This window comes from Gavia stellata, chromosome 4 (genome assembly GCF_030936135.1).
Source record: "Gavia stellata isolate bGavSte3 chromosome 4, bGavSte3.hap2, whole genome shotgun sequence".
In the NCBI taxonomy this organism is placed as follows: Eukaryota; Metazoa; Chordata; class Aves; order Gaviiformes; family Gaviidae; genus Gavia; species Gavia stellata.
The window spans coordinates 54,587,995-54,691,485 of NC_082597.1; the positions used below are offsets into that span (position 1 = coordinate 54,587,995).

The window sequence follows — 103,491 nt, forward strand, 5'->3', positions numbered from 1 at the left end:
TGCAAGGTAAGTGGCTGGAAGAAATGTATAGTACTGTGCAAATATTATGGAAAAAACTCTCTTCAGACTGGCTTGTATTTCAACACTGAAACTAAAAGTTGGCTAGGGGACTGTTGAAATCATTCTGTTTTTCTACAGAGAACTTGTGGGGGAGGGTGTGTTTAGTAAAATACAGCTGAGTCAGTGTCAGATGATTTGCGGTTAGCAGATAATGCAAGAACTACATAGGACCAAAATGACACAAGGTATCATTTAAGAAGAAAAATCTAGCTAGTCTCCTACACATACCTATTTGTAGCTATAACTGTCATGTAAGCACTAACAGCAAGAAGAGATTTATCTTGGAAAAATGTGAAGCACTGCGTAAAAGTGGCCCAGATTTACAATAAGAGGCCTGAGAATGCAAAAGTACCAACAAAGAAATGAGTCATCTTAACTCATTCATAGTTTGCCCCTGTTGCAAAGTAAGACACATGCATTTAAGTCAAAATGAAAAGTAAAAAACATTTTTACTTTGCAGCTGGTGATGGGTTAAAAGGAAGCGGCACAGAGTTGATTACATAAGTTTAGTGATGAGGAGTAACTCCATGATCACTGGTAACTCAGTCACTTTGCACTCTTCCTATTGACATGCAGGTGATGAAGAAAAATGTATTAAATATGCCCTTTTGCTGGCAAACCAGTGACGGCTCAGAAAAGAATAGTGACCATAAGGATTAAACACAAGTGTTTAGGGGGAGTAAAAAAACTGAAGAAGTTGAATTTTGTGCTCTAGTCTGTACAGCAATAAGGGAGGACCAGATTCTGCTCATCCATGTCCGAGGAGCTTGGTGAGCACCTGCTGATACTAACTCCACATGGGACACCTTGGGTATGGAGTCCTTGTGGCTGTGCAAGCAGGGCTCTCCCTCCAAGCTTGTGCATGCTGCTCCAAGGCAGTCTGCCATCACAGACATCCAGCTGGAGCAGGTGCACGGCATGCTGAACATCATGGGGCTGTCTGCAGCTGTTTGATGTTCACAAGGGAAAAAACAATGGGGAGTCGATTACAGCATTAGAGAGGTGAATAAACAATGAGGGAGCAGGGGCTAAATACTAGGGAAGAAAACACAGTGGGAGATTTGTGTAAGGTGATAGAGGTTAGGATGGGTTTATTATAGATGATTTTACTATTCTCTATGAATTCCCAAGTGTTAGTTTATTAGTATAAGCACAGAGTGCGTATATAGTAAAATTTTCTCTTGAATGTGAGGCAAAATAAGTTACACTGGCATAAACACTCTTATGGTGATACAGACTGTGCCCACTCCACCAGTCATCATAGTTGTTTAAAAATCAGATGCCACTAACTGAAAAAAATAGGCTGATAGAAAAGTGTGTAAAACAGGCTTGTCATTTCCACAGCTTATTTTAGATTTTGCTGGTTAGACGATATTGTTCCATTTTTTAGTGAACTAGTTCAACTTCTACCGTCTTCAGTTCCCAAGGTGAAGAATGACCCATGTTCACTTTACCAATCTTCTAATTACATATTTGTTAGCTGGTTTTGTTGCTCTGAGTATGTCCAATGTCTCATAAGGTCCTTTTCCAATCATTTGGCTAAAGATCCCAAACAAGAATTAAGTTTTCTACATTTACGAGCTATGCCTTGGGATTTGACTTGCTGACTATAAAAAGAACCAGTGAGGCAGAGACGAAGTCTGTATTTCACTGCTCTTTAAGGGCTAGGGTTATGGGTGTTGGACAGTGTAAGAGATTTCTTTTCTCTCTTGAAGTAGCCTGTTTGTGAAGAATGGCGCTGAGTGACCTCCTTTACCCAGATAATCCCAAGAGAAGGCAAGAATTGATCCATCTGCACCAGGAATTGCTCAACTGTATGTCCATAACTTTCCGTGCAACAAATGAGCTGGCTGGAGTGCTGAATGCACACCTGGGCTGTACCATTACGCATATCCAGATGAGAGAGAGCAGCACTGTCAAGGAAAACTGTGACATTATCATTCAAGCGATGAGTGAGATTCAGCATCAGGTACAGAAGATTGATAGTGACATGAAGGAAAAGCTAGAGCCTGTGCTGTACCAGAAGCTGTATGATATCAAAGAGCCCGAGTTGGAGAAAATCGCAATAGCTCATAAAGTTTTTTCCATTGTTCTTGGAGAAGCGACTTCAACAGCTGGGATGGTGGCTATCAAACTTCTTGGCTCCAATCTTATAACTCTCACTGTGAGCAAGCTCATCAGTCTCCTTGCACAGATTGGGGTATCTGTTCTTGGGGGAATAAGCATCACCATTCTCGGGCTCGGCATTGAAATGATCCTCCACGCCATCCTGGGAGCTGTGGAGAGGAATCAGCTTCTGGCAGCTGTGAGAAGCTACGAGAAGCACCTGGCTGAGTTTAAAGCAGCCTCAGAAAAGTACCAGCATGCCATACATGAAGTGACTTCTTTAGTGAGACAGCAGGTTCAGTAAATGAAGTCGGAGTTCTCTCGCCTGCTGTGACAGCGACTGCAGCACATACACCTGCAGAAACCTTTTTGATTCATTATGGTAAACAAACTACCAATGGCTTTTTTTCTTACTAGTGGCAGCAGAGCAAGAGATGTGACAGATGAGGGAATTGGCACTGAAGTATATTAATAGGGAACTGGCTTATAGGTGCTTCTGGGAGGCAATGCTTCAAATACTTCGTACCTTTCCTTTAGCTGTTTTCTGGAATATGTTATAGATAACCTTCAACTGTAATTTTTACTAGTGACAATAATATTCACTGCTGGAGCGGTAGTGGTGAGAAAGTGTGATTTTTCTATTACTGTGTTCCTATATCAAAGATGACAATATGATGGGCGAAAACAATTTCAACAAGCCAGTCCATGTTATCATCTGGAGGGCTCATCAGGTCATCTGTGGTTGCTAAACTCTTAGTGTGGATTGGTGCTAAATCTAATAGGCTGAATTCCCTGTTCATAGAAGTGCTTACAAGGTCTAGCTGAAGCATGCTTAACTATTTCCTGTTGCATCCCTGCCTAAGGAGCCAGCCAGAGATCTTCTTTAAATAAACTCTAATCCCAGTAGATTAGCAGGTAAGAGAAGTATGGGCCTATAGGCAGACACACACAACCTTGCCCCACAACTGAGAGAAACCAGCTGTAGTGTTCCAGGCATGCCTGGCTGTTAACAACCTCTTATGCTCAGTAATGCACTGCTCCTGCCAACCCACAGGTAAATATTTCTGTGCACAGTTGCTGCTCTGTAGATTGAAATGGGATTTTACACATACACAAGTGTCTTTAGGATTACAGCCCTATTAATGCACTAAATTTATTTTCAGGTGCTTTACCCAGTCCCACCAATGTTGAACTGCCAAGAGTGTGCTCAGATTCTGCATTTCACAATATGCTACCAAATGTCTTTATTTTTCAGATTTTAAAAACAAAGCTGGAAGCAAGAACATGATTTGCAGTCTCTTGCTCTGATTTGCTGTGGTTTGCTTTTTTTGCTTTGATCTTTGGAAAAAAAGAAAAAGTAATTTAAAAATTAATAAAAATGTACCTGAATATTGTAAGACCTCTCTTTGTTTTACTTAATTTGGGTTTTTTTTGTTCTGTTTGAAAAACCAGTCTTAAACCAAATAATGAAAAAAGTTTAAAATCTTCATTATAGATGCAATTTATGAATTCTTTATTATATCCATGATACACTAATCTAGTAGGATTGTGTATAGGTTCTTTTTTTAGTACCAGCTTGCCCCCTACTAAAAGCATACTTTAATTCATAATTGTTTATTAATATTCAATATTAGCAATATTAGATGATTATATTAATAACTAGATCGTGCCTGTGAAAGTAAAGAGATGGGTGAGATTACAACAGGGAATCTCCCCACTGGCCTCATAACCCTTTCATTCTGGGTTTTGTTTTTGTGTGTCCCCCCCCCGCCCCGTTCCCCCTTTAATCATCTTTTCTGACTCCTTTTTGCTTTTGTGTTCAAAAGTCACTAGATGACAATGCAGCTGCTGGCTCTCAAGCACCTCTGCTAGCCATCAGGGAGAAAGCCCAGGGTTCAGGAGCATGGATAGGTGCCAGGGACTGACAAACTGGGACCAGCACAAGCCACAAGACTGGGCGATGTGGGTCAGGAGAGTCAATTCAGAGGAGGCAAAAAGCACTGCCTTGCCTCACACGAGGTATTGTGGTGGGTGACATAGTGACATGAAGCATCATTTCTCCAAGATGTGACATTCTCCTGTCTCCTGACACAAGTGGCATGCAGTTTAGAGGTACTTGTTTAGAGGCAAGAGACTGTCAATCAGCAGAACAGCAATATTTGAGTATTGGAGAGGCAAGAGTTCCTGGCTCCTGATGACCTTCTATGTGCAAATGTACATTTGAATTTAAGAAGAAAAACCACCAGCTTGATATTTATCTTTGCAAGATTGCCAATCGCTGCTGTACAAGAATAGCAGAGTCAAATAAAAACAAATCTGTTGTACTTTTCAAGCAGTTTGTCCACATTTTCTTGAAAGCAAATTCTAAGTAGCGTCAGGGGAAGTGGATACACAATGAGGAACATAAAGATACACAATTTCTATTCACCTCTTGATAGATCTTTGTTCCTGGTGGGCTTAAAGGAGAGCTGGCTTGCCCACAACAGCAGGTGTGGCTGGTGTCCTCATGCCCATGAGATGTTGGAAGATGTTGAAGATGTTGGAGGCTGGCGGGTGGCAGCCTGTCCCTCTGCTTATGAGGTAGGAGGCTGTGAGCTCACAGAGGCTGGGCCAGCATCCCCAGCCAGCTAGGAGGGCCACCCCTGACCTCATAGGGGGTATGGCAACATCCAGCCATAACAAGGTGGTTTTGAGGCAAAAAAACCTGCTGATAAGCTTGGGACCTTCCCAAACTCTTTTCCCCAACTCTAGCAATAACAAAAACAATGGGGTTTGCTTGCATTACTGACAGTTGTGTATTTATTAGTTGTTTGTTCTTGAACTGAGTGCAGCATGCATTTAACCGGCTAGATGCAAGGGAGAACACCCAGAGGAGTAGAAACAGCTTAGCTCTGTTTCTGCTTGGTAACTAAAACTCTGTCCCACAAAATAAGAAATAATTCCTGCTCTCTCTAGCCCTCTGACCAGTCTGACACTTGGTCCTCCAAAGATGTCATAACCAGTCTAGGGTTAACCAGTTTGCTGACGCTTCTCCTCTAGACTCCCTGGAGCTGCCTCTCGGCATGGCAAAAGTACCACGTGAAAAATGTGAGGACTGTTGTCCTCCAAGTAAGCAGACACTTCTGGGAGAAAGCAGTTAGGGCTGTGGCAGTACCACTAAGCCCAGTATTGTCACGACAGAAGACCCCAAGCCCTGTGAGGAGCGGCCAATCTTCAAGGCCTCAGCTGTCCCCCTCTCGAGTGACATGGTACATGACAGCGATGTGTGCGGCCATAGCATTCCCATCACATCCCCCTCACGCATTCTCTCCCTGCTCAGCCTGTTGCTGTGGACAAAGGATTAAGAATTACATTGTATAATATGAGTGTTCCAAATAAGAACAGCCCCAAAGAAGAAAAATCCTGTAAACCAGCCCAAACCAGTCTAAGCTGCTTTCAAACTTGTGTAGAAACACTGGATGGTTGCAACCAAAGTTTGCCCTGCGGCAAATTCTTTCTGATGACAAGAACAATAAAGAACAGGTCAAAGAGGCACAAGGTGGGGATGACTCTGCTGTGTACATGCTGAGAGCTCCTGAAGCCCTGGCTCTACGGATACTCCTGGGCTGACCATCTGCTACTTGGATTTTGTGCAGTTTGTGACTAATGTTAGTGTTAATGCAACGCACAGCTTATAGTCTTGCTTTTACCCACCCTGCAATGATCCTTCATAAAGTTCCAAGTTTGCCAACTAAATCTCCATTATTCGAAAAACGGTAACAACAGTGTGTTGCATGGCATGTCCACCCAGAGCAGGGGGTCTACAAATCCTGCTCAGAGACCAGACCATCTCTGCTCCCAGGTGCATCTGTGTATAGAAAAAATGTCTTCCTACACCTCCCTCCAGTATGTTAATTCTTTGAGCCTGCACCCGCACTTTATTGCTTGCCCCCTCCTTCTTTGTAGTGATGCAACTGGTATACAAGGAGATGTTCCATGTATCTTTATCCTGGTTCTTCACGTGTCTGGGGACTTTTGCTGGGAGAGATACTTTGGGCGAGGCCAAACAGTTCCCACCAAGCGTTCACCAGCCTCTGCAAAGCTGGTCACCAGTTTGCCGCAGGGGCTTCCATGGCCAGGGGTCTGTAGGGAAAGGCAAGTGGCAGAGTAGCTCCTGTGGTCCCTGCTGGGACAAAACTAGCTCTCCTGTTCTCTTTGTATGGCCCGAGTTGCCTGATTAATGTCATCCAGTCCCTTTTCCCCAGCAGTCCCCTGAAACAGCAGCTGGCACATGAGCCTAAGAGAGGACTGCCAACCCCGCTCAACAAGAAACACATGTAACATCTTAGACTATGAGGAACTCCTGCTCCCTCAGCACTATTCCCCATGTACAGAGGCTTCTCACAGGTCCCTCAGCTCTACCTTGTTTCAGGACAGGGGGGCATTTTGTAGGATCTTCCCAGGAGAGCGTGGGAGAAGAGTGGACACAGCGACCACGTTCACAGGGCTTCTCTTCTGTCCCACCATATTTCCAGCACTGGCTATAGCGGCATAGCGCTCCCTCACCCCAAGGCACCTTCTCCTCATACCCCTCCCTAACTGTGTCTTCCCCCGCCCCACGGGCCAGCGGGGCCGCCCCTCGCTCCCGCTCGGCCGCCTGAGGGGCCGACCGCAACGGCCACGCCCAACGGCCCACGCCGCTCACGTGATCCCCGAACGGACGCGCGGCGCCTCGAGCCACCCCTCTCCGCCTCCGGGCCCCACCCCCGGCTCATCCGCCGGCCCAACCATAGAGGAACCTCCGCGCGGGGGAGAAAAGAGAAGCGGAATCATAGAGTTGGCGTTGGCGCGCTAAAGTCCTGACTTCCGGAAAGGTGTTCCGTGCGGCGCGGCAGTCGCGCTTTACGGTGGCGCGCCACTCGGTCCCGGTTCAAGATGGCGGTGGGGCTGCGGCGGCAAGAAGCGTGGGGGTTATAGAGGCCGCTGCAGCGGGAGGGAGCCGGGCCGCTCCGGCCGGGCGGAGGGGTGAGAGGAGCGGGACGGGGCTGGGCTGGGCTGGGCTGGGAGGAGGAGAAGGAGAAGGAGAAGGGAAGCGAGGAGAAGAAGAAGGCGGTTTGCGCTACCGCCTTCTTTTCCTCCCTCTGTCGGGGGAGGAGGGGGGGCTTTCGTGTGCCTCATGGGAGACTTTCTGCCTCGTTCCCCAGTGGCCAAAAAAATCACGAATTCAGTGCTTTTTTTTCCCTGTCGGCTGTTAAATTGTTGCGTTGAAGTTCTTTGCTTTGTGTCCTAAGAGGATTTGGGATCGAGGTTTGAGAAGTTTATTCTCTTTCCCTTTACCCTTATAATTGTTAGAAATCTGGGAAATGCAGGGTGCAAATGTAACTCCTACTTCTGTTCAGTGAGTTTCCCACCGAAAGAAATGATAGTGTCTTGCAAAAAAAATCAGTGTAATCTTATAAGTAGGAGGTATGTTATCGGTGATTGGAAGTCATGGGGTGCTCTTGCAAACAGCAGGCTAATTGTGAGCATAACCTTGTAGTGTGAGCCATGAGCAGAGCTCTGTAGATTTTTACCAGTCAGTGCACTGAATATGGTCAGTTCTTGGCGCTTGCTAGGAACCCCTTCTATGAGGCCTTGAAGCACTAAATGAGTCACTGTGCTTAAATTTCTCTTTAGGGAGCAAGGGGAGGCACATCATTTAGTGGTTTGACAGCGGCATCTTCTGTAATTAGGGAAAAAGGATGGACATGGTGACTGCAGTGACGCTGCAGAGAACTTCGGACTGAACTTGTGAATACTTTCACTTTGGTCGCGATATATTTGGGTGCAGTATGGTGACTAGAAAGCTGCATCCCATCAACTCCCAAATTTCAGAGAGTGTTTTAGATTTTTGGGGTGGAATCTGTTGTGTGTTTTGGGTGGGTTGTGGTTTTCTTTTTTCTGGTGGTGTTCTGGCAGGAGTTGGGGTGGAGGTGAGGGGAGATTAGAGCTATGAGAGAGGCAACATCCCTGGCTGTAGCTTGGACACTTATGTACTCATCTGTAATTTTGACACGAAATAATTCTTTCCAGAATAACCTTTTCTTCTCTGGTTATCATAACACAGCTTGAAATAATACTGACGGAGGTAGAGAGCATAGGGGCAGTGGTATAGCAGTGGTCTATGGAGAGAACAATAAGACACGGATGTGTGTGCAGAACACTTGCTGGTGGATAAAGTGAGTGCTGGAAGAGAAATCAAGGATAGCTTAGAAGTCTGAGGAAAGGAGGAAGTTTGTGGGAAACATTTGAAATAGAGAGGAATGGAAAGGTAAAAATTGAAGAGCTTTTATGAGAGTAAATGAAAAGCTAGAAGGACTCTGTTATGCTTTTAGAAAAACAGAATGTGTGTTTATCCCTCCCCTGTGCACTCTGTAGTGTAAGCAAGAAGCTTCTCGGTTTGAGTCTTGGAGCGAATAATAATTTGGTTGATTAGTTTAAAGTAGGTACTTAGTAAAGTAGTAGTAAGTAGGTACTTAATTAAATAGTAGTACTTAGTTAAAGTAGGGTGATTTTGATGTGGATGTCTGAGCTTCTAGTAGTGTTTGAGGGCCTCACAAGTATTTGAGGTTTTTGAGGGAGCAACCTGCTGATGCAGTGAAGATAAATAAGCATACTCAAGCTACTGGTGCATAGGACCTGAAACCGTGTCATCTTTTCCAGGTCTCTCCCTCTTTTTTAAAGGGTTTTTTTTTTGAGGCAGAAGGAAAAAGGTCAAAATGGGGCGAAGATCTACATCATCCACCAAGAGTGGGAAGTTTATGAATCCCACGGATCAGGCCCGTAAGTATCCGTAAAAGCTAAGCAGATGGGAATGGGGGGATCCTAGGGAAGCAGATAAAAAGTTTTCTTTGAGGATAAGATCCTCACTTGTGAATCAGAATTGAGTTTTCCTAACCTGAAAAATGTTATCTCAGTTTTGGCTGGTGTAAAAACTTCCTGAGAAGGCTGCTTGCTTTTATGCTGTTGCTTTTCTGAGTATTTACTTATTAGTTTTTACTGTAGTTACAGTGTTCAAAGGTCTTTGTACTTGGCTGTTGGCTAAACTGCAAGCTGCTTCTTGGGACATAGTTAATCTGTCCAAGGTTAGAATTTGAGGAATATGTCAAATTTTGCAGATGCTCTGGTTAGATGAGGGAGTTGTCTAGCTGTTTTTCCCTTACGGTAACATGCCAGATGTTATCAATGCTAAGCAGATAAAGAAAATCCAGACTTCCACGGTGAATATGCTTTATTTCAGATGCATACTCAAAGCCTACATATTTTTAAAGCTTGTTGTCTGTTGTTATCTCTGTTTCAGCTTCTGGGCAGCAATCCTTTCATGACTGCTCATATCACTATGACTTTTGCTGCGTATTGTTCTTTTTTGTATAGAAACACCCCTGCTTCTAGAGACATGAAGACTGCTCTATCTCCTTTTCGTTCTGTGGAACACACATGAAATAGAAATCTATTTCATGCTGTATATCTCCCTCACTGGGAAAACACAGTCTTCGTAAAATGAGTGAACTGTTGAGAAACACCACTAGTCTTGATGAAGGAAAAGTTCTTTGTGGATTTGATTCTCTTTCAAGTTATTTTCTTTCTTTTTCCCCTCCTCTGTAGGGAAGGAAGCTCGGAAAAGGGAACTAAAGAAGGTAAATAAAGAGATCAGGAACATTTACTTGGCATTCCCTGTACTGTGATTCTGTGTTTGTGATTGTAATGGGTGGTGGCCAGTGAATAGACTACAGATGTTTTGGTCGATATCATAAGATTCACTTTTGAGAGTACTATCCAAACAAGTAGTTTAAGAAAACATAGACAGAAATCTTGTTTTGAGTAACCTGTCTCATTATCTACTATTTTTTTAACTTGTGATGATTACAGCTTTTCGAAACATTATTGTAAGTACTTGGGAATTAAAAAACCCAAACAACTAACAAGTAAACCACCTGACTCACATACTTTTTAGCGTGTTTTACTATATAGCTTTTGTCAGTTGGTTATCTTGTTGATTGTATGTGTCTTAATCGGAGTGAGTTAATTAAGAAGCATTTTTAAATAGCAAGATAGTGGAATTAAAATTCCCAGAAGTCTTAATTACCTTTGCTGCTGATTTGTGCCTTGGTTAATATTTGAAGGGCATTTTGAGGTGTGTTTTTTTTCTGCAGACTGGGAATATTGAGAGGGGAGTATTTGATACAAATGTTCTATTTCTTTCTCCTGTGACACTTTTCTGATCTGCTTGATCTCTGATCTTCTTAGAACAAAAAACAACGAATGATGGTACGAGCAGCTGTACTGAAGATGAAAGATCCGAAGCAGATTATCCGGGACATGGAAAAATTGGATGAGATGGGTGAGTGAGAGGTACCAGGTGTTGGACTTAGGCAGTAGTTTATGTAGAGGCGTAGCATAGTTTTAAGGGATGACTAGGACACTTACAATAGAGTAACCTTTTTCCTTTCGTGTTAGAAGGGGAGATTCTAGGAATAATTGGGGATTGATTATGATTTGAGGTGATGTGGTGCCATCAAAAATTACTTTTTTCCAAGAAGATGGCTGATAAAAAGAATGAGTGGTGTGCGTGATAGTAACTTAGAGTTGAAGGAGGGGATGGTCATAAGACTGAAGACTTCCTGAAAATAGGGCTTGGAAGTTGTTTTGAAGTTGTTTCATTCATCACAGTCATGCAGTAGAGTAACTTATGAATTTTGGGGTTGTTTTTTGCTGTCTTGGATTAGAGTTTAACCCAGTACAGCAACCACAACTTAATGAAAAAGTGCTAAAGGACAAACGCAAAAAACTCCGTGAGACTTTTGAGCGTATCTTGCGGCTCTATGAGAAGGAGAATCCTGACATCTATAAAGAACTGCGCAAGTTGGAAGTGGAGTATGAGCAGAAGAGATCACAACTCAGCCAGTATTTTGATGCTGTCAAGGTAATGCTTATTATATTTCAGGCTTGTAACTGTGGTAGTGTGTAGTCATTGTCTGCTCGTTAGGTGTGACAGTTACAGAGGAAGGGAACTTTATAAGAGACCAGTGTATATGTTATGTGGCCCATATTAAGTACTTGTATTAATTTGCATAGTATCTCCAGTTACAGCATTTCGGTGAGGCTGGCATGGGGGTTGTCAAGTCTGTATTTGTCTCTGATAGATTGATTTCACTCAACATGAAATTACAGGGAAAAGGGAAATTTATGTTGCAAATCAACAATATCAAAATTTCTTTTCTGTATTAAAGAGAGAGTGAGCCTGTGAGTGTGCAGTTGATATTTCTGTGAATTTCTGCTAAATCTGTTGCTGGAAATAATGAGAATCCTTTGACATTCCTTTGAAGAGCTTTTTTTGATGCTCTTCCCTACCATTTTGGAGAACATAATGTTGCCCAAGTGCAAGTATCTGTAAGATCTTTTTTTTTTCCTTTGGAATATGCAGCAACCTGTGATTTGTGCCTTCTGGATACTTAAGAAATACAGGCATACTTGTCTGCAGCCTCTTTGCTCTGGGGACTGAAGGTCTAAAGGGAGATGGAAACCTGACTGGGTTTCGACTGAAATACTAAGGCCTTTCATGGGTGCGCTGCATGTGCTTTGTTTTGCATTGAAAGCTTTTACTGTTGACATTTTCCCATATGTCTTTCATGGACTGCTGCAAGATAACATGCCCTAAGAACAGACACTTTTGGCAAGTGATGGCAAGTCCCATGTGTTCTGTACTCTGCAAAGTAGTGATGTTGTGCAGTAGCTTCTGTGGAAATAACCCATTCTTTCCTTTTTCTTTTTTTCCCCCAGAATGCTCAGCATGTTGAAGTGGAAAGTATCCCCTTACCAGATATGCCACATGCTCCCTCCAACATTCTTATACAGGACATTCCCCTTCCAGGGGCCCAGCCACCTTCTATACTCAAGAAGACATCAGCCTATGGGTAAGCAGAAAAAGAAACTTGGAGGGAAGTAAAAAAGGAGCACTCTTATTACTGGGGAGGAGCTAGGGCTAGAAACAGAGGTAATACTGACTAGCAGGAATTCTGTGCAAGTGAATTGTACTTTCTTATAACTGAAGCCCTTTTTAATCCCTAATATTACAGTTTGTTGTTTAAATTGCTTTGAGTAATACATATGTCTTCTAGCACTTACCTTTCTGCATATCAGTAAAACTTAAAGCCCTGCCAGCTTAAACATAAAGGCCCCTTAAATTGCCATATATGTGTTCCTTTGTCTTTCTAGTATATTCAGCTTAAGCTCCTGGTTTACTTGTTTATCAGGTTTCTCATTCTAGTACTGTTTCTTTCTTTCTGAATAGCCTTCTGTTTTCACCAACTTTGCGGTTATTTCATTCTGCTTCTGTGGTGGGATTCAATCCTTGCTTTTTTGGTTTTTTTAGTCTTCAGTTGCCTTCTGAGAAGCTTGCTTTTGTCTGATCTTCAGCAATCATGTCTTTGTGTGAGGTTGTAAAGTCCTTGGGACAAATATAACAAATACATACTTTCTAAAAAGAAACATGAAGGCTGCTGTGTAAGGAATGATGAGAGAAGGCTAAAGAATTCTATTAAGTGCATGTTTGCTTTCATATGTTTGTGTTCCTACATTCCTCATTCCTTATTTTCAGACCACCAGTTCGGTCCATTTCTGTACTTCCTCCTCCTGGGCTTGGTGTTCCACGTTTACCCCCAGGCAGGAAGCCCCCTGGACCTCCTCCAGGGCCACCCCCGCCTCAAGTCCTACAGATGTATGGCCGTAAAGTGGGTTTCACCTTGGAGATGGCTCCTCGAAGGCGAGAAGAGGAGATTTCTTACAGTTCTGAAGCAGGTAAGGACTTTCCCATTTCTGTCTTGGGTTTTCCGTGACCGCTCTATTTTGGTCTCGATAATACTGCCGTGAATGTAGTGTGCCCTAAACAAAGTATTCTCTGGACAATATGGGTGTTAATACTACTTGAAGGACTGTTCTTAAGTGATTGTACCTCTGAGGTGATTCTGGTATATTTCATAATATCTGCAATTTTGTTATCAGCTATATTTTTAAATGTTGAAACTTGTAATTACAACTTTCAGATAACTTTTTTTTGTTAGGTTTCACAGATTGGATGTTTTCCCATGTAGTCTTAGCAGTGCTGAAACATTGTACGTATTATCCCTTGAAAAAACCCAACTATTCTCAGAGAAGTCTTCTTTTAAAAAAAAAAATTAAAAAAAATCCCAAAACCCCAAAAAACCCCCAAACGAAAACAACTACAAAAACCCCAACCAACCCTGGGTATGCATTTTCTAGGAGAATCTAGGTCTTCCTTTTCACACAGTTACTGTATCATCCCTAGAAACTTTCACAAATGGGTAGATCAGCTTTATTTTTTTTACCAGAAAGCATCTAAGTATTTCAATGGTGGGTGATTGCTGAATAGAAATAAACTAATGAGTTGCAGGTAGGAGTTGCCTTCACTTGTTTGCTGTGCAAATTAACCAGCTGGTTAATAGGAAATCTTATAAATAAACTCTCCAAAATATTCTTCAAGAAAATGTGCTAAACAGGAAAGGGTTGACAATACGTCCATGCTGTTGCTAGGGGGATTTTTCTAACTATAGACATACAAAATATTCTGTCTTTCACACCAGTGTATTTGGAGTTTATGCATTTCCTAATACTTTGCTTCCTGCAGGACAGCGAGGGCATGATGACGATATATCCAGTACCAGTGAAGATGAAGGTTATCCTGAGGATATGGATCAAGACAAGCATGATGAGAGTAGTGATGATAGTGACAGCGATAGATCAGATGCAGACAGTGAAGGAGAAGACTTCCTGCATCGTGATAATGACAAGGAGAGGGAAGGTGGCGAAGAAAAGAAATCAGGTATGATGGGAAGTTATATATTGGGGTTTGGTTTGGTGGGTTTTTTTGTGGTTTTTTTTTTTTCCAAAAGATAAACACTGCTCAACAGAGTTTGTGTCTGTTTTCCTGACTGGTTGGGGAAAGTAATCTGTTTAGCCAGCTAACTCTGTTCTAACTCGCCTAAATTCTAGCTGAAGAATTTTTTTTAGTAAATGGATCTAGAAGTGAAGCACCTTTTCAGATGGACCTGTTGTCTTAACAGTTGAGGTAACTTAGTAAGGTTGCAAGCCATTTTTCACCTGAAGCATTGAATTGGCAGGGTGCCCTACAAAAGTTGAGCCTTACTGAAAAGTGAGTGTATTTTACATTGACTTGTACAATACTTCTAAGACAACTAAATTTCATACTGCTAATGCTTTGGGTAGTATTTTTTTCTTGATTGTTTGGGGGAGACCAACTGATAGAAAATACTAGGTTGGCAAAACTTTATATAATCAGTAATACCAATGTTAACTCTTATGTAAGGAGCATTATTATGTTAGAATGATATATTATCCATGCCAGGTAGAAGACTTAAATCTATCTGATTTTTATCACTTTCTTCCCACCTTCTGCCACCCTTGCCCATGCTTTGCTTTCCCCAGGTCATAGCGTACGATTTGCAGACATGCCTGGGAAATCACGAAAAAAGAAAAAGAACATGAAAGAACTGACTCCACTTCAGGCCATGATGCTACGAATGGCAGGTGAGTGAGATGGATATATTAAGTGGAGATACGCCATTAGGCTTCCAGTTAAGGTTTCTCTGGTACGCTTACTTTGTTTGCACATTTTTTATTTTATAGGGTAAATATTTTACTGTCAGCATGTAAGGTCTGCTAAGAGTATAAGCTGTGGTTAGGTGTTTGGTTTTGTTTTAAATTAGTTTTAGTCTAGTAATGTGTGTGTTTTGCGTAGTAGAGTTGAAGTTACAGTAGCAACTTACAGTGGGTTTTTTTGATGTACGGGGATTTTTTTTCTTATAAATTTTGTCTTGCTTAACTCTTAAACAATAGCTCAAACAAAATATGAACCTCTTAGTGAAAAAGAAAAGGTAAGATTGTCTATGGGCTCAGCCTGTAACCTGTAAGGATTAATACTCCCTAAAAATATCCTTTTGTAGAAATAAGTTAACCCATAGAGTGAAGATTTTTTGTTTCTTTGCTTTAGAAAGACACCCTGGTGTGTTTTAGAGGTGCTAGAGTTTCTTGGACATGGGGATTATATTTATTCTGTGGTCTAAATAAAATCTGTTCTATTTTCATTGAAAAAACAAGTTTCTCCCCCAGCTTCTTTTTTGAATTGTTCAAATGATCGTAGGAAGTTATTCCATATTCCTTCTCCGCTCCTTGTGCACACCCCTCCACCCCCCCACAAACCATAGATCAAATAGCTGCAGTTTGGGTTTGGTAGTAGAGATTTCAGCTCCCACAGGAATGCATAGCTCTTGATGGAAGAGCTATCTAGAACTGTGATTTTTCTTTTTTTTTTTTTCATTTTCTGTTCTATAATTAAATGTGGTCAGTTTTCTTTCCTTTGAAGTGAAGTTTCTTTCTTTTTTATTTTATTTCGTGCTTAAGTTTCTCTGTGATGTTCACAAACATATTACCTGTGGACTCTTTTTTTTTATAAGTATGCCTCCATTTCCAGGTCAGGAAATTCCAGAAGAAGGGAGAGAAGTGGAAGAATATTCAGAAGAAGAGGAGGAGGAGGAAGAGGACTCAGAGTCTGAAGAGACATCACAGCAACAACAGCAGCAACAACTCAGTGAGGAAGCCCTTGCAGAGACTGGGTCATCTACTGCAACCTCCCAGACACAACAGCAGCAACCACCTCCACAGCCTGTTCCTCCAGCTCAGATACAGGCACCTCCTATGCCTGGGCCACCTCCGCTAGGACCACCTCCAGCCCCTCCGCTGAGGCCCCCAGGCCCACCCACTGGCCTTCCTCCTGGCCCTCCACCAGGTGACTACTTGATTTGCTAGGATTTGAAGGATACAGTGTATCAGTTTGGGAGTTTTGAAGCTGCAGAATGTGTTGCCGATGAGGTACAGGAGCCCAGTGTGGTAATTGCTGAGACCTGTGTGATGTCTTCTGTGGTCAGTCTATTGTTGCTGTACCGTGCTTTTGAGGCATCAGGCTCCTGTAGCTGTAGTCACCCTGATGGACATTGGCTTATTTGTTAGCACGAACACTGACAGGCAGCAGTGGAGCCAGTGTTGGAGTATGAAGGACAAGGTCTGGTGCTATGTGCTTCTCCAGTGTTGTTTTTTTTTTCTTGTGTTGTTCCCCCCATACCCCACCCTGAGTGAGGCGTGATTAAAGAGGTTTTGGAGCCACTACCTTGTTAGAGGTTTTAATCTTTTTTTTTTTTTTTTATAAAAGCTACAGTGTGAAAGCTTCAGCTGTTCTACCACCTGAATGTATTCCAGTCTTGTTAGGGAAGATAACTGTCCTCAAATGAAATAAGTACTTAAATTTGAATTTGTGTCAATATTGGACTGCCTAGAGACTATAGCAATGAGGCCAATCAGTATCAGTTTTTTGTTGTGTATGGTTTGGTTTTTTTTTTGGAGGGCAAACACTTGAGTTTCTTTGATCTGCAGAAAGACAGTAGTTTATTTTCTGCAAGTTGATGGGGTTGCCATATAGCTGAACTGGATAACAGTAACAGGTTGTTTTGTAATTTAAAAAAGTGTATAGATCTGTTGCTTGTTCTTATACTTAAATTGCAAAGAGCAATAGTTGGACTATAGTGAGGAGCACTATATACTACGATTTTAATGTATTCTATTCTATATGGGAATATTAACAATGTGATTTTCTGGGGGCGGGTGGTCAGGCAGGCAAAGTTCTCTTTCCAATGTCTTCCTCACTGTTCCATTTCTGATACCTCCTAGAGGGGAGAACCTCAAACCTCAATACAGTTTCTTTCAATAGAGGAAAACTAATTCTTTTCAGGTCAGAAAGGCAATCAAATGTCAGAGTGAAAAGTTCTTTCACTTAAATTCAGACAACCTCAGCTCAGTAGCTGTTCTCAGCTATTGCTTCATTACAGGGGGAGGAGCCCTTTTACCAAGTGGGAGAAGATACTTGTAGTTGACTATTACGAAGGAATTTTACTCTAACTCTACAACTGCTGCCTTTGAGATTTTTAGAAGATCTATTGAATATGGCTGCTGGCTTGTGTTAGAATAGCTTTCAAGTTACTGTTGAAGATCTTTACTATTAGCTGATGGGATAGTTGGTTTTTTTGGTGTTTGGTGGGTTTTTTTTAACCATGAACTAAGTTTCTCTTTTGTATGCATGCTTTCAGGAGCTCCTCCATTCCTGAGACCTCCTGGCTTACCAGGATTGCGTGGGCCTTTACCTCGACTTCTACCACCAGGTCCTCCACCTGGGCGACCACCTGGCCCTCCCCCAGGCCCCCCACCAGGTCTGCCCCCAGGTCCTCCTCCACGTGGGCCCCCTCCTCGTCTGCCCCCTCCTGCCCCACCAGGTAAAGTGTTTTGTTTGCTTCAGTGCCAAGTCTCTCCCTGCATTATTTTCCCAGTTTTTGCTGTGGTGACCAAGCCAGGAAGTATAAGCAGTTACCAATTTGCTTTTGTTTGTGTCTGTGTGGCTGTATTGTGCTGTATCTTTTTCTATGTAATAACAAGTAATTCCATACTGCTGTGTGTAGTTTGGTAGCAAGAAATCTGTCCGCAAAAAGGGAATTTCAGAGTTCAAATTTCTGCTGGACTGTTTCTGAATAATGCCCGGATGCTATAATAGTGCTCCACTTAATGAGTTGGAGATAGGATATTTATGTTTTTGCCTGGTTAGACATTGCTGATGACTCTGAAGTTCCAGTGGGATGGATCATCAAGAAACTTTATTTTCAGATTATAACTTTAAAATTTGAAAGGGAGCAATACACAGGATCCTGTAGCTTTCAAAGTTTGAGGATCAGCAGCATTTTCAACCCAGCATTTGGTGTGCAGGGTTGAAAGCATTTTTATTTTTTTAAAAGCCAGTGCTACTGCATCTTGTTGGGTTTTGGTTTGTTTTTCCTTCTTGGCTTTTGGAGCCTGTGCACTTTTTTTGATTGAAGAGTTTAAGACTCCCAGGTGTGGAGTCAGCTCATGCTTTCTTTTCTTCTTACAGGTATCCCTCCTCCTCGCCCAGGCATGTTACGGCCACCTCTGGTGCCTCCATTAGGACCTGCCCCACCTGGGCTCTTCCCACCAGCTCCCATTCCGAATCCCGGGGTACTGAGTGCCCCACCCAGCTTGATTCAGCGCCCCAAGGCGGATGACACCAGTGCGGCCACCATTGAGAAGAAAGCTACGGCCACTATCAGTGCCAAGCCACAGATCACTAACCCCAAGGCAGAGATTACTCGCTTTGTGCCCACTGCCTTGCGAGTGCGCCGGGAGAATAAAGGGGCTTCTGCTGCCTCCCAGAGAAAACAGGATGATGAGCCTGCTCTCCCATTAACCAAAGCTGCCCCTAAGGCTGGATCATCTGCCCCTATCTCTGTACAGACAAAGGATGATGTGTATGAAGCCTTCATGAAAGAAATGGAAGGTCTCCTGTGACTTGTCATAGTCATACTTAGCTTTCCTGTCCCTCAACACAGATCAGACCACTGCAGAGGGAGGAGAAGGAAAGGTCCTCCTGCAAGCAACTAAAGGGCTCGCATGACAGGGATTAGTTCCCTACCCACAAGTTAACTTGCCAGTATGCTCTGAATAGACACAGCTGCAGATGAGGTGTGGCTGGGGACCTCCTTTCAGAGCTAGCATGTCAACTCGGTGGAAGGAGATGACAGTCAAGAAGACGATGCTGCTTTCCTCTAGTCCTTCCCCTTCCTTGGAGGGAGATGATGGTACTTTGGGGAGTAGGGGGGTGACTATGCTCTGCCTGAATCCTTGCACATCCTGAATGCCCTGGTGAGGGTAGTGGAACAGGTTTTTAAGGAGCTAGAAGAGTGTTAGCAGCATTTCATACATGTATCGTTGTCCAGTTTTTATTTTCTTTACTGTTCTTCTCTGTAAATACTTTATAATCCTGGTTTTTTAGTTGCAGTGAGATTGATTGATCATCTTTCTTCCACGGTAGTCAGGGAGAGGTAATTTGTTGCGCATACTGTACACTGGAATTTTGCACCCTGTCCCCTTTACGGTCATCTTGATGGCTTTTTGTGTGCAAGGGAAACTTCATTTTGTCTTGTGAAAGACAATAAATGTTCAGTGTATCAAAATACTGGTTTCCTTGTGATCTGTGTAAAACTAGCATGTAGATGGGAAACAGGGAGGTTCTTCACTGGACTTGGGGGAAGATAGAGGCATTCTGAACCTCAGAAAAGAAAAGCAATAGCTACATTAGTTAAAAAAAAAGGTATATATTATTTAGAAAGTTCTGCTATATTCTTGGTTTTAAGTTCCTAAGCATCCCTTTCAGCCTTTATTGGTAGCTAGTAGAAACTTAAGTCCTGAAGTACTACTAAAAATTACAAAATGCTTTCGTTCATATACTCTTACTGGAAGGTTTATGTCTTATCAAGCCTCAGATACCCACTGGATGCATCTTGGACAGGCTTACGTTAAGTAAAAATTGGTAAACAATTTTAATTCTAAGAGCTTGACAGATAATTTTACTTGTGGAAAATCTCCAATTTCAAATTCTATGAAGTTAGTGATTTTTTAAGGTGTAAAAAAGGACTTTCATGTTTCCAGCTTAAAGCATTCTGTTTCTATTTTGGCAGAAGTGTATATATATGCCATCCAGAGGGACCTTGAGAGGTGGGCTTGTGCAAACCTCATGAAGTTCAGCAAGGCTAAGTGCAAGGTCCTGCACCTGGGTCTGGGCAATCCCAAGCACAAATACAGGCTGGGCGGAGAATGGATTGAGAGCAGCCCTGAGGAGAAGGACTTGGGGGTGTTGGTTGACAAGAGGCTCAACATGAGCTAGAAGTGGGAGCTTGCAGCCCGGAAAGCCACCTGTATCCTGGGCTGCATCAAAAGAAGCATGACCAGCAGGTCAAGGGAGGTGATTCTTCCCCACTACTCTGCTCTTGTGAGACCCCACCTGGAGTACTGCATTCAGCTCTGGGGCTGAATCATGGACCGTGGCAGAAACATCACCTTTGAGGACTGCTGACAACCTTTTCTCCCCCCAGCATCAGAAATTATTGTAAAGCAATTGCCTTGTTAAACTGAAATTGCCTTGTTAAACTGACAATACATCAGCTAGATGAATTTTTCTCTTTGTCTGCGTGTTATATTTGGTCTCTAGTAATGACTGAGTGGAATCCTTAAAAAAAGAAGAGATCAATGAAATTTGCTTTGGCTGAACATCCACTGAATTACATAGGTTTTGTGTTTATAGTTCTATCAAGAGAAAATAGGAAAATCCTCCCCAGTATCTCTACTGTGTCTCAGTACCCAGTCAAAAAGGGATTGAATAAGAAAGTGTGTGAAATAGATATACGTATATATATCACACTGTTTATTGAGGGAGAGTCGAATCAATGTTTACTATTGAAATAGAAATGGTCCTGTTAGAAGGGAGAAAAGAACACAACAGAAAGCTTGTGGCATATTCTAGAACAGTCTGTGTTTCAACACAGCCTGGGGAAACAATTATGTATTTCCCTTATGATGGCACTGGTCATGGACACAATCCTATAATGCTGTCTTCTCCACAACTCTGGAACAGATGTTATCAGCTCTGGACAACTGGTAACATACAACCACGCCCATTTGTTCTCATCATTGTACTGTGGTCATACAGAGCTTTGGGATTCTTCTGTGTAACGCCACCTCCATCTTGTGGTCACATTTTTCAACTGTGGCTCTGAGTAGTGTTCACAGAAGAAGAAATGATTATAGGGAGGAAAGGGGCTGGGAAGGGACTGAGACAGAGAGAAGTGATGTGACTTGCCTAATGGATCAGTGAAGATTAGTGGCGGCATAAAGATAGAAATATAAAAAGATTCCCGAGATTAGTTAATTTGGCATAATCCACTGCATCACACCACTAAAGAAAGGTGCTTTCTAAAGGTTACCAAAACCTTGGTTGCCCAGACATAAACAAGTTGTGACCGTACTTTGTGTGTGCTATGAAGTTCTTTTATTTTGCCTTGTTTGTAATCCTGCCACAACTGGCGTATGCTGAACAGTTTAGATCAGAATTCCTGCTAATGTACCCTTCTGGAAAGAAGGATGCAGTTAGTTCTCTCTTGCTCTCTCACTTGCAGAATTTAGATGGAAAATGTTCTCCTGGGGTTTTTGATTGGTTTGGGGTTTTTATTGTTTTTGTGAGGTTTTTTTAGGGTTTTTAGGTAGGCTATTATGGATGGCCTGGTGCGAGTCATGTCTTTGTCTTTCCCTGAAATATGATAATGCTGGTATCCAGGGTAAGCAACATAGTCTGGCACACATACTACTCACTTCACTGTAATTTTATGATATTCATGTCATAAGATCTGGGTTGCATTAAAAAGAACCACAAGTTAGAGTACAAAAGCGTCAAGGAATGAGGATGTGAACAAAAAACAACACAGAATTGGAATTTATGGAAACAAGAGGGCAGAATACCATGCTGTGGGGAAAATGGAGGAAGAGCTAGCTGTGCAACACTGAGATAGCAGAAAGATGTGGCTAATTCTAGGGTGCAGGCTCCTTCATTGGCTTAGACAAGAACAGTGTCTGCCCTTGCTAGAAGTGCATGGAAGAAAGAGAAAAAGATGTCAAGGAATAAAGAGAAACCACAGGTAATTAGAGCAAAGGAGCAAAAATGAACCTCTTTGCCCATAAGACAGGGCCAGCCTGTACCAGACAGACATTCTGAACCTTGATGAAGTCAATTCAGCTTATTGGTGCAGTGACATATTCTCTCATCTGAATAAAAGCATCACAGGCTGACTTCTAATGTCCTGTAGAATAGCCTTGCAAATAATACGATGTTATTTTGATTGAAGTAATACTTGAGTGGTTTCCAGAACCAGAGAAGTTTCCTCTGTTACATGTTCCTGCCTGGTTTCTACACATATCAGCAGCATGGGGTTGCAAATGTTTCTACTGAAAGGAACGTTTCTATTTTGTAATAATAATAATAAAAAAAGTAATCCTGCAGTAGCATTTCTAAAGTTGAAAATACAGGATAATTTCTAAAACGACAGCGATGACATTAGCAAAGGCTCCCCCTGTTCCTGGCAGGCAGCTGCGCGCCTCTGCTCTCCTCAAGCAGGGGACCCGTTTCCCTATAAGACGGCCTACTGGAGCACGCCGCAGCGGGCAGCGCCGTCCGGCTTGCTCGGCCGCAGCTGGCCACGACCGGAGCCGACGCGGGGCGGTTGGATCCCGCCCCGCGCCACCGCTGCGCCGCCAGCGCCCAGCCCGCCCCCTTCCTCCTCCCCCCCGCCCGCCAGTAGGCGGGGGCAGCTCGGCGGGGAGGGCCAGCTGCCTGCTCCCCCATTGGGTGGATTTGGATCCACAGCGCCATTGGCCGGAGCGAGCGAGAGCTTGGTACAGCCAATCAGAAAGCGGGTCGGGACGCGCGGGGAACCTATAAAAGGGGCCGGGCGCCGGGCGTAGCGACGCGGGTTTTACGTCAGTTGGGGAGGTGGTTGCGGAAGAGCATCGGGAGCAATGTCCGGCCGCGGGAAGCAGGGCGGGAAGGCGCGGGCCAAGGCCAAGTCGCGCTCGTCGCGGGCCGGGCTGCAGTTCCCCGTGGGCCGCGTGCACCGGCTGCTGCGCAAGGGCAACTACGCGGAGCGGGTGGGCGCCGGCGCCCCGGTGTACCTGGCGGCCGTGCTGGAGTACCTGACGGCCGAGATCCTGGAGCTGGCGGGCAACGCGGCCCGCGACAACAAGAAGACGCGCATCATCCCCCGCCACCTGCAGCTGGCCATCCGCAACGACGAGGAGCTCAACAAGCTGCTGGGCAAGGTGACCATCGCGCAGGGCGGGGTGCTGCCCAACATCCAGGCCGTGCTGCTGCCCAAGAAGACCGACAGTCACAAGGCAAAGAGCAAGTAAAACAAATTGGAGGAGCATTTCCAGTTCAAAAGTAACCCAAAGGCTCTTTTTAGAGCCACCCACTTTCTCATAAAAAGAGCTGTAGATCCTAGCAAAAAATGCGTGCAACCAACCAAAACTTGTCTTCAGCTGTTGAAAAAGAGGTGATTAAAGTGTTTTGAAATTGGACTTCACCATTACAAAATAACATGTCAATAATAGTCAACGTTACAAAATAATGTGCTGGTGAACATGTACAAAACCCAAGGTTCTGTGTGAAAGGGGCCATTTTGCTCTGGTTGGAGTGAGAAAAACACAAAGTTGAATATTGCTTCAAGGAGAGCACAGGCCCCTCCTGTACCGGCCCTAGGTGAAACAGGTAACTCATGGATGTCTTTAAAAAAAGACAGCCCTGCCCCCCTGTAAACAACCTTCTGACCTACAGACATCATTTTTTTTATAATAACAGGCATTCAGAATTACTAGTTTTTAATACAGTTTGCTCATGACTTTAAGCTGCCTTGCCCATTTTTCTGCCTGAAAGCTGAATGGGTTTGAGGGTGGTTTCTTACTGCTAGATTAGCAATTTGAGGCAAAAAGGGCTGTTGCCAGTTTTGATTCTACCTTATATACAGTGCTGAACATTACCATAAAGATGCTGAAATAGAAACAAACAAAAAAAGATCAGTGGTAATAGTTCAATAAAGACATTTTAATAATTTTCCATTTGAAAACATAAATTACTTGAATCATAACACTATACAAAATTTTAGTTCCACTGACAGTTAAAATAGCAAGCAGTAACAAACAGTTTACAGACCTTTGGCAAAACAAAGAGTTGTAGACAATAATGAAAATATCAGAGAATACTTGTTTTAATTCTCTAGGTTCTGTGTTTATTTTGTTTAAGCGTGGTCTTGGTAAAGTGCAGATGAGTTCCCCCCCGTCTTGCTAGCAGTCCATCATCTTAGCATAACAGATACATCAGTTGGATATGTTATTTTTAATATTACTTCCAATGCAAGAATCAGTCACTGGACAGTAAAAATTGGAATATTTCTCAATCTGCTGTGAAAGGGGAGCCCTAAGTGATAACTTGAACAAGTTTTATCGTGCAGAAGTACAGCAAAATCAGCTGTAGCAGTGTCTCCTTAGATAATGATTACTCAGATTGTCACCAATCAAACTGTATCAAAATAAAAACACTGCGGAATTATAAAGCGACAGGGCAACAATTATAATTGTTAACAAAAACTGGCTGTGCTAAGTTCTTATGTCACCTAATTTATTAAGAAAATAAATACTTCTGTAGCAGAGCACTAGGGGACCATGTCTGTGTTGTGCACACTGAGCAACGTAGTACAAGCTCATACACTGTAAAAAGTCATCTCCTTCTGGGGCACAAACAGCTCTTCACAGGACTTCAATCTGCTTCTCGCCTTGTTGCATAATGCTCTAATTTAATTGATTTTAATTATTTTGAAAGGGGTAAAGGACTTTGGACAAAGCAGCTAATTTCTAATCCATATTCAGTGCTCAAGATGAGCCTGTGTTACTTCCTCCTCTTTGAAATCAATTTGCAATTAAAATATCGATTCAAATCCCTAATTTTCAGTTCAGATTAAGAGAAGACCCTTTAAAGAACAATAATTAATTACTTTGGAGATTTAGTTGCCCACGTCGCGGATTTTATTTGGAAGGAAAAACAAAAGTTTCTGTCTCCTGAGGTCTGTCCAGGTCCAGGACTCAGGGTTTATTGCCTCTTTTTTAACTCACCCTTTGCCTCTTCGAAGGGAAACTTTGCCGAGGGGAACAACAGTCTTTCTTTTCCACGGCGCTGCGAACTCGGGGGGTGTCGGTGACAGAAATTCTGGTAAAAACAAGCTTTTTTGACTCCTAAGAAACACAAAATGAGCGGGGAGAAGGGACCTTTCTGCCGTGCAGCGGGGCGGGCGCTGCAACGCACCAATCACCGCGCGGCTCCTCTCTATAAATACGAGGCCGCTGACTTGTTCCAGGCCCAGTGGTTTCCCCTGATTCGTGGACGACGGCTGCCACTATGTCGGAGACCGCGCCTGTTGCCGCTCCCGCTGTCTCTGCTCCCGGGGCGAAAGCCGCCGCCAAGAAGCCGAAGAAGGCGGCGGGCGGCTCCAAAGCCCGCAAGCCGGCGGGCCCCAGCGTCACCGAGCTGATCACCAAGGCCGTGTCCGCCTCCAAGGAGCGCAAGGGGCTCTCTCTCGCCGCACTCAAGAAGGCGCTGGCCGCCGGCGGCTACGATGTGGAGAAGAACAACAGCCGCATCAAGCTGGGGCTCAAGAGCCTCGTCAGCAAGGGCACCCTGGTGCAGACCAAGGGCACCGGCGCCTCCGGCTCTTTCAAACTGAACAAGAAGCCGGGTGAGACGAAGGAGAAGGTAACCAAGAAAAAGCCGGCAGCCAAGCCCAAGAAGCCGGCGGCCAAGAAGCCTGCTAGCGCTGCCAAGAAGCCCAAAAAGGCTGCGGCGGTGAAGAAGAGCCCCAAGAAGGCCAAGAAGCCGGCGGCCACCGCGGCCAAGAAAGCTGCCAAAAGCCCCAAGAAGGCGACCAAGGCAGGCCGCCCCAAGAAGGCAGCGAAGAGCCCGGCCAAGGCAAAGGCAGTGAAGCCCAAAGCAGCCAAGCCCAAGGCGGCCAAGCCCAAAGCAGCCAAGGCAAAGAAGGCGGCGCCCAAAAAGAAGTAAAACGACTGAGAAGTATAGAGTCTACTCATTTAAATAAACCCAAAGGCTCTTTTAAGAGCCACCCACTTACTCTGGAAAAGAGCTGGAACACCACAGTAATCGCAGTAGCAAACCCAATTTTTGTAAGGTTATAGTAGGAATTTATAGCGAAATAAGAAAGTTACCATTTCGGAGTCGTGAGGTTTGATACATCCTGCATAGGAGACCCGGGCTTCCTTAAAGTGGAAGGGATTTCCTACGTGCAATTCAGCAGCCCTGCGGTAGCAGCCGCGCTTGCTCCGCCTCCTCTTAAGTGACCGGCGCAGCCGAGAGCGGCAGCAGGCGGCGGTAACGGCGGCGCGGGCCCTGCGGACCAGCGGGCGCCCCTTCGCTGCGGTGCCCAGGGGAGTTTAAAAGTCCCGCGCTGGGCCGGGATTGGTCTCTTCTGCCCACCCAGTCCCACCCCTTCTTCCCGTCAGGCACCGCCCCGTCGGGTGGCGACCCCACGCCGCCTCTGCGGCTGTTCCCTGTGCCGATCCCCGCGGGGCGAGCGAGTGCCGGTCGCTCGGTTACGTACGGCACCGCATCGGCCCTCCTCACGGACCCCAAGGCTGGGTATGGTTGGGGCGCGGAGGGGATGGATCAGGGCTGGGGAAACGTGTGCGCTGTGCCCCGGCTCTGCCTTTGCCCTGCAGAGAAAGGCTCTCCAGCAGCACAGCTTCTGCGGGCGGAACTTCGCTCGCTTTGACACCGCAGCGCCGAGGCAGGAGAACTGTGGCCCCACGCTCCAATACTCCCAGCCCCCAGGTACCTTGCGCATCACCGACCGCCCCCCAGCTTCATAGCCATAGCTTCTTTTTTTTTTTTTTTAACACTAACTCCTGTGCAAGTTGGGGCATTGGTGTTTTAAACCGGAAAACCCTTTCTAAAGAAAAAAATCTTTCCCTACTGCCTAATCGAGTACGGACAGCTACTTCACTGAAGAAAAGCGGTAGTGTTGGGGCGGGGTGGGAGCACACTGGAACGTACGGAAGAAACCCAAGCTACAAACACGCGTGGAAGACTTGCTTCAGAAACTGCTTTCAAAATATTAGTTACTGAAAGAAGCAGAAATGAGATTATTTTTTATTTTACAGGTATAGGGCATAGAAAGCGAGTTCTTAATACCATCTAGGATTTTCTACCGGACCTATCAAGCAAAAGGAATTAAAACCCTTAGAAAATAGAAAGCGGCCTAACTTCCCCCCACGGGACTTCCGAGTTCCAGAAACGGAAAGCTGGCAAAACCTTAGGACCAAGTTGCTGCCGCTTTTTAGCCACGTTCAAGACCAGAACTAATAACGCATTTATTTTTAAGTTTTAAACAACCGAGTATAACTCTGTATGCCAAACAGGCCATTAACTGAGAGCTCTTCACACATCAAAACTAACTACATTTCATCTACCTTAAAAGGCGAGTACTTAACTTACTTTGCAACATGCAAATAAACAAGCTATTTACATACCTCCCAAGAAAAACAGCAATTTAGCTCTTTTACTTGAAAAAAATTGGTGGCTCTTAAAAGAGCCTTTGGGTTAAAACAGACGATGCGAGACACTCTACTTGGAGCTGGTGTACTTGGTGACAGCCTTGGTGCCCTCGGAGACGGCGTGCTTGGCCAGCTCGCCGGGCAGCAGCAGCCGCACGGCCGTCTGGATCTCCCGCGAGGTGATGGTGGAGCGCTTGTTGTAGTGCGCCAGGCGCGAGGCCTCGCCCGCGATGCGCTCGAAGATGTCGTTGACGAAGGAGTTCATGATGCCCATGGCCTTGGACGAGATGCCCGTGTCGGGGTGCACCTGCTTCAGCACCTTGTACACGTAGATCGAGTAGCTCTCCTTGCGGCTCTTCTTACGCTTCTTGTCGCCCTTCTTCTGCGTCTTAGTGACGGCCTTCTTGGAGCCCTTCTTGGGCGCGGGGGCGGACTTGGCCGGCTCAGGCATGGTGAAAACTCCCGGGTTGCTCTAAAGCACTGGAGTGCCTGTTAACGCGATTACTCCCGTATTTATAGGCGCCTTATGCAAATCTCTGACTTCAGCGATCAGCACTTCTATTGGATAATGACCCAGTGACGTCACTATTCTCACGAAGAGCTTTGTAATTGGTCCTTTTTAAATCCCACGCTCGTATTGGTTAATAATTCGAATCCTATCAGCCAATCACAACAAGCTCTTTCAATCCCACATTTCGGTAGCGAAGCTCGTCCTATACTGTCTGGCCTCGCGCCCCCCGCCCCCCGCCCCCGCCCCCCCCCCCCCCCCCTCCCCCGCCCCAGGTCACTCCGGAGCATCCGGGCTCGTGTGTCTTCTGCAGCTGCCTGCTCGGGCGGATTTGTACATACAAAGTGTAGTTATCGGCAATTTCTCCAGGACAAAAAAAATAGAGAAAATTGCAAGGGCTTTTGCTACTCTTTTTTTCCTTCAAAGAGGTATATTTGCAGACTTCATATAATAGCCTGGATTTTTAACAGCCACAAGTTGCATGTAGAAGGTAAAAAAAATACAACCTGAAAAGATATAGAGGCTCTGGAATACTAAGCTTTGTTGATTGTGTTTGAAATTAATTCTTCTGACCCACAGAACATGGCTTGTTTTTCAGGACTTTAAATGAGATGGACATTCTCATTTAAGGTGTAAGTTGAAAGAATGAGGACTTCTTTGGGGATGTAATAAATATTGAATGAATTTGTTTAAGTCAAAACCAAGATATTCCTGGTAATAAAAATAAATCGTGGATTTAAAATTGAATTTTGAATTTATTGTGAATCAGAAATTCTGGCTATTTTCTTGTTAAGTTGACTTAATTGTGCAAGAAGAAAATACAATTGTTTAAACAGACTAAAATGATTTTATCGTATGAGGAATGCTGATGTGTTAATATTTTTTTATATAGTAAAGGAAGTGTTGTTTTATATACTATTAGCCTGTATGTTTAGAAAAAATGTAATCATTTTTTAAATTAAAATGCTGTATGGCAACATTATAAATTACAATTATAAATTCATTCATCAGTAGATTAGAATGCTATAATCCACTTTTAAAAGGATCAAGTTAATTTGTGGTTGAATGAGGCTAGAACTGGATAGCTTGGTATATACCAGTATCTGTATATAGGCAGTGCTACAATGATGCTATTTCCTTTTGGAACCCTAAGGTCCATTCAAAGTCTAGACTTTCTTGGTATCAGAGGAGATGAATGGCATGGGCCTATGCAAGAAAACTATCTGGCAAAAGTAAATGTAATTGAAGGTTGGTGAGACTGCTAAATCACAAGAAACTAATTGTTCAAGGAGATTTGTAAAGGATAGTGAGAGAGATTCTGGATACTGGTGCAAGCAATAAAAAGATCTGTCAACTTACCAGGCTGGTTTTGCTTCTGTTTTTTTTTTTTTTTTTTTCCTTTTACCTTGCTGGGCAGAATTCTGGATGCACAAAGATTTCCAGCCTACATCCAAAATAGTGCTGTCTGAAGAAAGGGAGACAGGTGAGGAAAGGTTGGGACCTTTCTCCTTCCCAGTGAGTAATGCTTGCTTGCAAGTGCTTCTGCTGTGCTTAACTGGGGACACAAAAGCAGCCACCTGTGTGGAGGAGAGCAGCTTCATGCTGCCTCTGTGATGCTGCGGCTCTCTGGTTTCTTGTCCATCCCCCCCAGCCCTGCTTCCTCTCGTCAGGAACAGGGATGGAGTGGGTCCTTATCCATCTCCATTTGCTCTGCCTCTCCCACAGCTGCCTTTAGCAGCTCAATCAGCTTGGAGAATATCTGATAAGGCAGGAGGGAGCTGTATCTGCCTTTTCAAGAGAAAAGTAGTTCTCTCTTTTTCAGCAAAGCAAGAAGAGAAGCCAGAGAGGCCCATCTCTAAGCATTTACCTACTCACATATGCTGTGAACCTGATGACTTACTTTTGGCATAAACATTACCTGGAAAAGCAGTTCGCTGAGAACACCTCTGCCTGGTAACAGGAGTTCTCTTGTGAACATATGTGAAAGTCCATGACTTGACAAGCCACTCTGGGACAATGTGGCATAGGATCTCCAGTTTTGTCTCCACAACAGCAAACCAAGGCTGTTGCTCTTGTTACACTGCTCTGAAAGAGAAAATGTAGAATGTAGGGCAATCTCAGCAATGTAAAGTTCATCGATCCAGAAAGCAGAGGCATTAAAAACAAAACAAAAAACCACAAACACAAAAAACCAGCTTCTGCTGCACCCCCCCCATGTTAATCCTTTAAAGTCGATTGATCAATTCCAACAAAAATGACAGTTGATCCAAGTATCAGAGATTCTCAGTTCTAAAAAGTTTTGTAAAAATCAGCAGTGGAGTAGAAAGACATCCATGTTAGAGCCTTCATTGAGGAAAGGTGGCTACTGTGAACTGAATAGCTACTGCTTGGTTTTAGCATTCCAGCTAAAAAATCTGTTAAACAAAAAACCAAAACCCCCCAAACCCAACAGCTGAATAATAACTGAAGGCCAGTCAGTCCTTGTGTAGTGTGGTTGTGTGTGCTGCCCCTTCACAAAGAGGTACAACTGGAGAGTGCTAAAGGCAAAAGAATTTGGAAGAGGAACAGAGGGAGGGTTAAGAGATTTTTATAAAGGGAACTCAAGTTCTTGGAAAGAACTGATTGTGGAAGCCTTATAATTGATGGTGGAAAAGCTGAGTTAACTACATTGTTTAGGAAACGAGGATATATGGACAGGGAAACCAGACATTGATTTTTCTCTTGACAGTCTAAAAAAACCATGTTGACTAAAGAAAATAGATGGGAACTTGTTAACATCCAGTCACCCATCAACCATCTCACTTCAATAACAATGGAGTTTCCAGTGACTGACCAAGGCTTTGGAACATCCAAAAGAAATAATCCTTCAGAGTCAGGAACCCTAAGTCTGATGGGAGGGAACACAGAAAAGGCTTCAAGAACAGCTCCAGAACAACTTAAGGATGTCAGAGCTTGAAGGAGTCAGCAGCCCATTGCATGTTACTAAACAGTATGAACTGTGGGACTTGTGTTTTTCCCCTGGTTGGTGTATCTCCTCCAGGTGAACACATTGTGCTACAGGCTGTCAACTTTCTTTTGTTCCGGTAACAGCTCCAGCTAAAAGTTTCTAGGAGGCAATGGGAAGACATAAAGGAAAATCTGCTGTTAATGTTTTGCCACCTACAGCTCCTGGGTGAGTTCTGCGTAGATTTTTCTGGAAAATGCTCTTTCTTATTCTGAAATTTCAAGTCGGAAATATAATTCCTTTCTGTCTGTGCTTATTGCCAAAATGGGCTTAAAGAAAAAAAGATTTGATTTTTTTGAGTAGTATATTGGCTCATAATTATCCCACCTTTTCCAGCCTCTTCAGCTAGAAATGCTGGAGGACAGCTTATCTGATGAGGGAAAGTCAGACACCTCTGTATTACTTTGGGCTTATAGAGTACACCTTAGCAATACCAAATGCTCCTGAAAAACAAAGAAAAAACATTAACCAAAGCAAACAAGGAAAGACAAAAAGGTAGACTTTTAGACATAGTACAATAAGCATTGGAGATTTAGATTGGCTTCTGAACATCATTTTCTATTAGTCTGCTGTATTCCTCTGTGTGGAATACAGAGAAAATGATAAGCTAAACCAACAGGCCTATTGTAAAACTAGCTGTTTTATATAAACTTGCATGCTTTGATAATCTTTAAAGCCCTTGAGGAGGAACTGAGAAAGCTGATAAAGAACTTCTTGCTCTAGAAGGTCATGAAGCTGAAAAGTTGCTACACAAGTGTAAAGTCAGAAGAAATCAGCAGTAACTGGGGGAAAGGTAAAGACAATAGGGGGAGATCACAAGCACCAACTGACTCAGTTGAAGACCGAGTTGGCTTAAACCAGCCACAACTTCAAGGGGCATGCGAGCTAATTTAAATGCAACTAGCTAGTAACCAATGTAGTGTTGATCACTAACCAACGAGTGTAAACTTAGGCGGCTTTCTGCTAATCATGTAACGGGATAAATATGCTGTAGTTTTTGTATGGAGCAGAGCTAGCTTTGTGAAATATCACCTAGCTCCTGGCTTTGCGCAAATCTGTAATAAAGAAATACCTCGACCCTGTGTGGATTGGCTTGCACACCGGGTAAAGATCCCTCTTTTTGGGAGAACAAAAAGAAACAAGGAGAAGTCACAGGAAAAGTTATAGAACAACTAGACCATCAACAGAAGACATTTAGCACATAGCATTAGGGATTATTACAAATACATTGATGATGAGGCACAGCTGTCGAGTGGTTGTGATTATTTTGGAAAAATTCTAAAGTGCACCTTAGAATCACATTTGAGAAGTCTGCTTTTAACGTTATGTAAGCTACTGTAGATCATTTAGATGCTGAGATGGAAATATTAAACATAATTGTGTTATGTGCTACACACCTTGCCATCTGTAGCTGCAAGTTTTCTAGCTTTGTAAACTGCTGAGTGTCGCTGTCATCTAAAGAACTTATAGCTGCTTAGAGAAACAGCAAATATACAGGTCATATTTCTACAGCATAAAATAACTGTACTGAAAAAGCCGTATGATGAAAGGAAATGTTAAAGGGGGGAGAGAAAGTTGCCATGTATTTTGCAAAATAAGTAACATTTGGATGATTGAGATGTCGAAAGATAATTAAGATGATGCAACTCATTAAAATGATGTACCCTTCCCTGTGAATACAGCTGTTGAACTACAGTTAATAAAAATACTGTGTTTTGTGTACAAAAAGTAAAACTATGTGAAGTAAAAAAAGCAAAAGGAATACTTCAAGATACTATGAATCAATAAAGAGTAAGACCATGAAAATTACCAAAAATATGCCACATTTTTAAAAACACATGAAGTAATCTAAATTTTTTTTCATGGGTACATTAAAAAGATACACAAATCACTTCCTTCAACAGCACCTCTGTTGGGTTAACACAAAAAATCCACGTGAACATAAGTTAAAGATGTGGGACAAGTGAATGACTTTACCCCCAGCAAAAAATAAACGTGTTGACCCACGGAAAACGTTACTCAGCTCTCTGTATAACAGGGTGGATTTACTCGAGCACCGAGACCACCACGTCCGCCCCCTGCAATCCCCGACCCGGCTCGTTGTTGGAGCGCCGCGAAATGGCGGCGGCGGAGCGCGGGCGGGGCGGGACAGCACCGCGCGAGCGGGAAGCGGCGCTCCCGGGCCCGCCGCCCCCATTGGCTGGATTTTGCTGCAGACCCGCGGACGGCGGGGCCCGGCTCCGCCACTGGCACCGAGTGCCGCAACGACGGCACCGGGAAGCCGGGCCGTGCGCGACGGGAAGAAAGGTGTCCCTCCCGGGGATCTGCTCCCGCGGCGCCCAGGCCGAGCCGGCGGCGGGGTCGGCTGTCTCTCGGGGCCGCGGCCAGCACCGTGCCGCCCGCTGCGGAGGCGATGGCGGGAGCGTCCCTGCCCGCAGGGGGCAGGGCGCGGAGAAGAGCCCGCCCTTGCCCTGCCCCGTCGCAGTCCTCAAACAGGTCGGAGCACTGGCAATATAGAGAACCGCTGGCGCGCATTCCCGCCACACACTGCTTGGGTGGAATAGCGTGAGATCATGTCTGGTAGAGGCAAGGGCGGGAAGGGGCTCGGCAAGGGGGGCGCCAAGCGCCACCGCAAGGTGCTGCGCGACAACATCCAGGGCATCACCAAGCCGGCCATCCGCCGCCTGGCTCGGCGCGGCGGCGTGAAGCGCATCTCGGGCCTCATCTACGAGGAGACGCGCGGCGTGCTGAAGGTCTTCCTGGAGAACGTGATCCGCGACGCCGTCACTTACACGGAGCACGCTAAGAGGAAGACGGTCACGGCCATGGACGTGGTCTACGCCCTCAAGCGCCAGGGACGCACCCTCTACGGCTTCGGTGGCTAAACTCGATTCCTGAAATAGGTTACGCTTTTCAAACACAAAGGCTCTTTTCAGAGCCACCCACGCTGTCAAGAGAAGAGTCTTAGTCACTGTTTATGCGTACATCTTAGTTTTGCTGTCGTGACAAAGTTGAGGGCGGGCAGGGAGGGAGGGAGAGAGGGAGTGATGGGTGGGTTGGGCCTTCACTGTCGCCGCCTACAGCCCCCATTGTCCAGGGTCTTTCTCCCAGCCTGAAGCAACAGGCGAGTTTGACTGACATCGGTGACAGAGTGTGTCTCGATTGCGTTTTCTGGGAAGAAGTCTACTTTCTGGGAAGAATACTAGAGGCACACGAGTGTAGCGCTTGACTCTTGGCGTTCCTTGGGCTCAAGAGAAAAAATAATTCGGCTCCGAAAGATTCGTACGTCCTTCGTCCTCACCCATCCCCCTCCTCCCCCGGTCACTCCCCCTTACTGTCCTCGTTATGGAAGGGACAGGCAGGCGAGAAAATCAGGATGCTAGGGCAAGCGCTATAGAGAGCCGTTCCCCCGTCACCGGCTTCACCGCAGCGCACTGAAATGGGAAGCTCGCGAAATGGCGGCGCCCTCCTCTCTACCATTCAGGGGGCGGGACAAAGCGGGAAAGCGTGGGGGAGAAGAAACAGCTAAGAGCACCCGTAGCACTCCAGGGACTGCAGACGACAGAGACTTCGAACCCTGTACGAAAACGCCCTCCCTTACTCCCCCTCCTCCTGCTGCTGAAAAAGGCTGCCTACTCTCTAGATACTGCTCTCAACCCTCCTCCTCTCACCCTGCGCCGGCAGCTTTAAACGCGGGACCTCGGAACTGCCAACACACAAAGGGGAATGGGATCCCCACACGAACTGCGGCCCGAATCTCCTCCAGACATCCCAGAATCGGCGCTGCCTCGAGCACGGAGAAGAGCGCTCAGCACAGGCTGCCTATGCCTGCTCCAAAAAACAGAGACACAGCTCTCTCCAGTGACCATGTGGTGGCTCTTAAAAGAGCCTTTGGGTTTAGCGGTGGCACGGCAGGAACCTCAGGCACGCTCGCCGCGGATGCGCCGGGCCAGCTGGATATCCTTGGGCATGATGGTGACGCGCTTGGCGTGGATGGCGCAGAGGTTGGTGTCCTCGAAGAGCCCCACCAGGTAGGCCTCGCTCGCCTCCTGCAGCGCCATCACGGCCGAGCTCTGGAAGCGCAGGTCGGTCTTGAAGTCCTGCGCGATCTCGCGCACCAGCCGCTGGAAGGGCAGCTTGCGGATCAGCAGCTCCGTCGACTTCTGGTAGCGCCGGATCTCGCGCAGCGCCACCGTGCCGGGCCGGTAGCGGTGCGGCTTCTTCACGCCGCCCGTGGCCGGCGCGCTCTTGCGGGCCGCCTTGGTGGCCAGCTGCTTGCGGGGCGCCTTCCCGCCCGTCGACTTACGCGCCGTCTGCTTCGTGCGCGCCATTTCAACCTGCTACTGCAATCACTCACGAAACTGCAGTAGTTAGCAGTTACGACTGTTATTTATAGTGTACGGCGGCCCCGCCTTCCCGCCTCTGATTGGTCCAAAAAGAGAAGGATTTAATTGGGTAATTACAAACATCCTGCAAGCCCGGCGGTACCTGAAGGCGCCCCGTGCCCCAGCCCGTTTCCAAGAAAAGTTCTTTTTTTTTTTTTTAACTCAGGGAAGCCTGAAGGGTTTTTAAAGTTTTATTCCTTTAGTATGTACTTCTGTTTTTTTCTTGAGTTGTTTGAGACCCTGAATCGTGCTTATTTCGTCCTTATTTTAAGTACATGATATAATAACGTGTCTGACTTTAGCTGCTAAAAGAAGACGTTGGTCTGGGAGTTTTACTTTTGGATTGCAAATAAAGCATTAGGTTCCTCCAGAATTACTTCCCTAAATAATTTAGAACTGGCAAATATAAGCGACTGGCTTTTTACATACTTAGATTTTACCGAGAAAACAAACAAACAACAGAGTAGCCTTCTAATAAAACTAGGAAATGTTATTTTTTATTTTTACACATAGTTACAATCCTTTTCTGAATTGTATGAGAAGTATTAACATGATGAAGGGCAACAATAATAATGACAAGGCCTTACAAAGAGGAGAGATCGTTTCCGAAGAAACGGAAGATGAAAAGATCAAGCCTGTGACTTCACTATTAAAAAGCATGATTCAGCATAGAGGGGGTTAACGAGGGATTTTCAAATTGGCCCAATGAGATCGGCCCTTTCGATCAGCCAATGAACAAGCGGAGCTCGGATATAAAAGGGCTTAGTGCGCGTCGCAATTAGCCGTTTTCTGTTAGTTTTGCATTACCGCATCGGAAAGAACGCATAGAAATGGCGCGTACGAAGCAGACGGCGCGTAAGTCGACGGGCGGGAAGGCGCCCCGCAAGCAGCTGGCCACCAAGGCGGCCCGCAAGAGCGCGCCGGCCACGGGCGGCGTGAAGAAGCCGCACCGCTACCGGCCCGGCACAGTGGCGCTGCGCGAGATCCGGCGCTACCAGAAGTCGACGGAGCTGCTGATCCGCAAGCTGCCCTTCCAGCGGCTGGTGCGCGAGATCGCGCAGGACTTCAAGACCGACCTGCGCTTCCAGAGCTCGGCCGTGATGGCGCTGCAGGAGGCGAGCGAGGCCTACCTGGTGGGGCTCTTCGAGGACACCAACCTCTGCGCCATCCACGCCAAGCGCGTCACCATCATGCCCAAGGACATCCAGCTGGCCCGGCGCATCCGCGGCGAGCGTGCCTGAGGTTCCTGCCGTGCCACCGCTAAACCCAAAGGCTCTTTTAAGAGCCACCACATGGCCACTGGAGAGAGCTGTGTCTCTGTTTTTTGGAGCAGGCATAGGCAGCCTGTGCTGAGCGCTCTTCTCCGTGCTCGAGGCAGCGCCGATTCTGGGATGTCTGGAGGAGATTCGGGCCGCAGTTCGTGTGGGGATCCCATTCCCCTTTGTGTTGGCAGTTCCGAGGTCCCGCGTTTAAAGCTGCCGGCGCAGGGTGAGAGGAGGAGGGTTGAGAGCAGTATCTAGAGAGTAGGCAGCCTTTTTCAGCAGCAGGAGGAGGGGGAGTAAGGGAGGGCGTTTTCGTACAGGGTTCGAAGTCTCTGTCGTCTGCAGTCCCTGGAGTGCTACGGGTGCTCTTAGCTGTTTCTTCTCCCCCACGCTTTCCCGCTTTGTCCCGCCCCCTGAATGGTAGAGAGGAGGGCGCCGCCATTTCGCGAGCTTCCCATTTCAGTGCGCTGCGGTGAAGCCGGTGACGGGGGAACGGCTCTCTATAGCGCTTGCCCTAGCATCCTGATTTTCTCGCCTGCCTGTCCCTTCCATAACGAGGACAGTAAGGGGGAGTGACCGGGGGAGGAGGGGGATGGGTGAGGACGAAGGACGTACGAATCTTTCGGAGCCGAATTATTTTTTCTCTTGAGCCCAAGGAACGCCAAGAGTCAAGCGCTACACTCGTGTGCCTCTAGTATTCTTCCCAGAAAGTAGACTTCTTCCCAGAAAACGCAATCGAGACACACTCTGTCACCGATGTCAGTCAAACTCGCCTGTTGCTTCAGGCTGGGAGAAAGACCCTGGACAATGGGGGCTGTAGGCGGCGACAGTGAAGGCCCAACCCACCCATCACTCCCTCTCTCCCTCCCTCCCTGCCCGCCCTCAACTTTGTCACGACAGCAAAACTAAGATGTACGCATAAACAGTGACTAAGACTCTTCTCTTGACAGCGTGGGTGGCTCTGAAAAGAGCCTTTGTGTTTGAAAAGCGTAACCTATTTCAGGAATCGAGTTTAGCCACCGAAGCCGTAGAGGGTGCGTCCCTGGCGCTTGAGGGCGTAGACCACGTCCATGGCCGTGACCGTCTTCCTCTTAGCGTGCTCCGTGTAAGTGACGGCGTCGCGGATCACGTTCTCCAGGAAGACCTTCAGCACGCCGCGCGTCTCCTCGTAGATGAGGCCCGAGATGCGCTTCACGCCGCCGCGCCGAGCCAGGCGGCGGATGGCCGGCTTGGTGATGCCCTGGATGTTGTCGCGCAGCACCTTGCGGTGGCGCTTGGCGCCCCCCTTGCCGAGCCCCTTCCCGCCCTTGCCTCTACCAGACATGATCTCACGCTATTCCACCCAAGCAGTGTGTGGCGGGAATGCGCGCCAGCGGTTCTCTATATTGCCAGTGCTCCGACCTGTTTGAGGACTGCGACGGGGCAGGGCAAGGGCGGGCTCTTCTCCGCGCCCTGCCCCCTGCGGGCAGGGACGCTCCCGCCATCGCCTCCGCAGCGGGCGGCACGGTGCTGGCCCCGGCCCCGAGAGACAGCCGACCCCGCCGCCGGCTCGGCCTGGGCGCCGCGGGAGCAGATCCCCGGGAGGGACACCTTTCTTCCCGTCGCGCACGGCCCGGCTTCCCGGTGCCGTCGTTGCGGCACTCGGTGCCAGTGGCGGAGCCGGGCCCCGCCGTCCGCGGGTCTGCAGCAAAATCCAGCCAATGGGGGCGGCGGGCCCGGGAGCGCCGCTTCCCGCTCGCGCGGTGCTGTCCCGCCCCGCCCGCGCTCCGCCGCCGCCATTTCGCGGCGCGCCAACATCGAGCCGGGCCGGGGGGGGACCCGGAGGCGGCGGTTGTGGCGTTCTGGTCAGTCGAATTTTTTGACTTGGGGGAGGTCACTTTGGGGTAACATTCCCTGTGGCATAGCCCTTTCTTTTATGAATAACTCTGGAGGCTTGAACGGTTCCGGTATAATGGGTTAGCAGCTTTATCATTTCGGGAGACGATGTTGATTTTTGCTGGGGGTCTGTCGGCACCACGAGTCCACGGTGCGGGAGCTGCTCTGGTGACTGCCGGAGGCACGACCGGTGTAGAAAGCCCTCAAACCTTGCGTGCGCACACACATTGTTTTATTTTTCTTGTCTGACTTAGTTTTTAAATTTGCCGCGAATATGTATTTGAGTCTATTTTTACTTTGTTCTCGAGGGATCATCAAATAAATGTTTGTTCTTTTTCATCCCTTTTTCTTGAAATAATTTCCTCTTTCTTTGGGGATTTTGGGGGGGGAAGGTTTTGGGATTTTTTTTCTCTCTCTGTGTCGCCTTCTAGTATGTATGTTATTTAATTCAGCTTAAGTTTGGCCACCATTTTGATAAGTCTGTTTTTATGTGTAGATAGCCATGTTTGTATCAGCCTTTATTAAGTTCTTAATTATTTAGTCCTACAGAAATAGCAAAGATGTATTTATCTTTGCATATCAACCTTAATGGTGCTGTTGGCACAGATGAAGCTCCTCAGTTTATATTAGAATCACTGTGTCTTTGCACACTATCAGTTCACTTACTCTTTGAGAAAATCAGTTGATATGCAGCCTTTATTCTCCTCCATTTACGAGTTACAGCATGAATAGAATACAGCAGAGAGCTCAGTAAAGCTTCTGCATAACTGTAAAGCCTATTCTTTCCTGACGATTATTTCTCTCAGTATTTAATATCATACACCTTTCCCCTGGCAGTGATTTGTGTGGTTTTCCCTCTATTTGTCTGGATTCAGAGGACCTCTTTTGTTCTCTTCAGGACTGCTGAAAGAATTACTTTTCCTTTCTCATCTTGCGCATTTGTGTTTAATAATGTAATTTTTGGCACATCTTTTTCTATAGTTTTCATTTCACCTAATGACTTCAAATGGCGTAGGTGTTAATATTCTTGTAGATTATCCACTTAAAGTGGTTTAGTAGGAATTCTGCCTTGGAAGCTGCTCTATTCACCTCCCATGCCTAGTGTTGATTGGCACTTTGTCAAAAAGTTGCAATCTTTTTTAGCATCCATTTCTTTCTTCTTTTTATTTCACTAGATCTCTTTTTGTGGCATTTATTGTGTGGTTAATATTTTTTTTCATTAAATTTAATCTTTGCTTATTTTTGCATCATACTTTCTTGATCCTCGCTATATGAGACTTTCTTAAATAATCAACTTTCCATCCTTATCCAAGGCTCATTACTTCTTAATAACAACCCAATTAAGAACTGAAACAGCTAACTACATAATTTGTTCCTGACCTAAGTAATAGCTTAGCTTCAAAAGGGATAAAAAACATAGATGGTCTGAAGCGCAAATTTTTATTATGACCAATTTTACACAGAATCCTTGTAGATATGATAGCAATAGGCAGACACATAGAATAGATTGCTGTATTACAGTGTGGTTGGGTTATTTGCGGAAATACTATTCTATATTTCATTATTGTTAAAGTCAAGCTATGCTTACCCAATTTTACCTTTTCCACACCAAGCAACAGACAGTTTAATTTTTTTGGTTTTATTTTAGCATAATGTATGTGTGTGGTATTTTTCTAAACTTTTCACTGGCAGCTGTAGGTATAAAATAACAGTGTATATATTATTGAAGTGTTGGAGCACTCCTGAAAATAGACAAAATTAAACCAAAAGGAGGGGCATACATCCTGTTTACAGGAGCTCAAACCTTTCCATTTTCTGGAAAAGAAGGAAGGAGCTCTTAGCAATCTGCATTGATTGAATTCTGGAGTAACACTTCATTTCCTAATATGACATCTTGGTGTGACATTTTATGGCCAGTGTTCATCCTTCACTCCTGGTGGTTCATTTACATGGATTTTATAACACAGAACAAAAAAGTGAATATATGAACTACCTATTGATATTTTTTTTTTTTTTTTACAATGCAGCTTTTCCCATTAATCAAGACAGTATGGGGACAGTGCAAAGTTCTGTTTTCCTCTTCCTGATCAGGCAGCATTAGTTGGCAGAGCCCTAAGCTGTCTCCCATGACGTGGGAAGGCAGCCAGGGGACACTGGAGTGAAGGAGTGGGTTAGGTGAGGGCAGGAAAGAGCAAGAAAGCAACTCTACTCCTCTTCCCACTCTAGGTATGTCATACCAGATCGTAGCACTCCTCTTCCCTTCTTCACAGCTTTCAGTCTCCCATCCTGCCATTCCTGCTAATGCTCCTGACCTTCCCTTGATGAGGCTGTTCAGTAATGTGAATTTCAAAATTTGTTTTCTCTTCAGTGATCTACTTTTCTTTGGGGTTTTGAGGAAAAGGGTTCAGTTGTTATCTGAAGGAGCTGCTGATCTTTCAGTAGATCTGCCAGCACATGTATTTTCAGTTCATTAGGAGAATTAATATCAACTTCGAAAGTCTCCATGGTGTGTTTTTTAAACCAGCCAAAAGTATTGTGATAGGAATGTTACAATTTGGAGATACAGATTTGCTTCACCTCCTAAAGCAGTAGCTTGTGATAAATGTGCTATTTTACTTGTGTGAGAAATATGTGAGGGAAAGGAATAAAACTGTATCACATTCTCAGGGAAATGTAAGCGTTCTCAGAGCATAATCACAGGAAATGTAGAAGTCCAGGTAAACATGGAGATGTATTTTTGCCTACAGTAACAATCAACGTGATGAAAATATTACAGATGTTGTCTAATTCAATGAAAATAAATTATTGTTGTAAGTTGCATCACAAATTTGTTAATCGAAACACAAGCAAAATTAATGCTCTGTGCATCCTGCTCATATGGAGACTCCAAGCTGTCAATCTCTGCCTAGGCCATCAACCCACACCTCTGCACAGGCCATCTGCAACAAAACTGAAGACGGGCCCATCGGCATGACTGGTGGTTATCCCCTCAATATAAAGAAGAATGCCACATTTTGCACCTGACAGCTCAATATGCCCCTAAATTACTGCTGGACTGCCTGAGTTTTGATCAGCTCAACCCTAGTTTCCATTCTCATTCGCCTGGACTAACCTGATGGACCTGGCACCTCGACTGACTGCTCCCCATCGGTCTGTCTGCCCCAGGGTGCAGCAAGATTTCTTCTCAGGTGTGCACTTGCAACTGTGTGCTGAAGGCCACCATTGGTGCATTCAAAGTCACTTTCCTCCGGCTGGAAATCCTCATGCAGCGTGGATCGTGGCAGCTCCTACCCCAGAAACAGTTGGGTCTACCTCTGACAGAGTTTCATAAATCTCACTAAAATCATATATGTGTTTATTAATTACTGACCCTTAAAAGTGTTACTGTTTCATGCATTGATGTGTTTACATAGTAACCCTCAGTAGCCCTTCCTGGTTATCCCTGCACTTGCAAAAATGGACAAGAGAGAGCTCGGCCTGAAAGCAAAAATAAAAATAAAAAAAAGCACATAGGAGAAAGTTACAAAGACCTTTACGAGGTAATGCCCTATGTTTTTTCCCCTGTTTTTCAATGTATAGTTATTAAGTATTAATCTTATTAGTATTATCTTGATAATGATTATCCTATGCTGCTGCTGTTCTGTATGATACTGTCCTTTTACACCTCCAGCGTGTTGCATGTGCATGCATACACACAAACATGGCACGCATCTAGTATGAAATTTTCTGTTTAAATCCCCCCCGCTTAAAAAAGCATTAGAGCTGCTCTGATGTGGCTGTAAGGTCCTTCAGCAGTTACCAGTCTGTACACACACAGTGAGTGCCTATGACTGGCAACTAATGGGAATTTCACCACCTATAGAGACATGTGGACTTGAACTTCTGGATCATAATGGATGGTGGCAAATCAAACCCTCCTTTTGGTGATAAACAAAACCTCCATTTGCCTGACCTGCAACAGTGCTCTTGCCATGACCTTTATGGCATACACATCTTGTGTTCTCCAAGCTTTAGGCATTTCGGATGTCACTAAATGAAAATAAACTTCAGCCTTCTCATTTATTCACTTTTTTTGACCATAGTTTTCAGTTTCACCGCTTGTCCTCCTGCCCCTGATACCTGAGTCAGTCTTCAGAACTGGCTCACCACCATCTTCCACCTTCACTGCACCCTCCAGATCGATCCTAATAAAAAAATCCTCCCACAACAGAGAATAACTAACTAACTAGTTTGTTCAATGGTCAAAAGTACTAAAATGAAAATAATTTGAATCTCAAGAATCATCAGAAGATGAACAGAGAGCAAAACAGAGGATATTGTATCTTTGTACCATTGCAGCACTGTGTGAAATAGTTGCACCTCGAATACTGTGCGTATTTCTGGCCTCTAAATCAAAAAAAGATGTAGTGCAACATGACACGGGAGCCGGGGCCACGAGACAGACACAACACAGTGGCTGGGGCCAGGAGACAACTACTCAGTGAAGATGTTCTTACTGACCTTCTTTACTATCTATAAGGTCAGTGGCTAAATCTGTCAAATTTAGTGAGGTCCAATCTAATTACAAAGTTAGCAACCAACCAAAAAGTCACTGAGGCCAGAAGAGCTGCCTAAATATCATAGGTGGTTTCCTGATGTAAATGGACTCCTTATCTCCATAGGCTTTTTCAAGATGATAGAGAAGAGCAGAAGATGATGAGTGAAAAGGCGAGGATGGAGCCATCTCTCTCCTCCATAGAAATGAATTCTGGAGAACACAGCTGCTTGTATAACTGTGAGCACTTCCTGGTGTTAAATAGTTCTCATCTCTTAAAGACTTCTACACTGATCCTTGGTGGTATCAACTGCCGTTCAATTACATGTACTTGTTGAGGATCAGTTTTGTTTTTCTCATAAGGTCTCAAAAACCTCCAACAAACAATCCCTCAAACCAACCAAACAAAAACCTTCCTTCCCTGTGCCCGCCCCCCGCCCCCCCAGCTCCTATTCACTTAACTGTTTGGTTTTTTTTCAGGGATTCCAGGTTACTTAGTGTCCTGGTTTGTATTGATACTTCCATGGTTCTCTTACAAACTATGGGGGGAGGCAACAGAGGAAGTTCCATAGCAGTAAAAAGCTGCAGTGTCTGTAGGAAGAGGGAAGGACTTGGTTTCTATTTGAAATCCCTGCCCACATGTCAAGAGCAGTATCGTTCATAAGCAGAGTGCAGAGACTTGAAATAATCGAATTCTTAAAGAGGTGATATATAGAAATGCCATATGCAGAGGAGAAAGGTGTGTCCACATTAGCCTAGTTAGTATGGTAGGGCTGTTTCTGTACCATGCAGTCATACGTCCAGTTTTCTAGGACAGAATGAACAAGAGGGAAATGCTCTAATGATCATGGGCTCCTTACAGAAGTAGTTTATCAAGTAGGATGGTCTGTTGCACTCTCAGCAGTGAAGTTCGCAGAATCAAAATAGCACTTTCTAACAAAGCAAGCTGGACCCCGGACTGCCTCTTGGTGTGTGGTTTTTTTTTTTTTTTTTTTTTTTTTTACCCTGGGCAGCAGCTACAATATAAATAAAGCACAGCTAAAATAAAACCAACAGTCGATGCAAGAAACACTGGAGGTATTCAAAACGCCGGCTGGCTTTAACAGCAGTTGGGGGGGGGGGTGCTCAGCACCACACCGCGGTGTTACTCAGCAGATTCACCTTCCTTGCCTGCGGATTAACGAAATGGGAACGGCTCGGGGAGGAGAGGGGTGCGGGTGGCGGAGAAGGCAACCGGAGGGAGAGAGACGGAGGGAGGACAAGGTGCAGGAGGAGAAGGAGGAGGAACGGAGGGAGGGAAGCTCCTTCCCGGGCGGGATTGGTCAGAAATTGCTGCAGCGGGGGCGCAGCGGCGCCGGGCGGGCGGTGCCTCGGGCGGTGCTGAGCAGCGCCTCCCCGCCGCGCTCCGGCAGCTGCGGCTGAGGCTTTACGGTGCTGGGGGGAAATCTCCCTAGCCGGTCCATCCCCTCCCTTGCTCAGCTGTGCCAGTTATATGAGGGAGACTCTCGGAAGATCCGAAGAGAAAGACGTCCAGCGAATTACCTGCGGTTTATGGCAATCTGCTATTTTGTTAATGTTATATACACCCAGAGCATTTATTGTTGCCTGCAAACGCAGGTTTTGGCGGCATTTCTACAGCTATAGTGCTGTCAGACTTTCATTCAAATTTCCTGAATGTCAGTATCAGTGCCTCTGAAATTGTGTGAATGGAGACATGCGAGTTTCTTTTCTGTTTACCAATGTCTAAATTGATCCTGTATTGTGTATCTGAAAGAAACAAACAGTAATATCAATAGGGTTTTTTAAAACTTCATTTGGTGTGTAAGCAGGCCTGTTTCCAAGTGAATATGAAAAGTAAATTACTGATGATATTATTCAAAAGGTTTCTATACATTACACCAGATTTGGAAGACATTCCTACTTTATCATATTTTGGTCTGCTATGTATGGTTGCAGAAAGCTACTAAAGGAACTAAAAATTTGAGTGAAGGGATTTGAGAGTAATTTATGAAAAGACCTATAAATGTTTAATCTTTGTGCAGACTGTGTCACATAAATGTTCAAAATAGTTTGACAAAGACCAGCTGACAGTCTCATGGAGATACCCTTGGTATCAGGCAATTAATTCCAGTCACTTTTGTTGGCCTAGGCAAATACTCTAACTTGCCTACATTTTTGGTAAATATGCTAGCCTAAAGCAACTTCTCCTGAAAGGCAAGAGGAAAAAAATTAAAATCACACCTTTCTCTAAGACTGTGGAAGACTGCTTAGTACCAAGGGAGTTTGAACAATGTCTTTATCCTGTCCATAATCAGGTCATTAAAGAGCAATCAAGCATAGTCTTTTTCAAGAAAAGCATAAATAAGACTTTCAGAAGGAAAAGAATATTCAAGGACTTTTTCTATACACTGTTTGTCGAGATGTTCTGTAACACTACGACAAAGTCAACCAAAAAGTAAATGTTCTTTTATTACTTCACCTTTTGACTTGTTTGTCTGCATACTTGGGAATGTTTCTGCAACTGAGCATGGTTTCTTTTTTTTAATATTGTCTTGCATATTATCTTCTAGTGCTTTATGGAAAAACAGAGAACTATTAAGTAACTACAGGTTGAATAACATTCTTTGGGAGCAAGCTATCTGAAAGATTGCACTACCTGTGCTATAGCTAGTACTTTAAAGCATGAGGATATATTTTGTGTGGACTTAAAGGTCAAGAGTAATTTAGGTCATCTATGATGCTAAATGTTTTTTCATTACCATCAGCATCTGTGATGCACTGTTCTTAAATCTAAAGCCTTCCTCCTTTATGTAGAAACCTGTTTAAAAATTTAGGCTGTCTTAATAGTTTGAAAGAAATTTGGGAAGGGATACAGATTAATTAGAAATTCTGCATCTGCAATGAAATAAAATACTTGTGCTTTTTAAAAAAAACTTTTAGCTCTCATCTGTCACATAAATAAATAGGTGATATAATCCATTTCTCTCTTCTATTTCAACACATACAAAACTTTTGTTTAACTATGGTATGCAGACAGAAGATGTGTTCATTTATAGCAAGCATAGTTACATGAGGCAGAAGACTATATTGCCTTTCTACATTAAATGTGAATGCCTGGTCAGAAAAAAACAAGGATATGCAGTAATTGTAGGAAAATATTCCAGTCATATTTTAGCTGAAGAAAAAGATGATTTAGTGTACACAACTCATCCGTTTGCCTGTAGTAACAAAAGCATGTTAAAAAACGTCGTGAAAATACTGTTGGTTACATAGAAAACAGATTAGTGATAAACTGCTATCAAAGGAAAATGTGCTCTTTATATGCACCATCTCAAGGGGTAAAAATAGCTAGAAAGGCAGAGAACAATATGGTAAATCTTGTGACTTTCCATTACTTAATGTAACTAGTTTCTAGTGAAGAAGATAATAGAAAAAAATACTTTAGATTTCAATCAGTCTGTATCTCATTTGAAAATAAAAGATGTTAGAATACTTGTTTTTTCAAGTGACTTTTCAAACATCAGTGGGGAAAAAACCCTCCTTCCCTAATTTCCAAGAGAAGCAAACCAGACCCACTTCCTTCTCAGGCACTTCAGTGTGAGCATTGGTCCTGTAGAGAGACATGCTCTCTCCTCACAGCATGTTTCCGAGGGCAAAAATGAAACCCGGGAGGCCTCTGTTTCAAAACACGGGATTTTCAAATGGCCCAATCAGAACCTTCTACAAATCAGTCCTCTCCTTCAGACCCATGCAATCTCTTCCCCCCATACTAAATATCCACCAATAGAAGGCTATTTTGCTTACTATACTACATAAAAGAGACTGAGATTATTAAACAAAAAACAATCCTCAAATGTTTTAAACCTAGTTCTAAGCCTCAAATTTTAGCATGGCTACTAATAAAGTCCATCTCGGAAGAGTAGGTGATCGACACCTAATACTATTTATTTCAACAAGACAGGGCTGATAAAAAGGGAAAAAAAGAAGTTCTCAGCCTGTTAAAAACAAACAAACAAACAAACCAACCCCAAACCCAACTTGAAAATTGTGTAAGAAGCAAGTATTGTTTAAAACCAGCCCCGTGAATCTCATCTTGTTTCCAAGCCCCACTGCAGCCGGGCACTCCTGTGTTACCTCCCTCTGCTTGAAAAACGTCTTCGATTAACACATTGCCACGATGACTCACTCCTCTGCCTCCTGAGGGAGGACACTGCAAAAAGCAGCAGAGTTTTCCTCGCCTTATTTCTCAGCGAGTACTTTTAAAGAACAAAGAACACCCCCACCCACCCCCTCCCCGCCCTCAGGCAGCCTCATTCGGAGACTCCTAGCTCGCGGCGGTGCATTCCTGGCTTCCCTTTGGGCGGTTTTGTTTTCATCCGCATAAAGCACTACTGAGTGAAAAAGAAATAAAAGCCAGTTTTATCTACAGCTGCCTAACAAAGGAAGGAATGCGGTGTCCCTTACAGTGGAAGAAAAAAAAATATTAATCTGTTCGGAGGAAACACAGAGGGGAGAGGAGTCTTCACTACCTTCCGGCAGGGCAGACTCCCCAAGGCACCAATTGCGGAGACGCTCCTCCCTATAAATACCAACCTCTGGCTGATTATCTTTATTTATATCTCCCTAACACCCCCCTCCCCGCCTTTATTTTTAAACCTACCTCTGACCATGTCCGAGACTCTGCCCGCGCTCCGGCCCCCACCTCCAGGAAGCCGAAGGAGCAGGCGGCTCCAAAGCCCGAGGGGCCCCAGCGCCACCGAACTGATCACTGAGGCCGTGACCGCCTCCGGGGAGCGCAAGGGGCTCCCACACTCACGAAAGCCAAGACAAGGGCCCCTAAGCAGCCGGCGGCCGCCGCGGCCAAGAGCCCCAAAAAGGCAAGTAAGGCTGCCAAGCCGAAGGCGGCAGCGCCCAGGGGGCGATAATTTGGGAGGAAAGGAAACTTTTGCAGATAAACCCAACAGCACTTTTAAAAGCCACTCACACTGTCAGAAGGAAAAAGAACTGAAACATCAGCTCACGTCTAGATTGGTACACAAGGATCCCCTGCCGGGCATATATGTGACTTTCCGTAGTGCTTCTATACAAACTCACACGCTATGGAGAAGTAAACTTTACCCTGTTTTGTTTTAAGTCGTGATTCTCCATTAAGATTTCCACTCCCCCATCGCTTACTCAGAATAGCTGACGCTGTCCTTTGGAAACAGTCCGGGATTAATTGCGGGACAGCATCCCCGTGAAATACTGACAATTCTGTCACTACTGCCTGAAAGCCGTAGACCGGAAACAAGCAAAAAAGGAACCTCATGAGGCAGAAAAAGAAAGCAGCCACTACGCACAAGGCGCTTGGACTCTTTTTCCACCGGCGAAATAGGGGCAGCAGTGGCTGCGCCAGCAGGAAAGCACGCCTCATGCCGCCCCGGGTTTGAAAACCGCACATTCCACCCTTTGCCGCGGGTAGGAACGGAAACCCCACCCCTTCTCCCCCGCCACAGTCCACCTCTGCCGGGATTAACGGTAGTTCCCCCCACAGAAACCGTGGAGGGGGAAGGCATCGAGCCCACCCTTGCCGTCTTCTTATACACTCTCCTCACACTACACTGCGGTGAACGATCTCAATCTTAAACACTGTCTTTTATTGATTTTTCACAAAAGTAGAGGTGAGAGACATTTACATAAGTACATTGACTTCTTGGAGAAAAAAAAATGCAAAGACCTACACCGATCAGGAAAACAAAATTTAAGCTATGTACAAAAAGAATTTATGCTTCAGAAACATTCCTTCTACATCTGAAGTTTCCAGATATATCAAAATACAGCTTCGGGAGAATGGACTACTTGGAGACTCAGGCGTTCCTGCTCTTTCTGGGAAGATGTGGGTGGCTCTGAAAAGAGCCTTTGGGTCGTTTGTTGAAAAGTTTTATTTGGTTTTAGCCTTGTGGCTGTCGGTCTTCTTGGGCAGCAGCACGGCCTGGATGTTGGGCAGTACCCCGCCCTGCGCGATGGTCACCTTGCCCAGCAGCTTGTTGAGCTCCTCGTCGTTGCGGATGGCCAGCTGCAGGTGGCGGGGGATGATGCGCGTCTTCTTGTTGTCGCGGGCCGCGTTGCCCGCCAGCTCCAGGATCTCGGCCGTCAGGTACTCCAGCACGGCCGCCAGGTACACCGGGGCGCCGGCGCCCACCCGCTCCGCGTAGTTGCCCTTGCGCAGCAGCCGGTGCACGCGGCCCACGGGGAACTGCAGCCCGGCCCGCGACGAGCGCGACTTGGCCTTGGCCCGCGCCTTCCCGCCCTGCTTCCCGCGGCCGGACATACCTCAGATAAAAGCTTAAAAAAAAGGGGAAGTAGAAAAAGAATTAAAAAAAACTACATAAAAGACAAAAGAAAAAGCTGTGAAAACACAAGAGATGCAGAGAAAGCTGCCACCCTGCCTTTTTATCCCTTCTTGCTGAGGTTCGGTGGGATTGCTGATTGGCGGAGGCTGCGATTGTGAAGTTAACCAATGGGAAGACAGATGAAATAGCGACCAATCGAGAATGCTGGGTGGTGTGACATCAAGAACCTGTATTGTCCAATAGACAAGAACATTCTTGAGCCTTCTCATTTGCATACCGTCCCTATAAATGCGGGGGTCGCCGTTATTGTTTTTACGTCGTTCCTGTGGTAGGCAGGTAGTGACGGACTTGTAAAATGCCGGAACCAGCTAAATCAGCTCCTGCTCCCAAGAAGGGCTCTAAGAAAGCGGTCACTAAGACGCAGAAGAAAGGCGACAAGAAACGTAGAAAGACTAGGAAGGAGAGCTACTCGATCTACGTGTACAAGGTGCTGAAGCAGGTGCACCCCGACACGGGCATCTCGTCCAAGGCCATGGGCATCATGAACTCCTTCGTCAACGACATCTTCGAGCGCATCGCGGGCGAGGCCTCGCGCCTGGCGCACTACAACAAGCGCTCCACCATCACCTCGCGGGAGATCCAGACGGCCGTGCGGCTGCTGCTGCCCGGCGAGCTGGCCAAGCACGCCGTCTCCGAGGGCACCAAGGCTGTCACCAAGTACACCAGCTCCAAGTAAATATTTGTTTGAAAGATCGTCTAAACCAAAGGCTCTTTTAAGAGCCACCCACATATTCAGTAAAAGAGTCGTTCACACTGATTGATTTCGGTGAGTGGTACTCATATTTAGCATTATTTTAGTTCTTAGATTCGGACATGTGATTTAATAGTAGAGAAAAGTCTGTCATGTTAAAGCACTGGGAATGATTTCGGTTGTCTTGTATATGCCCTACGCCGACTGCTCATCGGGTAGGTCTATAAAAAAAATGTCAAGCACCTAATCAAATTCTAAAGCTACTAAAGCTTTCCTTACTCAAAAAATAGAGCTGAGATAATTACTCTAAAATGAGGAAGTACAGGGAAATATGTCGGTAGTGTTTAGGGTTCCCCCCCCCCCCGCCATTCCGATATGAAATAAAGCAGGTTTTTTTATCAATAAGCCTTATTCCAATACAGTCATACCTTTTCTAATAAAATGTCCCCGTCCCCTTTAAACATTTGCTGTTGTTCTCAAACGACTTGGCTGCATGCCAGAGCAGCTTGTTTACTCAGAGAGCTCCATAGGGATTAGTCCCTATACGCGTGATACTTGAAAGACAATGTTTCACGAATTTTATCACGCCATGCACAGCAGAAATGAAATGGTATAAAAAAAGTATAATTTCATTAGTCCCAGAGATTTCATGTGGTGTCGTTTTTTGTCATCTGTCTTTGATGGAGAATAAGTGCGGGAGAATAAAGTGGTTCCTCATACATCCTAAATAGCAAAGTAATAGGAAAATAGAAGTAAAAAATAAGGGATGCTTTAAAAAAAAAAAAAAGTGAAGGCGAGGGCTTTATCGAACTTCAGGTGGCGCAGGACGTGCAGGGAAGGCTCTTTTTTTTTTTTTTTTTCCCCCTCCAAAAAAGCCTTTTGTCAGGGGGCTGAAATCCTGGCTTCCCGGGATAGAGGCGGCGATAAAAGCGTCTGTGGCGGGGCCAAAGTAAAAACTCTGCATCTGCTGATATGTTACCGCTGTGGCGGAGCGCGAAGCTGCTGCCCGCCCCGCTCGGCGGGGCAGAGATGAGCGGTAAGAGAAGCGAGAGCGCCGCCGCCTCCAGCGAGGGAGGGGATTGCGGAGCGGGAAGTGGCTGTTACCGCCCCCTCCCAGCCGGACGGCGGGCTTTTCAAAACCTCCCTGTTGTCCAATGGAATTTGCGCCTTCCCGCTAGCCAATCACAGGGCGGTGATGGCTATAAATATCAGGCCCCGCAGCTCCTTTCTGCATACATACTCACTGTTCACTGTTCATTAGCAGTTCAGGGGAAGATGGCGCGTACGAAGCAGACGGCGCGTAAGTCGACGGGCGGGAAGGCGCCCCGCAAGCAGCTGGCCACCAAGGCGGCCCGCAAGAGCGCGCCGGCCACGGGCGGCGTGAAGAAGCCGCACCGCTACCGGCCCGGCACGGTGGCGCTGCGCGAGATCCGGCGCTACCAGAAGTCGACGGAGCTGCTGATCCGCAAGCTGCCCTTCCAGCGGCTGGTGCGCGAGATCGCGCAGGACTTCAAGACCGACCTGCGCTTCCAGAGCTCGGCCGTGATGGCGCTGCAGGAGGCGAGCGAGGCCTACCTGGTGGGGCTCTTCGAGGACACCAACCTCTGCGCCATCCACGCCAAGCGCGTCACCATCATGCCCAAGGACATCCAGCTGGCCCGACGCATCCGCGGCGAGCGTGCTTAAGCTTTTAGGAAACGGATCTTTCAAACTATCGAAAACCCAAAGGCTCTTTTAAGAGCCACCACATGGCCACTAAAGAGGGCTGTAAACTTAGTCTTGTGTAGGAAGTGATGTTTCTTGGTGCTTTTCGGGTAGCTTTACAGTGATCAAGAGCCTGTATCTTGTAGAATAAGTACTAATCAGAATGTGTAAGTCATGTTTCAAAGCGGTTGAAACGGGTCCAGACCGTAGCAAAACAGTATGGGGTGGTAAATTCCTGTTGAGGCGATTATGTCAGGAAATTAATCTCTGTTTAGTGTGAAAATTCCTTTCTATACCTTTTTTCTAGGGACTTACTTTTTAGTTGTTAGGGAAAAGGTTGTAATCGTGGGCCTTCCTTTTCTGAAGGAGAAGATATCTAGTTCTCAAAGATTTTTATATACTTTTTTCTTTTTAGCTGTGTGTCTTAATAGCGTTTGTAGAAACTCATTGAATTCGTAAAGGTGACTACAGGACTCGGCGTTCTCGATTGCAGAAGATGTATTCAGAGGTAAGTATCTGACAAATGCCTCTTGCTGTGCTGCTTTTACTTTTAAGTTCTTATAACAAGGTAACAACATCACGGTTTATTTTCCCGACAGAAATAATGTTTTCCTTTCCAAACACCTCTTCTTTTTTCTTTTTCGGGGGGTGGGGGGTGGGGGGCGTGCGTTTTCTTTCTGAAGGCGCAAGAAATCCTTTCCTGCCCTTCCGGGAAAGTCGCTCGATCGGTAGTTTTCTTAGTGCCTTATCACTCGTGGTCTGATTGTCCCTGCCGTGAGCGACGTCCCCCGGGTATTCTCAGCACTTCTCAAGCTCTTCTCGTTTATTCCTGAGATAAATGCTGTATTTCCAGAGAGAGCTGAGGGTAGGGTGGTGGCAAGGGTAATTTCTGCAACTTTTTGTTTTCAGAAGAGGTATGTTTTCTGCTGGTGTCTTCTCTGGGACACACTCGTGGCATCCTTGATGGTTTTGGGAATTCTGTCTGAATTGTTAGAGACGACCATTTGGATAAATTTTCTCCATCTGTGTAAGGCTCCCGGAGACGTTTGCTGAACTGAGCACAGAGAAAGTGTTTTCCAAGGAATATTAGTGCTTAAAAACTTGACATCGAGTCCAGAATTACTGTTAAATGGAGTTTTCCCTATTCGTTGTATTCGATGATTATTTTTTTGTGAACTTACCTGGAGAGAACGGGGTTTCTCCCTGACTGTAAGTTCAACTGCACAGCCCCTTGCCCTCCTACTCAATAGATCTGTAGTTGGTGCCTGAAAAATGTAGATTTCCAAAATGATTTCTGACTTTCTGTCACCTTTCAATTTATTTTTCTTATACTGCAGCCGTTTTATGTAATTTGGGGAGCTTGCTGTTCTATTGAAGTATTGGAAATGAAGTCTTTTTGGTTTTTTCAATGCTACAAATGAGTAGCTGTGCCTTTAAGAAGCGGTTGGACTGAGTTGAATACAGCCTTCATTTAAACTTAGAAACAAGGAGCCATGGAGAATTGCTTAGAGGAGATATTTCTTTTGGAAACCCTAAAACCGCAAGACTCTTGTTTTTCTGTAACTGCTGATACGCTTCATCTTAGGAAATCTTCCTTTCTGTGTGAGGAGCTCGGACTCTGCAGCAAAATCCGACCAATCAACTGCCTCGACACACCATTTTCTTTCCCTTGTTTTTCTCTGTTTCAGCCATTTTCTGTTACTTAACCTCGGAGGGGTAAAAAGAAGGGGGAGAAGGTACCGGGAATAGTACTTTGGGAATTAAGATAGTCTGTGTGATTTACTCCCCCCCGCCCCTTGTTCATTGACATAGTATTTGTGGTTTTCAGAACAGATTTTTTTTTTTGGTAGATAATTACCAGTGTTGATTGCAGAAATTAGTCTCAGTGAAAGCAAACTCATTTGCTGTTATTGTCTGTGATATCCAAAGATCTATTCGGTTATCAAACCTGTCTCTGTATACGTATGATAAAATTATTAATAATTAGCTCAAGTAAAATAGCTGGTTTTAATATTTCATATAGTGGCTATTTAATATCTTATATAAGCCAAGGGTCAGAATACTTACATTTTGGCAGAAGTTTGGCTCAAAAATGGTGCTTCTTTTCATGTTCAAGAAATAAATGATTTTTGAGGATTGAAAAAGGGATACAGTTTTTATTGGTCTTAATCGCTATAATTTTTCTTCCAGACTTTTGAAGACCTTGGACTCTTGATAAATACAGTATTTCCTGGACTCATTCTCAGAGTTACATGCTTGAATCATAAAAAGCACTAACACTCCATCAGCTGAGAAGGAAACAGATGTGTAGCTTTTTTGCAGGAAGGGTGAGCTCATATGAATTCTAAATTATAATGTCAGAGTCTGAATTAGTTTTGAGGTAAAATACATTATGAAAGGACACTGATAATAACCTATCATATTTTGTCCTAGTGGACCAGGGTAGCAATTAGGAAGAATTCACTGTGTGGATTTTGAAGTCTGTAACAGATGCAGATGGTTGTAATAGCGATGGGGGGAACAGTGGTAGACTGATTGTTAGCGTATACAGTGGCTTTACTCTTTCTTCCTTAAACAAGTGATAAATCCTACCTGAATCCTATCTATCAGTTTGCATATGGTGTTGAATCGCTTAACTATAAAAGGGCAACAACAACATGTAGGTTGGGGGGGGGGGGGAAGTTCATAAGGTATGAATAAGAAGTTATATCAAGAGTATTTAAGTTGCGTTTTTTGAGCAAAGTTAAACTACACAAGGAATTGAAAGACATCTTGCACTTCCTATAAAACTAAGAGAAGAACCAATTATCATTAAGTCTGATACGAAATAGATCCTAGAAGGTATTTGCTAAAACAAAACCCAAACACATCACGATTTAGAAATAAAACTGAATTTGCCATAGACAGTTTATTTGATGTAGCATTTCTTTAGTCTAAGACACACACAGATGACTTAGTGCAAGATTTCCTAACTCAAAGTGAGAGTAGAAGTGGAGGTTCCTCTGGTATCATCAAGGTCTGGCAGCATTTCTGTGCTTTTTTCAGGAGAGCCTGAGCTAATGATAGCTGCCAGGTAGGAGCTGGCTGTGTGCAAGACTGGTGTGCTGACTAGCTGAGGCTTGCAGACTGCTGGTCCTTTGCCCTGTGTGGCTGTTGGTAATCATGTCAGGTGCTTTTGCAGGTGACTTTAGATGCTCAGTGAGATATTTGGTTAAGATTGTTCCTGACTGTTTAGTTATCCTCTGTGAGTGATCTAGCACTGTGTTTGTATGATCTGGCTCAAATCACTACTTGGAAGAACGTACTTCTTATCAGTCCAATGGGTAAGAGAGCATAACCCTTGAGGTCCTGGTGAAATATTTTCTTTCATCAGAAACATATAAAAGAAGGTCTGATGAAAGCATCTTTCTAGAACAAAAATATTTGAATCAGCCCTACTTGACACTTACTGTTTCCAAAAAACTCCTAACATATATATCCATATAAAAAAACCTCAGGTGATGTTTTCATTTGAATTAACTATAGGAATGTAAAAACTTTGTGAAGGTGATATGGTGGCTTCCATGCAAGCCAGTATGTAAAGATAATTCCTAACTATCCTATCATATTCTTTTAATTTGCAAATACCTCTTCAGCTCTGACTCACAAGTGAAACACCTGTTGATAAGTCTTCAGTAATCACAAACAGTGAAGTCTGAGCTCAGCCAGCCTCAGCTCTCCTATGAACCTGGGCAGTACTGCCTTGCTGCATCCTTTCTTATCTCTTCACTCCTGCTTTCAAGTCATGTTGTACCTTCAGCTGGGTATCAGCATCTTTCAGCTTGTAGATGTACAAACATTACTGTCACAACAATATAAACATTTACAGAGTTTTCATATTATACATAGGTGAGCTTTAGGAAGTACTGGTTGTCAGCTACTTGAAGCAATAGTCAAATGGGAAGCTCTAGTCTCAGCAAAGCTGTTACTGAAATAAAAATGACTAATAATAAAAAGGCAACCTACTCAAGGAACATAATATATAAACCAATGCAAATCAAAACCAAATTTCATAAAAACAGCTGGTAGTTGAAAACTGTAAGCTCAGTTTGATACCTTGGCTTTGAGAGGCAAGCTCTTCTAACTATAAAATGGTGTTGTTACAGTGTTCTGTATATTGTAAAAGATGTGTTGCCCTAGAAGTTCTAAGAATAGGTCCAACAAGCTTTTCCAAGCCTTTTAAAAAGTTAGGAAAATATAACATGGTATAGACCACAAAGAACTGTAGGAGGTTCTGCTTGCCAGCCCGTAAGGTTCTTGGTAATGTGAAAGGCCAGGAGATGAGACATTTCTAGCCTCTTATCTCCTTTGTCTGCGAACAGCTATTGCTTATAGGACAGCACTGTGGCAAAGTCTCTAAGCATCCAGGTTGCAGTCTGTGTGAAAACTCTCACCTCCCACTGTAGGAGTGTCCTAATGTCCTACATGGCAGTACAGAGCTGCAGAGTGCAGCAGCGTTACAGAGGACACCTTCCTGACTTCTGGTGAACACTTCGCCATTTGTAACTACTAAACTCTGAAGCCTTAAACTCTCTTAGGAAAGAGCGGTGGCCTTTACAACTCTGGTGAGTACTCATACGACATTAATAACTCAGTGAGATGTGAAAAAATTCACATTTCTCCAGGAAAGTGTAAAAAAAACCCTATTCCCAGAACTGGAAATAAGTAGTATATGCAAGCACCAGAAAGAAGAGCAGAAGAATAGCTGGAGGGTGTCAGTTGCATCTAGATGGTAGGTAGTCAAGATCCCAAAATATCTACCTGCATTTTGTCCGGGACACCCAGGCTGTGAAAACAAAGTACAGCATAAAACAAGGGACAGTATAATCAAAAGCAATTGAAAGATGAGAGGAAGATAACGATCAGCCCTGGACCAATAAGGCATTCAGCTATGGAGACAACAGTTGATGAGTAAATTCTAATGGTCACAGAAGTGGTAGAGGTTGGAGAGACAGAAGAATAGAATTGCTGTTAGCTTCTAAACTGCATAGAGGCCATTCAAAGATGAGCATATTGTAGGCAACACCTCCCCTTCCCTGGAGACCTGCTGAGGGCTGCTAGCAAGCATTCCTTGTCTTGCCTGTACCTGCAAGCAATACTGGCCTGTCCACTTGCAAACTTGATGTTTTGAGTGTGTGTGTTAGGATGTGTGACTGAAACCACTTTTGCTTTAAAGTAAGAATGCCTTGCACTGAGCTTTGCTGCACCACATCAGTGTTTAGATGTGGGTTTTTTTCTTCTTTTTCTTAACATCAGTTAATAGTTAATCATAGAGAAAGAATGTTTTGTTATCCAGATTCCAGGCAGTGATAGTGTACGGCTTCAGTTCCAGAACTGATTCCCTGTCTTGCAGGCTGTTTTATCCTCAAGCACCATGACAAGTTGCTAGCACAGGACTGGGCAGAAAATGTGTTACTGGGCTTGATCACCCTATATATCAGCAAAGACTGTGCTATGCTGTGTCATCTGTTCTGATGCACATGTGGAGATTAAATCTAGTCAAGATATTCAAAAAGTTGCTCAAATTTCCTGTGTATCCTTTTTGCTGCTCTCTTTACCCTTTATCCTGTGTCATTACTACACATTTCTGAAGACCTTCCAACATTTCCTTGTATGCCTGCCCCATATCATAAATATTTGAGATAGTTATGAGCATCTCCCTTCTCTCTACACCTGTGTTTTTGTGTGTTATCCTAAGCACACCACTCTGATCCATCAAGATGGACCGGTAAAGCCATACAAAATGCTGGCCTGTAAGAGCTTCAACCGGTGAGGCCATTAAGAAGGAAGAAATTGTTCCAGAGGGCACATGAGATAATTTTCAATAAATGTTCAGTATGCTCCCATGGATTTTACCACAGTATGCCAATGTTGTAATGTACATGTGGATGCAGAGCTTAATGCATGGTGTAAGAAGCATGATGAAAAGGGAAGAATGATGATTTCTGTGACACAGCCTTTCAGGAACAGGCAAAAATCAAATGCAAAACTTCCCATGTGTTTCAGACCCCAATTCAATTAGCTGAACTCTGAACATATTCAGAATGAATTCAGGCTACTGATAGTCCATGAAAAGCAGGTAAGATCCCCACTGTACCAATGCAATGATAAGTAGCATTTGAGAATTTCTGTATGCTTTGCTGCAGTCAACCAGCTCATTGTGACACACTGGAATAAACTGCCCAGGGAAGTGGTGGAGTCACCCTCCCTGGAGGTATTCAAGGACCGTGTGGACGTGGCATTGTGGGACATGGCTTAATGGGCATGGTGGTGTTTTGGATTTTTTTTGGTTGATGGTTGGACTTGATGATCTTACGGGTCTTTTCCAACCTTAGTGATTCCGTGATCGTCAAAATAACTGTCACACTGAGATTAAAGGACTTCTAAGCAAAGAGCCATGCTAGCTAAAACCCAAGTCATATAGTGAAATAAACCATTAAGAATTATTTTTTCGTTTCTCTTTTTTTTTTTTGTTCTTTCTACTAAATGAAGTATGGTGCTAGTTGTTGAAATTGAATGTTATTTTCCTTACTTGTGCCAGTTTTGATCTTCCCATCAGTTCTCTCAAGCGGGGTCACCCAACAGATTTTTTATTTGGTTTTAGGGAAAAGGAACATGTCCAGAAAAAAATGAAGCTCATTTACATGGATATGGACTAGTCCACTTTGAGGAGAGATTATTTTAAAAGTCTGAGAGATGACTCTACAGTCAGCAAAGAAAATGTGGGGGATGCCAACATTTGGCACTCTCAGGCTTCTTTGGTAGTCTCAGTTTAGGCCAATATAACACAGAATTTTCACCAGACCAGACATGTCATCCCACCTCTGCATCCAATGCCTGAAAACTGTAACAGAGTCAGCAGCGTTGCCAGGCCAGTTCTTGCTGTTTCACTGGTTGTTTAGGCAGGTGTGTGCAGAGTTTGAGTTCACCTTGCAGCAACACAAGTGCAGTCTACGCAGAAATAAAACAAACAGCCAGTCTAATGTGAAGTAGTCAATACTGATTACATGCTGTGAGGACTGAATAGCAATTGTTATGTGTATATCTGTGTGTGCATGTGTATATGCAGTTATTATACATTTTCAAATATCTGTAACTTCTGGGATTTTTAGATTTAGCCCAAATAGGAAGTTCTTAACTTAGCCCTATAAAATGTATCTGGCTTGATGGCCCTGGAATGAGTGGCACTAAGACAACATTAGAAGTATTTTGAAATTCATGGTATTTTAAGAACACTTCCAAATACTGATACGTTGTATCCTCAAGAGGTTTTGGGACTTTGGTTTGTGTTTTGTTACTTTTTTTTTAACACATTAGAAATAACATTTGAGTTACTATTTATCAGCTATTTAACTAAAAGTACAGTTTCAAGTTCCCACTGATTCACCATGCTGTCCCAGTACAGATGCAGAACTCCGCTACTATACTATACAGCACAGCCACCCTCACCCATGTCCCCCAGAAATGTAAAGCAGAGCTTCCCTGAGACCCTCCATGAGAATCTTCCAGGTGTTTGCTGTTACAAAAGGGATGGTATTGCACCCTTTCTCTTCCTTGAGAACTATTTCCATAACTCTTTCTTATCCATCAATCCTATGGATGTCTTTACTTAACATTATGATTTGGGTTTTGGAGTTGCTAATTGCTTTTACTTTGTAAATGCAAGAGGTTTATCTGACTGAAGGCTGAAACACACATGCTAATGGACCTATCACTAAATTGTAGAATACTCTAGTTTAAATGTAAGAGTCAAACAGAAACCTGACCAGTGGTGTTTATAAGAAGGTGAATAAGCAGAAAAGCCAAGAGGGCCTCATACCAAGGTAAAAAAAGAATATCAAATGGGCTATGACACTTGACACTTCCCTAAATGCTGTAGTAACAATTCCAAAACAAATTGTTGCCTGAATTGTAAAATAGATTCCATCAATAGATTTACACAATTTCATAAAAGAAGGCTGAAGAGTTTTGAACAAAATTTTGCCTGGTAAGGGGGGAAATGGAAAAAGAACTAAAAGATAACAACAGAGATACAAAGTAAAAATCCTGCTGCCTTATGTTTCTGTGTTTGAAAAAAGTAATCTATATGTAAAGGTATATATACATCTTCTAAAAGGAGAGCAATTTCCTTTTTGCTCATGTATCTAGTACACTTTCTATGGAATGAGGGAGGGGTGGTAAAGGGAAAGAACTATTGTAATTTTCTTACCCTAAAAAAGTGTGAGCTATTTTGATTAATAAATAAGAAATATGCCAGGGAGGGAGAGATGACAATGCCTTGCTACTGAAACACTTTTTTTTTTTTTTTCCATTTTCCAAAGAAGTTACATAAAATTATGACAGTAAAGATCTTTTATAGTGATATGAGTTCTCAGAATATGAAGACTAAATGCAAATTAAAACAGAAAACACACTAAAACAAAATCTGTGAAAAGTTCTTCAGTAAATTATAATTTTCACACTTCTTGAGGACTTATTTCTGTTTATTTCAATATCTCTCTATTAAATGGAAAAAAAATATGTTATTGCCATAATCACTAGAAATTTGTGAAAGATATGCTGTTAAAAAAAGAAAACAAACCACCAGGTACACTGAAACACATTTTTACTATTTAAATTGTGTTTAATCTCGGTATAAATTAGTTTATTACTATCTGGTTTAGGGAGTAAAGTGTATTAGTTTGAGCAAGTCTGCCTTAGCCAGGAAAGTTAGTAATAATAGAATACTGATCTGTATTTTTTTGTGTGAACCGTTAAAAATACATGTAGCATTTGTGTTCTATTTGGCATATGTTTAGGAAGGAGATAAACCGAGGATTAGTGTGAGACTATTGGAGTAGTCTTTCGTTTTCCTTAAGGTGCTGAGCAAGAACGGTCTCTTGCTTCCGCAGTAGGAAGCATTCCCAGAACATGATGTTACGCCTTGTGCTGCTTCCTTACAGTCTTAGAAAGATTCTTAAGGCTCTCAGCTTTCCTCGCAATGGTCAAAAATATGCTTGATAGGTAAAAGTATGACAGATATATGTATGCGTTTGCGTGTCTGTGTTCCTGTGCCGCGAGAAAAAAACCCAAAACTGATCACCTTTTCATCCACTTGAAGGAAATACTACGTTACATTTAAAAAGAGAAAAAACCCCATCAAACTCTTCTGATCACCCGGCTTGTGTGCTTCGTTCCCCTCCTCTTTTAAGCAACATGTAGAAGGACTTAGTAACAGAAAGACGCTGAAGGTCGCAGAGGACAAGGCTGGCAGACGTTATTTAAATATATCTGTGGAAGGCCTCTGTGCAGGCAGATACTAATAAATAAAAAATTAAAAACAACGCATGAAGCGTCCAACGCATAAGCGAAGATGGACTGGGCGGGCAAGCGAGCATCAGCGGCGGGGCGGTAGCGCCGAGCGTGGCCCCGGATTGGTCGGATTTTGCCGCAGACCCGCAGAGAGCCGGGAGGGCCGGGGCCGGGGCCGGGGCCGGGGGCGCCATCGCCCCCGCTCCTGCCAGCGGCGGAGACCCAGAGCTGCCTCGGAACACTCACCCGCGCAGGGGGGCAGGGACAGGACGAGACGTGGAGGGAAATAAACAAAAAGACGCGCAGGCTGACAGCGGGCAGGGGCAGCGCGCAGGGCGGCCCGAGGGCAGGAAGCGCGGGGCGGGAGCCCAGCCCCGCTCGCGACAGGCAGAGCCGGCGGACGCGTCCCGGTGGCCAGTGCCGAGGAAAGCGCCGCGGCCGCCGTCGCCGTCTCGCGGGAAGCCCGTGCCGAGCCGCGCGGGGGCCGCCCGGGAGCGGCGGGCGGGGGAAAGGGCGGAGACTGCCGCCGCGCCCACGCCTCCCCGCCGCCCGCCTCCCGTCGCAGTTCTCAACCAGGTCGGCTCCCGGGGAATATACTGAGGCTCCGCGGCACTGGTGGCGCGCAGTGCGAGGCTGCAGATAGTGGCACCATGTCTGGCAGAGGCAAGGGCGGGAAGGGGCTCGGCAAGGGGGGCGCCAAGCGCCACCGTAAGGTGCTGCGCGACAACATCCAGGGCATCACCAAGCCGGCCATCCGCCGCCTGGCTCGGCGCGGCGGCGTGAAGCGCATCTCGGGGCTCATTTACGAGGAGACCCGCGGCGTGCTGAAGGTCTTCCTGGAGAACGTGATCCGCGACGCCGTCACTTACACGGAGCACGCTAAGAGGAAGACGGTCACGGCCATGGACGTGGTCTACGCCCTCAAGCGCCAGGGACGCACCCTCTACGGCTTCGGCGGCTAAACTCGTATCGAAATCACACCGTGAAAACATCCAAGGCTCTTTTCAGAGCCACCCACAAGTTTCACAACGAGAGCTGTTTCTTACTGTGTTTGAGTTTCAAAAGTTTTTTAACCGATAAGGTTAGAATATTTTTAAGCTGTTGGGTATCAGTCAGTACTTAAAAGCTGTTACAAAGTATAATCTCTAAACGTCCTGGGAAAAAATAGTACTGCAAAATATTCTGCACTAAGATCAGAAATCGTAAATACTTTAGTTAGCGATTGTAAACTGTGCAGCTTTTATGTATTTAGATAGATTTTTTTGCTAGTGAAGGCAGTTATCACCATCAGCATGACAAGAAAGCACAATGATGGTGTAGATGCAGCGCCTAAGCTGTGATGGTTACAGGATGGAAATGCCTGTAATTACATTTGTATTTTTTCTCCAAAAGGAATGGAGCGATTACAATCCTAATTTGCATAACGCCCTTATAATGGGGCGGGGGGGAAGGCGTCATTTTTGATGTTCAGGGTACAGCAAAGTTCTTGGAAAGAAAGCTTTAAAGATGCCTGAGCCGGTGAAATCAGTCCCTGCTCCCAAGAAGGGCTCTAAGAAAGCGGTTCACTAAGACGCAGAAGAAAGGCGACAAGAAACGTAGAAAGACTAGGAAGGAGAGCTACTCGATCTACGTGTACAAGGTGCTGAAGCAGGTGCACCCCGACACGGGCATCTCGTCCAAGGCCATGGGCATCATGAACTCCTTCGTCAACGACATCTTCGAGCGCATCGCGGGCGAGGCCTCGCGCCTGGCGCACTACAACAAGCGCTCCACCATCACCTCGCGGGAGATCCAGACGGCCGTGCGGCTGCTGCTGCCCGGCGAGCTGGCCAAGCACGCCGTCTCCGAGGGCACCAAGGCTGTCACCAAGTACACCAGCTCCAAGTAGAGCGTCTCGGATCATTCATTTTAAACCAAAGGCTCTTTTAAGAGCCGTCCAAGTTTTTTTAGAAAGAGTTAGATTTTGCAAAAATACCTTCTTGCAGCAATAAACAGCTCTTTTTATGGAATTTGTGGGTGGCTCTGAAAAGAGCCTTTGATATTTTGACAGTAGAAGGTTTTTGATTAGAGTTTAGCCGCCGAAGCCGTAGAGGGTGCGTCCCTGGCGCTTGAGGGCGTAGACCACGTCCATGGCCGTGACCGTCTTCCTCTTAGCGTGCTCCGTGTAAGTGACGGCGTCGCGGATCACGTTCTCCAGGAAGACCTTCAGCACGCCGCGGGTCTCCTCGTAAATGAGCCCCGAGATGCGCTTCACGCCGCCGCGCCGAGCCAGGCGGCGGATGGCCGGCTTGGTGATGCCCTGGATGTTGTCGCGCAGCACCTTACGGTGGCGCTTGGCGCCCCCCTTGCCGAGCCCCTTCCCGCCCTTGCCTCTGCCAGACATGGTGCCACTATCTGCAGCCTCGCACTGCGCGCCACCAGTGCCGCGGAGCCTCAGTATATTCCCCGGGAGCCGACCTGGTTGAGAACTGCGACGGGAGGCGGGCGGCGGGGAGGCGTGGGCGCGGCGGCAGTCTCCGCCCTTTCCCCCGCCCGCCGCTCCCGGGCGGCCCCCGCGCGGCTCGGCACGGGCTTCCCGCGAGACGGCGACGGCGGCCGCGGCGCTTTCCTCGGCACTGGCCACCGGGACGCGTCCGCCGGCTCTGCCTGTCGCGAGCGGGGCTGGGCTCCCGCCCCGCGCTTCCTGCCCTCGGGCCGCCCTGCGCGCTGCCCCTGCCCGCTGTCAGCCTGCGCGTCTTTTTGTTTATTTCCCTCCACGTCTCGTCCTGTCCCTGCCCCCCTGCGCGGGTGAGTGTTCCGAGGCAGCTCTGGGTCTCCGCCGCTGGCAGGAGCGGGGGCGATGGCGCCCCCGGCCCCGGCCCCGGCCCCGGCCCGGCCCTCCCGGCTCTCTGCGGGTCTGCGGCAAAATCCGACCAATCCGGGGCCACGCTCGGCGCTACCGCCCCGCCCCGCCGCTGATGCCCGCTTGGGCTCGTGGGGGAGCATTCGTTGGGACGTTTCCTGGGCAGCGCTCTTGTCGTTCGCTTCGGCCATGGAGGCTCTGCGGTTTTTTTGTCTACGCGGATACTGCGCTCCCGACAGCTCCCCACTCTTCCGTGTAGTCCTGGGGGCCGGGCCCGAGCGTTCAGCGCTTTCATTTCAGCACGGAGCGACCTGCAGGTCTGTGCGAGAGGGAGAAGGGAGCGAGGCCCTAAGCGGCAGGGAAAATGATCAGTGAGGGGCTCCGGTGGGAAACGCTTAGACCTGAGGCTGCAGTGAAGGCAACTTGGAGCGGCTGCTTGGGAGCGCAGAAGAATCCGTCCGCCTTTCTCCTCTTCAGCCACCCTCAGCCCCGCAGCGCGGTCCCATGGGCAGTGCTGGCCGCAGGGCGCCGGGCTCGCTCCCGGCAGCTGCCGGACTTTGAATAGAGAAGTGCTCGCTACCGTGCAGCTGGATCCAACAAGAGAAAGAAAACATTAAAGACGTTACCAACCAGATGTTTGTATGGCATCTGAAAAATGAACAGTAACCAAATATTTTTTTCCTCAAATGAGCAATCTAGAAGTTTTGCTGTGAATTTCACACTTCTGCTAACAAAGCTCACATACATGCTGCTTACAGTATGTTGGACTGTATTTGTGAAGTGGATGAGCAAATACTGAGAGTTACAAGGCTATATTTTTAAAGGAAATGTGTTAAGATTTTACATGTTACCTACACACTCATAGTAGAAGTGATATGTGTATAGTACTTGCCAGTTGTTATATTATTAGTATTTTGTGCAGTTCAAACATGTCTATCTTTTAAAAATGATTGATATATTTTTTAATTTGTACAGTTGTTTATGTAATTTCATTCCTGAACATAATTTACAGAATTTAGGCTACACCTCCAGAATATTTCTTGGCAGAATATATTCCCTAGATTCAGGAGAAAATGTGGTTGAGATATTCATGTATTAAGTTACAGGTGTTCAAAAAAGTACAGGTCTCTTTTATAAGTATCACTGTGAATTCCGTTTTCATTCAGCCTGTTATTTGAAACAAATCAAAGTGAAAAAATTGCCACGCAAATATATACAACGTGAGCAGGCCAAAGTAGCTTTACTTTAGATTATGTTCACTTTTTGACTGAACATAATGAACTAAGACTGTTTATAGACTAACTGGAAGGTTTGTCACTAGTGGTCCTGCTAGGCTGGTGCCTAACATTACCATTTAGCTTCATGAAGTCTGATTTGTTCTTTATACCTAAAGATCTGTGTCTAGATATGTTTCCCGAAGCATTTATAAACAACCTTCTGAATATTAAAGGAGTCCTAAAGGAATTGCAGGAAATCTTTTAGTGTGTCAAAATCATAATTTCTTCATAACTCTTCCCAAGTGCAAGGTGAGTATCCTAGTATAACTTTTCCCTCTATCAGAATAACGACTGAAGGACTTGGAAAATAGTCTTCTAAGTGTCCTGGCAGAAATGAGTGATACAGAAGCTGAGACAAGTAACTTACAGATTAATTAACTGAAAACTCCTTTCCCCAAAGTGTGGATCACATTTGATATGCTTTAATATCATGCTTCCTGGATAGTTGCCTTGCCTGTAGGTTGCTACAAGTGGCCACAGACACGTTTCTCAAGTGTTTCAATCAGTTACATTGTCAGTTCTTTCATGGATCAGAGGGTTTTCTTAGACAAAACCAATTAAAGTTGCTGCTGAGTATATTTCCTAATGAAGTTGCTTATACTGTGAATTGGAAACAATAAGTATTATTTTGAACAAAGTTTGGGATCCAATCCCCAGATTATAGGAACTACATTTTTTTCATGAGTTTGGACACATAGTACTAGGAGTTAAACGACAAAGGAAACCCTTGCAAAACTCTGCTCAATTTAAAAAAAAAAAAATCTGTAACTTTTCAAGTGTGCTTTCATAAGGACAGTGGTCCTATTTCTTCACTAAAATATAATGTGGAAATTGCATTTTTTTATTGCAGTAAGTCCACATCCTACCATGACTACACAAGTAAGTACATAATTAGTAAAAAAAATAGTGTATTATATCCAACTGCGAAGTTGCTCTTAATTTTCTTGAGAGCTTACATGGCAATCTAAATCCATGTCTGTTTCTGCTACAACTTTAATAATAATATGCAAACTAAATCATGTAAGATCTTTTTAGTACAGTGCATTATTCCTGACATTGCAAACAAATTATAAGTGAAAAGGCATACGAAAGCCTTTAATCTTACCTTTTAGCTATGCAATTCTAAGGCTTTTGATATATATAGATTGACATTATTGTTATCCCTAAATACATCTGTGATCTAGAACATTTGGGGGAGCTTGGTTGGAGATTTTTTTTGCATTACAAGTTCTTGAGAATGTGAAGGTGTATTGGAACCCAGTGACAAAGCTAAGGCACCATATGGTATGGATTTCCTCTTTACTAATATTTGTTGTATATGCAAATGAGAGAAACCTCATTTATTTAAACTTACTTTGCTACATTCCTTCATCCAGTGGAATTTACGTGAAAGCCATGAGTCTTTAATACCAGAAGATTTGCCAGCACTCTTATCATATAATCCATCCTGCCACAGAACTACCTGACTTATAGGATACCTACATTTAGATTTGAAGTCTCATCAGTGTGATAACAGCACAGGGTTCACAACTGGTACAAACACTAGTGGCTAAGAACAAAAACAGGGAATGCTAAGAACTGGACTTAAGTATCATAGTTACTGAGGTGAGCAGAATAGTGAGTGAAATAAGAGGTGTTTGGAATGAAATTGTGATGAAAATAATGAATTTCTGGTCAGAGAACAAGAAGAATTTTGAGATATGCTGGACTAACCTCCACACTCAGAGAAGGGCAGGGCCCTTTTGTGGTGCCAAGTCTAATTTCCACATATAGGAGTTTGTTCACAGAGAAATCCACCCCTGCATACAGACAGCCCCACACCCGTGAGCTTTCTCTGGAATTCCAGTGCTTTGATCTAGAGATGCACACTTGCATCCCAGAAAGCCCATCATATCCCAGGCTGCATGAAAAGAAGCGGGTCGAGGGAGGTGATTCTGCCCTTCTACTCTGCTCTCATGAGACCCCACCTGGAGCATTGCATCCAGCTCTGGGGTCCCCAGCACAAAGAAGACATGAACATGTTAGAGCGGGTCCAGAGGAGAGCCACAAAAATGATCAGGGAACATGTCTCCAATGAAGGAGGGCCGAGAGAGTTAGGGTTGTTCAGCCTGAGGAAGAGCAGGCTGCAGGGAGACCTTACTGCGGTCCTTCAATATATAAAGGGGGCTTATAAAAAAGGACAGAGACTTCTTACCAAGGCCTGTAGTGACAGGACAAGGGGCAACAGCTTTAAATTAAAAGAGGGTAGATTTATATTGGATATAAGGAAGAAATTTTTTTTGCAGTGATGTTGGTGGGACAATGGACCAGGATGCCCAGAGAAGTTGTGGATGCCCCATCCCTGGAAGTGTTCAAAGTCAGGTTGGAGGAGGCTTTGAGCAACCTGATGTAGTGGAAGTTGTCTCTGCCCATGGCAGGGGTGTTGGACTGTCTTTGACAGTCCCTTCAACCTGAACCATTCTATGATTGCAATCTTCTGACACACACATATGCAGGGATTTGTTCTAGAAACTAAATATCGAAGACTTGTGTATGTTATAACACAGGTTTTATATCATTGCAGTTCTTCAAGAAGAGAAGCATGAGTGCCAGAGATATGTAGCTGCAGCTAATGAGGATGAATAAAACAGCATAATGAAAACATTACAGCTCTAAATGTATCCACTTGCAAACAAAACCCTTAGGCACATAGACTGTCACCATATCAGAACAGTCTGGTGTTCCAGACAGCTCTCTTCCTGTTTCTCTCCGCAAATTATGCCTGATGTCCCATTTTGGCCATGGTACAGTTACACCTAAAAAGCCTCTCTGCTACAGCTTGGAGGTGGGCTGGGGAGCAGAGGCACAGTGGGTAGTATCTTGCTATAGGCTGTATTTTCCTTCCTCCAGGCCCACAGCATTAGTCCTCCCCAAGGGAGGGGAGGGCAGAAGAGCTACACGGGTGGGAGCTACGGCCTCAGTGCAGTGTGCTACAGACCATTAGGTGCAGCTTCTGGGAACATCCTAGCAAAAGGAATCAGCTAGATGGTCTTTCCGTTTGCAACACTGACTCTAAAGAGCTTTAACACTATGCTCTTGGGTGATATTTGTGCCAACAACATAGAAGACTTATTCAAATAATTTTGTCCACTGTGAACTAATGCAACAAGAGCTATGCACAGTGAGGGAATTTTAAGAGTGACAAGTTTGAAAATCCCACTTAAAACAGGAACAGAGTTTCTTCTTAATGGAAAGATGCTACATTGTTGCAGGTCTGACTAGTTGAGGATCAAAATGAGCCATTTCCCCTAAAGCATTTCTAATTTTATTTCTAAATAAAGTTAGAGTCACAGGGAAGCTTTGCATATTTTAAAGAACAAAGGCCTACAAAGGAAGCCTTTCTTCATCCTTAGATGTAGTTATGTGGGTTTGGAGTGGTCTCCTATTTTCACGCTGCATAGCTTTTTTCCACTCCTCCCTAGTCTTCTAGCTACCTCCTCCCCCATGCTTCACACCATGAGTAGTCTGTAAAGCCATGAAAAGATGAGCAGATTCAACATTAAGAAAAAGTGGTTTACTGATCCTCTTACAAGAAACGATCAAAGGAATCAAAAGATCACTACAAACATAATTAGTGTTCTTTCATTTAAAAAAAATGAGGAGTGAGAAAAGAAATGTATCACTGCTCTCAGGTAGGAGAGCTTTAAGACATTGCTACAGAACATGATTTTAGCTCTTAATAAAAGCAGCACATAAGGAACACTTAGCACCAAAGCACTTTTGTAAAGAAAGCAACACAACTCTTTTCTGACTGTATGGGTGGCTCTGAAAAGAGCCTTTGGGTTATAATGTTGTGTTATGAAAAGTCTGAGCAGCTTTACTCGCTGAACTTATTTGCTTTTAGCCTTATGACTCTCAGTCTTCTTGGGCAGCAGCACGGCCTGGATGTTGGGCAGCACCCCGCCCTGCGCGATGGTCACCTTGCCCAGCAGCTTGTTGAGCTCCTCGTCGTTGCGGATGGCCAGCTGCAGGTGGCGGGGGATGATGCGCGTCTTCTTGTTGTCGCGGGCCGCGTTGCCCGCCAGCTCCAGGATCTCGGCCGTCAGGTACTCCAGCACGGCCGCCATATAGACGGGCGCTCCAGCCCCCACCCGCTCCGCGTAGTTACCTTTCCGCAGCAGCCGGTGCACGCGGCCCACGGGGAACTGCAGCCCGGCCCGCGACGAGCGTGACTTGGCCTTAGCTCGGACTTTACCTCCCTGCTTCCCACGGCCTGACATGCTGTGGGCGGTTTAAAACCCAGAACCTCCACTCCAAAATAAGACCGAGGAAATATACTGACGCAACGCCTCTTCCCGTTTTATCCCTTCCCTAGGCGGGATTAGCGTTGGTGATTGGCTGGAAGCAGTCATTGCTTATACAACCAATGAGAAGACGGATCGTATTGTGACCAATCAGAAGCAACGATACACTCCCGTAAGGTAAGATCCAATCGAAGTGTACGAGTTAGAAGTCTGGTATTTGCATAACAGCCGTATAAATAGAGGGCGCTGCGGCCATTTTGACTGCTGATTTTGTTCTGAAGGGGAGGAAGGTAGTTGTTGAAATGCCTGAGCCGGCCAAGTCCGCCCCCGCGCCCAAGAAGGGCTCCAAGAAGGCCGTCACTAAGACGCAGAAGAAGGGCGACAAGAAGCGTAAGAAGAGCCGCAAGGAGAGCTACTCGATCTACGTGTACAAGGTGCTGAAGCAGGTGCACCCCGACACGGGCATCTCGTCCAAGGCCATGGGCATCATGAACTCCTTCGTCAACGACATCTTCGAGCGCATCGCGGGCGAGGCCTCGCGCCTGGCGCACTACAACAAGCGCTCCACCATCACCTCGCGGGAGATCCAGACGGCCGTGCGGCTGCTGCTGCCCGGCGAGCTGGCCAAGCACGCCGTCTCCGAGGGCACCAAGGCTGTCACCAAGTACACCAGCTCCAAGTAGAGTGTCTCGCATCGTCTGTTTTAACCCAAAGGCTCTTTTAAGAGCCACCCACATACTCCCTGAAAGAGCTTTAACACAGAAGTGTTTCTGTCTTTTTAGGTGTGAAAATCTACTTAAGAAACTGTAAATAGAATTTGAAATAAATCTGTTAAATCACAATTATCAGAGCTTGCAATGATTAGTCTCTGAAATCCTTAATGAATGTTTTACAGCTTCAATCAAATTCAAATGTGTAAACTATTACTTCATAAATGTTAACATTCAGATACTCACTTTTCCAATAAATGTAAGCAATATTGTTAAGTTTTTTTCAGCGGAGATATGAGATGTAGGACATTATTCTACACATTCCATCATAAATAAGAAATTCACATAGCTTCCAAGAGATACATTAACACATATGTCCCAAAAAACGAGGATGAGGGGAAAATGAAAGACCCTGATCACTTTTTTTTGCATAGCTGTCTTGGGGCAGTCGCAGCTTAAGTATTTTCCTCTCTGTATGAGAAAGCAGGAAGCAGCGTAGTAGATCGGAAGGCAAGGACAAGAAGGCTAGGAGAAGCGAGGACACCTCTAAGGCGGGGTGGACGCTTTAGGAAAACCAGCTGTCCGGGGAAGCGCGGATCTGGGATCACCGGCAAGCGCGGAGGCAACGCGGGCAGCGGTCCTTGTCCCATCCACAGGGCGGGCTTTTCCAAATTTTCTAATCGCCAAACGAGAGGCTGCGCTTCTCACATCAGACAATCGCAACCGGCCGTAATAAGCTGAGCTCCCGGAGCCACCGGTGCTGCAGGGAGCTCCCCGCCGCTCTGCCTTCGCGCTCCTACTGGACGTAGAAGACCCGGGCGCAAAGCGCTCTGCCCGCAGCGGCTCATGACAGCTGCCTCGCAAAGCTCCTGCCGCTCCGACTGCACTGCCACCAGGCCGGCAGGGTGCGGAAGAGGCCCGCTGGTAGCTTTACCCGCCTCCCGCCCCGGCACTCTCCTTCTCAAAAAGCAGGTCGGTGAAGTCACGCAAAAATTAAGACCTGCCCCACGACAGCGCTGCCAAGCGGAAAGTTCATTGACACGGAGCTGCGCTGACAGTTCCCAGCTACAGTCACTAAAAGGCGTGGCAGTCCCACCCGGGCTGTTAGGAACCGCGCTGGTTAAAGCACCGCTGGTTAAACCTCCGCGCCTCCGAGTGATACCCGCCCTAAGCAGTCCCTTTAACACATGCACCCTCTTGCGGTGCGCAAAAAAGCCAGCCTTTAGAAAGTGTTTTCAGAGGGAATGTAAACTTTATTTTTTCCAAGTCTTAGCGTAACCACGGCCGGAAGTTTAGAGTCCCATCCGCGTCACAGGCGAACGTCCCACACGGATAATAGCGTGTGGTTAGCTCTGCTGCAGGCACGGAGCTCGGTGACGGAGTGTATCAGCCCTTTTTCGGACAGTAGTGGGTGGCTCTTAAAAGAGCCGTTGGGTTTAAGTATTTCCACTTCAACACTTCACTTCTTGGGCGCCGCCTTCTTCGTCTTTGCCGCTTTAGGCTTGGCCGCCTTGGGCTTGGCTGCTTTGGGCTTCATCGCCTTTGCCTTGGCCGGGCTCTTTGCTGCTGCCGCCTTTTTGGGCTTGGCAGCCTTAGTCGCCTTCTTGGGGCTCTTGGCAGCTTTCTTGGCCGCGGTGGCCGCCGGCTTCTTGGCCTTCTTGGGGCTCTTCTTCACCGCCGCAGCCTTCTTGGGCTTCTTGGCAGCGCTGGCGGGCTTCTTGGCCGCCGGCTTCTTGGGCTTGGCTGCGGCCGCCCGCTTCTTGGGAGCTTTTTCCTTCACTTCTCCTGGCTTCTTGCTGAGGCGGAAAGAGCCGGAGGCGCCGGTGCCCTTGGTCTGCACCAGGGTGCCCTTGCTGACGAGACTCTTGAGCCCCAGCTTGATGCGGCTGTTGTTCTTCTCCACATCGTAGCCGCCGGCGGCCAGCGCCTTCTTGAGCGCGGCGAGAGAGAGCCCCTTGCGCTCCTTGGAGGCGGACACGGCCTTGGTGATCAGCTCGGTGACGCTGGGGCCCGCCGGCTTGCGGGCTTTGGAGCCGCCCGCCGCCTTCTTCGGCTTCTTGGCGGCGGCCTTGGCGGCGGGGGCCGCGACAGCGGGAGCGGCGGCGGGAGCGGTCTCCGACATCGCTGCAGAGACTTCTTCCTAATCAAAAGAAAGTAATTGGGCTACAGTAACCCCGATGCCTGAATTTATAGCGAAGCGGTGATCTGTGATTGGTGCTTTGCAGAGCCCGCCTAACTGTTAGCCAGGAAGAGCTTTTCGTCCTCCGAGTCTGTGTTTCTTCGGAGTTATAAATTCATATTTTTTGTAAAATGCGTGCCACGGCATCACCCCAGTTTCTTCGGGGAGTGAAGAGAAGACGGTGGACTTTCATTCGGGGGAATTTCTTGCTGTGGGGACCCCAGGTGAGAGAGAAAGGACGTGTTAAACCCCGCGTTGTGAAGCCAGAGAGACCCCGGGAACGGCAAACTTTTGTTTTTCCTTCTAAATTAAAATAAATCCCGTAGGTAAAAAGCCTCCCCCGTAATACAGGCTTATTCTTTAGGGGGTTTTCTCCAGATTAGGATAGAAACCGAGGGGGTAGCTTCAGTACTTTTGTCGTAAATTGATTTCAAAGAGAAGGAAGTAACACAATTTCATGGCTGAGCTTTGAATATGGATAAAGATTCGGCTCCCTTAACCATATCTTTAACTATTAAGGACACAGTATTTCTAGAGAATTTCGTGTTTTGGGAAAATAAGAGGCCTTCAGAAGAATATATATACTGTTGAAAAGTGTCTGGAACTAGCCGAGGCTCTGCATTTTTTGTGGTGTTCTGTAAGTGAATAGTAAGATTTTGATATTTTTACAACAGTTTCTCTTTATAAAATGAAGCTGTCAATGCCTAATTAATGCATATAAATTCCCGAGAAACTGCTAGTTTAACGCTTTCTTAGTTACAGTAGTGTATACCATTATTCTTTAAGACTTAAAGAAGTCAGAAGCAGACTTATAGAGGAAAAATGTCAAACAGGTATAGATACACTAGTATGTACCGGATGCTACTTAAATATTAACAGAGCCAGCTGAAGCCTCGGTTCTCCCCAAACAAATTAAATATTGTGGAAATCTGGCCTGTGTGAACAGAATGATTCAGTCTCAATATTACCTATAAATATTTGGACACAGGTTGTGGGGGCTTTTATTCTTTTTTTCATAGGTTTCATAAAACCTGCATTCTGTTCTTTAAAGGAAAACATTTGCCAATTTACAGTTTTAATCCAAAACCTCAGAATATTAAAACAATTTTCAGACAATCCTCTTAAATCAGAATCAGCTTTAATTATTATGATCCCACTTAATTATTAAGTCTCACGAAGTGACAACAGAAATTAATTACAGTTTTTAAGGACTGCTACGAATTGTTTGGGATAATTTTTGATTAAATCAGAAGACAAAAGCCTCGATTGGCTTCTAATTAAAAAGCAGCCAGAATTCTTCTTGGTTGAAAAGAACAAATTAAACACAAACCTAATACTTTGCTCCATTGTACTTTGTAAAAACTTGTAATGCAAAACATCAGTGGACTATTTCAGCACGGATGAATTTGAGATTCTAGAAGACAAGTAGTATGTTGCAAAAGGCCCTGGCATTTGTTTTCATACATTAAGTGTTGAAGAGGCAATTAAGTTATACTTAATAGTAGGTAGTTTTGGTTTAAATAAGACAGATTAAAATGGCAGGGATAAATGAGATACATTAGAATAACAAAAGTGAATACAATGAACTGTCACTTTTTCATATTCTCTTTTAGTTCTATTTTTATTTTGTTGTGTCTGCATGCAGGCCAGCTAATAAACACTTTGAAAGAGAGGAGAGGAAGGGAAAAGAAGAGGAAGGGAAAAATAGGTTTTTCAGTACCCCACAGTAAAAAACAGTCTGAAAGGCATACTGTAGCGGGCTGTGAATTCTGCCACGCTTCTCGTGAATGTGATGTCGTTCCCACATAAGCAACTAGACCAAATCCACAGTAGCCATAGAGTTTGCAAGCTCAGGCTGGTAACTCAAATGAACAGTAGGAATATTTTTCTGAGAGGTAAAAAGGCAGTTACTGGTAGCAAGATGAGGGCATTTTGCTTATTTTTCAGGTTAGGTGAATGGAGATGGCCATAAAGCAGAATCTGACTGTAAGTGATACAAAAGACAGAGCTGGGAATGGTTGTCACCTATCCGGGTCTGTGTAATGTAATGCACATTATTCTGAGAATAAGGACTGAAAGAAGCTTAATGTGCCTTAATCTCTGTAGCTTTTACGATTTAGTGCTACATCTCTAGGACTCTGTTTTATTACTTGAAACTGGTCAGGAAGCTGGGAGCAACTGGGAGTGGACAGTAACCCCTGGTGCAAGAGTGCAGCTGTAGCCCCAGGGGTGGGTCCCTTTCACCAGCTCCGTCCCTCACATCCACACATTTGTGCAAGTTTCGCTTCAAGCTCATTCTTTGTAAACCTGTTCTCAGTCCACCAGGAGAGGACAGATTTCTTTCCCCTCCCCCATAAACAGGCTGCAGATTAGAGGTAGAACGAGATGGGAGAAGAGCTCTCAGATCTTGTTCCCTAAGTAACGGCAGTTACTTGAACTCCATCCACAGCACACAGGGATTGCTGTCCCTACTCCGTGACAAGTTTTAAAGGGACAAGATCGTCTCTGTTTTTGTAAGGAAAGCAGATGAAGAAGGTACTGATCTGAGGATTTCAAGGAGCAGAATTTAGGACTTCTCCCACTTTTAGTTCTGGATGGGTCCCTGTAAATCTGCATGTCTTTTAAAGAATTCTCTGCTCTGCGTGCTGACTATTTTGAGTTGCACTTCTGAAGTTCTTTTCTTTTCCCTAATAGTCTGAGACACTGGAAGACTTGGCAGCTGGCCTCCCGCATTATGTGTCAGCGTCCTTTATTGTACCTATTCCTCAACCATCAAACTGGCCCTGTTCTGCAAAGAACATTATTCCCGGTCTACTTCTGACCTTTGAGGATTTTCCTGGTCTCACCAACTATTTCTGCAAAAGGCGATCTTATTTTTAAAGAGAGGGGCTTTAGAGATATGAGGTGGTGTGAAAAGGGAGGCTTTTCTAGGGTTATTTCCCCACCCCACCCCACTCCATCCCACCCCACCCCCGGCCCCAGCAATGACATTTTCTAGATAATTGGATAAAATAAACTTGTCAGAAGCTCTGAACAATTTTCAGGTTTGCATTGCTGGAAATAGCTGTTAAATTATGCAACACTGGATCAAAAGAACAATTCTCAGCTTTTAGAGAGACCAATCACTATCTGCCTTATAAATAGCATTGATACTGCCCTGGGTGTTTTACAGATAAGAGAAAAAGGCAAAGCAAAGCGAGCATCCCACCACACAACTTAGCAAATCAGTGGTAGAGTATGGAACAGTTTTTCAACCTGACAGAGAAATTTTCTTACTGTCAAGCAACATTACTTGAAAAAAAAGTTTTGAGAGTGAGCTGGCAATAAAAATTGTTCGCAGTTTCCATGTGAAGTGACAAATATTTAAATGTGACTCCTTTTATACTAAATTTCAAGCAAACAACAAAGACTGAAAGTTCTCCTGTTTTTCCTTTCCAAGCACCCTGTCCAAATGCAGGCTCTGTTTATCTCCTCAATTTCTTATGCCTCCTTAAAATGCATACCCTTACTTCCCCAAAACAGAACCTCATTCCCATGCATTATCATGCAACATGCCCTGGCTTCTTTCCTTGCCTAGCAGTATAGGTGCCAGTGCAGATTACGGAAGATCCTACAAAATGCCAGTGCATTTTCCAATGCAAGGATCTTCAAAACAAAAATAGTTCAGATATAACATAAGAAGACATTCCTAAAACTGAGAGAAAACACTTCATTTTTTTCTTATCAAGACAGAAGCCCCACATGCAAGAGATTAGACATTAGATTAGACATTAGACAAATAAAGGCAGATTCTGACTGCAGGAGGAGAACAACCCAGATAAACTGATGAGCCAAATTTAGCTGAAAGCCTGCACTCATTTAACTAGAATTACTATTGTTAGTATGGTGAAGACCCAAAGAAATTACAAACTTTTAATTGAAGCATGTTATCTTCTTGACAAAGTTCAGTGTTAGGGTGATCACATTGCCTAAAAAAAAGTATCTTGCCTTCTAATCTAACACCTAATGCAATAGGTCCTACCCCCATACTCAAAGAAGGGTCAGCTAGAGCAAGGAGACACTGCAAGCTCTCTAGGCAGCCTGTTCCAAAAAATTCTTTCTTATTTTTAAGTAGAGTTTCCTGTGTTTCAGTTTGTGACCATTGCCTCCTGTCCTGGGCAGTACTGAGAAGGCTCTGGTTCTGTCTCCTTTATTCCCCCCATCAGGTATCTGAACACATGGATAAGATTTCTCTGAGCCTTCTCTTCTTCCGAGTAAACAGTATCAGCTCTTTCAGCCTCTGATGTGAGAGATGCTCCAGTCCCTTAATCATCTTTGTGGCCCTTTACTGGTCTCATTCCAGTTATGTCCATGTCTCTGTTGTACTGGGAAGCCCCCAACTGGACACAGCACTCCAGATGGGTCCAGATGGTCACCAGTGCTGACTGGAGGGAAACAATCATTTCCCTCAGTACTATTTTGTAAATAGTACTTCTCCAGGTTGTTTTGTGAAACCTATATACAGATTAACCCTGAATGGCGCTCCTGCCACTTCCTAAATTTCGTTAGTTAAATAAAGGTAGCTTCAAAAAACATTGCTACCTCTCACACAGTCCTTGGTTTCAAGGCTTGTCAAGACCAGTTTGAGCTACCCTGATTTGACTCAGCGATCATGTTGTCCAAGACTGTAGGACTTGTTAAGGCTAGCTGGAGTCCTAGCAAAACTGCCACTTTAAAAAAAATCCCTACATTCTGGGGTGATTAAAAGGTGGGGAGAGGTGACTCTCCTGCCTGCCATAACTATTAAATATTTGCTAAGTAGCAAACAAGAAGGGCTGTGCATTTTAATGAATCAGCCTCAAAGACTCCTTGTCTGTCCAGAAAATGACAGCCTAAAGCATCAAAATATGCAGTCCAACTTCTGAAAGCCCGTGGATCAGATATTCTCTTGTAACCAACTTTTACTTCTCTCCACCCATCTCTGGGACTGAGAATTCTCACTAGCAGTAGTAGTAGTATTAAACATAGGAATCCCAGTTATGAGCAGGATTTTGTTCTACTGAGTTATATAGACAATAAATGTTGTATTGTTTTCCGTTGAAGAAAAAGAGGAAGCAGGTAAATACAGAAAGACAAAGAAATGCCTACATGCAAAAGTGTGGAAATATAATCCTACCTGTAACTCTCACTGAGTGCCTGGAAAAAATTGAAATGTAGTATCTGAACCTATGTCGCATGCTGTCTGTTCTCCCAGATGCACAACACAGACAAATGACAATTCTTTTTTTGTGAGTCAGATTGCAAATACTGATTCAGTCAGAGATGGAAATTGAAACTAGGCCATCAATATAGAAAATCTACATCCTACCCCTTCAGTGGCACTCAGGATGTACATGTTATTAGATGCCATTTCCCAAGCTATCAAAGATAGTTCTAGCCCTTCATGCTGAGTGAAGGGAAATAGGATGCCGAAAGCTTACCTGTGATAATACATAGTAGACCCAGCTCTGCACCCAGCCTATGCAGCCACGCTGTTACTCTTAAGGTATCTGAAGAATATGGGCAAGAACTAACCACATGATAAGGCATTCTGAGTTACAGATTTATGCATTGCTCAGGTTTACAGACTCTGCACACCCTGGGGAAGGAATAACTCATTGATAACGAGTTGTACTAATTACCAGTTCAGGCAAATTCAAGGTAGATATGAATAAAAACAAGAATTTACAGTACTCAAAACAGACATCGGTTTGTAATACATAAGGGAAGAAATTAGAACTACGTTTAACTGGCTTGCCTCAAAATTAACTTTAGAAAGAGTCTCAGTAGAGGATGCAATGTTTTGCTAGAGCTGGCTGATACACTGCAGATTTTCTCTCTGTTTCATTTTATTTCATTTTAGAAAAATATTAGAAGTGAAACTAATAATCAGGGAAACTTGGTCTAGCACATGCCTCCCCCCGCCCCCCCCCCAGTAGAAAGTTATATTTAAATGTTTATGATTCTCAACTATGAAATCAAATTGCTGTGGCAAACAGAGTTCTGCAAGGATCAGTCCTAGGTCTGGTATAATTTTATTTATGATCTGAATTATAGTCTACAGGGCATGTATAGAAGTGCTACGGGTACCAAAAGGAAAAGAAATGCTAGAATTATGGAGGATGGTTTATGTATTGAAAAATGCCTTATAAATTGGAGACACTATCTTCAAAAATGTGTAAGACACTTCACCTGGAAAGAAATATATCAGTTTTATAAATATTGGACAGTAGCAGCTGACTAGCACCTGACTAGATGTGGATTTTCACGTTACAGTTATAAGTTGACAATGAGTCAATGACAGTATGTTATTAGGTATTAGGAAAGGAACACATTGACAACATCTACAAGAGAGATGAAGAAGGTCTTACTCTGTAGTCAGGAATGGTATAGTCTCACTTGGAGTTTTAGGCCTAGTTTTTACTACTGAACTTCAGGTAATGAGAAGTGAACAATAACAGAATACACAGAAGAGAGCGACAGTAATTATCAGAGAGTTCTAAGAACTATTCCCTAAGGGAAAGGCACATACTGTTAGCATTCCCTGACCCAAAGAGAAGGCTGAAAAACTGAAGTTTCTTCTCAAACACTTAAAACATGAAGAGGAAAGAAGTCATCTTTCCTCAATATACATTGTAGGAAATACAAGAACTAATTTCTTTGCTGCAGCAAATTAGCAGTAAGGAAATAATTTCTAATATGCATTAGAAAATGTTACTTGGGAAGACAGTGGGGTCTCCAAGAATCAGTGAGACTGAGCAACTTGAGCAACTTGGCATTTAGTAAGGTTTTTGGAACCATCTCACACACCATTCTCATTTGGGATCTGAGGGAGTATGGGCAGGATCAGCAGGCTAACAGCCAAACAGAAAACACCAGCAGTCACTGTTTGAAAATTGTCTGTAGAACAGGGTCAAAGGGATGTAGTTAAGAACTTAGTGACTGCAGGCACTCAATAAAGAAAAGAATGCCCCAGGGCTGAATGAATACTTGATATTAATTGGTGTTTTCAGTAACGACCTGGATGATAAGAGAGAATGTACCCTTAGCATGTGTGGATGATACTAAGTTAGTGAGGGTAGACAGAGCCAGAAGTAAAACATTCAATTAAAAGGGACTTTAATAAACTTGAGGTATGGGTCAAAAGAAATCCTGTGCAGTTTGTCAAAGATAAGTGCAAAGTTCTGCACATGAAGCAGAAAAGCTACTTGCATCAGCATGGCCTGGGAAATGACTGGTCTGACCTGGACAGGACCTGGGGGTTGTGGTGGCTTTCCCAGCTTAAAAGCAAGCCTGCTGCTGTGTCCAGAGCCTAAACATAAATAAAACCCTGTAAGCAGCTGGGGTTTCCAACCAAGTGTTACTGTAACAAAGACAAAACACAGCAGTAGTGTCTGGAGACACCGACACAATGCACGTCATCATTTTCCAGACTTGGCTTTCTCCAGAAACACAGAGACGAAGACAAAATTCAATACATTCCTACAGGGATGCCCACAGTAGATTCATTACTTGGAAAACTATGCCCCAGAGAGACTGTTTGGACAGGGCGGTACTTCATCTGCTCTTAAGTACTTACAACTCTGTAAGAGTTGGCAGAGTTCAGCTGGAAAACTTACTGCCCAGTGCAGCTCTGCAGGAGCCCAGGCAAGGACAGGAGCTGATCAGTCTTGGCTGTGCAGGTAACATTGTGCTTACAATGCTTTCATGATACGTCTTTCTAGCTTAATCAATGGCCAATGTATCAGAAGACCTGTGCTGCTTCAAATGCCAGTTTAGAAAGCAGAGTAAGGTTTTAAGAGAAGCAGCCAAGTATCAGCTGTAGTTGCTGAGTAGCAGGTTTGCTGTTTGCTGACCCTTACCCAAATGCAGGAGTAGATTTGCATGGTGTTCTACAGAGCTCTGAACTCCATGGGCCATCCTGTTCGTGGGAAACCACCTGGAGTGCCTGTTGGAGAGGTCTGACTGGGCTTGATCCTTCATTGTCCTCCTGGGAGAAGCCCAGAGCCCAGGGAAGAAAACAACATGGTCAAAGCGGTGCCCCTGCCCCCAGTTGCAGGTTATTGACCCTGTCCTTTCTCTCCCATGTACTAAACCAGCTTCACATGAGGAACTGGGTATATTACTATCTTCCTAACTCCTCAAACCTGGTCTAGGAGTTCCTCCAGCCTTCCTTCATAGACCTATTCAGCTATACCATCTATTCAGTGAGCCTGACAGACCCCTGCCCATGCCGAGGGAGTAGACAGGGTGTAGATAGGGGGGAGCTGCCAGGCTGCAATCAGAAGTCATGAGTGGATGCTTCCTAAAACTTTGATGATGGGGGAAAGGTAGACATATCTTAGCATACATATCTTAGCAAGGCTGTAACTTATGCATGGTGTGGTGGGGATGAGGCACATGCAAGCCTTCTCCTTCCAAGGCAGAGTGAAACACATCACACTCACTACTCCAGAGTCATGCTAGGCTGGCCATGAACAGCTGTCCTAACAGCTGGTATGTTGTGGTGTGAGAAAAACACCCCAGAAAGTGTATTTTTTCAACTCTAGCACAAACAGCATTGCTTTGAAAGGAACCCTGAAACATCCGGCCTGGTGAGGAGGAGGTGTGAGTGGTGGCAGAGCCATGTGAATGCTTGGGTGTTGGTGCCAGCCAAGCACAACGTTCCTCCGGAATTGTGTGTGGAGTGTCTCTTCCTGCTATCTGCTGTTGTGGAGACTAATCCTGTGATGTCGTTTTCCATGAGGAAACAGCATCCAGCTCCTGCTGGTTTGCAGAGCAACACAGCAGTGACTCAGACAACATGCACTTGGCCTTGCCCACAGCTGGCATAGTGTAGGGGAAGAGACACAATTTCTGGAAGATTTTTGCCCCTGTGTGGATCATCTTCTGATCTGTAAGAAGCCACTCTCTGTGCATGGCAAACTGCATCTGCAAAGGTCAGCTCAGGCTGCTGGGCCACGACAGAGGTCTTTTCTCAATTTATTAGTCCCTGTGTAGTTTCTGAATTTAGCAGCAAGAAGAAGGTTGGAAACAGTCCAAACCAGGGCTGCAGCCCAGCCTCTTGGATCTCTGACTGAGGGGAGCCTTTAAATAAAAAGGTGAGACTGGGGCTCTCCACCTCTGATTGTCTTGGGTGGCAGGGGAGCAGGAGGGGAAATATGAAATTAGTTCTCAGAGTGCTGATCATTAGACTAAATTCATGATCACAGTCCCCCCATATATCTTATCATATCTATCAAATAAATAGATATGATCAACACACTGGGAAGCTGATAGCTGTAACATTTAAACATCAGGTGACATTGTTTGCTAGTTGTACTCAAGCAGCATAAACCACTTCTGCAACTATGCTAATGCTAGGAGATTCCTTCCAAATGGCAAATCCACACATGCAAACGTTGACTTGGGCCTCAGTCTCAAGATAAAAGCTTTATGTGCTTAAAATATTTCTTACTAAAATCATGGGGCTGCTCGATCTCAGTAAGCACAGCTTTGTAGCATGGCTTACATGCTGAACTGAAGGTGGGGTATGTGGGCACGGGAATACAGAGAATGAAGATCAATGGGGTAGATTTAGAAGCCTGAAGTGTGCCAAAGAAGTCAGATCTTGTGTAGTTTACAGTCTTACCCACATGTAAAGACAGGTCCCATTTGACCACATCTCCATGCTGTCAGAGTTGAATACTCTTCAACCGGTTCTTTTCAATATTATGCATGAGGAGAGTTTAATGTGTAATATAAAATTTTCTCATTCGGCATATTTAGCATTACATAGGCTTTTGATTTAGCGGAGTGATACAGCAATGTACTGAAATCGCATCACAAGCATAATATAGCAATTGCAATATAAAATTGAACCACTCTACAAATATGATTCACATTATTGGCCTGTATATGCTCATTGTCACAATGCTGGTCCTCCCCAGTTGCTGGGAAGGAATATGTTGATTGAAACCATCTCAAGCCCATTGCTCTTTTCAAACTTCATTTTATTTGTTGCCCAGTTTTTATACTTCATTTTGGACTGAGCCACATAAACACTGCTCTCCCTCCCCACCCCTCATGCTGGTCTGGCTTGCTTAGGAAGACATTATTCTTTGTTAGTTGCCTGAGGGAACCTGATGAGTCGCTGGTGCAGCTGTCTTACCTAAAACCATGGTAATCCTCCAATCTCCCTGGTGTTGAGATAGTGCAGCTTTCTTTACAGTACGTTATTCCTCAAGCTCATTGTCCTTTTGCCCTTCTCCTTGGAGCTGTCCTCCACTGCAGGGGTGTGCTGGTCTGTCAAAAGCACCCAGGTTTTTGGTACAAGGAAATAATTTGTTTCATTTGCGCAGATAGTCCAGATGAGATCTAGTATGTTTACAGCATGGCAGATCACAAGAGCATGATAACAGTGCAAAGCAGGGATCTGTACTACCTGTCTCATTCACAAAGGACAGATTGCATTTCCATTTTTCCTTTGAAAGTGACAGAATATTTTGAATAGGGAATGAAGCACCAGCTGCTAGTAAGTGGAAAGCACAAGGAATATGAAAACCTGTCCAATGCTCATATAGAATTCAAAACTACTAGTTTGAAAAATATTAATACCTTTCCAGAAGTTTATTCATATATATTCTTACAATAAAATGTCTGGCAGTGATTTTTTTTGCCTAATATTGGTCTAAAACTTGAAGACTGAAGTTCTATTAGCATTTCATGAATGATGTTTTTTAAGTCAGGATTAAAATAATAACTGTGTATTCTAATTACTTACCCTGAGGTTATTGATACAGACACAATACCCTACAGGAGCCCTAGCTTATTGTGCTAGACTTTAAAAACATATCAATTAATTACCTAGAGGATGCAAAACCACAATATAAGCAAGGCAGCTGAAAACTTACAAATGGAAACCAAAAGCTGAGTGTAAAAATCATGGGGATAGAAAGCAAGTGTTCTCAGTACACTAGAGGCTTAGTCACTTGCCTCTATCACAGACTCACAGAATGACTATGGTTGGAAAAGACCTGTAAGATCATCAAGTCCAACCATCAACCCAACACCACCATGCCCACTAAACCATGTCCCACAATGCCTCGTCCACATGTTCCTTGAACACCTCCAGGGATGGTGACTCCACCACTTCCCTGGGCAGCTTATTCCAGTGTCTCACCACTCTCTCAGTAAAGAAATTTTTCCTAATATCCAGCCTGAACCTCCCCTGGTGCAACCTGAGGCCATTTCCTCTTGTCCTGTCACTTGTCACTTGGGAGAAGAGACCAACACCCACCTCTCTGCAACCCCCTTTCAGGTAGTTGTAGAAAGCGATGTGGTCTCCCCTCAGCCTCCTCTTCTCCAGACTGAACAACCCCAGTTCCCTCACCCACTCCTCATAAGACTTGTGTTCCAGACCCCTCACCAGCTTTGTTGCCCTTCTCTGGACACACTCCAGCACCTCAATGTCCTTCTTGTAGTGAGGGGCCCAAAATTGAACACAGGATTCGAGGGACGGCCTCACCAGTGCCAAGTACAGGGGCACAATCACTTCCCTACTCCTGCTGGCCACACTGTTTCTGATCCAGGCCAGGATGCCCTTCGCCTTCTTGGCCACCCGGCACACTGCCAGCTCATATTCAGCCGGCTGTCAATCAACACCCCCAGGTCCTTTTCCGATGGGCAGCTTTCCAGCCACTCGTCCCCAAGCCTGTAGCATTGCATGGGGTTGTTGTGACCCAAGTGCAGGACCTGGCACTTGGCCTTGTTGAACCTCATCCAATTGGCCTGGGCCCATCGATCCAGCCTGTCCAGATCCCACTGCAGAGCCTTCCAACCCTCAAGCAGAACAACACTCCCACCCAACTTGGTGTTGTCTGCAAACTTGCTGAGGGAGCACTCGATCCCCTCATTTAGATCATCGATAATGATATTAAACAAGACTAGCCCCAAAACTGAGCTCTGGGGGACTCTGCTTGTGAACTTTATCTCGCAGAACTATATCTGTCTTGATTCCATCTTGTTGTGGATCTGTCCTTAGTCTACATATGTGCGAAATGAAAAAAATTTTAAGTGCTCTTGCTTGAGCACTGTCACTAGTAAGTATGTGCAGGGGCTGGGGAGCAGAAAGGGAGGAGTGTTGAAATTTGGTGTTCTGCTGCTAGTGAGGCACTAGTAAGTGAAGAAAACAAAGTCATAATTAAAAAAAAACCAACACACAACTGTTCTGGAATCCTTCTTTAGGCTACTTACAGCAGAAAAGGCTTGAGTTTGTTCACTGTTTTGTAACCTGACAGTTCTGTGTAACTAGGAACTGTAGCAAGCATAATACCTTTTTTAAGCCCCAATATCATACTCAGCTCACCTGTTCACTCCTCCCAGGAAGAGAAAGGAGGTATGCTTAGGACTACATCAAATCTAAGGAGATGACCCATTATACCTATGCCTCCCTTGGCACCTCTGCAACAGGAAGCACAGTTGCTACAGACTAGGTAAAAGCTGTGAATGCTTCTGCTAGGTGAATAATAGTAACTGATTCAGTGAGGGTTATTTCATATTGGAAGAAAGGAAAAGCAAAGATCATTCCCATGTTTCTTAATATACTCCTTTTCTGAAGTGATGCAGATTAAAATTTTCTTCTCCCTAGTTAATCTAAATCACATTTGTTATCTTCTTCTAAGAAAAAAACCTGAAACAACAAAAAAAACCCAACCCACACACAAAAAGACATAGATTTGATATTGACCATGAAAGCATCTAGGGATAGCATTAGAAACAATATTTGAGATGTCAGGATAATGAGCTCCTCTTTTAGGTTTTTAATATGATCATAAAGAGTAAAACCGTCCTTTGGTTTTATGATGGAATGTAATTCCATCATTATTAAATAGATTGAGGGAAGCTACTCCTTCCCAGTTTAGTTGCACAATAGAGATAAACTACTTATTATATGTTCTAATATGGCACAGTTTAAAAGATTATGTAGAAATTATGCTTGCATTTCCCACATAAAAGGATGGAAGAAAATCAAATTATAACCCTTTTTTCTTTTTCCAGAAAAAATGAAACCGTTAGTCTAGTAGTTATTCCAGCTCAGAATGTTCTTATACTGTGATATTTGTAACATCTTTAGACAAGGATTGCTCCTTACTTTCATAAATACTAATTGAGAATCTTGTCTGTTTCCAGGATAGATTTAGACCCATAAAACAACAGCTAAAGTTTGAAAAGCTTGATCTGCAGTATAAGAGAAGATTATTGTCTTACTAATTAAGGTAGAGGAAATTTCTATCTATAGTTATACTAAACAAAATTTTTGTAAGAAATAAGGAAAAAATCCCCACAGCAGTAACTCCAAATGAGCAAAAGTAGTAAAAGTCACAGTCTAATATAAAGGTAATAATATAAAAGGTTCATTCTAAACTGCCTGCTAGATAATATGTGCTTACAGACTTAAAATTGCCTGTGTGAAAATCGGAAGAGTACCAAACTTCCCATTTAAGAAATGGGAGGTGGAAAGCAATATACAAACCCAATATATTAGAAAACCTAACAGCACAGATAGTGTGGAAAATTCCGAAAAGCCAGTAAGAGATTTCAAAACATTAAAACTTCTGAAGAAAAGTCTATAGAACTTTGAATACAAATAAAACAAAACCGTTAATGAACAACAGCATGAAAATAATGAGAATTTAAAGTAATTCAAACCAACCTCAGTCACTGCAAGAAATAAAATACACATACATATGCATAGGAAATGGGTTTATACAAACCCAAGGAGGAGGGGGAAAAAGCTTTCCAATTGTTACGAACATGTACGTCGCTGGGACTTTTTTTTCTTCGGCGAGGTGTAATTTCTATTTACTTTGTAGACTGTACAGCACTTTTTAACAGGTAACAGCAAGCGATGGTCCATCAAGCTTTGTGACGGGGCAGAAAAAACTGGCGGGAACCCCGCCCCTCCTCGCTGCAGTCCCCAACCAGGTTGGCTCCCACCACATAAAGGCCGCCGCGCCGCCTCTCTTTCAGTACACTCGTTGCCCGCGGTTTAGTAGTATCATGTCTGGTAGAGGCAAGGGCGGGAAGGGGCTCGGCAAGGGGGGCGCCAAGCGCCACCGTAAGGTGCTGCGCGACAACATCCAGGGCATCACCAAGCCGGCCATCCGCCGCCTGGCTCGGCGCGGCGGCGTGAAGCGCATCTCGGGCCTCATCTACGAGGAGACGCGCGGCGTGCTGAAGGTCTTCCTGGAGAACGTGATCCGCGACGCTGTCACTTACACGGAGCACGCTAAGAGGAAGACGGTTACAGCCATGGACGTGGTCTACGCCCTCAAGCGCCAGGGACGCACCCTCTATGGCTTTGGCGGCTAAAGCTTTTTGCTCCCAGACGATCTCGAGAACCCAAAGGCTCTTTTAAGAGCCACCCACTTAAACTGAGAAAGAGCTGTGTTGCGTTACAAGTGATAAAAGGAAAGTGAACGTTTTTAGGCTTTATTTCACTCAATTGTTTTTCGTTAGTAAATTACTATATAGATACTTTTCAAGAAACAGTTAAACGCTTGATAATTAACCGAATTCCTAATGTGTTAGGGATTATACTAGTTAAGCAGACTAGGGAATATATGAAGTTACTTATTTCACTATCAGCAGTGTAATTAGCATCTAATGTACCTAGGACTACCGTTACTTATTCTCAAAAAAATTAAGGTAGAGGATAGCTGGATAGAAAGAGGTAGCTGGATAGAAAAAACCCCTAAACTTATGCTCGTGTTTCAAGCTGGTGAGCTGGCCCGGCTTGGAGACAGGTATGCGTCGCCCTGCGGGGCATCTCTCATAGTCTGTTTTTTACTAATTAAGTGAACAGCTGCAGTATATATATATGTATTGGTATTTAAATTATGTTAATCCCTGTAATGATGCTCGGCACGTGGAAATGTACGGGCATAGGGTGGGAGGTGTCACAGCTGGTGGCCCCCTGAACGAACCCCTTCTCGTAAAACTTTAAATACCGGAGTGATCCCAAGTCTGTCCTCTGAAAGTGGTTTTTAGGGAATTGTCCACTATTCTTTATGTGTCTGCTGCGTTAAAGCTTAGGAAGCTGCTTCTTTCGACGTAGGGCTGCTGAAGCCAGAGCAGTTCTCCACATGACCTGTCAGCGCCAGTCCTCCTTTCGTCCGAAAGCTCTTCTCTACTCGGGATCTAAGGACAACTCTCCTGCATAGTAAAATGTACCAGAAATATGCAGTGGGAAAAATTGAAAGGTCACGGACTACATACTTTGTATTTCAGCAACAGCCTGGGAATACTTCATATGCTGAAATAAACTCAAAATAGTTGAAAACACTGTCCCTCGAATTAGAACATTTTCCTGTACAATTAATCTTAATCCAAAAAGCATTTACCATACCAGCTACAGTATTGCTTTGTACTATTCCCAGATTGAAGTTACTCTATGTGTTAAAAAAAAAAAAAAGCAAACAAAAACCCCACAACAAAAAAAACCCCAAACCAAAACAACAAACCACATAAACCCGAACAAAAAACCCCCCAAAACTGTTACAAGGATTTCTATTGAGGAAAACGCTACAACACTTATCTTTTAAATCTCAAGTTTCAGTGAATTAGAAGAAAATAAACATGCATCTTCTGTGCGTTGAGGACAGCATAATTTACAATTACCCATTTACCTTTTGAGCAATTTTCGCTGAAGGTTTTCATTTTCGAGATAGGCTATAAAAATTGCTGTAAGAAATAAATAAAACCGAAAACAAGAGCAGCGAGTGCAGGACACGGAGAAAGTGAGCGCTGCTGGACGGTTGGTGAATAGGCGCGCTTTCGCGGCGGGCTTTTCGAATTTGAAAGTATCCAATAATAACGGAGCATTGCTGCCAGCCAATCAGAGAGAGGGAAATGCTATAAAAGCCGCCACGGCAACGCAACAGTACCATTCTACAGCACCGGCTCGAAGAAGAGGTTTGGTTCTCTCAGAGTGATGGCGCGTACGAAGCAGACGGCGCGTAAGTCGACGGGCGGGAAGGCGCCCCGCAAGCAGCTGGCCACCAAGGCGGCCCGCAAGAGCGCGCCGGCCACGGGCGGCGTGAAGAAGCCGCACCGCTACCGGCCCGGCACGGTGGCGCTGCGCGAGATCCGGCGCTACCAGAAGTCGACGGAGCTGCTGATCCGCAAGCTGCCCTTCCAGCGGCTGGTGCGCGAGATCGCGCAGGACTTCAAGACCGACCTGCGCTTCCAGAGCTCGGCCGTGATGGCGCTGCAGGAGGCGAGCGAGGCCTACCTGGTGGGGCTCTTCGAGGACACCAACCTCTGCGCCATCCACGCCAAGCGCGTCACCATCATGCCCAAGGACATCCAGCTGGCCCGACGCATCCGCGGCGAGCGCGCCTGAGGCTTCTGCCACAGGTCCCCCTCTTTGTGATCCTTCATCCCCGTACCTTGAAGGCTCTTTTAAGAGCCACCACATGGCACAAGAGAGCTGTGACACGGTCGTTCTTGATACTTGGATACAAGACTAAATCATCCCGAAGTTCTTTTAAGGCATTTTAAGTTTTTGGGACTTTTCTGTAAGTACTGATATTCTTAGTATTTAGTTTGTTTCTCTCCCACCCTCCCCAGCTCTGTGTTCAGCTGATTTCTGTGGACAGTGTTGTCAAGAGGCCTTTGCAATCAGATACCGCAGTTCCAGTGAAAACAACATGTTTCTAAGTCGGACTGTAACAGGCTGTTGTAGTGAGGGGCTTGGAAATATCTAGTCGACTATTCAGCAAATAACTGCAGAAATCAAAAAAAGGTATGCTCAGAATAAGGTAAATAAATACTTTTCATTTACTAATCGTGGTAAGAGCTATAATCTTTAAAAAAAAAAAGTAGGACAGAAAGCCTATGACAATTTTTTTCCTGCCCCCTCGCCAGACTAGGTGCTTCCTGTGAAAATATTTTTTTAATGTTTTTATGGACCAGTGCAGGTTTTTACCTTTAAGCAATGTGGAAGGCATAAGCTGAATTAGCATTGGAAGAGAATCTTCAAATAGCTTTTTATTAAGGAAAAATTGATGCAGATATATTCTATCATTACTCTTGGGAGGATATACTATAAAAATTTTAACACTGTACTACGTATCTGAGAGCCATACCTCTCTAAGTATGAGATGAATAAAAAAAGTGCTAAGAAGATAAGCCTGATGCAAGGGATAAAAATGGGAAAATTGATAAATTGGTTGAATTGCCATTTATATTCTCAATTTTCTTTGTTTGCTTTATGACTTCGAGGAAAGACTGGAGTAGAGGACAAAGGAGAGCTTGGAAAAATCAAAGAGAATCTGGTGGCTCTTCCTGGGAACCTCCCCCCCCCGCCCCCCCCGCCATTTTCCAAATAAATGCAGAGCACCGGCACAGGGGAAAGTTTTGTGCCTTTTGTTTGGGACCAAAACAGCTGGGGAAAGGAATCAGCTGTCAAGCCTTGGCAGCTTTGTAAGGGATGAGAGGCCCGTAGAAGATAACACTGTGACAGAGAGAAAGAGACTTCAATGTAAGGTTCAAATTAACAATTTATTTGAACTTCACTCACAGGTCCAATATGCCAGTATTGCAGGTTTTTATGGATACGACGGAGGAATGCACTATTGCAATTAAATACATTATTACAGCCTACAAGCGATTTCCAGAATGTAGTAACACAAAGCACAAGCGCGTTAGATATTAATACCTTAAAAGAGTGCACTAATCAGATCTTAAAGCATACCAAATACCATATGTATGTTTCTTAATCACTTACCCTCTTTCTCAGGTAAGGCCTATTAATGCCTGGGAAGTTACCTTGTAAAGTGTCCTGGACAAGGGGAAAAGGATCTCCTACAGGCCAGCTGTATCGGTTGGAAGAAGACTCCCCACTTTTCTGCCCAAACCTTATGGGTTTTATTCCCTGATTTGATGGGTGGGGGCAGGATTATGCGTGAATGCTTTTCTCTGGTGCCTTGATGGCTCCTTAGTCTGTATAGCTAATTTTGTGATGTCTAGCGCACAAAGTTACTGAATAGTGGTGGAATGCTACTCAGGGCATGTTGTTTGTTAAGGGATCATTCACGGCTCCATTCGGGCTTCGGTTGTTCAGGCAACCCCGGGCTGAGCCATTTCCGCAGCTCCCCCCAAGTCATCTCTGCATAGATAAGGATCTGTCAGAGTGAGACAAAGCTTAGCCGAATCACAGCTCCCTGCATCTTGCCTTTGTGCTCCGAAACCGGTTTAGCAGGGTCATCCCATACACATGCTTATATGGTTTTGAGAATTGAGGACAAGCATTTTGTGTTTGATGATAAAAAGGAGGAGTCAGTAGAGGAATACACATGGGGGGGTCAGAAGGTCAACATTTACTAGAATTCAGCTGATTCAATAAGGTTTTGTAGTGAGGAAATTACAGTTGGCCTTTAGATCACTTCAATTTCTTGGTTGATTTTGTGTCAAGTCTTGCAGACTCTAGCTGTTTCAGAGAAGTCATCTTTTCTATTCATTCACAAATAAAACATTCAGATTACTACCGTTTTTGCTTCTTTGTTGTCACAGCATCCTTTCTTCTGCCCTTGATAATGGAGTCTGGCCTACCCAATATGCTTCTGTAAATGCTACCAGCCAAATCAGTCTGAAATGAAAATTCAGGTACTTGAGTGACATCTGTGGAGCCCTGCAAGAAGTGTCATAGGGTGTGTTTCAGAGACACTACACAAAAGGTAAAACATGGTAGGTGCAAGACATAGCATAATGATGTAGGTATGAATGTATATACACACATATATGTACACTTTCTGTATATATACACACATACACATGCTTTTCTTTCAGTCACAAATTTTAATTCCTCTCAGTATCCATGCACATCTGTCTCTTTCCCAGTCCCCTCTGCCTCAGCACCACTCGGCTTTATCCATCTGGCTTTATTTTTTGTGGTTCCAACAATACCATACAGCAGATGAAATGAAAGAAGCTACTTTGCAGTTGGACTAGGTGATCATTGTAGGGCTCTGAACTGTTCTGTTCTATTCATCTCTTTGTATATCACCACTTGCAGAGTAAGGGGTGACAATTTTATAAAGTTGAAAGTGAAAGTGCTTCTGCTGGAATAGCACGGAGACTGTGCCTGTAAGTTTGATTTGAAAGGAATTATATTATTATAATTTTAAAATTAACTATATGTCTGGCTACACTGTAAGACTTCAGTAGGCTCCATCCTGATTTTAATTGTTGTTCCACATTGGCAGTGTATTATTAACTGGAATAAAAGTTTGTAGCTAGGCAACACTTCGAGGTTAGCAAAGGTTAAAATGGCTAAAACCTCAGGTACAGTTGTAAATAAATAAAGAGTGAGGTCACAGGGTCAACAAAAATGACCTTACTCAGTGCACACCCAGGTTCTGTAAGGAGCCCTCACTGATACCAAACTGTGGAACCTGCTTTCAAGGGTGAATGAGGAAATTATTCATCATGACTGATAAGTAGTCAATATCTTGTCTGTGTTCCCAGGTCATGTACCAGTCCTACCCAGTAAAATTGGTAAAAAGGACTGGGTAGAATCTTACTGTGTTAACAAGGTAGTACTTGTTAGAATTAAGACAGAGTTACTTTTTTTTTTTTCTGATTAACATTAAATATGCTCTAGGACAACTGAACCAGTAGAAGCAAGGACTGAGGTTATGCTTTTGTCATCTGACTTTTAAGAGAACACAGAAGTTTTTTATTTATGGCCTGTTGGAAGGTTTCCTTCACTCCTGTGGAATAATTGCTGGAGGTAACTTAGAAATTAAATTTATATTAAAGGTACAGCACTGAAGAAATCTTCAGGGTGGAGTGTGGCGAATATGCAAGTAATCCATCCCACAGAAGTTCCCTAGGCAACCTCAGATGTTGGCAACACCAGGGGAGTTTGGTGCGCTGACTCTAAGAGAAACAGCATGGAGGGTGGAGAGGAGTGGAGACACGGCAACCAGGCTCTGTGATAAGACGGGAACTGGAAGGTATTATGGAACCGCCAAGCTGCACATTTACCACCCTGAGCCAACAGTTTGTCACTTTTTAACAAAATACTGTCCTTCGGGTGAACTTTGCTTATTATAATCTCATTACAATACCAAAAAACACCCCTCCATCCCAAAGCCACCCACCTCAAAAGTGCGACCACCCCTCACTGTGCTTGCGCTCTGGATTTTTCTTAGTACCTTTAAAGGCAGAATGAGAAACTTTTACACCAATTATAATAGAGGTATGTATGACTAGAGTCACTCAAGTTCCACCTGTAAGGACAAATAATATAAAAATGGCTTAAGAGAGGAGGGATGACAGGGAAGATACCATCGCAGACCACCTCTGATACCTGGGATCAGTCGACCAGCTGAGCCTCTCTTCTCCCCACAGGGACGCCTTTGGGTAAGATTCAAACACTTGGTTATACCAAGTGCTTCCCCAGGAAACTTAGAAATCTTTAGAGTTGCTTTATAACTTAAGGCGTTTGTAGCCAGGCTGTATTACTCATATTCTTGGTATTTGCACATGCTTTGCAAGCAGTAATTTTATCACCAGCAATCCAAAAGAACTTGTGCATCTGTTGCTTCAATAAACTGCACTATTCACTAATCTAGCCGTGGGAGTATTACAGAACATCTTGAAAAACTAGTGTCAAAAACAAGTAAGAAGAATGAGAAGAATGTAAAGAAGGTACTTCGTAACAACTGCACCTGGCACTTAGACTTACTAAAGATAAAGACTGTCTTCACTAACTCTCTGCTAACTAGCAATAACGATTAACACAAGGACGAATCTTAGAAAAATAGAATGGAATGCCAAAATAGTGCCCTAGAGTTAACCTGTCTCATTATAATGCTAAAGAACACACCTCCTAGCTAGAAAAGCCCCCAATCCAATTAAGCCCCTACTCTCTGAGCATGCATGGTGAATTAAAAGAGAACTATTACTTTAAGATGAAGTAAGAAAAGTATTAACCAATAGTTAATTAAGGGGTAGAGCCAGTAGGCATAACTAACTTTGTTAATTGTTTTAAATACCTGTCATGATTTTAAGCCAGTGTGCATGTTAGGAGGAGAAATCCCCCATGCACCCAGCGCTGCAATAAACTGATGTCGGCTTTCTAAACTATCATTTGGTTTGGAGAGTTTTCTTCATTACAATTTTTGGTAACAAGAGTTCTTATTGAACACCACCGAATCCCTTAAATGTGGCCACGCTACTTGATGGAACGCGACTAGACTGAAAGTGTATGGTGTTATGAGTGTATCCATAATCGTGAGAGTTCAATACATTGGACGTGACCAGACTTGTACCACAGGGAATTGGGCATCACTCAGAATCTAAGCCTAGCTGCCCCCAGTCCCTCTGATATCTGAGGACAAGCTGGAACACAAAGCGGTTTATTTTCCGCCAAATTGCCTTGCCCTATAACGTGACAACTCCCCAGGCTGTAAGCGCAAAGTCTCTTCTCACATCATGCTGCCTCTCAAGACAAGGAGAAATCTTAGTTATTCTATAGTATAAAACTTCAATTCCAAAACCTGCCAATATTTTCTTTCTGTATCATTTCGGTTTCTTTTATTCTGATTCACTACAAACTCAGAAAAGTTTTAAATTTACACACAAATAAACAGGGGTGAAATCTATCTTTTAAAAAAGTATACTTTCTGTTTGAAAGACAGTAAATCAAAAAATACACTAGCTCCTCTGTTCACTACAGATTGCACAGCTGTTCCATTCATCACCTGGTACCACTGCAGCTCTCTACTTCCATTGCAACCTGGTTTCAAAATAAGGCCATGAAGATCAACAAATTCATTGAGGGGCTTTATGGGGGAGGAAAAAAAAAAGAAGCAAAAAAAAAAAGGAGGAGGGGAAAGAAACCCCAAAACAAACCTTAATCTTGGCTGATTGCTACACTTACCAAGTTTTTCCACCTTTTTTTCTCATCCATCCGAGTGCCGTCTCTGAAATTGTGTCTACAATGCAGAAAAGATCTCTAAGAGAAAGAATGCAAATGGTGCCCAGAAGCCTCTAATGACAACAGGCAACTGCTCTGCCTTTTAATAACACCCTTCAGCACTACCCAGCACTCAGGACTGTTACACCCCAGGTACCAACTGTGAGCTTTCCCAGCCAGGGAGAAGATGGGAAGATATTTCCCAAAATAATGGGAGAAACAGCAACTACTCTCTGTTATGAATCTGCAGCCTAATTTTTAACTTCCTATTTTAATGCTCAGGCTCTTGTTAGACTGATCACTCCTGTGTGCGTATCTCAAAAGATTCAAGCAAAGGTGGGTCCTTATAAGGAATATTGAAAGCTACATACATATATACTGCCACTATTGTCTGAAGAATCCTAGAAATCTGACTGCAGAAATATGACAAGTCAGCATCTTTTCTGACTGCATAAAATCTCGTGATCACTAGCTGGGGAATGTCACGTTAAGAGTATGAGTCTGACATGTGGCTGAGGGAAACACTCCTGTTGAGTCACAGGCTTCAGGACAGACCCCCTTGCTTTCTGAACTCCTCCTCAGAGGGGAGCTTAGGTGCAGCTGGATCCAGCCTTAGTTCCAGACTTGGTCAAAAGTTTATGTCTAAAGGATTATGTGTGTAGCCACTTATCAGAGTCAACGTTTGCCTATCAGAGCCCTCTCAAGGACTTTCAATGAAATAGTTTCACAAAATTGAAAAGATAGATGATGTATTAAGGCGACAGATATAACAAGTTTGAAATTGTCATTGATAAATACACTTACTCCAAAAGTCAAGCTCGAGTTCGTAATTCAGTTAGTAATATTTTCCCCGGTAACAACCGACGTAGTCAGAGGCGCCATTCTTACCAAAGAGGCATCCCTGCTTGCGGAGGAGAGAGGTCCAGGCCCATCAACCCATCCCGTTGTTGGAGTTCGCATCCTCAAAATGGAGGATTCTAAATGCCAGATTCCTGCTCTCCGAGAGGTGGGACTGAGTCAATTATCATGTGCCAATTGGCTCTTAATGAGGCTTATTGCATTGTCGATCAAGGGGGCAGGGAGAAAGGCAATCTGGCTTCATGGAAGCAGAAGTGGGCTGTGAGGCCTCCACCTCACCCCAAGTGTCACTCCATTGATATAGGGTCTTTGTTAAAGAGTTAGACTGAAAGCCATCACATCTTTGCAAGGTAAGTTGTTGCACTCCTCCTCTTGCCCAAGGCCAATGCTTATCAAGATAAGCACGCTGCTTGGACTTGTCTCAAGTCAGATTCCGTTACTTTTAGCTAACAAGCCTGGTTTCCACTAGGGAAGTGCAAGTTCAAAGACAAATACAGGTACAGTCATTATTGGAAGAGTACAGAAATTTCCACTCCAAGATTTTTATAAAACTCTTAATAAAAATACACCACCCCCCCTCAAAAAATACTCAGGGAATATATAAACTTTTTTCCACAGTTTTGTATTATCAATGGTAACAAGTCCGGTCAAACCTGCTAGTTATCCTGTGTACAGTACTTTTCAATCATAGTTTCCTGTCCTTTTAAGGTACGTCTCCGTGCTGTGAGAAAGCCTCACATGCCCTATCTCTTCAGCAGGGTCGTGCATCATTTTGAGACCGGCCTCAAAACCCAGCTTTTGAGACAGGTATTTGTGCTCCCGGGGTTAACAAATGTTGGAGCAAGGCAGCAGCCTCCTTTAAAATAGACTATCTTAGCCACATTCAACAGTAACACAATTCCAGTGAGATGAGGGAAGTTTCTGCTCTTCTCTAGACCCAGCCAGCCAGGAGAGTTTAAGGCGCAGAGTTCCCCGTCCCGAACAGAGCCATGTCCCGCCCCGCCCCCTCCAAGCTGTTTCGAGTCTGGCGTAGCGATGTAAGAACCACCATTCTGCCTAATGTTCTCTGTTCACCATTGTTAAACTAACATTTATCTCACCCTTCCAATTTTGTCTTTCCTCCCCCACCTAGTGGTCATAAAGTGCCCGTTACTCCCCTTCAGTATTCGCAAAGCACACCGGTGAACTGCAGAATAGGAGATTTAGAGCCTGATGAGATTTATGAAAGATGAATGTTTATATGTTGGTAATGCAGCAAAACATGAAAAAAATAACAAAGAGCAGCTGGGGCCAAAATACAAACCACCACAACCTAGAAAAAAATTGAGAAAACGTTTTAAAGCATACTCATTTTAAAAGAATGCTACAGCTCTTTTCATTGTGCACGTAGTGGCTCTTAAAAGAGCCTTTGGGTCTATGCGGGCTGCCTCAGTATCTGCTGGAACCGGGGAGGGGCTGCAGCAGAAACCTCAGGCGCGCTCGCCGCGGATGCGTCGGGCCAGCTGGATGTCCTTGGGCATGATGGTGACGCGCTTGGCGTGGATGGCGCAGAGGTTGGTGTCCTCGAAGAGCCCCACCAGGTAGGCCTCGCTCGCCTCCTGCAGCGCCATCACGGCCGAGCTCTGGAAGCGCAGGTCAGTCTTGAAGTCCTGCGCGATCTCGCGCACCAGCCGCTGGAAGGGCAGCTTGCGGATCAGCAGCTCCGTCGACTTCTGGTAGCGCCGGATCTCGCGCAGCGCCACCGTGCCGGGCCGGTAGCGGTGCGGCTTCTTCACGCCGCCCGTGGCCGGCGCGCTCTTGCGGGCCGCCTTGGTGGCCAGCTGCTTGCGGGGCGCCTTCCCGCCCGTCGACTTACGCGCCGTCTGCTTCGTACGTGCCATCGTCAGCAGAACACAATACTCCTACTGAAATAGAAGTGAGTAGAATAGCCTCCGCAGCGCCGGTATTTATAGAGCTGCCTCGTCTCTGATTGGACGATAGGAAACGCGACCTCATTGGGTACCTTGAAAATCCCACCCGGGGCCTAGAGAAGCCGAATTCGCCACTGCCTGCACTCTCACTTCTCCTCACCCTCGCTCCGAGTCACGGCTCCCTCGGTGTGAGTCCAAGGCCTGCGGGGGCTGGAATTGCAGACACAGCGCTCGCATCCCTTCCGCTTCTCCGGCTTTCCCTCTCTGCCAGGCTCCTGATAGACTAAAAGCCGTGTGGAGGTTCAAATTCAGGAGCTGTTCTTAAAAGACCGAATTATTTTAAAAGATTTTTTTTGTGGGCTGATTGAAAAAAAAGAAGAAAAAAGTTCCTTCGATGACATACAGAGCTCCTTCTGACAGTAAGAGGCACATTATCCCCAAGGGAAAGGTCTCCTGGTATCTCAAAACACAGAGACAGACGCTTAAGAAATCCTATAATGCGAGCTTGTAGCTGTACAAGTACGTAACAAGCTGTAACAAGTATGTAGCAAGCTATAACAATCGAGGTGAATTTTTGAGCTATTTTTCTCATGTTATTTTCTTTTCTCCAGGAAAATTGGCATGAGAGATCATAAGTATCATCAGGTAAAATAATTACTTTGACAACACTTAGAAAATTAACTTATTTGTGAAATGAAGGGCTTAAAAAGGCATATGGAATTACTCTATTATTTAATTTGCCCCTACTCTTTAAGGCTGTGAGAAAACGGGAAGTGAGCATGATCAATGTTGTTTGCAAGTGGTTAATGACACAGATAGTTTTATATAAACCTAAAAACGTGGTTTTGCAGGTTTTTTTCCTATGGTGATGAAGGAAACACAACATCAATACTTTAGAAGCACTCCTAGGATGAGAATGTGGGAGAATTGCGAGAATGAGAAAAGCCTTTACACAAGGCTCCTTTTGACATTTTCTTAGTAAGTGTTGCGGGGGAATCATTTTTGGTAATGTTCCCCCCCCCCCAAATATATACTCTAGAAAACTGTTAGATCCACTCCTGAAATTGTGTTTGAAAAGAAAAAAGTATTTACAGGGAACTGAGGACAGGTTATAGTAAAGAAAAAACTTTATTTAGAAATAGCAGAAAGAAAACGTTCATGCCAGCAACTTTCACATTTTTCCCTAGTTGATAAATTGGTTTCCCTATCTTCCTTGCAGTGGATTATCTACTCTGTTAAACAAAAATTTTAAGATACAAGACATAGAATAATATTCCAGATAATTACGCTGAAATAGGCGAAAGTTTTAAAAATTGTAAATAAAACATTGCTTTCATTATAAAGATAATTTGAAATGCTTTTTAGGATGGCACAACATTTGCAAAGGAATTTCAGGAGTACACAAATGAAAATAGCATTTCTTCTACACAGGAAAAACCACTTCGCTATTAGCAGAATTGAAACATTAGATTGCACTTATTTAATCATAAAGCCTTTTAACAGTACTCCATAAGCATTAGTTTTAAGACGCTTTCGAAATTGAACAGCAGATAGTTCAAATGTTCTTTCAGAAAAAAGAATTATCACAGCTCTTCTTAGAAAAAAGTGGGTGGCTCTAAAAAGAGCCTTTGGGTTCCTGAGATCGTCTGGGAGCAAAAAGCTTTAGCCGCCGAAGCCATAGAGGGTGCGTCCCTGGCGCTTGAGGGCGTAGACCACGTCCATAGCCGTGACTGTCTTTCTCTTGGCGTGCTCCGTGTAAGTGACAGCGTCGCGGATCACGTTCTCCAGGAAGACCTTCAGCACGCCGCGCGTCTCCTCGTAGATGAGGCCCGAGATGCGCTTCACGCCGCCGCGCCGAGCCAGGCGGCGGATGGCCGGCTTGGTGATGCCCTGGATGTTGTCGCGCAGCACCTTGCGGTGGCGCTTGGCGCCCCCCTTGCCGAGCCCCTTCCCGCCCTTGCCTCTGCCAGACATGGTACTGCTAACCGCCGGCAATGAGTGTAGTAAGAAAAAAGCGGCGCGGCGGCCTTTATGTGGTGGGAGCCGACCTGGTTGGGGACTGCAGAGAGGAGGGGCGGGACTTGGGGCTCGCTCCCGCCGGTTCTCCTCGCTTTCCCTATCGCGCGCCCCGCTAGCCGAAAATTGCGGGTTTCGTGTGACTTTGCCTTCCCGCGGCAGAAGCCATTCGGTGTTGCTGCCCTTTTCCAGTACATTCGTTTTTTTCAGATAGCAAAGACATTGGGTCTGTGTGTATAATAGTTGAGATATTTTTTAAAATCTTTGATATGTCGTGATCATTTCGAAACCAAACCTCAATCAGAAAAGAAAGGTACCCCAGTTACTGAATTTCTTAAATTACTCTTTAGTTTTTTACTATAATTGTTATTTTAAAATACATGTATGTTTTATGTATTGCAGTTTCACCTGGTTACATTGATTCTCACGTGTGGCTTCAGTGTTTTAAACAGCTGCTCCTCATGTTTTTTTAATGGAGCATCTTGCAGCAAAATCTGTCCGATCCTGTTTCTGAGAAATTCTACCCTTCCTTGAATTTCTTTCTCATCTCCACTTTCGCCCTTTCTGAAGGTTTTCTCAAGGAGAGTTTACTAGTAAAAGTACACTAATAGGGTGTTCAACACTTACGTGTTCCACTTTCATTTTTTTAAGGTAAAACGGTTGTTTTGGACAAATACTTTTACAGCACCTTCCATTCTTGTGGTGGCACAGACAATAACGTTGCTATTTTTCAGGGAAATTGAAAAATTAAATATGTAAAAGGGGGGGTTTGTCCTTCAGGGGAAGGTGTTCAGCTCTGGTTTTGCTTTCTTTCGGGGAGGAAAATTTTCTGAGGTTTTACTGTTGAAAACACGAGACAGTATTTAACAAAAATCGCAGCAACAGACATTCGGCAGCTGGCTTTCGACCTAAAAATGATCAGGGTGAAAAAAATATTTCCAGTATTGAGCGTTTGCTGCCCTCTCATGGACTTTATTTTGGTTTGGGTTTTTTTCTCTTTCAAGAAGAACAGCTTTATATAATCTATCCTTACATAAAGATACAATATTACATTATTCAATAATCAGTCTCCATTGTGGCATTTTCATCGTCGGATTTCACAGCCGCCCGCCCCCTCCACTGCTTGGCTGTTGTGTTGGATTTTTGGGTTTGGTATAATATATCTGGCTTGAAACTAACCTTCCACCACACCAGGCAGAATGTGGTGAGACCTTGTGTAAAAGTATTCACAGACATATAATGAGTAACCCCCGCTAGCTTTTGAATGAATGTTTATTATTTCCTGTGGTCCTGCTGTTTGCACATGCCACTGGACACACGTTGGCTATCTGGCTGCTGCAGGGCCAGGGCTCAGCTCCCTCAGCTGCAGGAAACCGATCTTCAGCCATCACCAGGAAACACCTCAGGCCAGCAACACTCTGCTGCTGGGGTCCAACTAGCTGACTTGTTGAGGATTCAAAGAAAAAAATAAGGTAAGATTTTTTTAGTAATAAAAAAAAATAGTTCAGGTTTATTAATATTATATGATTTGATTGCTTGTGGCAGCAGAGGACTGCCCCTTCCTGTCACCTCTTCTGAGGATGTAAATTTATTTTCTTACCTTTTTTTTCTTACTTTTCTCTGATCCTGGCAACTATAGTATATATCACACTAAAAAGACTTGGAGGGTTTGATGTTATACAAGATGCCAAATATTCCTATTTCTTTTGATCACAATTGTTTTCCTGTGGGTTTTTCTAGGTCATTTCAGTAGTTGCAATGACATCACAATTCTCTATTTACATCAACATACTAGGCCCTATTGACTTGAAAGTAATTAAACAATGCCAAGAGGTTTCCCTCCTCCAGACACTGAGCTTTTTCAATGAGCCTTTTGACCTCAAAACTCAATATCAAAATCAGAATTCAGAATTCATTCCATCGTTTGGAGAAGGCTGTCTCAGGACTCCTTACAGGAATTGTCTTTACTGCAATTAGAGAAAATGGCAATAGAGGTGTACAAGCTCTAAGAAATGCAGTCAGATTACTCAGAGCCAAATTCTTACCCTGAGGAGAAGCAACTTTCAAGTAAACACATGTTAAATGAAGTATATGAAATTAAATTTCCTACCTGGTTACTTCATATTTTTCTCTTGCAAGGCTTCCAGAATACCTCTGTACACACCTTCTGCCCTTAAAAAAACCCCTTACAATTAGCTTTCTTTGGTCATAAAAATACATTGATTCTTACCTTTGATAAAGGATTAGGATGAAACCCGTGGGTTTCAACAAAATTCAGCCTCTGCCCATAATATTATTTTTTCAATGTCTGAGTAAAACGTAAAAATAGCTTTGTAAGGCCTGCCTGAATAGAAATAAACAAACAAAAAAACTCATAATAATCTAAAGATAAACAGTCTTGGCTATTTTTCAACCTCTGCCATAGAAATTTCACACATGATGTAGTGTTTTCTGGAATTTGCTAATTGGAACAATTTCTTTTAATGGGTAATTGACTCTTCAGACAATTTTGCTAGCTTCAGTGTGAACTTGGAGATTATGTTTAACAAGGCAATTTACACGTCGAGTTCTAAATCAAAACCACTACAGATACTTTGCAATGCTTTGGATTGAACTCACAGCAATGATTAAAAAAAAAAATTTGACAAATTCACTCTATATGAGCAGCCCTTAAGATCGTGGTGTCTATGCTAGAGTCTTATTGCCCTAGAGATCTTCCGGGGTTTTTTTTTGCCTTGCTTCATGCCTTTTATCACTAGCCTTCCCTAAATCAAGGCCTGCTGTACTTTCTTGCTTTTTTGGTTTTGCTGCTGTACTTGCCCAAATAGGCCATGGATAGAGATGTTGCATGTGCTAGCAGGGAAGACACTGTTCCAATGACCCCTCACTGGCAGATGAAAATAATGCAGTCTGCCATGTTGTTCATGCACAAACTTTTCAGCATAGGCCCAAACGAAACCCAAATGGGGCAAGACAAATACCAAGACTCTGAAAGGAGGCCTAAACCAGTAACAAATGTCCTGTTCCACAAGGAACTTGACAGTATCCTAGGTTGGGGTATGGAGATCATTCTGGCGTACAGTGGGGATGCCATAGCTAAGACCATGTTGTTCCCTTTCCTAAGGCCAGTTTGCTTCTTCCAGGAAGGGAAGTTCAGGGACCGTGACTGGACTGTTGCGGGAGATCAGGCCACTGTAAGAAACTAGGCACTCTGTAGTCAGGTCCTCTGTCATTCCCAGATTTCAAGAGCAAGGTAGCTGTATCCTGCACTGTAAAGGAAAGACACTTGATGTAACATATCCTGCAGGCTTTATCATTCTCTGAGTACATAGGCAAGTCCCCAGGACGTTACTAACAGGGTAGTTTAGTACTACCTGATGCAGAGCTCCCTGAACCCACTCAGCCATGAAAATCCAGTTCTTCAGTCTGCTCAGTCCTTGGGCATCTGACCGTATCACAGCCTCCCCGGGAGTTATTACCACTTGCAGACCCCTGCCATGAGGTTACCTGACAATCCTGGGCTTCACCGTGTCACCTCCCCATGCACTTCCTGATGAGTTGTCCAGCTCTGAAAAGCTGAATTTTTGTTTCTGCTTTTTTTTGTGTGATAAAATTAAGTTAGAGCTTCATGCTATAACCCTGCTCTATAGTGAGCTGCTTCTGCTCAGGAATCTGTGACTATATGTAAGTAATTTCCTCCCACCTCTTACTGTCTCTTTCCTTGTCTCTATGGTCTCCTTACCAAAATGTCAGAACCCATTTGGAAATGGATTTTTTTTTAAATAAATAAATACATACCTGCTCATAGCACTGTTTTTTAAGTAATGACAGAAATTAACCTAATAAAGTGAAAAAAGGTTGGAGCTGAGTTCCCTCTTTTCCCTCCCAGGGGATTCCAAATTGTACATCAGTTTTCGTCTGCTCTATTGGGTCTGTCTGATAAAATTAAACTGTAACTTAAGTAACTGTAACTTAAGATGGAAATGTAACATCTTCTGGGAAGTTGCTAAGATTCATAGAATTATTTGCATTGGAAGGGACGTTCAAAGATCATCTAGACTAACCCCCCTGCTGTGGGTAAGGACATCCTTCACTAGATCAAGTGAAAGCCCTGTCCAACCTGACCTTGAACACTTCCAGGGATGGGGCATCCACAACTTCTCTGTGCAACCTGGTCCAGTGTCCCACTACCTTCATTATAAAAAATTTCTTCCTTATGCCCAATCTAAATCTACCCTCTTTGAAAAGTCTTTCTCCATCTTTCTTATAAGCTCCCTTCCTATATTGAAAGACCACAATAAGGTCTCGCCGCAGCCTTCTCTTCTCCAGGCTGAACAACCCCAACTCAGCTTTTCTTTATGGGACAGGTGTTCCAGCCTTGATTGGTTTTCTGGCCCTTCATAGGGTTCACATGGGCTCACTCCTCGAGCTTGTCAATGTCCCTCTGTATGGCATCCCTTCCCTCTAGTGTATCAA

General features: G+C 44.5%; 15 protein-coding genes and 1 pseudogene across 18 annotated transcripts; 9 read left to right on the forward strand and 7 right to left on the reverse strand.

Annotated features, from left to right (window-relative positions):
- The first annotated feature begins 1,792 nt into the window (after positions 1–1,792).
- On the forward strand, positions 1,793–2,482 carry SMCO3 (single-pass membrane protein with coiled-coil domains 3). The gene has a single exon (XM_009811765.2). The coding sequence runs from the start codon at positions 1,793–1,795 to the stop codon at positions 2,468–2,470; it is 678 nt and encodes a 225-aa protein (XP_009810067.1). The 3' UTR covers positions 2,471–2,482.
- Positions 2,483–7,043: 4,561 nt separating this feature from the next.
- WBP11 (WW domain binding protein 11) lies at positions 7,044–19,280 on the forward strand. 2 transcript variants are annotated; one of them, XM_059816445.1, is made up of 12 exons: positions 7,044–7,170; positions 8,848–8,967; positions 9,790–9,821; positions 10,432–10,525; positions 10,911–11,107; positions 11,965–12,098; positions 12,782–12,981; positions 13,829–14,023; positions 14,647–14,748; positions 15,692–16,006; positions 17,358–17,540; positions 18,188–19,280. In XM_059816445.1, exons 2-12 carry the CDS (start codon positions 8,904–8,906, stop codon positions 18,619–18,621), a joined length of 1,950 nt encoding a protein of 649 aa, XP_059672428.1. In that variant the 5' UTR covers positions 7,044–7,170; positions 8,848–8,903; the 3' UTR covers positions 18,622–19,280. The 2 variants fall into 2 exon arrangements, with proteins under 2 accessions (XP_059672428.1, XP_009805696.1); XM_009807394.2 differs by lacking the exon at positions 7,044–7,170 and having other exon boundaries at positions 8,796–8,967.
- Positions 19,281–22,677: 3,397 nt separating this feature from the next.
- On the forward strand, positions 22,678–23,067 carry LOC132316942 (histone H2A). Its single transcript, XM_059816963.1, has one exon. It carries the CDS (start codon positions 22,678–22,680, stop codon positions 23,065–23,067), a length of 390 nt encoding a protein of 129 aa, XP_059672946.1.
- A 2,038-nt stretch (positions 23,068–25,105) lies between these two features.
- LOC132316935 (histone H1) lies at positions 25,106–25,762 on the forward strand. Its single transcript, XM_059816907.1, has one exon. It carries the CDS (start codon positions 25,106–25,108, stop codon positions 25,760–25,762), a length of 657 nt encoding a protein of 218 aa, XP_059672890.1.
- Positions 25,763–27,304: 1,542 nt separating this feature from the next.
- LOC104258909 (histone H2B 1/2/3/4/6) lies at positions 27,305–27,724 on the reverse strand. Its single transcript, XM_009814134.2, has one exon. The coding sequence runs from the start codon at positions 27,719–27,721 to the stop codon at positions 27,341–27,343; it is 381 nt and encodes a 126-aa protein (XP_009812436.2). The 5' UTR covers positions 27,722–27,724; the 3' UTR covers positions 27,305–27,340.
- A 6,978-nt stretch (positions 27,725–34,702) lies between these two features.
- On the reverse strand, positions 34,703–35,116 carry LOC132316946 (histone H3). The gene has a single exon (XM_059816968.1). The coding sequence runs from the start codon at positions 35,111–35,113 to the stop codon at positions 34,703–34,705; it is 411 nt and encodes a 136-aa protein (XP_059672951.1). The 5' UTR covers positions 35,114–35,116.
- An 878-nt stretch (positions 35,117–35,994) lies between these two features.
- Positions 35,995–36,426, forward strand: LOC132316945 (histone H3). The gene has a single exon (XM_059816967.1). It carries the CDS (start codon positions 35,998–36,000, stop codon positions 36,406–36,408), a length of 411 nt encoding a protein of 136 aa, XP_059672950.1. The 5' UTR covers positions 35,995–35,997; the 3' UTR covers positions 36,409–36,426.
- A 924-nt stretch (positions 36,427–37,350) lies between these two features.
- LOC132316943 (histone H4) lies at positions 37,351–37,753 on the reverse strand. The gene has a single exon (XM_059816965.1). The coding sequence runs from the start codon at positions 37,751–37,753 to the stop codon at positions 37,442–37,444; it is 312 nt and encodes a 103-aa protein (XP_059672948.1). The 3' UTR covers positions 37,351–37,441.
- Positions 37,754–48,444: 10,691 nt separating this feature from the next.
- Positions 48,445–49,171, reverse strand: LOC132316941 (histone H2A-like). Of its 2 annotated transcripts, XM_059816961.1 has the most exons (2): positions 49,068–49,171; positions 48,445–48,962 (listed from the first exon to the last, which is right to left on the reverse strand). In XM_059816961.1, exons 1-2 carry the CDS (start codon positions 49,146–49,148, stop codon positions 48,759–48,761), a joined length of 285 nt encoding a protein of 94 aa, XP_059672944.1. In that variant the 5' UTR covers positions 49,149–49,171; the 3' UTR covers positions 48,445–48,758. The 2 variants fall into 2 exon arrangements, with proteins under 2 accessions (XP_059672944.1, XP_059672943.1); XM_059816960.1 differs by having other exon boundaries at positions 48,445–49,171.
- A 348-nt stretch (positions 49,172–49,519) lies between these two features.
- Positions 49,520–49,906, forward strand: LOC104256975 (histone H2B 8). Its single transcript, XM_059816964.1, has one exon. It carries the CDS (start codon positions 49,526–49,528, stop codon positions 49,904–49,906), a length of 381 nt encoding a protein of 126 aa, XP_059672947.1. The 5' UTR covers positions 49,520–49,525.
- A 12,555-nt stretch (positions 49,907–62,461) lies between these two features.
- LOC104254376 (histone H2B 8-like) lies at positions 62,462–62,843 on the forward strand (annotated as a pseudogene).
- A 183-nt stretch (positions 62,844–63,026) lies between these two features.
- LOC132316938 (uncharacterized) lies at positions 63,027–98,973 on the reverse strand. Its single transcript, XM_059816956.1, is given in 3 exon segments — positions 63,027–63,356; positions 96,619–96,971; positions 98,658–98,973. Coding segments are annotated over 3 exon segments (999 nt in total).
- LOC104258156 (histone H2A.J) lies at positions 68,692–69,341 on the reverse strand. 2 transcript variants are annotated; one of them, XM_059816959.1, is made up of 2 exons: positions 69,253–69,341; positions 68,692–69,147 (listed from the first exon to the last, which is right to left on the reverse strand). In XM_059816959.1, exons 1-2 carry the CDS (start codon positions 69,331–69,333, stop codon positions 68,944–68,946), a joined length of 285 nt encoding a protein of 94 aa, XP_059672942.1. In that variant the 5' UTR covers positions 69,334–69,341; the 3' UTR covers positions 68,692–68,943. The 2 variants fall into 2 exon arrangements, with proteins under 2 accessions (XP_059672942.1, XP_009811439.2); XM_009813137.2 differs by having other exon boundaries at positions 68,692–69,341.
- Positions 69,660–70,075, forward strand: LOC104257580 (histone H2B 1/2/3/4/6). Its single transcript, XM_009812390.2, has one exon. The coding sequence runs from the start codon at positions 69,660–69,662 to the stop codon at positions 70,038–70,040; it is 381 nt and encodes a 126-aa protein (XP_009810692.2). The 3' UTR covers positions 70,041–70,075.
- Positions 71,314–72,189, reverse strand: LOC132316940 (histone H1.10). Its single transcript, XM_059816958.1, has one exon. It carries the CDS (start codon positions 72,187–72,189, stop codon positions 71,527–71,529), a length of 663 nt encoding a protein of 220 aa, XP_059672941.1. The 3' UTR covers positions 71,314–71,526.
- LOC104258269 (histone H4) lies at positions 86,302–86,616 on the forward strand. The gene has a single exon (XM_009813289.2). It carries the CDS (start codon positions 86,305–86,307, stop codon positions 86,614–86,616), a length of 312 nt encoding a protein of 103 aa, XP_009811591.2. The 5' UTR covers positions 86,302–86,304.
- Positions 98,974–103,491: the final 4,518 nt, after the last annotated feature.

Bases quoted from the DNA above. Each gene is read 5' to 3' on its own strand.
- LOC132316941 (XM_059816960.1), bottom strand. From the start codon at position 49,148: ATGTCCGGCCGCGGGAAGCAGGGCGGGAAGGCGCGGGCCAAGGCCAAG.
- LOC132316935 (XM_059816907.1), top strand. From the start codon at position 25,106: ATGTCGGAGACCGCGCCTGTTGCCGCTCCCGCTGTCTCTGCTCCCGGG.
- LOC104258269 (XM_009813289.2), top strand. From the start codon at position 86,305: ATGTCTGGTAGAGGCAAGGGCGGGAAGGGGCTCGGCAAGGGGGGCGCC.
- LOC104257580 (XM_009812390.2), top strand. From the start codon at position 69,660: ATGCCTGAGCCGGCCAAGTCCGCCCCCGCGCCCAAGAAGGGCTCCAAG.
- LOC104256975 (XM_059816964.1), top strand. From the start codon at position 49,526: ATGCCGGAACCAGCTAAATCAGCTCCTGCTCCCAAGAAGGGCTCTAAG.
- LOC104258909 (XM_009814134.2), bottom strand. From the start codon at position 27,721: ATGCCTGAGCCGGCCAAGTCCGCCCCCGCGCCCAAGAAGGGCTCCAAG.
- LOC132316945 (XM_059816967.1), top strand. From the start codon at position 35,998: ATGGCGCGTACGAAGCAGACGGCGCGTAAGTCGACGGGCGGGAAGGCG.
- WBP11 (XM_059816445.1), top strand. From the start codon at position 8,904: ATGGGGCGAAGATCTACATCATCCACCAAGAGTGGGAAGTTTATGAAT. The intron at 10,526-10,910 runs GTGAGTGAGAGG...GTCTTGGATTAG, and splicing joins GGAAAAATTGGATGAGATGG to AGTTTAACCCAGTACAGCAA. The intron at 14,024-14,646 runs GTATGATGGGAA...TGCTTTCCCCAG, and splicing joins TGGCGAAGAAAAGAAATCAG to GTCATAGCGTACGATTTGCA.
- SMCO3 (XM_009811765.2), top strand. From the start codon at position 1,793: ATGGCGCTGAGTGACCTCCTTTACCCAGATAATCCCAAGAGAAGGCAA.
- LOC104258156 (XM_009813137.2), bottom strand. From the start codon at position 69,333: ATGTCAGGCCGTGGGAAGCAGGGAGGTAAAGTCCGAGCTAAGGCCAAG.
- LOC132316943 (XM_059816965.1), bottom strand. From the start codon at position 37,753: ATGTCTGGTAGAGGCAAGGGCGGGAAGGGGCTCGGCAAGGGGGGCGCC.
- LOC132316940 (XM_059816958.1), bottom strand. From the start codon at position 72,189: ATGTCGGAGACCGCTCCCGCCGCCGCTCCCGCTGTCGCGGCCCCCGCC.
- LOC132316942 (XM_059816963.1), top strand. From the start codon at position 22,678: ATGTCCGGCCGCGGGAAGCAGGGCGGGAAGGCGCGGGCCAAGGCCAAG.
- LOC132316946 (XM_059816968.1), bottom strand. From the start codon at position 35,113: ATGGCGCGCACGAAGCAGACGGCGCGTAAGTCGACGGGCGGGAAGGCG.